The sequence below is a fragment of the Trachinotus anak genome, unplaced genomic scaffold (assembly GCF_046630095.1).
Source record: "Trachinotus anak isolate AG129_WGS33_773 ecotype Australia unplaced genomic scaffold, CSIRO_AGI_Tana_v1 ptg000009l, whole genome shotgun sequence".
In the NCBI taxonomy this organism is placed as follows: domain Eukaryota; kingdom Metazoa; phylum Chordata; class Actinopteri; order Carangiformes; family Carangidae; genus Trachinotus; species Trachinotus anak.
In genome coordinates, this window is record NW_027273860.1 from 8,421,205 (window position 1) to 8,565,383 (window position 144,179).

The 144,179-nt window shown below is 41.2% G+C and overlaps 5 protein-coding genes across 9 annotated transcripts; 2 read left to right on the plus strand and 3 right to left on the minus strand.

Annotated features, from left to right (window-relative positions):
• Positions 1 to 10,399: 10,399 nt before the first annotated feature.
• LOC139625236 (uncharacterized) lies at positions 10,400 to 12,934 on the minus strand. Its single transcript, XM_071485025.1, has 7 exons — positions 12,688 to 12,934; positions 11,927 to 12,071; positions 11,492 to 11,605; positions 11,225 to 11,369; positions 10,986 to 11,134; positions 10,734 to 10,873; positions 10,400 to 10,641 (listed from the first exon to the last, which is right to left on the minus strand). Exons 3-7 carry the CDS (start codon positions 11,545 to 11,547, stop codon positions 10,490 to 10,492), a joined length of 642 nt encoding a protein of 213 aa, XP_071341126.1. The 5' UTR covers positions 11,548 to 11,605; positions 11,927 to 12,071; positions 12,688 to 12,934; the 3' UTR covers positions 10,400 to 10,489.
• Positions 12,935 to 13,785: 851 nt separating this feature from the next.
• Positions 13,786 to 18,037, minus strand: LOC139625717 (uncharacterized). Of its 3 annotated transcripts, XM_071485904.1 has the most exons (7): positions 17,731 to 18,037; positions 17,492 to 17,636; positions 17,099 to 17,212; positions 16,835 to 16,979; positions 14,505 to 14,653; positions 14,273 to 14,406; positions 13,786 to 14,148 (listed from the first exon to the last, which is right to left on the minus strand). In XM_071485904.1, exons 1-7 carry the CDS (start codon positions 17,921 to 17,923, stop codon positions 14,000 to 14,002), a joined length of 1,029 nt encoding a protein of 342 aa, XP_071342005.1. In that variant the 5' UTR covers positions 17,924 to 18,037; the 3' UTR covers positions 13,786 to 13,999. The 3 variants fall into 3 exon arrangements, with proteins under 3 accessions (XP_071342005.1, XP_071342006.1, XP_071342007.1); XM_071485905.1 differs by lacking the exon at positions 17,731 to 18,037 and having other exon boundaries at positions 13,860 to 14,148; positions 17,492 to 17,641; XM_071485906.1 differs by lacking the exons at positions 17,492 to 17,636; positions 17,731 to 18,037 and having other exon boundaries at positions 13,860 to 14,148; positions 17,091 to 17,214.
• Positions 18,038 to 28,658: 10,621 nt separating this feature from the next.
• dlgap1b (discs, large (Drosophila) homolog-associated protein 1b) lies at positions 28,659 to 118,227 on the plus strand. Of its 3 annotated transcripts, none has more exons than XM_071485027.1 (12): positions 28,659 to 29,129; positions 59,002 to 59,087; positions 75,498 to 76,626; positions 78,730 to 78,944; positions 83,340 to 83,517; positions 85,698 to 85,953; positions 107,890 to 108,275; positions 108,360 to 108,439; positions 112,274 to 112,689; positions 113,938 to 114,029; positions 114,673 to 114,825; positions 115,070 to 115,364. In XM_071485027.1, exons 3-12 carry the CDS (start codon positions 75,565 to 75,567, stop codon positions 115,070 to 115,072), a joined length of 2,841 nt encoding a protein of 946 aa, XP_071341128.1. In that variant the 5' UTR covers positions 28,659 to 29,129; positions 59,002 to 59,087; positions 75,498 to 75,564; the 3' UTR covers positions 115,073 to 115,364. The 3 variants fall into 3 exon arrangements, with proteins under 3 accessions (XP_071341128.1, XP_071341127.1, XP_071341129.1); XM_071485026.1 differs by lacking the exon at positions 115,070 to 115,364 and adding an exon at positions 115,376 to 118,227 and having other exon boundaries at positions 28,663 to 29,129; XM_071485028.1 differs by lacking the exons at positions 28,659 to 29,129; positions 59,002 to 59,087; positions 115,070 to 115,364 and adding exons at positions 78,073 to 78,125; positions 115,376 to 118,227 and having other exon boundaries at positions 76,557 to 76,626.
• A 1,609-nt stretch (positions 118,228 to 119,836) lies between these two features.
• Positions 119,837 to 124,942, minus strand: tgif1 (TGFB-induced factor homeobox 1). The gene is made up of 3 exons (XM_071485031.1): positions 124,468 to 124,942; positions 122,328 to 122,557; positions 119,837 to 121,494 (listed from the first exon to the last, which is right to left on the minus strand). Exons 1-3 carry the CDS (start codon positions 124,481 to 124,483, stop codon positions 120,832 to 120,834), a joined length of 909 nt encoding a protein of 302 aa, XP_071341132.1. The 5' UTR covers positions 124,484 to 124,942; the 3' UTR covers positions 119,837 to 120,831.
• Positions 124,943 to 127,690: 2,748 nt separating this feature from the next.
• LOC139625238 (OTU domain-containing protein 1) lies at positions 127,691 to 129,817 on the plus strand. The gene has a single exon (XM_071485030.1). The coding sequence runs from the start codon at positions 127,875 to 127,877 to the stop codon at positions 129,240 to 129,242; it is 1,368 nt and encodes a 455-aa protein (XP_071341131.1). The 5' UTR covers positions 127,691 to 127,874; the 3' UTR covers positions 129,243 to 129,817.
• The last annotated feature ends 14,362 nt before the right edge of the window (positions 129,818 to 144,179 follow it).

A 144,179-nucleotide genomic window follows, 5' to 3' on the forward strand; every position in this document is an offset into this window, starting at 1 on the left:
AATTATAGCCTAAAAATGACAAAGTATACATCTAATGTCCTCCAATGAGGCACTAAAGGACTGATTTGACTCAACTGGGATGTGAGCCTCACAGTGAGGACAGACTCACTCACTGTATCACAGACTATATCAGCTTCTGTGTAGAGCACACTGTACCCACCAAGACAACAAAGTTGTTTTCTAACAAAAAGCCCTGGGTTACTCCAGATCTGAAGGCCCAGCTGAATGAGGAGAAGACTGCATTCAGGTCAGGGAACAAGGAGGAGCTGCAGATGGAGCAGAATGAGCTGAGGAGAAGGATCAGGGAGGTTAAAACCTGCAAGAGGAAGAACATATGTGCAATACCACACTTCATGTGTAACATTATTCTTGTAAACAATGTGCAATAGTACACCTCATGTAAACACACTAATAATGTAAATATTGTTTTGTGATGTATTTATTCTCTCTAAACTATGCTTGACACCTGCCTTTGCCTATATCCTGCTGCTTTAAGCTCCAAATCCACTTAGGAGTCATCATGAATCTTTATCATCATCTTCATAACAATCTATTTCAAAACCTTGCTCACTACATGAAAAAATAATTTTATTTACTAAACAACAACTCTATATAGCCTAATTATGTCTGAATATAATTCATGCTGGCCAATACTCAGTTGTTTACTTTTGTTGAATTATAATTTAATTGAATGGCTCAACTCTTTCTACTTGTACCCTATATTTCTTTTGTGGCCTTATTTCAAGATTTTAATACAGCTTGTTTTGTGTTTGTGGTTAGGAAAGGAGTATATACCGTCCATGTGTCATAATTAAAATTGTTTAAAAAAAAATAATCTTAGTGTAAGTGCAGTCTTTTCTCAAGTCCTTATGAATTCACCATCTCATCTTTCCTTGACCTCATGACGTTTTCCATCGAGGTGAAGGAAAAGTGGATGAGGAAAGGAGATTATTTTGACTCGACTGCAACACGAATCTCGCAGCCCAGACTCGGCCGAGTCTTGACCAGAGTCATATAAATAACTGGCTCTGTGTACAGTCCACGGTCAGTAGGTAAACTACTCAGATCTGTACCTGTCTCCAAACAATCTCAGACCTATACAAAGCAGGAACCCTCGTCATCTTATTTCCTGTTTGCAGGAAATCAACCACCTGGCACTAGAGGTAAGTCCAACAGTGCAGTTAAGAGTTTACTCATCAGAGATCCTCTTTGATTGGGAGAGTGACTCACTGGCATGGTAAAAGAAATGAACTGAATAGAACTGAACAATTGATCCTTGTTGTTATATTTAGAAACAGGGTTACTCAGCACAAATTAGTACTGAATAAATTGAACAGATTTTTGTTGTTGTTCTGGTGTTGTTTGAGTGGCAGCTTCTAATCCAATTTGCTACGTGCAGCAGGGTCATCAGTGTCTTCTGCCGGCACCTGGGCCACTGCGTTCACCAGCCTATAAATCCAGGCCCTGTTAATCATTCTCCCTCTCTCCCTCTCTCTGCAGGCACCCTGGTGGTGATGTGGCAGCCTTAGTTTCTTTTTGTTGTTGTTCGTTTATTTTAAGCATGCTGCAACACTTGTACACCCACACGCTCTTCACTCGCACATCATGCACCTCGCACTGCTCTTGCTGACATTCACACACCATGTTGTCTAAATACTTTGTTAATAATAGGCGCATTAATTTCTGTCAAACCAGTTACATCCTTTCAAATGGTGTGTCTCCCTCCTTGTCATGGCCGTAGAAGCCAGGCTGTTGCATTTCTGAGTCCCTTAAGTGGTATTTTTGAATATCAGTGGTGAGGTAACACAAAGACACTGTGCCCAAAAGTTCCCAGACAGAGACACTGAAGTTGCTTGGACTTGGCTTTGTGATTGGAGGGGCACTGTCCAGATTCAGGTGTAAAAATAGGTTCAAAATGCTACTTGTAACTTAAGTGTCACACTGTGTGGGACAGATTTTCAGACTTTGAAACTATTTGAGCATCACTTTCCAAACTCAATCTTTTTGACCCTAATTTAAGCCCATACATGTACTACCACCTGTACGGGTTCAAATTAATGTGATGTTGACAAGTAATTCCAAATGTAGCTGTAAATCAAACTTTGAACAAATGACATTAGTGGTGAGGTAATACAGGAAGGTACTGGAAGATGCTGGAAGATGCTGGAAGATGTGCTTTTGACAACATCTGTGTACAGATACAGAAAAACTTTGTGTAAAACTTGGTGCTCAAAGTTCCCACACAGAGTGTGATACTCAAGAGTAGAATTTTGACCCTGTTTTTATGACTGAATCTGATTGGAGCGTCACAGTCCAATCACAGAGCAGAGTCCAATTAGAGGGCAGGTGGTTCCATTACCTCAATTACCTGCTGCAGATCCTGAAAGGTGCAGTGCATTTTCAAGATGGACGATGGCATGGGCTTTAAAATCTACTACTACTTGCTCATGCTTGTGCTAATGTTTACTAATGCTAATGCTAGCAACTAGCAAGCTAGCAGGGCCCTGAATTTTGCACTTTTTGATACCGAGCCATTGTGGCAGCCAGCCTGCCCTGAAGTACAGCTGCTCAGAGGAAGTACTTTGGTGGCTCTTGGCAAGCTAAGTCAACAGCTGTTAGTACTAACAGTGGCTAAGTAGCAATATCAAAACTTACAAATAGCTCCTTTAGTTCTTTTTACTGACTTAGCACAAACGTACTGCTGGAGCACTCTACCTAAAAATGTCCCATACGTATAATTAATTTATTCATGTGATTTTAGTGGAGGGTTTCATAGTCATACATGTTAGAAATATTAGTTGAGAGGCTTCCCCAGCTCCCATGGAGCAACATAAATTGTTCTGAACCTGTGTGGTGCTGTGAGCTTTAAGACTGGAAGCACTACTATGTCATTAGCATTTCAAGCTGCAGTAAATGATGGAATGAGGCTCTTAAGAGGCTTTTGAGAGAAACATAAGAAGAAATGCTATTGCAAGGTTATATGATGTGTTGCTGTCAACATCACTGTCTGTATACACATTTTTCTTCCAGCCCTTATTTATGACTCCACACACAAGCTAACAGGCTGGGTGAATTTTACTACTTGTTTTAGGTTAGTAAATGTTCCTAAAGTGCTATTTTCCCTTATGGCCTTTACTGATATCTGTCAATTTATGTGGGTTTATCAGGAAGGATTTTCGTTCCACTTTGACCACAATGCAGATGATATATTCTGTCTTGTTCACACCTTTATAAAAATGACACATTGATTGCAAAACATTTCAAAACATAATAAGTCAGTGCATGCATTATGCATCTATGGCCACTTCACTCCCTGTGTGATTAGCATTATAGATGTCTGTCAAAACAGGAATCCACGTGTCTTTTATCCTAAATGAATTCCCAGTTCATACACACGAGGGAGAATCAGATTTTTTTTGAAGTGGTTAAATGCCAGTTTGTGTGAGGCACTTTTCAAAGCATCTCAACTTCACGATTGGATTATTTTGCACAATAATCTCCTCTGCATTTATCTCTTAAAAGTGCCGTGATCACTTAGGCGTAAATCTAGTAGCGTGGACAGCATGCAGTTATTTCCATTTCTAATGTTGAAACAATTATGTCACTAAATGCCTAAATAATTACTATCCTTTGAATAATTGAAAAGAGTAGCTTACACATAAAATAAAAGCTAATTTGATCATTTTAATTTAATTATTCTTCAACAAGAATTTATAATTGAAATAGTTAATGAACTCTTGAAGTCTTTTTAACTGGAAATTGTCTAATTTCAGATCTTATGCCTCAAGTGATCCCCTGACTCATCTTTTAGGTGAATAGCCTGAGGTATTGCCCTAAAAAATAAGGAAATTAATAAAGCACTCAAGGTCATATGCCAGGAAACTCAGAAGAGCTAACTGTCTACTGCTCCTAGGGACCGGCCAAGGTAAAACAGGCTGAAGCTTCATATTTCTTTAAAATGACATTAGCATTTCATGTGCGACAATGAAGAAGTGTGGCTTGGAATTACAATAGCTTATCTAATATTGCTCTACTGCAGCCATGAACCTATTTTAATTTACACTATGAGGTTGTTTGTGAACATCTGCCTTTCCAGTGGCTGACACACGTGTGCACGGTCAGGGTGTGTTGATTTCCCTCCTTTTCATGTGTCTGGCACCTAGGTTTATTGCCCCCAATCCTCCTCTCACCTTGCTCAGTGAAAAATAAATAGTGCAGGGAAGTACCAGAGCCCAGTGGCCCTCTGACAACACACACACACACGCACACACACACACACACACACATTCTTACACACACCCCACTCCAACCCCACATATCACATGTCTTCTCAGACACCAGCCAGTGTGTTGGGAGCACTTCTGCAACAGTATGAAGGGCCCTTTAATCTGTAATTTGCTGCAATCAGAGACCCTGGACCTTTGGGGTACAATGAGTCAGATACTTGAAACTGATCCCTTGTCAGACACCATACAATAAGGATACTGTCCTATTTTCTGTGTCTGAGCTTGATTTGCCCTGTAGACTTAATGTGAAGTCACCAGTGACGCATCTAATTTAAGAAGGTGAGCCTCTCTTCTTCCTCAGTCTAACTTCTGGACTGCAGCTGAGCTTTTGATCATGGAAATGACTGGAAGTCTACAGTTACATCACCCAGGCCTTCCTTTGTTGTTATGCTCATTTGATGTAGCATAATAAAGAATTTTTAAAAATTAGACGCTGTGCCACACTGACACCGCTTGCAGCACTATTTCAAGATAGTGGTATTTCCCTTGACATTAAATGTAATTTTTAACATGTAAAAACATATAACATAACATAAAGCCAGAAGCAGAGTTCTTCCTGTCAGCCTCACAAGGTAAGTGCTAGGTACTGATGCTAACATGCTACCATGGGTTTGGCTTTTGAGCCTGGGTGACTCCCATTATGGTTCTGGCAGTTTCAGTGTTTTCTCACGGATCTGTTTGTGGCCTAAAGAGTGTACTCAGCTGGCTGCTAAGTTTTAGCTAACATCAGCTTTTTCTGCTGTCCTCTGTTTGCACTGGTAGGCCAATAGTTGTTTCTCATTTGTTGTTTTTGCTGATTTTCTTTTTCATCTTTCACACTGATGAATTGCAAAGTGCTGAAATATGAATACTCACGTTACAGAGTGCTGTCAGCATGATCAGCTGAATTTGTTGTGTTGCATATTTCCCTCTAGATTATTGTTATTTGTTTTGAGGGGTTGCTTAGAGGCTCACTGCAAGCTTGGATCTCTAACAGAGGGTAGTATTACATATTGGTTAAGTGATGTAAACATGACTGCATCACTTAAAGCCTATTTTGATCATTATTTCCCTGGAAGAATGACTTCTTAAAGGAAGCTGCAACGGATAGAGAAATATTTCACTAATGGGTTTATGTGACTGCTTGCTTTAGTATTCTCCATATCATAATTAGGACATCTGAACTGCCTGTTTTGTTGTTTATCATGCTGATACACTCAGCAGAATTCACCAATGGTTGTCTGATTATCAGACTTCTATGTCAAAAAGGTTTGTGAGTTTAAAATTCATAGGATATGTGTAGAATAGATGTTTGATCCATCTGTATCAAAGCACTGGTTTGACATTTTAAGTAATAGGCTACTCTGATGTGCATTATTGCTGAGAGTCAGATGAGAAGATACCGCTCTCAAATATTCAGCCAGGGAGGTGGTTAGCTTAGCTTGGCGTAATGACTGGGGACAGGAACAAAGCTAACATTTCAATTTGATGTTCAGTCATCATAGCAGCCTTTGCTTTACATGCAATTTCAGACCTGTTTGCTACTATCTTGATGAAATGAAGTCAAGGCAATGCTGAATAAAAAGTAACACACAAACAAGGGAAAACTGTTGTTTGGGTTGTGCATGAAGGGTCCTTGTATTTTGACATCATTTCAATATTTATGAATCAAATATGAAACAAGACTGCATTCTCAAAATACTCATTTTGTTATTTCTTTTGCAGTGTTTCTAGCACAAGCCATGTTCTTTTTTCTCTAGGCACTTTTGTTTATGCATCTTTCAACATTCAGTCAACATAGCCCTCATAAACCCCTGGACTCTCCATGTTCTTATTCTACTCCTACATTTCAGAACCAGGGTTATTTTGTTCACCATGTACAACAGCAGTAAAATGAAACAGGCTTCATTAATTTGTGTTGACACAATACAAACAGTAAAACAATACGGGATTGACACAGTCAGTAGCCACACAAGCCACATTACACACAGGCAGGACTGACTGTGAACCAGTCACTTTAACATAACATGCTACAAGTGTAGTCAAATATTTGTTTTGCAGAATTATACGGTAATGCAGGTATGTGAAGTGATAATCATACATGTGGAAAAACATCTGTAGACATATGACAACCATCGGTTGTCAGCTGTTCAGCTCTTCTAAACACACTGCTCTGAGTTATATTTCTCTTTTTAAAGTCATTTACAGACTACTAGAGAACTGTGTTCACTATAATTATGAATCCCTTAATTACAACTGTAAATTAAAGTCTTTATCTTTTGATTAACATCAACAAGTTCCTTGTTGGTTTGCCTGTGTCCTAGAAAGCTACATTTGTCATTGCTCATCCGTACTGACAGAAAAGAACCACTAATTAGTCAGATCTAGTTTTTAAAAAATCATCCATTTAAAGCAATAATTATTCCTACAGATTTCACTCTTTGGTGTCTGCTGTCCCCATATCTGGACTGAGTGGGTTTGTCTTAAATATGGAGCAATAGGAGTTGGGGATTACTAGCTAATTAGTGTAACTGTGTCATGGGATTAATTAATTCAAAGCATTTACATATATTCTAATTGTCTTACCAAGCTAATTGGCATCACTATGCCACTTTTGTATTATTTGAGGGTTGTTGAAGTTTGTTTGCTTCCAGCTAAGGCCAGTATGTCAGACTTCAACATGTTGTTGTTGTTGTTGTTGCTCTATCAGCTGTTTAACATTTTGAACAAGTAGAACAGAAATTCATTTATTCAAAACTCAATTGTTGGAGCCTTGGTACAGGTCACACATATACTGTACTTACTTTAATGAAAGTAGTGCCTGGACTATATCATTACTTGTGTTGTATTGTATTATTGTTATACTGAAAGTTGTGAGACTCCTGAAATGATAATACTGCTGAGAAATCATAAAATCTATGATCTAAATGGTACATAATAATAAATACAGTAACCTGCTGGATCACTCGAAAATAAATCCTGAGTTATAAAACTTGTGAGGAAAACCATTTGAAATATGATTCCTGACTTTAGTTTATTATAGACCACTCACACTATTGAGTAGATTAGAAAATTTTTTTGGTGGCAAAATTTTTTTTTAAAAATTAAAAAAAAATAAAACATTTGGTGGCAGCTCTGATTTCAGAAATATTTTGTTCCTTTTTATAATTTCCTATTTCCTAATTTTCTAAACAAATCCTGTACACTGGGACTATTAGAGGACATTCTGATTTTACATTTTGCAAATTCATTCATTTTCATCCTTCAGCCGTGTTTCAAATTCTCTTGTAATTTGTAAAGAACCTAAAACAAAAACTTTACTCAACAGAGCAAAACAAATAAAATAAAGAATCACTGATCCTTAATCATTTCACAAATTAAGTGGGAGTTTTTTGATCTTGGTCTTTCAGTGTAGCATATGAAGCATAAGTCCTGCTCAGAAAACCTAAGCAGAGCTCATAGAAGAGCACAGTGAAATTAGCTTGAACATAAAGGCGTAAAGCTCTTTTTTTAAATTAAAGGTTTATATTTTAAATCACTGCATTTAAACCTCTGCATATATTGATTACTACCACCAACTCACAGTTAGTTGATTCCAATAGGCTGAAGACCACTCATTAAAATGTTAGAGATAATTGATGCTCATCTGTGTAGTCGAGCATGCTTCGAAATTCCAAGCTAATTTAGCTGTACCCTGCAGAGTGAGGGGGCTTGAGTGGGAGGACAAATTGGCACAAGGTAAGACTTCTTTTCCAACCCAATCTCTTTTCTCTGCATAATTATATGAATTAAATTAATTGGGGAATGCGCATTTGCATATCAAGGTTATTTCTCTTATGGAGGAAAAAGTCTTTGGAGAGTATAGAAACAATTACAAGGCTGCCAGACAGTAAAACACCTCCATTTCCTCCTTCACGTCTGCCATTTCCCCCAAGTGCTTTATTCCAGGGAGGATTTGGCCTCGGTACTCAAGAGGAATGATGTGATAACACCACAGCGCACGGTGAGTCACATCCATGAAGCAATTAAATGGACTTTGCAGCCACTTTTAACGTGCAGCATCACCTGGTATCTTAAAATTACTTTGAACACTTGTAGGTGTTTAGAAAAAAAATTAGCAATTTGTTTTGCCAGGGGATGAATAATAGAAATTAAGTTCAAAAGAAAATTTGATTGGACCTGTGTAATCTGATATTGGCTAGGAAATAGTATAGGGGAATCTAATTTTCTGCTTTTGCCTAAGACGTTTTTACTGCTGTGTTGTGTTGTAAGAAAACTGGGCCTCATTTGGTGTAAAGCCTTTGCTATGTTTAACCAACTAAGCTGCTGCATTATGTTGTCAGAGGTGAAAAGACTTCTAGACTATCCAACTCAAGTAGAAGTTGAAGATTTTTTTTAAATGTAATGACTGTGCTCTTCCAGTTCACCACCATCCTCTCTTTTAATGGTGATGATAAATTCTTATTGTAGGGCTTATCATTTGCCCATGTTGATGTCTTAAAATGTCTCCTTTTGCCTATTAAACAGTCCAAAGCCCAGAGATATTTAGTGCGCTATCACAGAAGATCAAGAAGACCAACGAATATTTACATTTCCAAAACTGGAAAAACTGCTTAAAAATGACATATATGATTTTTTGATGATCAGAATAGCTGCGAATCAATTTTCTATGTCAACTAACTGATTAATAAACGAATCATTTTAGCTGCACTTACAGCAAAACTTTTGCTTATATGATGGCAAAAAGGTTTAAATCAGACCTAAGTGTAAAAACATCCTGATTGAGCCACAGCATCATCACTGCAGGCAGCTCTATAATTCCTACATTTCCAAGTGTAGTAGAGTGTAATATTCTATTAAAATCAATGTTTATGGAAGCCGAATTACTTACTCAAACATACCCAACGTACACAAGACTAAATTACAGTGATAGCATTTGTAATTAGTGATTTTCCACTCCTATGTGCCCTAACTTGGCCTCTTTCACGGTGACCCTGAAGGCAAATCAGTTCTGTGTTATGAAGCCGGAGATTTTGCAGAATTTTTCTCCAAATGAGGCAGTCAAATGAATTGGCAATGTGAGTTTACGATCAGGGTCATAGACATCCACCCACCACAGAGGGCACTTTTGCAATTTAATGTCTGTTTGCAAACACCAAAGTAACACTTCACCAACAGTCAGGAAAAACAAAATTAAGGTTTCGGAGTAGTTTGTTTTAAATGAATCAGTGATTCTCATTCCAACTAATCAAGAAAATGTCTGAAGGGCATGCTGTTTCTGAATATGTAAAATAACAAGCCAGCTACCATTTAGCATTTAATTACTTTATCTGCCCCCCTGAAACAAAACCACGCTACAAATGGAGACCAATTTGCTCAGCTGTGTGGTCGGCACGTCCATCCATAGACATATTCACTGTATCCCTATTGTTTTTGTTTCTCCTCTGCTTTCATCTGATGTTTGGTTCTATTCAGCTCAGTGTCCTCATGAAAGGTCATGCTGCTCTTCCCCACAGCCAATGGGCATGTTTGATATTCCATTCTTTAAGCCGCATCAAGAAAGAGGGCACTTATAAACTGGAGCATGTGTGACGATCTCTGTGGCATCACAGCACAGACACAGTGAGAGATCCAGAGAGTGTCTCTCATTGAACTTTTTTTATCCGCCAATTTAGAAAATTTCATTATTTTGAGTAAGAAAACTGATATTTGCTGTTTTCTGTAACCTCATCCCAGTCCAGCTTATGTTAAGAGTTTAAAATGTGCACTAGGATTTCCTGTTTTTGAAGAAAGGCAGATCAAATTTGGCCTGAGAAACAAACAACTCTATGGTATTCTTCTTAAAATTATTTTGATTGTTTTGTGTTTTTTTTCCTTAATGAAATTCAGTTTGGAAGCATCTGCTCTGTAATTTCATTTAAGAGATTTTCCATATAAAAATGTGAGCCACTGTGCCATCTTCTGGTACAGCAGAGCTCTCTATGTCTATGTCACATTCTCAGTGTGAAGTGAGTATTTGCTGCCCCCTTTTGGTAATTAATGTAAAATGCACACTTGCAAATGATAAACACTCACTTTAGGTTAGATCAGTGGTCAGATATTGTGACTGAGAAATACATTTCCACACTTTGATATATAAGTACATTTTTTTATTGTGTTTTTTCACCAGATGAACCCAGATGTTGCAGAGAGTTCTCGTTGTGACGTCAGTTCTGAAGCTTTTCCTACATCTTCCCCTCCGGTTGACACACTGTTGCACACCCCTCAATGTTCAGATGGGGCTCCATTGCAAGGGGTTTGGTTGACTTGTCCGTGTACAAACACATGGAGATCAAATTCAATAGACTCATGATGGTCATCAGGAGCATAAGAAACCCTAAAGATCATAAAACTCAGGGTAAATGTCAACAATAAAAATTCTAATCTGACTGTTAAATATGTATTTACCACAGTCTTTTAGGATCTTACCGCAATAGACTATGTTGGCAGTGAAGTCATGGACACGATAGCCTCTGGTGAACATTGCACCCACGCCCAGAATGAGAATGGCGTAAACGCTGAATGTATAGCGCAAGTACTTGGTAAACTGGAAGCTCTGTAGGATGAACCTGAGGGGAGACGTGCGTTTTCAGTTATTCCTTTCCATAATTTTGCTGTACAACCAAACAGCAAAAAACTAATATTACATTCCATGAAATCTCCAGGATTTTTTGTTCTTACCAGATTATAGTGCACAAGGAGACTATGGTAAGCACGATGGTGCTGACCAGTGGGTCCGGTACACCGGCTTTGTACTTGAGCACGATGCCAAGACCCACCACAGCATTCAAGAGAGACCACCAGGCAAACACTGCCAGCCCATTCTGGGTCTGTCACAAGTGATAAATCAAATGCATTCATGTGGAGATACCTCTAAATTCACACAAGTGATGATGGTGAAATTGTAAATTTGACCTTACCAGGTATCGTGTCCATGAGATCACACTAGGGTTGTTGATGGCTAGCCAGGCGTTGTGCTTGTTGAGGTTAGAGTAGGACATGTAGAGCATGTAGAAGCTGAGGGCTGGTAGAATCCATCTGAGCAAGGCAGCTGCAAGTATGTCGCTGAAGAAAACAACAGCAGCTTTAAACAACAGCAGCTTTAAATGCTTATGGTATTTCTTTGTGAGAGTCAATGTTGCTGTAGTTGTGTGTGCTACAGGATGAGAGCATTGTACATAACTTACTGGCTGTCCCAGAGAGGCATGCTGCATATTCTGGTAATGTTTATGATGGTCCACATCAGATAAAATACTGGAGGGTGGATTTCCGGATTGCAAGACTGAGGACCGAGGACATTTCTACAGATGGAACAATAAAAGTATAAACTGTGATCATATTTCTATATAATTGTTTTAGAGGTGGAGTCTGCCTTCCTATGTAAACCTACAACATCAGTTTGTTTGGCTGCACTTTAGACTTATACAGCAGTCACCATTATGTTGTGTTGCTGTGTTTGCTGCCCACAGAACTGTGGGACCTGTAGTATTAAACCACACTTGTGACCATATGTCTTGCCAATTCAAACTTCAAACTATAACTTTAATTACCACAGAAGCTCTGGTAAACCACACTTTTTTTTCTGGCATTGTAATAAGTTTTAAAGGCAAAATCTTTTGTACCTTATAAAAAGGCCGACCACTGCCTCCACAAGCTAAGCCTTCGACCAGAGGTCAATAATAATCCAGTAGCTTTCTGACCACCAGTCCATGGTCACCTCCAGGGGGAAGGTCTCAGACACATTCCTGAATGAGGTCTTAAACAGAGCTGTAGACCAAGAAGAAAACAGTTGATCCTCAGTTTGGATTTATGAAAAAGCAGCCACACATTTTAACTGGGGTACATCTCTGTGACCAGTGTTTTGATTTGTCCACTTCAAGTACACCATTACCATTTAATGCGACAGACTATCATTTCATATCACAAGTGTAAGTGCTTGTTATATGATCTAGTTAGTTTATTTGGCCTCCATCCAGGATCAAATGTCATCAAATGACGGTGCAGGGCAAAGGTCTTCAGTAAGAGGTGCACAGTAAGATGTCCTTATTAATCATGCTGACGTATTTAATATATTCTTGGCTTCAAATCTAAGTATTCCTCTTATACACTGACTATTCACAACCAAATGTGCAGCAATCAAAGCTGAAAAATATATTGATGTATCATTTATTGTGAGTTAAACACTCATAAAATGTTATAACTTTCAAATCCTTAATGTTAAGAAGTATTTTTCTTTTGATAATACACACACACACACACACACACACACAGTAACACATCACTATGAGGACAAGACCAGCTTATACAAACCGTCAGGTTCAGTCCTCTCAAGCTCTGGTTTGACTGCATGAGTGAAATATTCTGTAGAAGTCAAGTAACTCACCGTTGGGCACGCTGCTGTCCTTCGCCAGGCTAAAGAAGATGTCAGAGATCACCTGACTAATAACAGCCAGGGCAATGCTCCAAGCATGTATCACCGCATGGTCACTGTTTCTCACTGAGATGAGAAACATCTTGGACCTCTCCACAAGTGTCTACAGCTCAGAAGGCTCGGACACAATATTTGATACCACAATCTCATATTTTGGACTTTGGAGTGCTGAACTGTGACATTTTATCTCTTTGCTTATACACATAATACCCTGCAATCCCTGTCATTGAGTGTGTGTGTGTGTGTGTGTGTGTGTGTGTGTGTGTGTGTGTGTGTGTGTGTGTGAAAGAGAGAGAGAGAGAGAGAGAGAGAGAGAGAGAGAGAGAGTCCTGGTGCTGTTTCTTCCTCTCAGTTCGATTCTCAGGATATATTTGTGCTCAGCAGTTTTCACGTGGTGCATGGTCTAAATGGCAGCATTTTAAATCCAGTACTCCACAGTTTGCATCTCATTCATCCATTCACAGACCCAGCCACACACCGATGGTAGTGAGCTCTGCCGGTCAGACCATCAGGAGCAATTTGAGGTTCAGTGTCAAGGACACTTTGACACGTGGACAGGAGGAGCTGAGGATCGATGTGATTAGCGGACAACAGCACACAGCTCCAGCCTGTTACAGGACAAGTTGGTGCTGAAACAATTAGTAAATCAACTGCTTTTCCATGTTTTATATCATCACAAGGTATTCTTTTGTAGCCAGATGTCCAATTACCTGTGTACTTTCTTAATAAAATGTGCAGCATGTAGATTTGCTAATATTGATGTAATTCCAATCACACTTTCTGTCATATTCATAATTAATGTCAGCCTTACCCTTACTATTGCATGTGTTTTTTTAATCTTATTTATGTCTACGCCTTGAGCCATTATTTGGCTTAAAATTATAATATCTTTTTGCCTGAAAACGTTTATTTTTTCTGATCAGTGATTACATTTTTCTTCAGTATTCTTATTAACCCACCATTTCCTCAGTGTAATTTAATTTTGTTCTGCAGAGAATTTTGATTTTAAAATTCCTTTAAAAATTAATCAAGAAATTATACATGACTTACTTTTTTCCCATTTATTCATTTATTTGTAAAAAAAAAAAAAAAAAAAGATGTGCATTCAATTTTGATGTGAGGAACAACACATATTTGTAGTATTTACACATTAAATGTAGTATTTATTGTAGCTTAACAACTGCACATTTCAAATCGACTGACATTTCCATCCAGGAAAAAAAAAAAAAAAAAAGAAAAATACAGCATCATTCTCAGCGAATGTTCATAGAAAGAGTTTCCATTGTGTCAAGGCGATTTCTACTGGTGACATATTGAGTCCGTTGTCCTTGTAAAGTGGCTGTTTGTGGTGCTTCCATGCGACCAGGACAATGCGTGCCCCAAATATGAAGCAGGAAACAGCCAGGATTACAGCTGAAGAGGGAAGATGAGATGAAATATAGGTATGAGTGAATGAATAGGAGCGATATTACACTAATCACCAAGAGGAAAACAGGGGAAGGTGCTCATTCCCCTCAGTTCAAGTGTAAAACAGTACCTGCAAAGACATGAATGTAACTTTCAGGAGAGTTAGAGTTGCTCAGGGTGCCAGCCAACCACAGGATTACCACAGGGTAGATGGTCACAATATAACGCACATGCTCATCAAGGTAGAAGTTCTCGAACAGAAACCTGGGAGACAAAGACAAAAGATTTGGCTTCCTTTGCTCAGGGGAAGACAAAAACATCCGACAGCTAAACAATATAACACAGCAGAGAGTCAGGCTCACCAGATTAACAGCACCATCAGAAGCAGCAGCAGTGAAAGCACTGCACAGTTGAATTTAGTCGCTTCTGTCTTATACTGTAAGTATATCGTCAGGTTCAGCAGAGTGGAGAGGGTCCCCCATGTTGCATACACTGCCACTCCATTTTGCACCTGATTCAACACATGAAAGAAAGCGTCAGAGCTTGAATGATTCAAGTGCGAGCAGTTTTCAATCAATCTTTCAATAAAATATGTGTGTATATATATATTTATATATATATATATTTTTTTGGTCACCTGATTAGTCTATAGAGTCTCTGACGACAGTGAAAGTGAGGTTGGACTTATTGTTTCAGCTCTACGAGCAGCCAATTGGAAAGCTGTGAGCAGCTTCTGTGGCCTCTGTAAACATCCTAATCCTGAAGCTTTTGGCAGATTCTCTGTAAGCTTCAAATACAGTTTACCATACAGGATGCCGGCCTGTCACGTGGCCATATCTATCACCTCTTCTTTAAGTGAAGTGCAAGGCAAGGATGGACTGGAAACCAATCTCAAGGTTTGCTATGGCCTAACTTGGGTGCTTCTAGCCTCCTAATCTCTGACCACAGTTGCCTGGTGCACAGCCTTTGCAGAGCCAGTGGGACCGAGCATTTCGGTGAGGATTCACCCTTTAGATATGGATGATGGAGCAGCCAGCAGCTTTGGCTTTTTTTGACCTTATAGTTTATCAGCAGTGTGCAGTGGGACTTAACAAATGGAGGGCTGTAATAAAATGCGAATTTAAAGGAGTAGTTTGACATTTTCAGAAAAACACATTTGCTTTTTTGCTTAGAGGTAGATGAGAAGATCATTACCACTTTCATGTCTGTGTGGTAAATATGAAGCTGCGGCCAGGAGATGGTTGGCTTAGTTTCGCGTGAAAACTGGAAACAGAGGAACGCTTGTCCAGGAGAAAAAGGTGGAGACACAACAGCAGCCACGGCTTCTATTTCTCTCTATTGTTTGTCACTAATAAGTCCACATATTTGAGATACAAAATTATGCAACTGACTCCTGTCTCATAGGGACGCACAACACCAAAAAAAAGTACTGTACAGGCCTAGTTTGAGTGCGAATACATGTGAAACATACAAAGAAGTCTCCATAATGTTTTGGTTAGCCATGTTGCTAGCATTTAAGGAACCAGTAATTCTGACCTGTAGACTGATAAAATGCCCTGCAGCTGCTTCTGTACGAGCTCCTTCATGGGGGGGTTGTATAACTCTTGAGAGGTCATCATGGTGGTGACTGGTTTCTCCTCCATGTTCACAGTTTCCAGATAAACAGCAGGATGCAACAATGCTTTGTGGTGCCACCACACACTAAACGCACTTCTTGCAGTTTTTCACACAGCACTAATGTCGGTGTGAATGTGGCCTCATTTCCTGTAAACCATTGCTCCCTTGTGAAGCAGTTCATACTCTGACACAATAAAAGTGAATCATGCAACAGTTATTAAGCTCGATGGCTTCTTCTGTTGTGGACTCAGCGGCTCTCTGTCCCCTCAAACATCAGCGTGGCTTTATCAATCTTTTCATCTAACTTTAGGCAAGAAAGCAAATAAGCATATTCCCCAGAATATCCAACCATTCCTCTAAATACAAAGGTCTACAGGAGAAGAAATAAATAAGGCTGGCTTTTAGATTGTAACATACAATATGGAGTAAGAGATGATTTTGTTTATCACAACAATAGTATATCTTCACTGAAAAAAACAATCTATTTCTGAAATGTCAGCTGAGTTAAGAAAGACAGCTGTTTTCAGCTTTGTGCATTTTTCTCGCAATGGTTAAGCTTACTCCTTAAGCTTAAGAAGTAGAATGTTTTCAACCCATAAAGGAAATATTGTCTGTAAATTGCAAAGTAACCAAATAGTAGTTGGCTGCAATTACAACTTCCTAACAAAGTGGCTTACTAAGTATACCTCACACAGATGGTTTTATTCCAGCAAATATGGATTACATCCGTGGCAACAAGAACAACATGTTGCTTATGCCGCGAGAAAGAAATGACAAACAATTGACTAAGTTAATGTTCAAGTACAATAAAGGTTAAAATGTACCCTACGGTTCCACATAAAATTTCATTTCAATCTTTTATCTTGGATAGCTGTGTTTTTGCTGGAGTGAAGCTGCCCTTCACTCCAAAGAGCACCTTTGTTTGCTGAATGTATAAATTTATGACTGTTTGTGTGAATCAAAGACATCTGATTGTTTGGCTGACATTCAGCCTCCTTCCTTCCCTGTTTACATATTATGACTGTAAAATAAAACATATTTCCACATACAGAAAACGACTGTAATATAGTTTTACCAGTATTCTGAAAAGCCAGAGGTCTGTTTTGTGGTATTTGTTCAACCAGGCTCCATAGATCTTCAGTCCATGACAGGAGAAAAATAGAAGAATATAATTGGTGAGCGTCATTAGGGCTGAAGTTATCAGCACTGGCAGCAACAACCTACACACAGATGGAAAAGCAAATATACTACTAAACAACAGCAAAAAAAGAAGAAAAAAAGAAGCTTTTGAGGAATAGAGGAACATGTGTGGGTGGACGACCTGAACTTACACACTTACTCTCTGTCAAACAAAAACAGCCATGTAATGTTCAAGCATTGTTTGATGATAATAGAAACATGAAATCCATAGGGTAGCACTGCGGGCATGGTGTACATCCAGTCATAAGCAGTCCTGCAGGGAGCAAGGATAATGTTATGAGAGGGAGGGGAAATACAGCACAACAAACAAACTGTGCCTTTGGGGAAATAATCAGACTCATGATGTCAAAGCAATCTGCAACATGTAAAGAGAAAATGACTGCACAGAGGAAGGCTACGCTGCCTGTGGACTGGGTGGAGTGATTTGCCACATGCAATATTACAAGAGCGTGAGAGGAAAGCATGAAGCTATTAAGCATCATCATCTTTTATAAATTATGTGTGAAATATAACAAATGGTGCAGACACCTACCTTCTACAGAATCCCACTAAAAAGTATATAAACATGGCAAAAACCCAAAAATATGTGAAATCCCAGACAAAAAGAGCCCACTCTGCTGGAGTTAAGGGTGTTGAATACTTGAATGTCACATCTTCTATGTTCTGCTGGAAAATACCTGATACCGAGATAAGCACTTTTTATTATTTACTCCACACATACCACGCTTTACAAAATCTTTAACAGATTTAGTTTAAGTGACAAATATTCACCTGATTTATCACCGAATCCAGACAGAGAGTTCAATATGAGTGCGACCAAAAAGGTAAGGAATCCAACAAACATGAGCACAACGCGGCCTAGGTCGTGGTTCACCATTGTGGTGGTCTGAGGGTAAAAGTCCACAAGAGGATATGACTGCCGCTTTAGACAAAAAAGCAACAAAACAATATTTTCACTATACATAAAAAAAACAAAACTGAATCTATGCTTGAAAATACATCTCTATTCTCAATCTTTCTGGCTCTTCCTCAACAAAAGGAGTCCAGTGTCTGCTGCTCTCAAATAAGTTATGACAGTACCTATCATAACTTGCCCCGGCAGGATATAAAATACATGATGTCATCCCTTTTTATGAGCCTGGAATGAACATCTCTTATCTTCCTCTGTCATAAACAATATGTTGCTTAGTTGTTAAAAACAGGGTAAAGATTAAAGACCACGCCACGAAAAGAAAATCAGGACATTATTAGAAGAGTGTGCAAACAAAACCTTTACTAACTAAGGATGGACTGGATCTTCCCAGTGCCTTACAGAGAAGTACACTGAGAAGTTCTATCTTTCACATCATAAAAGTTGAAGTCCCCTTTTCTGGCGTTCAGATTGAGCTAGTGCCAGGGTGTGTTGTTTTCCCTCTGTATTCACTGGGTGCCTGTTTTGAGTTTGTTTGAAATGCTTTCATTATCTTGCAGTTAGTTTGGTAACAAGCTTTTACCAGTGTCAGCCTGAAGAGTCCAGGCACTAATTCCTGGAGGCAGTGTGTACCAGTGTAAACTAGATTTGTGTCAAAGTTGTAAAAAATACCAATGGAAAAGATTAGTTTGTTCATTTTGGGACAGCTCTATGTTTGAACTGGTAGACTGCATGTGACTTGGAAATCATCAGGCCCGCTTACATTTACAGTATTTGTGCAATACTCTGTCATCGGTATAATTTATCACATACTGAGCTATTCTTCCATTATCGTCAGGTTAGATTACAGGCAAAAAAATCCCTAAAGTTTTTTTTTTTCTCAAACTGATTTAAATATGAAAGAATAGTGTAGGCATCACTTAGGGACTGTAACTTTTCTTTTTTTTTTGTGCATGTTTGCATTTTTGGGCAGAGGTGAGAGTGTAGTTGCTAAAACTTCCATTTATTCAGTGCTGCGTGACTGTATGTTATAATTCAGTCACTGCAGGTGTTGTGCGTGCAGCTTCCTTCCACACAGTGGCACCGTTGCATTGTACTGTGTCAGTGATGTGATGCCGCGTCACATGTGGAGGCAGCATGACTTTAAAGGAAAGCACAGGTACTGAATCACATGGAGCTTTTTATCCGAGGATATTTCTCTGCATGAAGACACGTCGCTGTAACTTCAGGAAACAAAGTCTCACACAGTTTAACTATGGTGAAATCAGTCAGCTTTAATCAGTCAGTCGCTTCCACCTCCTCCTTTTCGCTGACCAAAACTATGTGACAAATCTTCAATAAAATGTGGTTTATTTTTATTTACTGTCCAATACTGTTTAATATATCAGACAGTGAACAAGTGTTAGCAAATTATTTTAAGTTACAGTGTCTGGCAAAGTGTCTCTGCCATATAGCAGGTAGCAGGTGCAGAAATATTGATAAGAATTTCATGACTTACTATTTCAGCTCTGATATGGAGTTAACTTAGTGAACAGTAAATGCTGAGGCTGATTTCTGGGTGTAAATGGATGATTACTGGAAGTAAATATATTGCAGACAATAGATAGCATCAAAACGGGCTTAATTTCATGAAAATCTAGAATATAAAAGAGCAAATATTGGTATATAAAGTCTCATATTACATGAATTTTAATTGACACGGGGACAAAATAATAACACCACAACAGTTAAAGTCACATGAAAACAAGTTTTGTGTGTCTATGTGTGTCATTATCCATATGATCTAATTATTCTACTTCTGAGGACTGAGTTCATGTGCAGAGGGGCTGTGGCACGGCAGCCCAGCTGAGGTTCAACCTTTGTAAAGGGAGCACTCGACCCAGAAAATGTCCCCTGCCGGTCCCCTCACCCAGCACCAGATGCTGCCTTGTGGCGTATTGTACTTAACACTCAGCAATAATTAATGCAGCTGGGATTAAAGGCTTTATGGACTCTCACACATACACATGCAGGATATATACACAGGTACGCGCTCACTTACACACTCTCAGAGAGCGCACACTTTATACTATAGGTGAGTCATAACACCTGACACACGTGGGAGAAAATAAAAGCTCTGTATTGATGCTTGTGGACACCAGTGGTTCTTCATGACCATCAGGTCAACAAGCTCTTCCCAGTGCATGAAGCTAAATTTACCACAAGAACACTTAACAGAACTGCTGACTTTACAGCGACATACAGAACAGTGTTTGGCTTTATCTTTATCCCACATTGTACACGGGATGACTCTTTCAAGTTGACTGACTGATTGCTGTGACCCGGACTGCTGGCAGAGGACAAGGCCCAATTTGTTGGCTGCTCATCACCTAATGAATGAAATCATATCCAATTACATGGCCGCCATCTTTGATCACTTACATTATGAGAGATACTATGTGCATAATGGGTATTAAAAGAGATCACTGTCACGCTGGTAACACATTATGATTCACTTCATGACTCATGTAGGTCTTGGCAACAATGCGTTCTCACAGGCTTTCTGCATCACACTGCGATTACATCCAAACACTGTTAAATATTAAAATATTGTCAACATTTTTTCTTTTTTAATTTTTTTTTTTTTTTGATGCCAGCAGGAAAAACAATTACCTTGTATGGACAGAGACCTAGATAAACAATTTGTGTTTGGAAATCCTGATCGATCACAGAAGAGAGGAAATATTTGAAAGGATTTTAAATTCAAATAGTTACGCACGCCGACAGCTTCCCTGGCATCGTTTCTGTGCAGAAGAGATTGGACAACTGGGACAGTCCTACAGGAACCGTTTCATAATTAGGGACCATGACTAACAAGCTCTGTGTATTTGGACTGTTTATTTCCTCACAGCCCAGGCTATGTGACTTTCACGCTGTATTTGTGGGCGACATTTGTGGATCCCTCTGGAAGCAAGTCACCTCCTAATGTCACAATTACACTGCCATGACCAATAGTGGTGGCTGTGCCAACTAGATTACAAATGAGGATGGCAAAGGACAGCAAAGGTGAGAGTGGAGGATATTAGCCTCTCAATGCAATCAGGAGTCCCAGAACAATAATTTAGACGTTATTAGAAAACAGTTGAAGCTGCGCGGCCTGCTGAATCAATCATTTAAAGATACCACATATTCCTCTCTCATGATAAAAGAAGAGATCTGGAGCTCCAAAACTGTGAGTTACACCAAAATGAGCTATGTTAGGGAACTAAAAATGATTCACCTCTTTTGGCCAGCAGTAGATACCATATTTTCAGCTTTGATGGAAGTTTCACAGGGATCACATCCAATCTTATTCCCGCCTACCCCCACCCCTTCACATAAGACAAGCCATCACAAGAGATAAATCTCCACATATGAAACCACTTTGGTCTGTAAGAGGCTGTCAAAATAATATTTTCATTCCTCCAAAGGACCCTGGTAACCACTACTGTCTACTGGTGTGTTGTGTTATCGCTGAGCATCAAGTTTGGACACAACACATAGGATTTTTTTTTTTTTTTTTTTTTTAGAACTCAGGATTTGTACAGTATAAACTTTACAACCTTTCTCAGTGCCACTACTTTCCTGTCACTCAAACCCTGGGTGCTGCTAGTGGAGTGTGAAGGCTGGAGGTGGGGGATCACAGGACCCTTCAGATGAGCCAGGTGATGTTGGACTAAATCTGATTTGGGGGATTTAGAGGCCTGAAGTCACATCTTGTCAACTAGAGCTGCATTGCGATAAGCACTCCTGCTCAAACCCACTGCTGTGAGAAAAAAAATGAAAACAAAACAGATCACCGTCAGACAAATGTGCTACTATGAGTATGAAAAATGAAAAGCCTTTTATTGTTGTTTTGACAGTTCAGTGACATGCTTGGCACTATGGAATATTTCTTTATTTTGATGAAATGCCTTTGAAGGTTTGGGGAGACATTTATTTACTTCTGGTGCTGTCAAAGTCGTGCACTAAATGAAAAGTGGTTAGTGTTTAGTGGTATTTGATTATTCATAGTTAGTCGCTGGTTCTCAGTTAGGTGGAAAAAAAAAATGTGAAAAATAAGAAACACTTTCCAGAAATGTGGAAAGGAAAAACAAAGTGAATGCAGATTTTTCCATACAGGACATAAGGGGTCAGTGAATGGTTTTGTAAAAATGAAAATGAAGTAAATCATATGTTATGGCCTTCACAGTCACCAGCACACAGCCTATTTGAACTCTCACTGGAGATTTTGGACCAGTGTGTTAGAGCTTTGCTTCACAACCTGTGGGCTGGGACACTACAAGATAAATCTGAGTGGCTGTGAGATGATGAACTGGAGAGGAAAGTAAAAAAAAACCCATATATTTCTGCCCCGAAAGTACAGTCAACGGTGCAGCCTCACAGAGCTGCTGGCATGGCTGCAACTCAAAGTCTTGTCTCCATGTAAAGTATTGGCTAATTTCACTTCTTTGAGGCTGTGAAAACGGTTCAAACAAAACAAGAGAAAAAATCACTCTTTAGTTGAGCAGGTCGCAAACAATAAATATATGTAACTGGTGACGAGGGACTGGCGGTAGACACTGATTTATTTGTAAGGGTCACAAGCTGTGTTAGACCACATTCTCTACCACCATCAGCAAAGCACCTAATGAGGGAATATTTTAGGAGAATGGTGTTCATCCCTCCAACTGAGACTTGCAAAGAAGCTGTTCTGGCAGCTTCTGGTGGCACGTCACCTCACTGAAACACTTCGTGTTTCATTTTTCCTTTAATTTGTCAACATTCAGTATGCACACAGTCATATCCACTTTTCATCTCAAACACAGCGATATCCCAAATGAGTATAAAATTCCTTTCCTTTCATGCAGCTCCACATTCAGTTCTCACGTGTTGTCGATTTCAAACTCACGCTAAATATCATCCGTCATGTTCAGCTTGGTATGGAGAGCACAAACCGCGTCTCCTTCAATTACCCAGCCTGCACTACAAATGATGCAAAACTGAACCAAACAAAAAGCCAAATCGAGGTAACCTGAATGTTTAATATGCAGGGGACAAAATGGCTGCCTCACAAAGATGACAAGCGTATGACAAGCAGTCGCTGCAGAGAGACTGATGTCTAGAGAAATGAGGTGTGCCTTGCAGGAGCTTGGCCCCTCCGGTCTGTGTGATAATTAATTGTTCCATCATAAGAGGATGTATCTCATTAAGGTACACATCCTGTAACTGTGGTTACTGTTTAATGGTGACTATAGAGTAATGATCCCCCCACCTGATATCCCAACGTCAAAGCTTTCCCTCTGAAAACACGTCCGCCCGCAGCAGCGTGTCTCTCATTCACAAGCTTTGCCTCCTATATTTCCATCCTCCATGATTTACTTTCACACCCCCCCCACCACCCCCACCCCCGCTCTTTCATCTCTGAATCCAATACTGTCAGTGCCATAAACTCCCAGAAGCAGAATACACGGTGATTTAGTGGCTTTGTTAGAGTGTCTCAAATGTGGAATTGCTGAATTCCGGGGAAGCACAGTTTTGTTTCTCACAAAGGCATTTTTTTCCTGAAACTACCTTTAGGAAACCTCCGATCTCAGGTGGTTTTACATAGTATCATCAATTTGTGTTATTTTGTAACGTAACGTAACTATAACCACGCCATGTCTAATTCTTCGACAATTGATTCACCACATTTCCCAGTATCCATTGAGACATCAACCAGAGATGTGGCTGCACTTGTTGCATTCAGTTACAGCGCAGAGCCATAATGACAAGGTTTAAAAGAAGAGGGTAGAAAAATAGAGTTAATACCCTTTACATATCCTGTGGCTGCAGTGCATTATGGTCTATTGAAGCCACAGACATTTTCCCTCTTCTAATGGTTTTCAGTGGATATTTTCCTTTCATTTTTTTCAGCTTTCTGCAAATTAATTGACGCTGGCTGACAGCTAGAACAGTGTGACAGCCTTTTAAACCAAATGATTTCATTATACATTATTATAAACCTGAAAATTCTATTTCAACTCCAATTGTAAACCCATACAGTTTAACAACTGCATTTAAATTGTAATGACGTTCAGTCCCCCCCTCCTCCCCCCGACTGGTTTAGAGAGTGGAAAGATGTCCTGATGAATGTGACACGAGCTGAGTCTTTTCCAAGGTCACAGTCTTTAGTCAATATGAGAGGAGCCCTTCTGACACCTGTCACTTCAGGTGGGACATAGTGAATTAAGGGCTTCACAGTCGGAGAAAGTCGGAGAAAAAGAGAGAGCAGGAGGGGCAAAGAGCAAGAAAAGTGTAGAGAAAGCAGTGCAGTGAAGCAAAGATAATGTAGTCACTGTTTGGTTCTCTCAGCACCTTCCACCTGACAGTGAACAGTTCGAGCAGGAATTGCTCTCGCCTGTCTCTACCATAAGGACATGGCAGCTACAGTATGACAACATGGTGACAGAAAGTAACAACACAATACCAATAGTGCCAATATAAACAGCTCTTTCCCAGGGGCGGGAGTTCTCTCACAGAAATTCGGAGATGTGCTGTAATGAAAGCCTGCTTGAATGTGTAAAGCAAGTCAAGGTTGCACACTCGTTATTAGAGAGACCATCCCGAGTCTTCCCCATAACTGAGGGGTCAGCGCTTCAATTTGTCAAGCAGCTAGGTGTTCATCTGCAGCTGTGTGTCCTGCCTGAACATGTCTGAGCAAAGTACTAAACTGTAGCTCGCTTCGGTTAATTGTGCTCACTGCTAAACAATAGAAATGGTTGGCTGAGTGACAGCTTAGTATGTTTCCTCAATCAACGGAAAAATGTATTTTCCCCCAACTTGATTACTGATTATTTAATTAATTCATCAGGCAAAAATGCAAAACAAAAAAAACAACACAATATTTGCTCATTTTTGTTTCACATAATAGTCTTTGCTACTGGAAACATTTGGTTTCATACACTAAACAATAAACCAATTAATTTAAAGAATATTTGATGGATCAACTGATTGTGAAAAATAATGTAGACGTAAGAAGATGTGTGTCTATTTAAGACAGTGCTGCTGACAGATGTAGAAGAAAAGTATTTGTATAGCACCTGAACATCATGTATGATAATCTCATTAAGCCAAAGCGATGTGAATCCAGATACAGCTGGTTCTGCCTTAACTTGCCTTACTCATCCACTGTACTGAAAGCTGTAACATTCTCACTTGTGCTGTTCAATATTTAATACTTCCTATGAATTCCTTTTGTACAGTTTGGGCAAGTGTTAAAAGCGCAGTCCCTTAGAGGGGGAAATAGGAAAGAGGGCAGTGGCATGAACACAGAAAATAAAAAGTATAATTGCTGGCTGTTCTGTTCTGGAAGCTGAAGATTTAGATTTTCAAAAACCCCAGTGGGGTGAACAGAGCTGTTTCTACCCATTCTGGTCTGCACAGTGCACACGGTCCACATTAAAACGCAGACCTTTACACTGAACTATATGTAAAGCAAATGGAAGGTGGCCCCTGTAGACTCTCAAGAACAAGCTGAAACAGCTTTTACCAACTGATAATTTACTGATGTGTGATGACTATTTTCAAGTAATTCTTGAGACATCGTTACTCATCAGTTATTCATCTATAAATCCACTAAGTGCATCTGAATGAACTCGAGCCACAGAAGACATTGATGTGATTAGCTCATCCATGCGTAAAGTGTCTCTTGGCCCTTTCATGACTAGGCCGTGGTGGTACACACACTCAACAAATTAATATGTCTATATACCAACACACATAAGACACATAAACAGATTATTCACTGAGGGCAATATGCTGCTGTGATATCAGCGTTTCTAAGGGTTGTATTTTTCTTTTTTTCTTTCAGGGCTCATGGAAAAACTGATTGTGTATTCCACCCCCTGTGTCTGAATTATTCAGCTTCAATGCCATTTCTATTCTTAGTGCTTTTACTAGTATTTGGAAGAAGAAGAAATGTTAGTATACAGTAAACAACATACAGTAACTGTATAATCCAGAGTCCCCACAGAGTAGAAGCAAATCTTCAAGCTCTGTACATTAGCATTCATGTGAATATTGTAGTTAAGAAGGTTCGTATATGAATTATGCTCGTGATGTGTAACATTAATTGAGCAATTATAAAATGCAACGAGTTAAAAATGCGCATGTAAACTGCAAGGCTGAAATTAGACTCTGATGTTTACATGTCACTTTTTCAAGCTGGAATTAATTTGCTTCAAGACAAAGAGGCTGGAATTAAATCAAGTCGTGAAGCGATAGAGTCTTCAAGGGAACATCAAAGCTTTGCAGACGTCCCTCTGGGCTGTTTCATGAGCATCGATCGAAAATGCTGGGTGGGAACATGCTCGTGGTCTCCCATCCAGTGAAACTGATTTCATCCAGCCACGTCTTGTAGCTGAGATCTGCTAATCTCTTAAGACTGAAAGAGTTAAGAGGGAAGAAGATGGAAGTTTAGGAAGGGATGGGAAGGTAGCACTGAAACTAGGTGACATCTGCTGCATACTACTGCTGCAATCAATATGCTGCCACAAATAAAAATATGACTCTGTTTTCTCTTCAGATGTTTTGCAATTCCGATTTCTTGTATTTACTCTGGAATATCCATCTCCACAAGCTGAGACGTCTTTCTAGTGTTATTTGATGTTTTGACCTAATTTTTAAAAATACTCATTAAGCTTGTCACTGTTACAGGGCTGTCACTGCTGTGCCGGCATCAGCAGAATTTCTAATGATGTGAAGTGATTAATAATTTACATTAATATGGCTTGTGCTTCATCTGCAGGCATCATAAATTTGATTAATCAAATAAATTGCACCCTTCATTATAAACCTTGAGATTACTCAGCTGACAGAGTCAATACATGTTACACACATTGAAAAATGTATTTGTGGTGTCATTGAGTTATAGAAATGCATATATAACGAGCAGGTAATACAGAATAATTGCTGTTCCTTGGAGTTTTTTTGTCTGAGACCTTAAGAGTTTGAGGATCTGACTAAGTGTTAAAATGTGATTTATTGGGGATTGTGACAACAAAGTAATCTAATAGTTACTTTGCACTGTCTGTGTCATCTTTCATATGTTTGCATCTACCTCCTTTGGTATGAATTATTGATAAATAGCTGGCTGTTGCATGCTGAGCCAGAGAGAGGGGTAAAATATGGACTGGATTCAGGATCCACAAATGTCTTGACAACATGCACACAGTTAGAGTGATCTAATCTGAAATGTGTTCAAACACTGTTGTTTTCATGGATATTATTTTTTTCAGTTACCTTTTTTTTTTTTTTTTTTTTTTTTTAAATAAACATGAATTTGTTTTAGGTCTTGTTGAAATGTTTTGTTGACAAGCCTCAGGGATTTTAGGGTTTTATTTATTTTCAGCAAGTTTTTTTTTTCTGTTTTCCAGCCTCAAGACAGAATTTGAAAAAGGCAAGCCATGTAACACACTTTGATGTGTAGGCTACTGTCATGGATGTACTGTACTCGCAAGACGCCGTGACGCAAATAAGATCACACATGCCTCCTGAGGGACTCACTGCACCAGCACAAGTCCCCTTAAAGCCACCACACACAGAAAACAATCTTGGATTAGAATAAAAGTAACCATAAAGACACTGTGTACACACACACACACACACACACACTCCCTCCCTGTTTAAGCCTACAGATAGCAGTGTGTGTTGTTCTTTGAAGACAGATTTACTGCGGTTAGCTTTGGGTGACAATTAGTCCCCCCCCCCCAAGAAAAATCCGTCATCACACTGGGATCAGGCAGGTTTAAACCATTACACTGGCCATTAGAGTCAAGGGGAGCGTGGACAGGAGAAAACTGGCATGTTTTGGTATGTTTACTGAATTCTACAACATCTATTTCACCCCAGATCATTCACAATGCTTCACTGGCAACATACAGTAGATAATCAATCTAATTTGCATATAGTGCAAATGTGGCCACTCATTATGGCTCTGCTTATGTTTTTTTTTCCTCTCTCCCTCCACCTCTCTCCACCTCTCTGCGTGTGTTGAGCCATGGGGGAATATTGATTTCACTGACACTTTCAGGGAACGCCTCTATTGACTGACTGCCACCAATAAATTGTTGATTGCTGGTTGATGTAAAGACCTCAGGCTGCAGTAAATCCCCAGATAATGTCTCAATGTAGACATTTTTTTTTTTTTACGTGGTGCCACATCCAAACCAGAGCCACATATTATATTCCAAAACCATAACTGATCTGGTTAAACCCTGATCATGCAAAGTCCATATTAATAAACACGAGTGGCCTACAGCAAGTTCAGTCTTCGCTATAGCTGCTGCTGTTGCCAGGGCTATGCCACTGAAGTATGCAACCTTGTTATTAGATCTAGGGCTGCCTGGCAGGCTCGGAGCAGAGGCCAGCCTGGTTTGCTGGTTCTCTCAGCAGAGTCGCCTCCAGTCATTCATCAGCATCACTGCTAGAGAGAGACAGAGAGTGATGGAAGAAGCCTGTGTGATGTGCCTGTGTGCACTGTGCTGAACAATTGTCTCTTCTTTTTTGAGGGTGCATGTGTATGTGTATCTGTTTTTAGATGATAAAAGCTGCTCAGCTGCTGCTTTTTAACAATGCATGAGGGATTTTCATTTTCTATAACACACATATCAAAATGTTATTTGTGGGCCTTTTCTGTGGTACAGATAAGACACGGTTTAACACACAAGATGTAAACATTTACCCAAACCTCAAGGAAAGATCAGCCTACAAAAGCGGAAGTGCCGTTAGCTTTAGCCACTAGCCTCCACCTCTAAATGAGATAATTACTGATAAATTAAATGCACCTGTGGCCCACTTCACAGGACGCACTTCTCCCCTGTTTTTGTTATATTCATCCGCAACACATCACCAGCATTAATAGCGGTGACACTTTTTTTTAAATATCATTTAACTTCTGTATCTCTTAAAACGTGCCGCAGAATGATGGAGAGAGTGAAACTTGGTCGGTGGACGAATCCGAACAGCGGACTCCATGCCGGACTTTCCCTTTCTCCGTTCATGTGCAGCGCTGTTTCATACGTTCAGCGATGCCTCTGCAGCCCACAGACGGAGCGATACAGGAAGACACTACAGTGTACGGGACCTTACCATCCAAGTGACGTCCTGTATGATCAAACCCCGACTTGTAATAATAGCGAGGCAAAGACGCAGTTCCAGCCGAATTCAGAGGATTTACTCTTGAGGCGGTTCTCGGAAAAGGACGGTCTGCTGTGTTGACAAGGTAAGGGGCCAAATGCGCAAATTGTTTGCTCGTTTTATTCATTCTGCAGTGAGGATTTGTTTGCACTTGTCATCAGTTAAAATCGATGATCTCTTTTATCATACAACTACTTTTGTTTCCCCTCTCTTGAATATGCAGTCATCTCGTCAGGCTGGTTTTTCTCGTGTTATCAGATTTCGCATGACGGATGGTTCAGTGGTTTAACATTTCCATAACTTTCCAATCAACCTGTCGTCCTAATGAAATAAGGCAATTTGTTTTGACAAAGTTGTTAGACTGCTTTTCCCCCTGTGGCACGTTGACAGCCTCCTCTGCCACTTGCCGTAAGTGATAATGAGGCAAGAGTAAAATATCCAATCACCCAGTCCGTGCGCCTTGACGGAGCAACCGCGTCTGCAATTGCGTCTTTGGCATTTATTAACATGAGGATGAGCTGATCAGTTTTGCTTCTGCAAGATGAACAGTGCATGTTTTTTTTTGTTTTTGTTTATTTGTTTGAACACTAAAAGCCCTCCAAAAAAATCAGAACAGGCTGCTGCCACTTGGATGAGGATGCAGTAATGGACAGCAGAACATGTGCCATCATATCACTCTCTGTGGCCAAGGCTTTGAGGTGTTTATCTGACCACATCTTCCCTTCATCATAGACTCTGAAGCCTTGCAGGCTGTAGGCACCTCCACTGATGGGCACTGGGACACCATGCCTTATTCCCATAGCAATATATCTGCTCTGTGGATTTATTCAGGCTCTTTGGTTCAGTCAGCCTCCTAGGAAATCGGCTTGATGTTGTTGCATGTGGTCTGCACAGACAGCACTGCTCCAGACTGAACGTGTGATTCCAGGCATTAAAACACTGCCACAAGTAGTACCCTGTGAAATTAAGCTGGAATAAATGAACAACATTACATCTGTAAATTACTCTCTAGACTAACTCCAGCTGTGGTATGAATGGATCACTTGTCTGATGTAAATGCACAATCAGTTTGTCCACAAGAATAAAGCTGTGTTAATGGTTCTTGGTGTAGATGAAAATTATACGCCATTAGAATAGACTGTAATTATTGTTGTGCGTGTTAAGGGGCACTGAGCCAACTGGAAAAAAATGCAGTTGTTGTTCCCCAGCAGAGGTAGAGCAAGATTCAAGGACGACAGGAAGGGATCAAGGCTGAGAGGTCAACCAAGTATGAAGAAGCTATTAGTGCCTGCGAAAATGAATTGAGCACTGAAATAATGTACGAAAGAGGATATTGACTAAAAGCTGCAGCTCACACAGATCCTCCAGATTTCATGTAATGTGCGAGAGAATAAGAGACACATTTAATGATTTTTTTTCCCCGTCTCTCTTTATCTTCTTTTTCTTGCCTACTCTAAGTGAAAAGCATTGCAAGGCAGACATTTTTGCGAGCACTTTCTCTTATCTCAAAGAAGCAGCGAACAGTCCTGCAATCTGTGGATCTTCCCTCTGTGCTTGTGTCACTTCCTTAAACCATAAACGTGCACGCTCTCCCTGTTAAACACAAGGCCCCCAGCATCTGCTCCCCTCCCAATCCCATCCCCCATTAGAGAGCGTCTGCATCTTGCTTGTATGAGTGACTGCGGTGGCTTCATATGTTTGTGTGGATGGGGTGTTGGAGTGATCATTAGCTGCCTTTCCTCTCACAGAGTCAGATAATGATGGACTCTGTGCTGAACTCTCAACCCTGTACCTGTACTTCATTAGCTTCCCTTTTGTCTTGAGGCTGTTATCAGCTGCGGTGGCTTCCTTCTGTATCATTTCCATATAGCTCAGCCACCTCACCGATGATATAAGAATCCACTGACTTCAGGATCTTTTGTGACTTCCTCTTTTTATTCCCACGTTAATTAGCAGAAGGCCTGTCCTGCTCCGGTCTGCCTTGTGTTAAAACACAATGTACCTGGAATCAGTGCCTCAGCCACTGCTTTCCACATGCTGCCAGTGGAATATTAAGGACGCTTTCGAGGGGAGATAAGAGTTGCTGAATATTTTAAAATCTCTGTACATTTTTCACACTTCCTTCCATACCCAGCAAGTCTGGCTTTGCCGTGTAATTATGCAGATAATTCTGTCCGGATGTAAATGTGTCATCGCAGGCAGTCCAAATGGCCTTGTTTGTGTGTTTGCTGTTCTGTTTTCAGCTTGTCTTTGAAGCCGTGGAACCATGACATTAAAATGAAATTATAAAAGGGCCATCAGATTTGAGCAGCCGGAGGGGCAGAAAGGAGGCACAAATATTGCTTTCTAACACCCGAAGGGTTTACAATAAAAATATGGGATGATGACGGCGAAGAAGATTTTGCGATGCACAGTGATGACATAGCTGTTGCTCATAACTTGCCCCCCTCAGGTTTTATCAGGGAAGGCCGGAAGTTACGACCGTGTTGCAATGATGGTTGTGGATGACAGCAATGATGAGTCAGCGATAGCGGTATTCTCTGATGTGCTATAGTTCCAGGCTGTGTACTTTTCTTTGCTGAATTTTAATTACGCTGCACCGTTCTCCTGAGTAGGGCCCGGTCAGGTCCCACTACGCCTTGTTGCTTTTCAGTGGTTCACTTATGAGAACAGGATATCTGCTGTGTCCAAGGCTTCTCTCTCGCACCAATAGGACTTATTAGTTTGGCTTGAGGGGACTCTTCAAGCACTCCTGCACTAGTCCTGTAATCTCAGCCTGCGCACTTTCCGCCGCACTTAGCTGCTCCGATTGGTCGTATGGGAGCTGTCAGCATGCCAATTTAATTTCTTCAGCTTTTCTCATGTGGTTTATATATATATATATATATTTTTTTTTTTTTTTTTTTTTTTTTCAAAAGCAAGGAGAACAAGCTGTGTGCTACCTCGGGGAAACCAGTGGAGAACCTTATGTTTTTGTGCTTCAAACTGTGAGGTTTAGAGAGAGTTGATCTTCTTTATAAATCCTGTATTCACCGAAGACCGAGGGTCTCATGAGGAGTGTGTGTGCCACTGCTTATGAAACAGTCCTCACTGTACCCGCACAGATTGTTACTCACACTGAATGAACATAGACTCAGTCCTTGAATAAATGTACTAATCCTGCTCTTCTGAGATAATCTGCCTTTTGAGGAGTTTCAGGATGAAAAAAAAAAAAACACTTTCTGCTTCCCAGGATTTATTCTGAAAAACACGTCTGATATTTTAAGTTGTTTTTTTTTCTGTGCTCTTGGATTTCAGCAATCACCATAACATGTTCATTTAGCTTCGACAGTCACCCAGTTGTCAAATATAATAAATATGGAGCTATAACTGAAGCATGAAGCACATTGCACTTAGTGATGATGAAGTCACTTTGCTGTATATACTGTACAGTATTCCGCTGAGGGATATTTGTGTGTGCATCAGTGTTTAAGTCACAGCTATTGAATGTCTGATGAAGAGCGACGCTTCCCTTCATGCCTGCTCATGCCTGCAGGACTTACTGCAGTCTATGCCTCAGGCTGTCTCTCCATCTCTGTGTTGATAGTGTGTGTTTCTCCACACACATTATAAACACACAATAGCGTACACTATGTCTTAACACATCATTATCTCTCCACAGTCCTGTCAGGCCCTCTGCCTTGACCAGCTTTAATTACTGTGGAGAAGCTAAAAGCCACAGTGGTCTCACCTTTTTCGTCTTCACAAACATGCAGGGACACTGGGTCCCGTTTCACATGTGATGCCATTCACGCCACTGCACGCTCTGTTGAAATGCTTTGGTGTGATAACCTGCTTTTTTATTTGCCTTTCACCAGAAACTAGGGCACTCATTTGTTGATATAAAGACATACTGTAGACCTGTATCTGCCAGGGGACAATGTCAATTCTGGTGGGAGAGCAAAGGAAAAGGGAAGAGAGGCATGTTTGTATGCCTTCCAGCTATTGGAGCATGCTCTGACTGTGAAAGGCCACGTCCATTGTTGGGTAACATAATCCACCAGGGAGGCCTTCGGCCAGACACTGGGGAGGACTGCCTATGCACACTCTCCCTCTCACTCTCAGCACTGATGCATATCCCTTTCTGTGCTGGAAGCAGCTGCTGAATGCTAAGCAATTTTCAAGTGTTACTGAACTTGTGTGTAGGGTGATAGCGCACACATCCCACTATTACCATTCTAAACACAAACTCTCTGCTAGCTGACTGGCTTGTTTAAACAGCCTTATTGATGGCGTTATATTGTGATATTCTCTACTGATGGCGAGGAGGGGACCTGGATGGAGAAATATAAATACACGAATACCTCCTCTGGGGAAAAAGTCATCCCAGAGATAACTCTCTCTGGATGGTTTTAATGAAGTGTTGTGGTGTGTATGGTCACCTGCAGGAATGATACCGACAATGTGTGAGCAGGGGATTTGTGGCTTAATAGTGGAATCGGTGGCTCACAAAGGATTATACGAAGACTCATGCTTTAGTATCAGATTGGTTGCAGTCTTTTGAGTATAGACATTATTTCCCACCATGGAGGCAGATCTGGAAGCCATGTACTTGGACATGGGTACCTGCACTCAGGCACTTGATCTATCTGCTTCAGGCTGTCTCATTAGCCAGTTATTTGACTGTTTTGCAAATATACTGTATGTTGCTTCTAATGTTTATATTCACTGGTTTCATTAGTCTTTAGGAAATTGTAAAGGGCATTTTTCACCATTGTCTGACATTTTAATTGATGAACAGTAATGAAAATAAGCATTAGTTGCAGCCTTAGGTGACTTTACTTCAGTTTTATTGTAATCCTTATTTTGTAAACCCTTGCAAGTCAAAGAAATAGCTGAACAAATAAATGATTGTTTTTCATTGTTATTGTTTATCTGTACATAGAGTACTGCTCTGGTTGATAACTATATGTGCGGGGATTGCAAATGCAGTGTATATCTTATCTATCTTTAAAAGACATGGTGTAGAGAATAAATAAGTAAATAAATATAAGGACCATTGACAAAAATGGGAGAACCAACTTACAATGAAATGAAATGGAAAAAAAACAAAACATGAAAATTCACATTTTTATATATTTGTGTCAGAATAATAAAACAAATAAATAAATCAGGATTCAAAGGAATTGGAAAGGAATCCAAACCTTCCACCCAGACTTTCACAAACCGTGACATTGTGACCCAGGATGGTTTGGCTAAGGTGCATTTCTCATATGAAAAGTAAGAAAGCTCTTCCACTTTTATTTCTAACTCTCTCACTTTCAAATATCATTAAAAGTCAAATAGCAGTCATGCAGATAAAGTGATTTTTCATAAAAGGTTTGCATGTTCACTTTACTCACTCACGATTTGATATTCTTTGTGTGAGCAGCTCCATGGAGCTAAGTGAAGCCCCTCATTGCTTCAGTTGTGGGGGCTCTGAATGTGAGTATAGGCATATTTCTTGCTGAAATAGCTCTGTTATGACAGAGCTTTTTGTTAGCATATATGAAAGGCACATATCCATTTGAAAACAATCATGGCTTAGAAATGGAAATACCTAAATTTTTGTACAAACATATTGAATACTTCTAAACAGGGGTTTCCACTATAATTCCTAACATCATTTCTATCCAAATCTAAGATCTCTCTTTGTACCACAGTCTGTAAGCATGTGTACACAGTAAAGCCAGATTAACATGCAGACTGAAGTTTTAGGAAAGTCTACATGGCTTGTCTACTGGAGTGACAGTGATGAGAGGAGACGGCTGAGAAGATTTTGATGAGATCTTTGTTTTGGCAGGAGACACTAAAGAGTATGGTATCGATGGAAAAGTGTAGGTAATCCTGAACAGAAAACATTTTATAACATAAATAGCTTTTTATTGAACAGATAGACACTCATGGCTTTTATAGTCTGACTGTCTAGACAGCCTAATAGCTCCTGTTATCATCCCCACATTTTAAAAAGGTGTTTTTAATGTGTGCGCTATTCCTTCGGCGCTCTAGATGAATTATTTCATCGGCAATAATAATATTTTCGCGGTAATCATCAAACCATAGCCGCCAAGATGGGATGATCGTGGGACAGGAAAGGGACGCAATCAGTGTCATGTCAACCTATTTAACCTCCACATAGCACAGGTGTCACATCCTATAATAACAAATTAATTTGACATTTTCACCATTCCCTGACACTGATGAGGGATTTTGTGATGAAGGTTCATAATAATTTGGAGTAAGAGAAAGAGGCATCCAGTATTTTTGTCAGGGGGGTCATCAATTTGAATCCCTGCATTATTTAGGAAAGAGTACAGGGATGAGGTGTCCTCGAGCGTTACAAACTGGAGGTAGGGAACATCTAATAAAAGACTCCAGTGAGTTACATCATGGATAGGGCTGCACGACATGCAACGTGATACGATTTCAGTTGGAATGATCGTTTTTCATTTCTTTTTAACTGAATAAAATTAAGGAATGATGATGATTTGTAGGCCAGGCGTCTCTGTAACACCACAACACTTACAGTGCTAACAATGCACAGCATATTAAAGGAATAGCAGCTCCTGTGATTTTTTTTTTTTTTTTTTTTTCTCCACAGCACCTGCAATTTGGATACTGCACTTGGCCATATTGTAATTTTGATTATATTTCGATTAACTGTGCAGCTCCAATCATGGAGAACAATTGATTTTATTTACTCAAGTCTCCATCAAGGTTTTCCTCCTATCATATTTCCCCTGTAGACCACAGTCTTATTACTCACAGAGCCAGTTTGGTGAGGACTGGCTTGGTGGAGCAGTGAGGGGGCTTCTCTTGACCTGCCAGCATCCCTCCATGCCACAGCTTTCTGCAGTGCCCTGTAGCAGCTGGCCTGGCCACCTCTCAGTGACCATGACAGGAGAGGGAAGATGACAATGAATCAGGGGCATGACGAAGATCTCCCCAGTACTGACTCTTCTCTGAGTTGCCAGGAACGGTCACGCAGTGCGAGAGCGTGTTATCGCACTTACATTCAGCCACTTTAAAGCTCATGGGCAATGTGGTTCCAAAGAGCTGGCACACATTACTGATCCACAGTGCCCAGTTTTATAAGTCTGTTCTGTTAACCAGAATTCAAGTGACTCCCTATTTATTGGTGTCTCTGAAATGAATTACTATACTTTAACATAGCCGCTACTTTGAGAACATAATATACTGTTGTTATTGGCATTAGCATGTCACGAACATGTCAGTGTCTCAGTGGGAGGTCCAGACTATCATGTGACCCAACCTTGAGGAAAGCCTCAGTGAGCATTGCTCCTGTTTATTTAAAGCAAGGAGATTTATTTAAGAGCCCGTTACACAAGATAAGCTGCAAAAGGCACAGCTCTAAATGGAATAGAAGAGCCTATTTGTAAAATGTCCACAAGTGCCTGGCTTTAAGTGCCTGGCTGAGAGATGAATAGAGGCGATAAGCAAGAGAGGGTAATTTCCACAATGGGTATTTTAAAGTGTAGATATTTTGTGATGACAGACTTTAATTGATCTCATCACTTTTGAATAGAGTATAATATATGGGTTTTACCGGGCTCATCTAAATGCTGACGTCACTCTGTAAGTTCAGAAAAAATAATAGTTATTATAGTAAGGCTAATGTGGCCAGAGCAGAAATTCTGATGCATCTCCCTTCTCAGCTTTACAATCACAGTACATGGGATTACTGTGATTCTATAGGGAACTGATAAATGCCTGCAAGAAATGATCTCAGGCAGAACTGACTTAGCAGGAATGTTTGACACAGTTTTTTGGTTCCAAAATGGCGTTAGTGCAGGCTCAACCACCCCCACCCCCCTTCAAATCTTTGACTTTAATTGATAGAGAGCCACTGAAGCATACTGCCAATCTTCCAAGTAGAGGAAACCCTACAGAGAACTTTTCCTGCAGTGAAATGTGGAACTACTCATCGTCCTTCTGTGCTAGTGTACAGTGCTCGCAGCTCTTCTATCTCCTCGTGTTGTGAGAGGATACTAGTTTAAAAACATCAGTCCTGTGACATGTGATTGACATTAGAGTGGTTAGATATGAAGCTTAGACATGTCCTTCATTGTTTAGATAGTGTACTCTATGTGCATACAGTACATGCATCCAACATGCAGTAATCTTGATATTGTTGCATGATCCATAGGATTAGTTTGGATTAGCAAAGATAACCTATTTCACATGACAGCAATAATAATCTGTTTTCTAACTAATAACAGTAATCATGTTGGGAAAATATGTATTCCCACATGGAAGTAGCTGCAACACTTTTGACCTGACACTTAAATAATTGATAAAGAAAGGAGGCGGGGGGCCAAGATGTAATCATAACATGCACTGGAGTTTTATATAGGGCCTATGTACTGTGGAATGTCCATGTGAAGAGAGGCAAGACCCTAAAACTCTGCCAGATTTCATTTCACGCTCTGCAGAGCACAGCCTCTGAGACGGTGACATTTACATGGCCCTCTATACCACCGCCAGTTGCTGCAGGCCCAAGGCACTGGCTAAATCAGGCACAAGGGCCAATGAATGAGGAGGCAATGCGAGCGGGAGAACAAGGAGGAGATGGCTAATGTGCTGTGCAGAAGAAACACACAGAGCACATGAGTTTACGTTGAAAAGACTGTATAACATCACAGCCATCTTTAGTGTGAAGACAATGCATTGGAGGGAAGAAGAATTATGAATAAGGCAGTGATAATGTATCATCTTTGTGTTACCACTGAGATGTTACATGATATGCAGTGTCTGTAGTGGAGTAGCTCAGGGACCATGTAAATGATTGCGGTTGCTTTGTGTAGCACACATGCAAAACCATGAACTCCCACAAACATGTCAAAACAATTCATTTAGGTCCATAATACAAACAAATATGTGCAGCAGCAGTGTTGACTATATGTGGGGGAGGGCATCATTGTTTAGTCTGTAACACCAGCTTTTCCAGGGATTATCTGCGCCAAAGACCAACTGGTCATCTTCTAACCAAAAGGTCATTGGGCTAGTTTGAATGCTAGTTAACCCCTCATGCCCGACTTCAGCTTTGTCCCTCAACCCTCACTAATCTGATTGGGTCTCAACCTCCAGTAGCTTTCTGCTTCACCCCAGCTAGCATGAGCAGTTCAGTTCTCACTGAGCTCCATATCAGCTCTTTCCTTTTTGATGGCGTTCCCCCTGAGAGGTTTCCCAGTAGGTTGAAATAAACATGCAGAGCGGCTGCATATGCAGAAACGTTTCTGGCTGCATTCAAAGGAAACCCTTTGGCAATAGGAGAATGTTTCTTCCACTGAAATCATTAAGGACTGCTTTCACAGGTCTTCCAGTAAGCTCCTGAAATTGTATAAAGACAATGCTCATTTGCCTTATGTAATAACTGCACAGAGCAACTTGGGCATCATCTGCTCTCATATCATATCCTCTGAGCATATTTTGCTGTGGAGCCAGTTTGGCGCAAATTCTCCACTCCTTTTGGTCTTCAAATCCTGGCTTTTGCGTTTGTGTTTGTTCCCTGGCAAGTCACTTTACTATGATATTTTTTCCCAGGTGGTGTGAAACTAGCTAGAGCTGTGTGTGTAAACACATCAGAGTGTGTGTTGTGGGAGACTGGAGCCTGTTCAACTCAGAAAGCTGTGGAGTTGTACATGACAGCCTTTCATTGGCCACAAGATTGTTTTATTGAAGTTATAACATATTTCAGTAAAATGTTGATAACTGTTACTGCAGTGCTATCAGAAGAAGAAGGGGAAAAGGCAGATGGACATAATGACGACAGCAGCTTGAGAGCAGGTGGAGGTCAGTGCTGCTACCACACAGTCTCAACTGGTCAGTTTGTCACGGTGCAGTGAATCAATACGACTGTCAAGCAGATGAGTCTGCACTGCTTGTCCATTACAAAGAGGTAAATCTAGCTATGGCGCTTACTAACCGTCATAATGAGGTGGTAACAAAGTTATGGAATCATTAAGCGAGCATGTGTCCTGGCAGGATGTAGAGGGAAAGCGAGCTCAGGGAGGATACAGCATGACAGATGGTGACTGTATGTGTGTGTCAGTGTGTGAATGAGTGAATGCTTGGTGCTAGAGCTCAGGGTTGTTTTTGCACAGAAACAAGCGAAGGAACAACCAAATATGGTATTCAACATGGTGATATCGATGGTAGGTAGCAGGGCCTTGCAATTATTGTTTTTGTTTCATTCCAGTTTCAACTGTGAGAAGGGTTAGTTTCCAGAGATCTTAGTATCTAGATTTCAATATTTAGAGGATTAGTCATTAGTGGCCCTCTTGCTACCTTGATATAATATTGTCACTGTTTTTGACGGTTTTATCCATGTCATCTTTTCATTATATTTCACGATCTGTGATAGTTATGTTATTAACCTTTATTCAATTTCTTCGCAGTCAAATTTAAAAGCAATAATTCATCGACAATCATTCAAATGTAACTAAACCAAATGCCTTTTTTTTCATTAATTCCTGGATTATCTCTTGGTTCACAGAGCCAATCATCTGTCAGATTAAGTCTATACAGATTACAGAAACCAGGAAACAAATTGACTATTATCAGCATTGTTTTAGCAAGACCAGAACCAACAGCCTGTAAAACATGTCAATGAAGTGGTGTAAAATATACGCAGCTCTTTGTGTGGTGTTTTTAAGTTCAGCCATAAATCTCCATGTTATGTGTGGCTGTGAGGGAGAGAAAAAAGGGGGAGAGCAGAGGCAGAGGAGGGAGGGGCTTAAAACTGTTGTACAAAGCCAAAACACAACCAGTGCCAAGGTGGCAGGCATGGATGAGGTAGGAGGGAGAGAGATGATGAGAGGGAAAAACCTTCTTCTCAATCTAATAAGCAGCATGGATGTACAGAGCCCTATTTATGGCCAATCATCTAGATTGCCCCTCTATTTAATGTTTTGTTTTTTTTTGTTTTTTATACAACTAGCATAGTCAGAGGTATTAAGGCTTATTTTTCTGCTTTCCCAAGAGGTCATTTTCCTCCATTTATTTTTTGCACATTATGAAAACCAACTTCCATAAAGGCTTGAATAAGGCTCAAACTACATAAAAGCCCCCAATAAGTCAGTTGTGGTAATTTTGGTGTGCATGTATCATGTACACTAGCTCACTATTAGTTATTCAACACATATTTTGTTTTCCTTTTGTCGGGGCACCTTCAATGTCAATGAAAAAGTTGTAAATGTCAGAAAAAATTATCGTGGAAGATGTTAACCAAATGCAGACAGAAATACACTGAAGAATGTTTTTTAATTATATTATTGTCCTTTGAAAGAAAAAAAAAAGGAAAATGGAAATTGAACATGGCTACAAATCAACCAATCAGAACATGGCTACAAACCAACCAGTTCGAACGTGTCTACTAATGGACCAATCAGAACACAGCTAAAACTGACCAATCAGATTGCATCTTCTAATGGACCAATCACAACAACTGACCAATTAGAACACTGGCATAAATTGACGAAGCAGAACTGATTCCCTTCAAACTTGGCACAAATGGTCACGACTCAAGGACAAACTCATTTTGGTGGTCAGAGGTCACAGCTCAAGGAATTCACACGTTATGAATAAATCTATCATACGACTTTTATGACTTGATAAACATGGATATAACCTGAAACTAGTCTGAATAGAGGAGTTATTCAACCAGGAGGCAGTAATTCTAGATTCTCCAAAGATTGACTTTTTCTTTTTTTAATAATTGTAACATCAAAGTGTGAAATCTGCACTTTTTTCGGGGGGGGGGGGGGGGTGGATTCCTCTTGTGAATCCTTTTAAGCTCCAATTGTCCTGACACCTGAGCAAGACTGAATGATGCCCTGCTCCCAATCTTCCACCTGCAGAGGGTCCAGGAGGGGAATGAATCAGCAGACCCCTTCATCGATGTCGCTTTAATTCTAGCTCTGCTCGTCTCTTGACCTCCACACCCACTCTTTTGTGACAGAAAAATTTAGTGTCTAGATTTATTAGTAATTTAATTAGTGAGGAAGAAAAAGGTCACAAGCGCTAAGATCTTTGCACATGTGCGGTGAAGAGAGTTCTTTGCTAATTGAGCACAAAATGGACAGACAGCTGGAGGTCAGGCATCAGTCTGGCCCTGTGGGCTGAGTGGTGGGTTTGGCCGTGGAATTAGCCGGCTCCTCGTCCTTTTATTGGTCACCACTTTTTCAGGTCATCAGTTATGCCTGTATTCTCGCTGAGCCTTTTCAGGGACATGCCATTTTTAGTATAGATAATCTAGATATACATAATAAAAGTGGTTTTGGATTGAATTCAGGACAGCAGATTTACAGGGAGATCAAAATATGTTTTTGGCTGAAACTAAGTGATGGTGTGTGTGTGTGTGTGTGTGTGTGTGTGTGTGTGTGTGTGTGTGTGTGTGTGTGTGTGTGTTTGTGTGAAAGAGAAAAAGAGAGAAGGATGAATGAATGACTGAGAGCAAGCTAGTGCAGTTTGGAGAATGACTTCAGCACCACGGACAGCGTCTCATGCTTTGTGCATATTGCAATGCTCTTTTATCTGTATCGCTTCGCTCCATCTGTTCCCACACACACACACACACACACACACACACACATTCAAGAGTGAATGTACGTTCATAGATTAATGAACGTGGCATTGCAGCAAAGATCTGAGGAGCCAGTTTCTGTGACAAACTCTCCAAACACAAGTTTGCAGCCTGGAAAAGGAACTGAGCTTAATTTAGCATCACTTTTTATTTTATCTGCTTGCTTCCATAGCTGGCTTTGACACCTTACAAATTTATAAGTATTTGGTATTTGCAGCAAACACTGACACACAGCCTCTGAATAATAGTCTTGCTTAATTCTTGCACAATTGCATTATTTGTCCAAAAATAGAGACTCACACATAGTGTATAGATATTATCTGACGTTTGAAATGTTCATCCTCAACCTCAAAGGTTTCCTAACCCTCAATGTTGATGTCTCATTTAAACCACTATTGTACCCTGGCTTGCAGTGTTTTTACGGCATGTTTGTTTCAAAATGATTCCTGGTTGAGTTTGTGTGATGTTCACCATTAGCTCCTATGTAGGTACTCTCTGACATTGATGAGATGTAAATGATCAAACCACTCACACATCTGACAGTGTTGAGAGGATCTAGCAGCTCATCTTCCTACTTGAATATTCATTTCCATCGCACTTCAGTCCACTTTCACTCCATTGATCAGACAGGCATTTCATTGAGCTTCATAGTCTGGATAAGACGATTCTTGCCTGATTTATACTTTCAAAAGTCCTGGTCTCTATCTCGGAAATTCTTGTCTTGTTCTCGTATTTGCCACATCAAAAAGAAGAACAAGTGGAAAATGCAAACAGGCACCTATTTACTCACTAATTTGAGATCTGAAACCAAATCAATTAATGGCATTGTCCCTTTTTGGAATGAGATGTATCCAATGCATTATGGACAGCAAGCAAGCCTTTGTAGCATAATTAGCAAGTTGTCGAGAAGAGGATGCTGTTTTTTTTTTCTCTGCTTTCCACGCTGACAGGCAGACAGACAGTGAAAGCCTGCGTGTCGAAAGCATGAAATACTGGCATCTGTGAGGACACCCAAATCTCCTTGGCGGTTCTGGCAGAGAGAGAGACGGGTGCAGAGGCAGCAGAAAATGGCTTAGTCAGGGTCATCACTAGCCAATAGCTTTGGATAGCTGTGACAAGCCAGGGCATTTTCTCAGGCTCCAATAAGCTAAGTGAGAAAAGATCTTCTTGACGCCATGTTGCCAACAGACGCTTTTCTCACGGTCTTTATCGGCCATAATTATCATACATTTTATGGAGCGGTTCAGACTGTAGTGTTGTATATGATGCCTACAGAAGCTTTCAGTGCCACAGCAGTGGGAAATTTCAAATCCAAATGAAATTACATTTTTTTTTTCCCTGCTAAAGCTTACAGATCTGCTTTGTAAATGCCATCTCCTGTGCTGTCTATTGTGAACAAATCACTCACCAAAAGGGAGAAATGTATAGTTTATATTTTTTGCTTTCATGACAGCGCCTCCCTGAGTGAGAATGCAGCGATGCAATCCATGTCATCTTCTAGCCGATGTCTCCTTCACACGTTCAAGTCTGCGTACAAATGCACCTTAGCTTGCTGAACAAGCTACCAAACCAACATCAGTGTGTAAGTGAGTTTCAAGGCTAGAAAGCGAATTAGCTAGTTGGGTGCTACTCATGAGATGCTTAAATTGTCAGGATCTTCAAATTAGATGCTAAATTATGTGATCCCTGTTCTTCAGTACTGTTGCTAACAAAGCACTATCTGGCTTTGGCTTTTAAGCTACAGTTACCAGCAGAAATTTGTTTTGGTGTTCACAGGCTCAGTAATAAAAAGATAGTAACCACGCATTTATCAAAACTCCTTGATGTGATTTTGGACAGTCGATGTGATTTCAGTCAGACTTAATTTTTTTTTCTTTAAGTAACAACAGATGCACGTCCTGTGCTGGCTGGCACGCGAGCCGTGTCTTTGAAGCCACTCTGCATTTGTTAAATGTGAGTCAAACCCTCTCTGTTCAACCACATTGAAGGTTTATATTCTACACACTTTTTGTTTGTTACATGATGATGCTTTTATAATATTAGGATTTTTTTTTGAGAGCTTTAAAAATGTACGAATACACACAAATGAACATATGGTATACAGAGCAATAAATACTGTGCTGAAAAAATATAGCCATCTATGCACACGCACAAAAACACACACACTTGATGATGTCATTTGTATAATCTGATGAGATCTGGGCCAGCGTTGACGAGGCAGCAGCCGGCGGGATGAGCAGTCACTGTCATAATGATTTGGTGTGTAGGCGGGGAGGTATGGGGAAGAGAAGAGCGTGTGCATTTGCATGTGGTTTTGTATTGGGGAGTGGTGTCACCTAACAGACGCAACGCTCTTGCTCATTCAGTGTCATTTTTTTTTTTTTTTGCTCTATGTGCAGACTGCAACAAACAAAATGTACTGATGCATGAGTCATTATGTCCCGTATTGTTGTAATTTATGCAGTCACTTAAATTAAAACAAAGTGGTTCTGCTCCATGTGGACCATTAAGCCATTAGTCATTTATGTTTGGCACATCTGAACAGGTAAAGTGAGGAAAATGTGTGAAAGAAAAGAGAAGAAAAAGTGGGGATCATTATTATTCCAATGCTTTAGAAGCACAGTTCACGTGCAGTTGAGTTTGGTAAACGCTGTAGTGAACTTTTCACTTTTACACCCAACTGTGATAAATTGCAGCGTTCCTTTAGGCCAAAACTCATTCATTCAGCAGTTTTCACTGTACTTATCCTTTATACGTTAGCATTACTCTTGGAATCTCTCATGTTTCCAAATGCCAGCCAGTTTTAAGGCAGAACTGCACAGCTTGATGTAAAAATGTTGCATTTGGTCGCAAGCCACACAATAAATTCTTGGAACAAAATTACACCAGGCCTTTAGACTTGTAATTAAGCTTTTGCTCTCTGCCAAACATTAATTATGAGTGTTATACTCATGATAGAAAAAAATTTAATAAAGTAGTTGCGTGTTTACACAGCAAATGAAGACACTGATGTCTGTAAATTATTAATACAGATTTCTGTCTCTTAACACACTAAATGTATCACTGTACTCAACAAAAAATTAACCATATCAAATGGTTTTTGGGGTTTTTTTTTTTCACAGTGACCTGTGAAAACTTGCCTGCAGCAATACAGCTAGAGTAATAGGATAGCTGGAAATCGATGTGTGTCTATTGATTTAAACACAAGGCCCAATACAAACTAGACCACACTGTAGTGATGCGTCAACATCCTGTGATTGCCCCAAAGCAAACATCAATAGGAATGATTAACTGACTGCTGTGTATGAGAACAGAAAAGAGAGTAGGTGTGTTACAGCATTAGTTACCTCTCAGGGTAACACTGATAGTACCCTGTAACGTCTTCAAGCTCTGAGGCAATTTGTTGTTTCAGCCAGTAGATTAATGTTTAATATGATTAGTGGCAATTTTTCTCATAATGGTGGATCAGTTTCATGACTTCTATGTTGACACAGTACACAGTCAGATTGCCTCGAATGCTGTAACTGATGATGTCTGTGTTTGATTTAGAGAAAAAGAGGTCTTCCATTTACACTGCATCTTCCACAGCAGTGTGTCCTTCAGCTTTTCACAGGATTACATTGGCATGGGCTGCAGCCACTCAGTGAATAAACAGTTCAGTCCAGTATTTCTCCTTCTTCGTGTCTCTACTTAAACATATGAATTGCTGAAGGTCGTGTTTCAGATTCAGTCAACATTTATGTGCACGTTTAATCATTACATGAATGTTAGCAGGACTGTGTTTCTGCATGAATTTGTATTAAGCCAGTGTTTTTAGTAATGCTGTACACATATGCTGGGTGCACGTGATTAGGCATAGAAACATTTTGTGTCTGATTTAGATTGACTTGCCATTACGCTAGTCAGACATTGGGATGAGATTGTGATTATTTTTTTTATTTTTATTTTTTTTGTCAATTGACTAATTGATTATTGGTCAACTGACAAAGAAAGTGTAAAAACTACCCTATCATCACTCAAAATTCTGTAGTAGTAGCACTAGTCAACATTGGACACACACCTGATTTACAAACATTAACCCCACCGTCCATATTACAGTTATACTACTTGTAGGTGTGTGCGTTTGTGCACACATAAGTTTATGTGTGCGCACACCAGGCTGTGTAGTTTTTTTGTCTAAGCCTTATTTTGTTCAGCATGTGTAATCCCCTTAAATTCCCCACTGATAGCCTGACTACCTTCACTTCAGATTAGCTGAGGTAGAGATCAAGGAGTGCTCTTCTCACCAGCACGTATGACGACACAGAGTGGGACTCATGGCTCGTGATAAAAAAAATAGTTTCATGAAAGATACTGCCATGGATTTAGTTCATGAGATCAACACAAAATCTGTACAGAAAATAAAATGCATATGGTGTATAATGTAATATATGTAATCCTTCTTTGTAGTCATATCCTATACACATTTATATTCACTACACGGATGCTTATGATTCTAAACATAGGCATCTGTTTAGCATTCATGCATGCATGCAAGCACTCACATATAATACCTATATCGTATAATGCACTTGTTTTGCACGTTTATTGTCTCACAGAGATATAATCTTCATGTGAATTCATATGAAAGTCATATAAACCTCATATCACTTTAAGACGCCTGCGCTTCATCCGTCTATGAGTTGTGCTTTTTTTCAAAAGGACCTCTTTTTATGTAAGTGCGATCCCATGCTGCATTAATCGTATAACCCACAGACTGTTGTAAACAATTACACACTAGGTAACAAGTTAATGGGAGACAGCATATCCTGGGTCTACACTGATTTAATGACTTTATATGCTCCTTATGGGATTGTCTTCGAGAGCTACCTAGTGTCAGCCAGATGGAAGGGTGAGTGTTTAGTCTTTAGGTCTGTATTTCAGTCTCTGCACACAAATGAATGTTTATATAGTTACTTTGCCCATGTTTGTGTGGGCGACATCTTTTATTTCTCTGGTTAGACTGTTGGATGTTGGATGCAACAAATGTTCAGGATCTGTCAGCGCAGTGATAGCTTCTGTGCATTTCAAGGGGGTGGGGGGCTAATGAGGCTCTGCAAGAGTGGAGCATTAGAATTACACAAGCACTTCCCATGTCTTCTGAAGTCTCTGTACAATTATCACAACCCTGCAGTATATGTGAATTAAATGTACAATTAGGTGGATTTGGTTCAGAGGCACATTAAAAACAAACATTGTGGCACTGCAAGCTGACGTGCAGTTGAAAAGCAACAGAATAAAAGGAGCCTATTACAGAAAGTCAGTTTGTTCTTCTTAATTTATGTGCAGTATGCATTATGTAAGCTGAAATGTGTCTATGAGGACTTCAGCTGTTTCAATTTAATAAATAATTCAATTCAAACATCCAAACAAATTATGCAACAAAATTATTAATTTTTGGGAAATGTGCTCGTTCACTTTCTTGGCTTTCTTGCCAAGCAACGAGTGCTTATTTGAGAAGATGGATACCACTCTCATGTCTGTCTGTTAACTATAGAACTACAGCAGAGGCAGAGAAATAAAATCAGTCTGGCTCTCTCAAAGCCTTGTCATTTTTACAATGATGTTTGTATATGGATTAAACAAACATGATAGAATGTGCTTATTGCTGAGCTGTAGAGGTGCTTCGAGGCTTTTTTTTTTTTTTTTTTTTTTTTTAACCTTTGGAGAGAACCAGGCTAGTAGTTCTGGCTTGCCTCCAGTCTGCTAAGCTAATCACCTCCTGGCTGTAGTTGCACAGTTAATACAGAGACTTGAGAGTGGTATCAACCTTCTCATCCATCTCTCAGCAAAAGAGGGAATAACCATGTTTTTCTATATGCTGAATTACTGCTGTAACGAAATGAACCTGCAAACTATGAACAACATTATTCTCAAACTGGATGTTAGCATCCTTTGTCATAAAGGAACAGTAGAAAAAAGCTGCACCTTGTGTCAACTCAGTGTGTGTATTCAAGCAAGAAGTGGTACAGTATAAAGTACAGTTGCAGCTGGGCGATTGTCCAGTGGTGCATTGGAGCGGAATAACATTAAGGTTCAAGTGAGTTGAATGAAATGCAAGAGGTGAGTTAAATGAGTTTTGTGGAGCAGGAGCATGAACATGGTGCCTGAGGCCAAATGAGCTACTGTACAAGGACGTGTTCAGAGTAGTGCAAAATTATGCAAACAGTGTTGCATAATAATGACTGTTTATCACAGTGAGAAAACAAATACTAATGTTTTATTAATTTGCTTACTTGACAGTAGTGCGCTGTGCACTTTTTAAACCTTTTTCCCCCCAGGCACAAACACTGGTCATGTTTAAATATCCTCTTATCCAGTCACCATCAACACACCTCTCCACCTATAGCGTCGTCTCCTTAATGTCCTTATGAGTCACATCACTGCTACGTCCCAATTGCTCTCATATTCTCAAACAGTTCAGCAGAAGTGTTTCAACACTGCCTCAAACCACATTTCAAATCTGACTTCACTTTGTCCTGTCAAACTTTATGTCCTGATTTCACTGTATTACACTGAATGAATGTTCAACTTGATCATTATCTTTGAGAAGATTGAATCAATCTGCAAATCAGTGTGAGAGACACATTTTATGATATAAGAATTAATGACATTTTTTTTCCCCTTCCATGATAAAAGATTTAAACATTCAAACAAACATTTTTAAATTCTGTCTTTTTCCTTTTTTTTTTTTTTTCTTTTTCTTCTTGTTAATAACACTGAGTGCACACAATCCATCCTAATTACCCAACTGCAGTATTGCTCAATTTGAATCACAACACCAGCTTAGTTAACATTATCCAAATAACTAATTGAAAATAATGGAAACGTATTGTTATTGAATATCATAGGACACCCCATATATTTTATTTATTTATTTATTTATTTATTTATTTATTTATATATATATATATATATATATATACACACGCACACACACACACACTTATATTTTATTACACCTAGTATTTAACAGTAGTGCAGGCCATTGTTATAGAGGTCACAAGTGAGAGAGGTTATCTACAGTCTGTACTTGAAGGTGTGCACAGTGAATATAGTAAATCAATAATGATAGATTAACTGTCATTTTGTTATTTTGATTGGTTGTTTGGACCATTGTTGTAAAAGGTTGTCAATAACAAATGTCAAAAGAAATACTGGAGCAGGAATCATAATTGTTGTCGTAGCTGGCCACATAGAAGCCTACATAAAGATATTGTTGAGTCAGCTCTTAAGGAAGGTTCTGTGTGTTTTGTAGTGCTGATGTCTTTGTGATAGCAGCATAAACACTGAATGCTTGTGTCAGTTTTATAGCCCTGTTATTTTGTTCTTATGGCAGAGGATTCAAATGTGTTTAGGTTGTAAAGGTTAATTCCGTGTGAGGAGTGAGAGACAGACTCCATAACCACCATGAGAAACAATGAGAGTGTAGCACTGGAGCGTTTTCAGCTTTATTAGACTGTATTCAGCCAGCCAGTGACAGGAAAGCTGTCTCCAAGAAATGTGATTATGTGCTACCGAGCACTTGAGCCAAACAAATTGTAGGTATATACCGTAAGAGCTTCAGTTCAGGTCGTCCTCCACCTCTCTGTGTTATGACACTCAAAAATGAAGTAGCGTTTTTATGCATTCTGCATTCACAGGGTTTGAAAAGCACTAATTTTTATCCTCTCTCATTTGCCTTGTCTTTTTGTCTTCCTTCAATTTTGTTAAAGATCATAGACAGTCTGGTGTTCTAAAAATCTGGACTACATCTCTCCTGTGGATTCCTCACAGTCCTCATTTTGTTTCCAACATATCTCTCTCTCTCTCTCTCTCTCTCTCTCTCTCTCTCTCTCTCTCTCTCTCTCTCTCTCTCTCTCTCTCTCTCTCTCTCTCTCTCTCTCTCTCTCTCTCTCTCTCTCTCTCTCTCTCTCTCTCTCTCTCTCTCTCTCTCTCTCTCTCTCTCTCTCTAATTCCTAGTCTGTTTGTTCCTTTGTTGGTCCTCTTAGCTGTACGATGCATCTGTCTCTCAGCTGTAACTCATCCAAGTGGTGGTGTAGATGCTCATTCAGTCCCACTTTCCTTCCTGTGGATGACATGAGGGCTGTTCTCTCTCCCTCTCCATGTGAGGGTTTAACGGTGTATGGTATGATAGGTTCTGCTTGTTGCCCTCCACTGTAGATAGAGCTTAGCACACTTACTGCCTCAGTAATGGGATATCGGCTTCCTTCAGATGAGATCTGCCTGTCTTTCTGTTTCTCCCTCTGTCAGTCACATGTATTTTATTATACTAATAAAAATGTCTTTTAATTTATTCAAAGCCACTGAAACCTTGAATTACATAACCTAACATTTCTAGTCAAGAAAATATCAGTGACTTATGCTCCCCAAGAGGATGTTACAGTTACGCAAGCAGTTTTTATGAATTCAAAAGGATTTAGTGTTTTCCAAATAACTGCTCTGTCTCAATTTAAGTTTAGAGTTTAAAGGAAAAAATACAGAATAGAACACTTTGACACAGTTAAATAAACAGCTTCTGGCAATGAGGCACAGTTTGTTGTGTGATTGTGTGTTGCTATTATTCCTGTGGTTAGACAGACCTGGCAAAGACATCCCGCAATTCATTTTCACTTTGTTCAGGCAACGGGTGCATTAGATGGAGACACAAATCATTCCAAGGAGGCTGTATGGTACATGATTGACAGTTTTCTCCTTCTCTCGGACATCAGCGGGAACAATTCCGATATCTAATTGATGAACACGTCACTCACTGGCCCGTCATGCTGAATTTTAAACTGGAATAACATGGAGATGTATCCATATCCTTGATAATCTGTCAACAAAAACTAAAGTGGGCCATACTGTATGTAAACATTTTTAACATTAAATTTTAACACAAGAAAGATGGAGCATCTTATTCTCTTCTCTTTTAAACATTCATTGTTTGGTCCTGTATCTGAGTGGCATAAATTTGTCTGCATTGTTGTCCAAAAACCAATAAAACACATAAATGAGAGAAACAAACATGTTGTTGGTTTTGGCCTTTGCATTGGATATATTGGCAGTGAGAAAAATATAGAATAACACCAGCCTTATCCACTAAAAGCACATAGACGGCTTGTCAGCCATAAACGTTAGAGGCCAGTACTGTCTGTGAAAATGTAAATTTTCTGCTGACAACAAACTGTTCAACCTTTTCAGCGTTTCCCACAACACTGATCATTGTGGTTCCAGCCCCTCTTCTCACAGTGCCAGGAGCTACATTCAGCTACCCAGAATTGTTAGAGATATATTCAGAAAGAAAGAGTTCATATTTTGGAAAATTATAATATCACACACTTGTCATCTCTTTCTCACCTCTTCCTCCCCCACTGTCTGTCTCTCCCTCTGGGCAAAATATCCACCCTGGGCTACATCAGGAATATAATGTCCACTGTTCATGTGGCGGTGTGCATGTGACGGGGAGCTGAGGACATGTTTGCTCAGATGCTCTGCACATTTCTATGTAATATATAGTATTAGTTATTATAATGTGTGTGTGTGTGTGTGTGTGTGTGTGTATATGTATGTATATATATATATATATATATATATATATATATATATATATATATATATATATATATATATATATATAAAATATAAAAAAATAAAAGGGCAGCTAGGGTAGAGAGATAGAAGAGATGACAAAGAGAGGCCAATCAGGGTGAAGAAAAAGTATCATCAGCCATCTCACTCATCATCAGCCTTTCCATTTCCTCTTCCCAGCTGGATCCCATTCATCATCTCTTCAGTGTGCTACAGAGCATTGAGCTATGGGGCCGATACATTGAGACACTTACGTCTGACCTGCAATCAATGGAGTCTTGAATGCCAAGAGCTGTGTCTATTAAAAGAAAAAAAATCTCTCATAACTGCATTCCCTCATTTGTCTGGCTTGTGTCCAGGACTTTCAATCAATCCTTTCACAGCTAGAACTCAGAAAGAAATTGAATTAGGTCCTGGGCGTTGAACCACGCTTTCTTAATTGGCACAGGATTAGTTCACATTGATTTGGCCTGATTGGAGTCCCTAGCTTGTGTTTCCACTTAATCACTGAGCACAACCTTCACTTGAACCTACCACTATTTGCATGCACCCTTCCCCTCAGCCCATGTCAGTCATTCACAGCCCATGGCACCCTTGTGAATTTGCATGAAATCACTGGCCTGGACTGATGCAGCTTTACTATCACAGCTTGTGCCGCTGTAGCACACATACTATACCATGTTAATCAGATTTCTTGGTGTTATTATTAGAACAGTGTCTTGGTACAGTACAGCAAAAGGCTGATGCTCTGGCAGGTCCAGAAAATTGCCCTCTGGTTACAGAAAATGTTCTGATAGAGCACTGCTGTTATTCTGACTGAGCAGTGGAGAGAGCGCGATGGAGTGAAAGAAGGAGCCAGGGAGAGATGGAGAGAGATTGTGTCCCGAGGAAATAAAGTGAGGACAGGAGAGAACACAGATTATGCATGAAAGAGAACAAAAGAGTGGAAGAGAGCGGAAAATATCACAAATAAGGTTGTGGGAGCAATATGCTTGGAAAGGGAGCAGCAGAGGGAGATAAGGGAGTTATGAATGGAGGGGGAGACATTGGAGAGGAGATGGACTGGAGCTGTGACAAGACTGTCTATTAAGAGTGCACTCTCTGCTTCCGCCTCTCAAAGCTCAGACCTTGAAAGCAAGCATCCCCACAGAATTAGATTTATTTTTTATTTATTATATATATAATTTTTATAATATAAAAATATATTATACTGTATTTTCCTGTGGGATTGCACTTCCTATTTATGATTAAATCATAGCCAATCACCTCCCAGAATGCTAGAGTAATCACTGATATGATATGTGTGTGAGGGTGTGCACTTTACACATGCATTCAGGATGTGTCCTCGAGTCACTGACATGATTGGATTTGATTATAGGCTCTCTGACATGCTAAAGATGGGCATTTGTAGGTGGGTAATCTCACACTGTCAGAACCGTCTCATACAGAAGAAAGGCCAAACTGAGCACACTGATAATTTAGAAAGAGGAAAATGTTTTTAAATTTCTTAATTCTTCCTAGGTCAACTGTATGTCATTATTGGTTAATGTTGAAAATAGCAACAGATACCTGAAGGGAAAGCGAGATGAAGCAGAAAGCAACAGTCAGCCAATAGGAGGGCTTAGCTCAGCCATCAACCTCCACTGAGTCAGACTGTGAGCTGAGGAACTGATAAAGATATAGAATAACTGTTGTGATTCTTAATATGATTCCATAGATATATTAATATTAATTTCACTTTCAGAATTGGCTACATTCACGCAGTGAGACATAATGTGCCATATGTCTCCTTTACTCTTCCACTACATTCACTCCACAGGCCTCTGCGCTCAGTGCCAAATTTGCTGCTCATATCTGATTGTTTTGGCTGCTGTTCATATGTATTCTAGGATATAACCCATATTCCCTCTAATATGAACTGACAGTGATGTCAGAAAGACAAATGTGCATAGAAGGACAATGACAAAAGGTATCACATCTATTTCTGTACCTTCAGTAAGCTCCTCTTGCTTTGTGCATAGGTTGGCCATCTTACTGTCAATGAAGGCACTCTAACATAGAGTTTCATCAGCACATACCCTAGATAGTATATTGCTTTCTTTTCATTGCTTTTCCCAGTGTTTCCCACAGGAAGAGACTTTATTGGTGGTGATCAACTTTGAGAGGAGAGTGTGACAGGTTTTCACATGCTGGTGGGAGGCTCCACTATCAGCCACTTGAGATTTGGCAGCTTGGTTTATTTACAGTATACTGTGTATATACAGTTTGACTTAGAGAGCTTTGCAGTCTGTAGCATGCAGAACCCTCTGTCCTTAAACCCTCGAGTCAGATGAGGATTATCTCTGAAAAAATAAAAACCCTGCACAACAGCATTGTTTTCACATCTTGACTTGAGATGACAGAAGTCATTTTTTTCAGTCTGCGTAACTGTACGTGAATGCAGCTTCTCACAAAGTTTTTAATCAGTCTGTACTTTGAAATGCCTTTTCATGTAAATTTGAAATTAAGAGACGAAGGGAAAAGACAAAACCACATGCAAAATATGCTGATCTACCTTTTGATAAATTATCAGCACGTGTCAGATGAGAAGTCAGAAAGTCATAAATGAAATGAGTTAATGCCACTTTGAAAGAAAAGCTCCAGAGCAACTTAGCTTGTTTTTCTGGAGGGACAAAACATAAGTGTCCCCTGAATTTGCAGCTTGATCTTACAGTGCTGTCACTTCTTCTTAAACACACTCAGACCTGCATTCTGTGCCTCTCCACATGGATGCATATACACACACACACCTGCTTTATAATAAATGACTACCTGTCATCAATGTGTGGTTCTTACATTATAGCCCTGTGAATTCATTAAGTGTGCCCTTTGGAGGTCTTACCAGCCAGGTGGGGTGCCGTCAAACTCCCCCTGCCTCTGAATCATGCCCTGCATTTCAATTGCAAATACTGTACACATCTCAGTGCCCTTGTAAAAACCCCTAGAACACACACATCACCACACATTCGCAGCCAAATCCACGCATACACTTATAGACAACTCACGTGTGAGTGTTTTTTGAGCACTGCAAGAAGTTGAATTTACATCTGTCTGATTGGACAGGACTGTTTAAAACATGTTTTTCTGTCTAACCCTCAGGCCTGGAGATAATTTTGTACGACTTCATCCTCTTGACCAGTTTCTTCAAGCTTTTGGTGCAGCAGGAAAAAAACAACAAGACTCAGTTTATAGCCTCAGATGGGTACCCTTTTTAGTTTAATCACCCACGATTTATTCAAAATCTGGAATTATTTTAATCACACAGAGATTTGGGTGTATTTTGGATCGGATTAGTGTATGTTTTTCTGCGGATAGATGAGATTCTGCAAGTTCACATCTGACTCTGTGCCCGTGCATTCCTTCATCCATTATGTATAGCACTGGTCTGGCCCTCAGGTTTTTAGGAGATACTACTGTATGTGTGTAGCTGACTTGGTTCACAACGATGGGATAAGGCCTAATAGAAAAAGTCAGGTTAGAATGGTCGACAGCTTGGACTTAAAATTTTCTAAGAAATGTCAGTGCAAAGTGACCCGAGTCAGTCTTTCTGAGTCATCACTAGTTTGTGTGTAAGTGTGTATATGAAGAGGTGAGGGGGGAGGGGTTAGATGCTCTTGTGGACCAGCAGAGCTGAATCTAAATCCCCCTCTTTTCTGTCAATAATTCTCTGCTTTTTCACAGCCCCTCTAATCCTCTTTCTGACGTGACTCACCTCTATTTATCACCAGAGTGCCCGCGTGCCTCAAACAATCAGGCAGAAGTCTGCTAGCAGTCCATTTGTGTGTATGTGCATGCACGTGCTTAAGTTCATCTTTCAATCTGTGTGAATCTTGATCTTCAACCAGATATGTGTGTGTGTGTGTGTGTGTGTGTGTGTGTGTGTGTGTGTGTGTGTGTGTGTGTGTGTGTGTGTGTTTCTTTATGCTGTCTGTTGGCAGATAAGGAACTGCACAATAACATCTGAGTCTAAGTTGTGAGCCTTTGCTCCACAAACTCCATCTTTGTCCAATAGAAGCATCAACATCAGATCTGCAGCCGAATGGAGTGAAGTCATGCTGCAGTGAAAATGTAGTAAAGCATAGAGATAATCACTGCTGAAGTTTGAATTGTGGCTCTGTATAATGGATCTGTGCTAAACCAGTGTAGAGATTATGCATCATGCTGGCCAGGCAGACAGCTTGCTGCTGCTGCTGCTGCTGCTGCTGCTGCTGCTGCTGCTGACTCAGTGCAAGCACAGCTGGGGCTTTGGGGGTTAATGCAGCAGGGCCACGGGCTGATCCACAGCCCATCCTCATCTGCCAAAACTTCAAAGGATGCCCTGACAGAGTCTAAATCGCCATCTCCTCCAGTCCAGGCTCTGCAGAACACTTCCCCTCCCCCTCAGTGCACAGGTCAAACTCAGCCTCATCTTTTATGTATCGCTTACCCCATTGATTGTGCTCTAAGAAATTCATGAATACAGAGGGGCCTATTTCCGTATCACACTCCAGCATATGGAGGTTTTTTTTTTCTTTTACAAGGGGGGAAATTTTTCTCTTGTTTTTACAGTTCTCATTTGATTTTCCTCTCATTCTTTTCTGTGTTTGTTTCTGTCCCATCCCTGTCTTATACCTATCTCTAACTGTGCATCGCTCTCTCGACTTCCACCTATTTTGCATAGAAGGTCACAGTCATTTCCCCTTTTGACAGACCGCTTTTTTTTTTTTCTTTTTTTAGTATTTGTTGTGCACTCATGAATTATTCAGATTGCAGATAGCACAGATAGTGAATACAGTGAATTTGAGAGCTGCAGTTCACTTACAGGAAGCTTACAGGAGATGGTCACTGGCAACTTCTTCAAGTCAAATCTGGACACATGTAGCTACTTAAGTCTGCTTTGGTTAAATCAAATGAAAGGCTACTTATTAGGGCTACCTACACTTGTTAAGTCAACCTACACAGGCTGGTGTACCATAATCTTGACCCTTCCTAACCAATGACTGATTGGACAGGCTCGAGAAAGTTTTAATAATGGTTTAATCTCATTCTTAATTTCTGTGTGAGTGTGTGCCTGGTGTGAATCTGAAAGGAGACATAGCTTGGAAATGAACATTTGGTCTGCTTGTCCTGAGCTGCTTACTTTCACTGAGAGCAGTGACATTGTTCCTCAAAACACTGTATTAGCATGCCACCGGCGTGTCTGATGTATTCATTTACGTTCATCCCTCGGTTGTTTACTCATTCATGAATACATATGTTGATCCACTTTTTGACAGGCCAGCCCTCCCCCCCTCTCCGTTTTTGTGCCTGTGTTTAAGTGACGTGTGCGTTACACACCCCAGCAGAGTGTGAAATAGAAATTCTCCCCTGCAGAGGTGATCTGATTGATAGAGAAGAAAGGACACAGGACACGTGAAATCTAATCTTTGACTCAAGTTGTTGTCATTTTTCACTTGCAGCTCTAAAGTGGTTCTTTTGAAGATGTGAATATTGATATTGCCTCAATGTCACATGTTTAGAATGTGACAATATTCATGAAAATGAAAACTGCTGTGTCGTATACAAGGATAATTTCCTTTAACTCCTCTCATCAGACAAGTGCGTGACCTTGGAATTGTAAGGTTATATTCGCAATTTGAATAGTTTTTAAAAAAGGCTTCAAATCCTAGATAGCAAAAGTGAAAGTCTCTATTACTGTTCAAAACAACTGGCACCTTAAAGATACCTCAGATATAGAATATCAAAATCACATCACATTTTTAAATTCAGATTTTCTGGATCAATGAGTTGCAGTTACTAATAATGTAAATAACAGCATGTAAAGAGGTAAAGCCTGATTAGTCCTTTTTACATTCTAAACACTGATTTGGAGTACAGTTGGAGCTTCTTAAAATAGGGTGTCCATTTTAAATTGGGTTTGAAAATATGGACACTGAGAATATGGACACTTATTCATTTATTTTAGAGCCTACCACACCAACTGAACACAGTTCAACACCATGGACACCATGAATGCAGCATTCTCATTGCTGGATACTTAACGAAGGAAGGAGTCAACCTCCTGGAGCTCTTCAGAAAAGACTAACTGTCTCTTTGGCATGACAGCTAATCATTAGCATACTGACAGGTCCTCACAGAAAGAGATGCCAGTGTTATAGCCTATAATGCTTAGCTGTGACTCATAGGCTAGCAACAGCCTTGACAATGACACATTGATTGATTGACACACATACAGACCAATCACTGTTGAATTCAAACGCACGGTGCATTGTTTATATTTTTTATATTGCGCTAGGTAATAATGAGTGGGACAGAACATGATAAATGTCTATGTAAGTCCTGAAAACAAGTATAATATTATGATTATTATTTTAATTGTGGTGAAAACCTGAACAATTTGGTAGTGAACATTGAAAACAGGAAATATTAGTATTTTACAAATATTTATGGAGACACCCAGCTTGAAACTGCTACAATCCTGGACAATCTGGGACGTCTGCTCACCGTATCATAAAACCAAGTTAGTGAGTAACTTTGGAAAGCCTTTTAAAATTATAGAGTAACCAATGCATGTAGCTTCAGGTAAATAGCAGCAGATAATAAATATCAGAATAGACAGAGCCTTCTACTAATTCTGAACTCATGAACGAAAGGTTATGTGGTTAATTTTGTGATTTGTTATTCTACACTAACTTTGGATGTACTATATTGGTATCTCTGCATCCTTGTTATATGAAAAGGGCCTGAAGCCCCCTGGAGTGTTAGTGCCCTCCCTCTGACCTGTGTGTGTGTGTGTGTGTGTGTGTGTGTGTGTGTGTGTGTGTGTGTGTGTAACCTTTCCAAACCAAGTCCCACCTGGAGAGAGTCGGACAGACCACCATCTGTTCTGTGCCCCCACACTGAACTACCAGCCACCTCCTCCTCTTCACCTTCATGGGATATCAGGAAATTGATGTTCCGGAAAACTCATTTGCAAAGAGTTAGTTTATTATCAAAAGCACAATAATGACTCTACTTTGACAGGTTATTACAAGGGATAAGTATATAAGACGTGTCTCAGAGCAGAATGTAGAATGATGTAAACTTTTTAATGTGAGGAAAGTATCCTCAACAACACAAGAAGAAATCGGAGCAAAGTGTTGGTGATCTGTTTCAAGTGGAGTGAGTCGTTGCCCTGAGACAAAGACTGGTTTCACCCTCCCTCTAAACATCTCAAGGACTTAATATGCCAGATTTTAAAAATAGGCTTAAAATGAATTTCCTCACAATGGGTCCTGCATATGTCCCCTCTCTCCTTTTGTGCTGTTTCCCTGAGAAGTTGCTTACCAAAAGACAGGGTTTAAGATTAAAACCAATATGATTTTATAGCCACACAAAACTGGGCTTAGCCGACATTTTAATGTCTTTTAATCCAACCATTCTGGTCAATTAAGAGCAAAGTTTTCCATTTTCTTCTTGGGTCGAAGGGTTTGTATATTTCTTTTTTTTTTTTTTTTTCCTCTTCCAAAGAACTGTGCTGTCCACCATCCCCCAGCATTTCATCAGTAATTGCAACACTGAAGTGAGTGTGGAAAAGGAGCAGGGTGCAACAGCACAGCATGATCACATGACACATGGACCAGCACATCAGCCACCAGGGCACCACAGGAGCCTTTTGAAATGTTGTGATGAATTCTCAACTACAGCTTCTGTCTTTATTCACTTCAAGGTGGAGAAATGTGCACGCACCGAGGAAGAGGAGTCTGGAATTAAGCACAGGAGAGAAAAGATGCCGAAGATGAGACAATAAAGAAGGTGAGTTACACTCCTCTGCTTGCCTGTTCTCCACTGCCTCATTATACAGCCCACAGTGCTGTTATAAGTAGCTTTGGATGCAACTTTTATTGATGCACATGACAGTGAGCACCTATAAAGTGGGTCTCACCGACATAAGGCACTACATGAAGAAATCTTTGACATATACTAGTCTCAGTTGTCTCAGTTTTCACACCTGCACACTCGCAATTCACCTTTGACCTTGAATGAATCCTTCCGTGCGCCATCTGCAACCTTTTAGTGCACCATTAGTGGAAACACATCTGTCAAGGTTGACAGCCTACCATCGATGGCAGCAGAAATGAGACGGAAAGCAACACAAAGGCTGAGCAGAGAGTGACAGAGGGGCAAATGGCAGGGAAAATGGGGAGATGACATGAACAGACAAAATGAAAAGAGGGTTTCACACAGGCTGCTTGGATGAAAATGTTTTTTGTTTTTTTTCCTGTTTGTGTAATGATAACTGGTGACATAGCAGATGGCGGTGGTGAGAGAAACGGTTTAAAAAGTATGTAAAAGTGCTTGATAGCAAGTAAAAGTGCTTAACATGTTGACTCTGTCAGGGAAAAGTCAAAGCACTCTAGCAATGTTGTACGGACGGCAAACAGGAGGGAGGGCAAAGGATTTCGAGTTCGGACACAAATATAAACATTAATACTGCCATTATAATCTGACATCATAATCCTTGTTTGACTACTTTTACTTGCTGATGGATGCTGTTTAATACACTGGTGATCCAACCTGTTCATGAATGTTATATTTTTGCGTCTACGGGAATATAAAGCCTCTCTAAAGAGCAGTGTATTTGGATTTTTAGAAATATTTGCAAATGTATTAAAAAAGGAAAATCTAAGACACTTTGCTATGGTACTTAAAATTTAGCTCAGGTTCCCCCAAATTCTGTTGATCATCTTTGTGCTTCTACACCTTGACTGGAGTCCACCTTTGCTAAATTCAGTTGGTTGGATGTGATTTGGAAAGGCACATAACATAAGATCTCATAGCTGCATACATTGAAAACCAAACCATTAGGAGGAAGAAACTGCAGACAGGATTGTGGCGAGGCACAGATCGGGGGAAGGCTACAAAAAAAAAACACTAGGACTCTTCCTAGAGCTGGCAGCCTGGTCAGAGTGCTGAGCAATCAGAGGAGAAGGGCTTCTTTTACCAGGTCTTAAAAGAGGTGACCAAGAATCCAGTGGTCACTGGCTGAGCTCTAGGGATCCTGTGTGGAGACAACCAACCTGCAGAACTCCACTGATCTGGGCTTTATGGCAGAGTGGCCAGATAGAAGCCTCTCCTCAGTGAAAATTTGCAAAAAAGCACCTGAAGGGCTCTCACACTGTACGAAACAAGATTCACTGGTCTGATGAAACCAAGATTGAGCTATTTGGCCTCAGTACTAAGCACTATGTCTGGTTTCCTGCATTGGTGGCCCCTCTGGAAGTTTCTTTTTTGATTGATGTAATAATTAAAAATGATCTCATCTAAATTGTCAGCAGAATGTAGTATGTTGAAGCTCAAAAAGACTCTCAGGTCAGTTTAATTTCAGTTTGATCATTCTGAGCTAAAACGCAGTGTATGGAGTTACTTGCAGGAAATAATTCAGAAAAACATTTCTTTTGCAGAATTTGAACTTTTTTTCCAGAATAAAATGGTGTGTTCATAATAATTGCAGGAACTGCAGCTGAATTGGAATGGAAATAGTGCTTCGTCATTACCACGAGTGGTTGATATATAATCACGAACGGGATCCCATCTCTGGCTCAGCTCTTGTAGATGAGCCAACCCTGAACCCTAAGGGCCGGGGCCGCTGCCAAAAAGCTGGATTTACAGCGAGCACAGCTTACCACTTGAAAACGTATCATTGCACTGGCTCAGGTCGTCATCGAAGGCTACTTGAAAAGAAGTAATGTAGTTTACAAACACTCTTAAGCCAATGTGTCGTGTATCCCAGAGAAGCTCAGAGAGGAGGGGAAGGGTTCAGCACTCAGTGGGATAAACAGGTTGATAGCTGAGGCTGAATCACAGAATTCCTGCTGTGCAGCCACACTCTTCAATCGACCTTTTTTTTTTTTCAAATACTGAAATCTAGATGTTATCTGGTGGAAAAAACATTTCAGGCTTCTAACATCAAGCAGTTTGTGTGGCGTGTGTTTATGGAGATTAGTTAGTGAATGAGTGCGTAATTAAGGAGGATCAGATGAGGTCAATCTTGGCCAGTGGGAGGAGAGCCATGATGGTGATACTGGCAATCACAACAGAACAGAATGGGCACCTGGGGATGGTGAAAAGATAGAAGAGGAGTAATCAAAGGGCTCATAGGTAAAAGTAAAGAGGGAAGAGAGGAGACAGAAGGTGGAGTGTAACTGAAGTTCCAACCAAAGGATGGTGATTGCCTGGACTTTCAGGGGACATACTGTGTGGAAATGTGTCCTCATACCACACTCACTCAAAGGCACTTGTCATTGATATTCACAGATTAATAAGAACCAGCCTGAACTGATCTACTGAAGCAACACATTGGTTCAACAAGGGAGCTTCCAGGGAAGGTGTTGTGATTCATTGCTTCATTTCTTACACTGCAGGCAAGCAAAGAAGAGGTTTGTCAGGAATACACATTGGCATAAGTCGTTTGCAGCAGATGAAACTAGTTCTACAACTGACAATAGTCCCTGCAGCGATGGTGCAGAGAAATCAGGAAGAACTTAATACACACAAGTTTAGGGCTAATAATTATATGTAAATATTGGAAATTGATATTTAAGTGGTAATAGTCATACACATTTATTAATTCATCCAGGCCTTCAGCTACTGTGGTTCAGTGTTTCAGAACGTTTTTATGATTAAGATAATAATGAGGTCTTAATGTGTTTTAATATAGAGCACAGGGAAACACTGAACTAGAACTCCCTCACCTTCCAGCAGCCCCATTCCATTAATTCATAATAACACATTTGCAAACTTTGATTCAATCCCTCTCTCTACTTTTTCAAAGACTAATTTAAGATTATATCTCTTTTCTGCAGAAATGAGACTCTGACCGTGGTTCACATCTTGAGCACTGCCCATGATAACATTTAATATGCAAAAAGTTAATGTTATTTAATGTAATGTGTGTCACCTCAGCGTACCAGTTAGTTGGAGGCTGCTATCTGTATGTACCTGAGTAAATTATGAAATGGGAAGCTAATTTAACTTTCTCAATGAGCGGCACATTTCACAGTTCATAAAACACTCAACAGCAAATCACCTTTAACACTTTGTTTCTAATTCCACTTAGCTTACTGTGCCAGAGCAGCTGAGGAAAGACATTTGTATAATGCACCTTTTAGCACACTGTAAAAAAAACTGAGACTCAATAATCATATTTTATATGAACATGGGTAGGATATTGTAAAACTTGATAATATCACAGTTAAAGTAGCCATGAATATGCATAATATTTGACCTTGCACTTGAGACAAATTAATTTTGTTTCTGTCCTCTCACATAAGCTTTCAAAATTTGCAAGTCACTTACTAGTATTGGAAGCACTTTGACAATATGACTAACACTGGCTTCTCTTTACCCGTGAGCTCTTTAGTCTTCATGGAAAACCTGCCTATAATTTCACCATCTATAATAAGGTTGTAAAGTGTTGCTTTTAATTTTCTATCCTCATGCACACTCACTGTCTGACCTAAAAATAAAAGAACAGAACATTGTTGAATGAATATTGTTGAAATGAATAGTGAAACGTCAATGAAAAAAACAAAGCAAAAACACTGATCTGTTAATGTAAATTCTCACTTCCAGCTTGAGGAGGGTGGATTTTAAAAACAGAAATACTGATTTAATTGGCTTGGGTGCACAAATAAGACGTCAAGTCTTGAACTGAGAGTTATTTTGTTTTTAGGATATTGGCTCATATAATTCTGGCCAGCTCGAGTGAATCATAAACAAAGAAGAGTTAATTAGGGGAAGACATGAACATCAATCTGAAAAATATCACTATGCTGCACTAGCTTTGTGGTACATTAGTCAATTTCTCCATCATGTCTCCCTCTCGTTGACTTGATGTCTTCCTTTTTTCCCTCTCTCTGTCATCTCCTCTTCCATTTTAATGTGATGTTGTTTATAATAGATGTTGCTGAATATCTGCCCTGAATGACATAACATGTTGACCACAGCCACTAGCTCTAGGAGCAGAAATCAGCCACTGAATTCTGCTGAGGGAAATGGTGTCAGTAATCTGAGTTTAGCAACAGTACCTCAGTCTTGAGTCTTTGATAGACGCTGGCTAAGCCTGGGTTGACAGGAGACATAATTGAGTGCATTTTGATGACATAAGCCTCGCTGATTCCATTTAGTTGAGAATTCTCCTGACCTTTCCGTGTCGCTAAGTTTTGATGTGAGGTCAGCTGGGAGCTAGCTGCTAACCGTCAGTGCACAGCGTTCACCTGGTCTGACACCTGCTCTCTGCACAGGCAGCATGTTTGGTTGAGGCTCAAATCTCCACAGTGTGCAGGGAGAGCTGGAATTATGCCTCCTAGCCTCTGTGCCAGTGTGTGTGTGTGTGTGTGTGTGTGTGTGTGTATGTGTGTGTGCATCCATGTGTTTGTGATTGCTTGCCTTGTGTATGTGTGTGTCGCACTGGATATGTGTCCACCAGTGCTCATGCGAGAAGACAGCGGGTGAGACTCCCCCACCCCACCCCTCTTGCTCAGTTGGATCTCACTCCCAGATCCGTCAGGCGTCTGTTGACATGTCCTCGACGTGTCGTGCCACCCACAGTGAAGGAGAGGCACAAATCATCCAGCTTTTTCCTCAACGTTTCAGCCGAGTACCTTCCATAACCAGCCTGTGACCTCTACCCTCTGAAGTTAAGCAGATAGCCTTGCATTAGTCTTAGAGATGAAGTCGAGGTAATCTCATCAAAAGGCTTCAGTTGGTCGTCGGCCCATTATGTAAAGTGTTTCCTCAAAAGTAACAGACTAAATCTGTTTTCTTTTGCAGTTTTGCTGACATTTTTTTTTCTGCGAGCTTAATTATTTTCTCAGCTGTAGGGAGTTAATTCATTACAGAATTATATGCAAATCATTTTTTGGTATTAGGTTTCACTGGTACTCTGTTAATATATTATTAACATCTTTATTCGGCAAATATTGTCTAATAAAAGTTTCATAAATTGTTTGAAGTGCATTCAGTAAGTATTTAGACCACATTAGCTAAAAGCATATTAACACATTAGCTGTGTGCACTTAAGGTCAGCTCTGTTTCCTGACATGTAATTAACTGTGGAATCAGTTGCTTGAAATCACCTGACACTCTGGATGCCTCTGGCTGTAGTTTGATGCTAATGCTGCCTGACAGTGGCAAGTGACCATGGTGTGCATACTGTACAATCAAATGCCTGTACATAACCACACTACTTTTTCCAGCAGTGAATGTGGGTCTTCATAAAAACAAGTATGCATGCTTTGCAGGTCACGTGCAGTGACACATCGTATGTTTAGTGAGTAGGTAGAGGATTTTAAAAAATACAATGATCATGTAAAACACATAGTGAGGCAGCTGGAAACACACACACACACACACACACACACACACACACACACACACTTTGTTTTGTAAAGTTTAATTGTCCATGTGCTTAGTTTATATGTGTATATGTGCTGCTCTCAAGCAAGTGCATGACTGGATACAGCAGGTGTAATGATGAAGCGGCAGCACTTCTGTTATCAGCTACAAGTGTATGAAAACAGCAGAGGGACCACAAGCAGGAAAGAGTTGGCAGCCTTACACTCACATCAGCAGCATTAGCAGTTTTTTCACATGTGGGTCATGGCTGCCGTTGATGGATGAGGCTGCAGTGTGTTATGTAGAACATGCACAAAGATACACACACACACACACACACACACACACACACACACACACACACACACACACACACACACACACACACACACACAGAACCTGTCTCTCTTGGGTTCGATTTAGTTATCACGGTCACAGCACTACACCGCTTCCACATAGTCCTGGATTAGTCGCCCCAGATTTCACAGCTCTTAAGTGAGAATATAAACATGAAGGTTATTATTCTGTGTGAGCACAGATGGAAATGTGCATATCCAAACATAGACGGATGCTTTTTACCTGATGTTTTATTAGCTTGTGTGTTGGCAGGCTCAGAATAGCTTTTTGAATGTTACAGTATCCCAGTACGAGAGGAATTGTGATAAAATGCATATTAAGCAAAAGAATTGAAGTGCTTCATTTCCATACCATATAAACACAGATTAAGATATATATTTTTGCCATTCTTTTGCAACATCATAAGCCATAAAGAAATCCCATATCCCTACCCCATCCTTTTCACTCATCAGTAACGTACAGCTACGTGACAATTTAAAAGAAAAACCCACAAAGTGTGTTAGTAAGGCAATGGGCTGCAAGAACACCAGAACAGCTTCAGCACTACTTTTCTTCAAGTCTCTGAAATTTCAATGGAGGTGTTAACACCAGTTTTCTAAGAGATATTTTTTGTCTTTGATGACTGTGATGGAAAGCTTTGTCTGAAGTGTTTTGTAACAATGAATAAAATGGCCACTCACAAAGTCGTAGAGAAAAGCCTACTGTCATAGGGAAAGGTGAGACGTGACGATGGGAATAACGACACACACTTTTGGCAGTATTGCACTCATTTGTACACATGAACCGTGACAGAGGTAATTGTGTACTGCATATGCATTGTACTGTATGAAATGAGCATGCTGGCCAGATTGTTGATTCCAGGATATTACAAAACTTAGCAGACACAGCCTCCAGAATTGTGACTCTTTTATTGTAGTAGGTACAGTATATCTCCCATAGGTTTTCATTTGGGTTGAGATCTTGTGGTCTGTAAATGCCATAGCATGAGACTTACATAATTGTCATCAAACTATTTGATCTCTTGTCCTCTGTGGATCAGAGAAATGCCATCTTGGAGGAGCCCACATCCCTTAGGACGGAAATTTGTCATTATGAAGTTCATTACTCAGAATTGAATTGAACTCACTATTGATTGCCAGTAAAATTCCTTCAAAGAGGACCCAAAAGCAATGCCTCTCACCACAAAACAAAGCCATCAGACTAAATTATTCATTATGTTTTCATATTCTTTTATTCAGATTTTTCCCTCTAAGTTGTCACTCATTTTTAATGCATTCATTTTTTTAATACATTATTTTCATTTATCCTTTTACATTAGACTTTTCAGAAACAATGAGTAGCCCATATCTATCTGTGTATTTTGTCATGTAAAGGGTTACAAATCAAAATGTCTATCCTCTGAAAAAAGGATGATAAGGCTAAGGTTTAATAATTTTTTTTCTTGCATGTCCTGTGGATACATGAAGATATAAACCATGAGAAGCGGCGACTTCTGTTGCTGTCCACACATATGATCCCAGAGTGATTGGTACATATGAGTTCTCATTAGCTGGGGTGAAAACACATTGTTTTCCTCCAGAAAATCCATTTGTTTCCATGGTGATGCTGTCCTCCCTTGTCCAATTTCCTTGGCTGCTTTTTATGGACAGCTTTATTGAACTTTATTAAAAAGGAGGAGAGAGAAAAGAGTTCGTAATTTGTCAGACTCTGTAATATCTAGGTTTACGGAGGTAGATCATTTGGAAAGGCTCAAAGTGATGTTTTACTCATATAGCGTTATTACCCTCTAAAACACTTACTTTGGTTTTGCTCCTGGGCAGTAAACTAAAATCTACAATTGGTAATCCCTTATGTGTGTTTACTCTTGCTGTTGTTACCTAGTTTGTCAAATCTACAATTGAAAAGAGGGAGATTAACAACTAAAATGTAGCCTTAAATTCAGAAAAAGACTAATCAAAGACTAATCAATGGGTTAAAAATACACAACAGGTAGTGGGGCTGTCTGTTTTTCCAAAAAATGAAAAAAAACCAAACAAAAAAAAACAGGTTTGACCAAATTTAAAGTGACATGTAATTTGTTTCAATCTATTCAAATGCAACCCACATATCCTGTAGAACTGACATTGTTCTGTTAGGCTAATAGCCTAACTTTAGCCATCATTTTTCTATGTGTTGTGTTGAATCCAAAATATTTCCAGACATTGCGTTACAGATGATTTAGTGTCATATTTTTAGAGCTGCCAGTGTTCTCTGTTTTGCATCAGCAAAACAACAATGGCTTAGTTTACTGATACAGCATGATATAGCAACAGACAGTGCATTTTAGCATTTTAGCAACTCTCATGTTGCTGCTGGTGTACAGTGTGCATCCTGTTGTGTTTACGTTTTTTTTTTTTTTTACTTAAGTTTTTAGTTCAAACAGATCATTAATTGAACATTTTATTTTTTCTTATGCTCAAGCAAACGATCGAATTTAGATTAAAAAGTGACAGTCCTACCAGGTACAAGGAACAGCTGCATGTAAGGTAGGAGAAGAATGTTACAATAGCCTATCAAACAAAACATTGCTTTCATTTGATTAGGTTTTGGTCTCACACCTCTGTAAGATTAAGCTTAGAATTTATCCAATTCCTCTGCGAGATTACATTACTGCCATACATAAAGAATTTTATCATATCTAACTGTAAAGCTGTAGGAGCTGTCTTCTTTATCCTTGATTCACACTCTTTGCCCATCATGGATTCAACCTTAAGCCATACAATAGCAATCTCAGTGGAGTCATGGCCTTTTGTTATAGAGTCAGAGCCAAGTGTCAGATCCACTCAGTTCAATCTTTTCCTGAAAAGATCAAGGGAGTCCTGAATGAGTACATTCATTTTAGTGAAAAAAAGGGAAGAAGGCTTTCAGCATAGCAATCTTACAGTCTGAACTTTTCTATTATTTTACTGCATGAATCCATCATATGAGATGTCACTTAAGATTCAGTGGCTGCTTGGAAATATTCAAAACTAAAACTCCTGTGGATGAAATGTTTCCGTCCATGGTCTGTCACTGAAATAACAGAACAAGATTAAATGAAAGATAAATAAGCATATCAGAAATTACATATCAAAGAATTGTAATTTTGAAAGCTTTTGCAGAGCTGTACATAGAAAGGCACTCTGAAAACCCACAGTCACTGACGTAACATGACCTTCAATTCCCATGTTTTGGTTGCCTCCACTGTTGCATTTTCACAAAGTCACTACACTTTTTCTGTGTTGTTGAAGTCCTTTGAACAAACAGCAAGTGCCTCAGTGACAGCTCTGCCTGAGACAAACAACACCAGGCTTTCTCCAGACTTAATGCCTTGGTTAATTTGTTTACCTTGATCAAATAGACCTCATCACTAGAGGAATTTGTCTCTAGAATGTGCTTGGCTGGTCCTGAGCTATAACTCAACACCGTCACTCCATTTGTCAGAGAGACTCTGACAGTCAGTCTAATTAGTTTGGTTGTGACAAAGGAGCTGTCTTGTGGAAAACGGGAACATCAATCCGTCCATGAAGGCATATGTTTTCATAATGCAGCCAATACCGTAAGCAGAAACAAGCCTAATAGGCGTCGGGTGAGACTGCATCTATGACAAGGTCTAATGATCTGTTTGGTTAAAAAAAGAAATGCTTTAAAGATGTGCTATACATCTGTATTTGTCAGGTTATTTAACATGTTTTGATAAGATGCCAAGCAGTTTTTTCATTTCAGTGTTTGAATAAAGCCTGCATACAAATTACAAAAGAAACATGTTGCGTAAGCTGTCATTTATTAATACAATAAAGATATACTGCCTGCTCTCTTATCTTTACGGGTGTCAATTTTAAAACACCTTTGTGTAAACCACTCTGTGCTGGAGAGTGAAATGAGATGGAATGCTGAAAACATTTTATTTGTATCAATTTCCCATTTTTATATGACTTTTATCATATCAAGGTATTGCTTTTGTAGACGTTCATATATTTTATGATGCACGTCATATAAAACAAAAGCAATCATTTGCAGTTTTTCTTCAAATGTTGTCTTGCTTCAGCCAGACAGGACAGTCAAGGGAGACTGTCATCTATCATTTAAGAGTCATTTTAACAGCAAGACATTAAAGTTAGTGGTTCTCAGTGTCTCCTGACATCCCTAAAAGCCACTTCTACATAATCCGGAAACACAAAGAAATTACCTGTTCCCTCAATGGCTTTTTGGCCCCTGGCTGTCTTTAAAATGTTCCACGACATCATTCTCTTGGGGATGTTTTTTTTTTCTTTTTAAATGCACTGTTCACACATTCAAAATGAGAAAACCCTCTCTGTCACTGCTACTGCTTCTCTGCCAGCTGCAGCTCTCCTGTGTTTGTGTGCGCTTCATTTTGAGATATTAAAGCTTCAAATGTTCATGTAATTAAATATTTATAAATACGGGTGAGCTTTGGTAAGGTAGCTGTAAGTTTGTCTGTTAAGTGGCTTCATAGAATATCTGAATATAACTCATGTGTGTTTATGTCTGTCTGCAGCAGAATATTTACCACTTTTCATGCCACTCAGTGTTTTACAGGGAACATTTTTATTTTCCATTAAAATTCCACTCAGAAAAGCATATTACTAATTATCTTGTTTATTCAGGAACATGCTGCTCAATTATCTTTTTTGTTTTTTTTAAAGTGTCAATTCAACCAAATTACACAACATGTTGGTGGTGTGTCTGCTTTCAGTTTTATTTGACATGGTTTTGAGATATCCACTTTTCCAGCACGCCATTAGAGTAGAGATAAATGGAATTTAGTTTTGTTGAATTAATTCAAGTTTTAAAACTGACCTCAGTGAAGTCTTGGATTGCTCTGGGACATTGTTTCTGTAACTGATGAATTTTTTAAAATGTCATCTTTAGCACCAAAAGCAAAATCCTCTTCACTGCTATTGTACTTCGGTGGCAGCAGAAGTCTCAGGCCACGTCCCAAAAAAAAAGTTTTTATTTTGAAACAGTGTTTTAAACAAAAAAACATCTCCATCCCAGGAAGTGCTTTAGCTCCGAATCTTAAATAATCTCTGTCCATACTAACACCTGCATATTACGTGACTATTGATGTTCACTGGGCATGCACATGGCAGTGTGAACAGGAAGCAGATTGTCTACTACTGTTGGTTAGTTGTAGAAAATACAACGACCAAGAAACAAGCGTTAAAATGCAGAATTTGACTACACAACAACTGCTTACAAAGAAAACAAGGTCAGTGACACTTGTAATTCATTATCACTGTTGCATTACCACTAGTAGCTGTGAGTGATAAGACCCAATCATGGAGTGAACATGAGTGTCAGCGTCATACCTCTGTTTGCTGCCCATACAGACTAAAGACCCAAAACTCTCCATTTTAGGGCTCAAAATCTTTGTAGTAGAGTGGATGCCAGGCGTAAACGTAACAAAAGTGATGCATTTTAAAAGTGAAACATATTAGTGTGGAAGTGGCCTCTGAGGCAGATATCTTCAAACCTGAGTAAACTGATCCAAAGCTATCTGCATGGCTAGATACCACCAGGAGTGAATGCACATCGCAGGTCATCTGAGCACAAATATTGAGAGAGAAAAAAAGAGCAAGCACAGAAACCCCTAAAAACAATACCACAAGGAGAAGATATGTTTGCATACACATATCTCAAGAAAAATATGAGTCCACAGTGCACAGTATAACCTTTTGTGTCCAACATGTGTGAAAGTGGAAAGTAGGCTACATCAATCAAGTATGCAAGAAATGCTGTCTAAACTGTCATTTTTGTAAGAGCGGGTCTGGAAATTTGCATTTTTATTATTTTATTTTCACAGTGAAACAATCAAGGGTGTACGACCATCCTCTCTCTGTCTCACACCATGCAGAAACCCATGCAGACACATACACATTTTTGTGTGTACCATATCTCCACTCTTAGATCCAGTCTGGGCAGTAATATCATGCTGTAACCTGGGACTGCAAATGCTTGCAGAATCAAAGTCAAAACTTCATTTGACCTGAAAACTAGAGGTAAAGTGCTGTTTTCTTTCTTCTCCTCCACACAAACACAGAAGCATACACACACACACAATAAGATGAACCACATCCACTGAGGTGATTTGATCCCCGTGGAGAGGAGATTGGTTATGTGTTCAACCTTTGTAGAAATCATTGCCAGGTTTTGGAAAGAAGAAGAGACCTTTTGCCGCCTTGTGGCCTGCAAATGCCTCAAAGAAGCTCAGTAAGCCCTGCCTGAGCGCCGTCTTGCACCCAGCGTTTGATGTCGATTGAAGAAGAAAGACCAACTGCAATCTGTACAGCAGCCTTTTATTTCGCCTGCAAGAGAAGCTGCAACAGTCTTCTCACACTCAGGCATATTGATTTCACCACTTCCTACAAAGAAGGTATGCAGTAAGTAAGTCAATATTACTTTGCATTTTCTTACCACCTTTGTTTATTTGCTTTTGGTGAGTCCCAAAGCTCAGGGTGAAGTAAAGAAAATTACGAGGAAATTTCACCACTGTGAGGCTGCGCTCAAGATTGGCTGAAGTGTTAGATGATGAATAAAGAATAAATCTTTTTTACATTTATCTATGTCAGCCCAAAGAAACATGGCATCTAAATAGAATTTAGCCTGCTGTGCTGATGCAGTGCAGGTGGTAATGGGCATTAACATTCATAGCCTGACTTGTTTTATCTACTGTGTTTTGTTTGCACACTTTGCTGTTCAGCACACAATCGCTCTAAGTGTAATGAAGTCTCAGCGGTATCCAGAGTCTCTTCACACAAAGTAGAAGGAGCAAGTTGTTTTTTGATTTGTTTTCTTGTTGGTTTCATGTTGCATTGAAGCACTGTAGTTCTTACCATGGCACTGTGGCACATGGTTACAACTGACCAATAGCTAAGTCCACCCGCCAAACAGCCATCATCCAATCATAGCTTGGAGTGACTATCAAGCTTTGGATTGTTTGTAGGGCTATGGTATGAGCAATACTCTGCCTTTAAATAATTTGGAAGGTGTGTCACTGTCAATTAGATTTTATTCCTTCAAAAAAACTGCTTTATGGACGCTTGAGTAAAGATTATTGTGTAACAATACGTAAGGTACAGTGCTGTGTTGCAATCCCCAGCTGAGCCAAATTCTCGAGGATGGGAGGACTATTTACAGTTGGAACAGCAGCAGTCTTGCTGACATCAGTAGCACAGTGGGGCTCTGGTAAGCAGATTCTTTTTTTGGGGAAAACAATATAATTATCAGTGAGTATAGTAAAAGATGCACCTGTTCTAATCTGTAATAATATATACTACAAAAATAAAGACCACACTGCTTTTGTTCATTCTTATTTATATATATATATATATATATATTTTTTTTTTTTTTAATTGAAATGTGGTGATGTAAATGTACATAGAAGTACCTCAATGTCCACTGAAGCAACACTGTTGTTAAACTGTCCAATAAAATATGTATTTATCCTGTATTCAGACAAACCGGCAGTAACAAATATTATGTTTAAGCTCTGGGAGCAAATCTTCCAAAAGGAATTATAACATATTTCCAAAAGCTATGGACAACAGAGCCAGCGATAAGTTACAGAGGGGCTTGCTGGGATAAGGCTATTCTCCCTGGGGTGATGGCACACAATGACTGGCCAGTTATCCCGGGAGCCAGACTGCTGAGATGACCAGCCGGTCTTCAGTCAGCAAGCAGGTCCCCACATCTCCAAAAACATCACAGCAAATTTCCAAACAGGCATTTGGAAGCCCCTTTCCCTTTGTGCTTTCACTGTTGTATGTGCTTTGTCCTTAGGGGCCACTGTATGTCCGGACAACTAACTTACAAGTTGCTTCCCAACCGATTTGGAGCACATTATTAATGAACTACATTCATTTGTGGGACCATTCACCACTAGAGCTAGCAGTATTTCCCTAGCTGCTATTGGAAAATGAAAGTGTCAGTTTGTAACTCAAGCAGGATCTGATCATAAAACATTACTTATCATACAAGGATTAACTAGTTTTGCACTGTAACACTGCTTTTTCTATACGTATGTCAATGTCATGTAGCTTTAGCCTTCTTCTTTTGAAGTGATATCACACATGTAGACATCTAACGTCAGCTTAATAACTAGCTAGCTACAGTGATAGTTGTCATCATCAGTCACTGGATCAGAACAAGAAGCGTCTGAAGTCAAGGACACATTGTTTCAAAAACAGAGAATTTAGTGTTAAATCATTGTAAACTTTATTATGTGCTGTACAAGAATGGGACGTTTGACAGACTTCCACAACAGTGAGTAAAGCAGCATGGTTTACAAAACATCTGAATTGGAAACATTGATGGAAAGACCAATTACAACTCAGAAATGATTACTTAAGTATCATGACTGAAATGTTTTACTGCTGTTTCAGAGTTGTAATATGGTCTGTCCAGTTGGTGGTATGCTATATAGAGGTTGGCTTGATCAGACAGGTAGAGACACAACTGGGTCAGTCAACTACAATGGACATACAGCATAATACATAACCACAGCTGTCTATGAGCTTTCCACATGTCAATGTAAGCCGTACCTGACAGACACGGCAGAACCAGCAGATCCTCTTCTTGTTGTTGATAAACTGCACTTTACAAGCTAACAGCATCGAAATTCAGCATGGACATGCAGCCTGTCAGATACACTATGTATTTGTATGTCTGTGTGTGCGTGTGGCTAGCAGGCAGAAAGCCAGCATGACCCAACTTCAGCTTTTCAGCTTTAGTGCAGCGCTGCAGACAGCTGTGCCACAAACACGCTGCTGTGGATCACCACGAGGGCCTTTTATTTAGGTCATATTCTGTGCTTCAGCAGCCAACAGAAGGGATCTCTGTCAACTGCAATGAATACCTTTCATGGGACACAGCCCACTTTTTAAGAGCTCTGCAAGAAGCAGACACTGTGTGTGTCTGTGTTGTATGCTTTTGTAAGAGTTCATTCTTGTAAGTATATTGGGGGGGGGGGGGGGTTGACCACTGTGTTTTTTCATTTTTCCCTCTAACAATAGAAGAGTAATATACTGGCTTAACTCTCTCCCAGAGCGATTTGATCCCCTGGTTTAGTACAGAGAAGGAAATTGCATGAATAATTTACCCAATTTTTCAATTAATCCAGCATCCAGTTTACAGGCACGTCAAAGAAAATAATAAATGGGACTCCGCCTATATTCATGCACATGAATACATCCACCATGTGCCCTAAACCGTGGCCTCTAGTTATGTAAAGAACTGACATATTTCATTCTGCTGCTCAGCCTCCCTGATTTTCTCTTATCTTTTCTCCCTTCGTTTCATCTCCCCTCTTTTCCTCCATCTTTTTTATTTTTATTTTTTTTTTAATATTTACCACTGTGGCCTTTGGAAGTGCATTATAAATCGCAGTAATGAATTCCCCACGCAGGCTTGGCCACACTGCTGTCACAGTGCTACACCAGGGTGCGTGGGCTCTTATTATTATCTTGTTAGCTTCACCTCCAGTCCCTCGGAAACTGTGCGTTCAGCGGCAAGCCAGCCACAGCCCCAGATGGGTGAGGAAGGCAGTTTAAGGGCGCTGATGGATGCCATTGTTTTCATGTCACCATATAAGGGAAAGGTTGTTTATTGCCGGTTGCCTCGACTGGCCCAGATGCTGTCAGCTGGGTTTTACTGGCCAATTAGTTTCCCCTTCGAGGAGAACTAGAGGTATGGAGACAAAGTGTAAGATCAAGTTGTGATTATTTGTTGTCGTTGTGGATTGGGGATGTGCATGCATGCACACTGATAAAAATAAATGCACTTTTTGAGTATGACCAGATCTGTTACATCCACTGTTCTGTGAAAGCACTTAATTGAATTTAGGAGGCTGCACTGGGCAGTTTCAGTGAAATCATGTGAGAGATTAAGACTCTGCAGAGGATGCCTATGTCTCTGCATTTCCAACATCAATTGCTCATTATTTTTTCTTGATGCTTCATTTCTAACAGTACCCTTGAACAATTTTAGCACACACTAGAGCTGGAAATACATTTGAACTCTTCTTTATACCTCTTCTTCCTTTGTTTCTCTCTATTTCCTCAATGCCCTTTCACTTTTTCTCTGAAATCTATCCAAGCGAACAGAGAAGTGGAAGAGGAAGCTTGAGGACAGATCTGGATGTCAAGGATCACATGCCAAGTGGCTGCTATATTTAGAGATGCTCCTTTTGAAGTTTTGAAGGACAAAAATAAAAGGTTGAAAGAGAAGAATAGGCCCAAGTCACGTCAACGTCAGCAAGTTTTCTCATCTGTGAAGCAGTGCCAGAAAGCATCTTCTTCAAATTAAAGCAGATGAAGACATTGCACTGTTCTTCGGGTGCATGCAAATATGAGATATTTATAATTCTCCTCTCTGTCTCTCTCTTTTTGTTTGTTTGTCTGTTCTTCCTTATGGCTGTGTGTTTCTCTGTAGAACTAGTTTTGGGGCCTGTGCAGACTTCCCGCCGCAGCAGTTGGATGTGCACGTTGACCCGGTCACGATGACAATGAAAGGCCTGTCCAGCAGCCGTAGTCACCACCACACGGTGACCTGCGACCCCTCTTACGACTCCATGACCCTGGGGCACTCGGATCGTCGGTCCTGCTTCCTCAACCCTGGGGAAGCTCATCCTGCTGACCACTCCTGCTACACCCAACACAACTCCTTCCAGTCTGAGTGCAATGCGTATCCTGATCTGGCCAGCTGCACCTTCCCTCGCAGACATTACAGCTCCCACCATGAGCTGAAGGAGGAGTGTGGTGCTGTGGTGCCTTATACAGGGCCAACAGGGAGCAGTAAGGGAAGTGGAGGAAACAACAACCGCATCCCCTCTAACCTGCTAGAGCAGTTTGAGCGGCAGGCACCGGTGCGGCGTGAAGGCTACCACACGCTGCAGTACAAGCGCACCGCGGTAGAGCACCAACGCAGTGATAGCCCTGGTCGGATCCGGCACCTTGTTCACTCTGTCCAGAAGCTTTTCACCAAGTCCCACTCCTTGGAGGGGCCTTCAGGGTCTGGAGGTGGAGGGAGTGGGAGGATGAATGGCAGTAAATCCAGTCCTGATGACCCTCCCTCATCCTCTGGCACCCTGAAGCACAGTAAACGCAGTAAGAGCAAAGACCGCTCAAAGTCAGAGCCTAAGATGCGCACTGCCATCTCAGGCTACTGGAGCTCAGACGACACGCTTGACCGGGAGGTATGCCTCTACCACCATCACCACGGGGGCAGCAGTGGAGGCCTGCCCTCTGGGGTCATGACTATGGGGCGCCACCCAGACAAATCTCAGTCACAGTACTTCATGGAGTCCTATAACACCATCAGCGCCCACTCTCTCAAGACGTCACGCAGCAACAACGACGTGAAATGCTCAACATGCTCCGGGGGCAGCAGTGGAGGGCTGCCATTGGTGGGTGCACTGGATGGCCAAGTGCAGCTGAAGAAGAGCTCGTGGTCTTCTACTCTGACGGTGAGCAGAGCAAGAGAGGTCTACCAGAAGGCCTCAGTCAACCTAGATAAAGCTCTGGTGAAAGCCGAGCAGGGACGCACCTGCCACTTCCTACAGGTAGGACTGTTACAACAGCCCCACCTCCCCCATGTCATGCTTCATCCGGCGCCAGCTGCTCCTCCGTGCTTCTGTTTTCTGCATGTAACTGTGTTTGTTTGTGTGTGTGTGTGTCTGTGTGAGTTAGAGAGATTGATCAGCAAGGCACTGGCCCAGACCCCGACCTGTCATTCCCTGTGTCTCCAACTATCATTGGCCTCATGTTGACTTAATCCCTCGTATCATCGTAAAGCATTTTGCAAAATCATCACATGTCATCTGCTCCTATTTGTGCCGACATGCATGGATACAGCTGTACATGAGCAGGTGGATGTTTATGCCATCACATACAGCATGTCAGAAGTCAGATAGTGTACTGAGCTTTCACATTTACTTTACTGAAGGAACAGGTCAGGGTCATGTAGCATTCCCCCAATCCAGCATGTTTTTTTTACAGTATATAAGAAACACCCATCTAATCTGTTTTCACAACATAAATGGCAAATTCACTGGGGGTGGTGTGCATGCATGAGCCTGTGTATATCTTACTCACAGAGTGTGTGGCGATACTAGGAGATCAGTGAGAGAAAGAGGTGAGCAGGCAAAGACAGGAAAGAAAAAATGTTCCCAAGCCCAGTCATCACACACACTCATACAAGCCAAGTGCACAGGGACACACACACATGCACACACACGCAGACACATCGACCCACCTGATTCTGCGTCTTTTTTTCTGTTATGGAAAACATAAAAGTGTTTTAGATTGCAAATATTTCCTCTCATCGGGGTGAGCTGCAAATAAAAGCCTGAGGGGAGAAATGGAGAGACAGGGCAGAGAGAATAGAAGGAAGGGTGTGTGTGTGTGTGTGTGTGTGTGTGTGCGTGTGTGTACTGTAGGAAAAGGACTAAATGAGAGCAAATAAAAGCAAAAGAGGAGGGTGTGAATGGAGAAAGTAAAAGTCAGAAAGCAAGAGTGAGGGAGCATAAAAGACAGAGGGAAAGTTCTGTGTGGCCGTGCATTTTAACAGCCGGGAAAATGGAGTGAGCAGATCAAGGCAGGATGTTGTCGCTGCAGTACGGCAACATTTCTCCCAGCCTAAAGGAGCCATCGCTTTTTTTTTTTCTAGAGAGAGAGACAGAAGGGGAAAAAATAGGCTTTCAAGGAGAGCAGCCTGACAAGTTAGTCTGCAGACATTTTTTGAATCTTAAAACAAGGACTTGACATGATATGTACTTTCGCCTATGGGGAAGGGAATCCTGTAATCCAGTATTTGTTCACACACATGTAATCATAGACTCACACTTAATCTAATGCCAACCCTTTCATGCACTTCAGCATTCACAGATTAGAACATTTTAAATATGCTATACTCTACAGTGAAGGTAATAGGATTAAAAAGCGTGACTTCATTTTCTTATGGCTTTTTTCTCAGTAACAGTAATTCAATTCTTCTGACATCATCACAGACCCTGTCTTTCCCAAGATGTTACCACAATCTGTGGTTGCCCCTGACATCAAGGTCAGCTTGGTTTCCTAGCTACACACCAGTCTGTTGAATGATTCTCGTGCACTTTTTTCTTGCTCTGTATCTCATTTCTTTCACTTCAGAGCCGGTGCCCTAACAGCCACTCACGTTGGGACTGCAGTGGTTCTGCTGAACAAAACCCCCTTTGTTTTCCCTCCCTCTCCATGTCTGCTGTCTTTGACTCTCTCTCTCTTTTAGATTAGCGCTGGGAAATAGCTTTGCCTCCTTTTTATTTTTACCTTCATTAGTGCATGTGAAAAGTCAGGGGAGAGGACCAAGGCCAGGCTACTGCAACATTTTGTCAAAACATTTAATTCCCTGCGTTTGATATGCCACATGCATCACAGGACAGACAAAAGAAGGCCTCCGGCACTCACAAGCTTATGGTATGATCAAGGGAGATCCTGCATTGACATTGTTGCTATCACTTCTTTAAAGGCATTAAATGCACCGTTTGACACAGGTATTTATATCAGGCCTGAGTAGGAAACATTATAGTGTCTATTTTTCATGTGTGAGTGCATCTCAATGAGCTCTGAACTCTGGAGGGTGACCTGTGCTCACACCCTCTTTACCATATCTCACTTGATGTCTACAGGTGCCTCAAGATGACTGGAGCAGTTTCTCTCCGCTGGGGAAGGACGATGAGATCCCATGCCGGCGGATGCGCAGTGGCAGCTACATCAAGGCCATGGCAGAAGAAGACAGCGGCGACTCGGACTGCAGCCCCAAACCCTCACCCAAGGTCCAGGCAAGGCGGGCAAGCTACCTGAAGGCCACGCAGCCGTCCCTGACAGAGATGACCACGCTCAAGTGAGTGTGTGCCATGGTATTTTTTTTCAGAATCAGTTATTAATCAATTATAAGAAATAATAAGAAATGTCAAAAAAGTGAAAAATTGCCATCACAATTTCCTAGAGCCCAGGGGAGGTATTCAGATGACTCAAACCCAAAGATATTGAATTCACAGTAATATAAAACAGCAGGTAAATGTTTACAGATTTTATTTTCTGTCATCCACCAAATCACTTCATTGACAGCAGCATTTTAGGATTTATGTGTTCATGTATGGTGTAGCTGTGTGCCTGCCTGTGCAGTAAATTATTTTTGAGAGTGTTTTTTGAACATAATGTTCGAGTGCTCTGAAAGCCTGTGGTCAAACTGAGCAGTTTGAGTGAAACAGACGGGAGAGATGAAGGGAGTGAAAGAAAAAGAGAAAACTCGACAAACAGAAGGAGACGAAGGCAGTCAGCATTATTCGTGTGTCTTCCCAGCAGCAGTCTGGCTTCTGTGCGAGTGACTCTCTCTCTCTCTCTCTCTCTCTGACTCTCAGTGGCCACAGCTTAATTACCTGTTCAGTGTTTACAGCTCAGACGCATGCTTCTGTCTTCGTAGTTGGCGTCTGTATCTCTACAATCACACAAATCCATTGAACAGTCTTAATTGAAAATACATGATGCCTGTTCATGCACCAAAGTCTCTTCAAAAATAAATGTCATGTTCTCCAGACTGCATTATGAGTAGAGAACATCATGAAATATTTTCTCTTTCTCAATGCCACCCTTTGTTAAAGATCTGTGGTTAAAAGCTGAGCTTTATTATTTCAAGATTTTCATGAAGTTGTTTCTTGTTGCATAAATCATTCACTGCTCAGCAGCATACTTTTTCACAGCACGAGCTCATGAAGTATTCAGCAGTACAAGAGTCCATCAAGAAGATCTCTGACTTAACTTGGATAGCACAAGACATTCAGTGGTAACATTTTCTGACTTTACATCTCTTTCTGATGGAGCACACTATGTCTGAGTTACAAACAAGGAGAAGGAAGAATGTAATTAGAAATTTTGGTTTCAACTTGAGTCTTATTTGGGTAGTTTCAGTCATTGTTCCAATTAAAAAAATTTAATAATAACATTGTACGTACTAAAGGTCATTGCTGAGATCTGTGGCAATATTGCCAAAAAAGAAGTCTAATTAATGAGACAAGAAACATGAGCACTTAGATGATCTTACAGGTTTAAAAAACACACACACACACACACACACACACAGGTTAGTCATGTTTATTTGGAAGAGAAAACATCATTTTGTGGGGACGATGAGGAATTATTAATAATTGATCATTTCAGCTGTGCTCGCTTGCAGTTTTACCTCAAAATAAAGTGGTTTTATGTCATCCAACTACTGTCAACAACTTTCAGCTTGTTTACAACCTGTCTCATTGTCTACCTGCTTGTCTTTCTTGCTCCACTGACTTTATTGTAATGAAGCTGCTGTTGCAGTGTTATTGGAACTAATAGAAATGATGGCTAAAACTATGATAAGACACAAGTTGAAATTAACTTTATCATAATGACACATGTCCTTCCGCCATTGTCATTACTGAATATGACAGCTTAGGACCTAACTGTCTTAATTTAATATGACCTTGTACCCAATGAAAGCATTTTTCACCATACAGCCATGAAACAGTGGAAGAGATGGTCACACAAGTCTTATGTTGCAGCATGTGGCTGTGACTGATTAGCTGTGAAATATACAGAGATGAGAAGAACACCAGTGGGTGTTCAGTCATTGTTACAGGTTGCACAAACACAGGCACACACACACACACACACACACACACACCCTTACGTAAGTGCAAGTGGTGCAGCTTGGGGCCCACTAAAGACTTGAATTTGGCCCTAGGAACGCCACAATCGCCTGATGGAACCCAGTGGAACAAACCGAACTGCAGTGCTGCACATTAGAGATAGAGAAAGAGGCGGGAGGAGCTGACATCTTGTTTTCACACTGTGCTGTTGGGAGCTGGCACAAGTCTGTGTTACACTCCACAATGATTAAATAATCAGCTTTGTTGTTCCATATGTTTCCGAGCCCATTCTTTGACCTTTGCGTCCTTGAGTAGTGAAGAACTGCGTCTGAGAATTTGTGGGATTTGTTTACTCTCACCTGAAGCTAACCTTCCTTCCTTATTAAAACACATAATGCACAGATAAAGCATGTATTTAAGCAGTGGGGATTATTCCTGGCAGGCAAACAAGCTCACAAGAAAATGACATTCTTTCTTGCTTCCCTCACTCACCAACAGCGAATTGCTGCAAATTCATTTATTCCTGCCCTAGATTTTATCGTTTATTTTTGTACGTCTCACCGAGAACAGACGTCCTGAATAATAGGTTGCCGTAATCACATCTCTGTCTTTCTGTCTCTCCATCCCTCCAACCACTGTCATCGCTCTGAGGGCTTTTATTTGGGGAGTGACTAAGATGACAAGACGGTGACAGAAGGCAGAAACAGGAGAAGCTAAAAGAGGATAGAGCAGCTGGACACAAAGAACTACAGGAAAGATGAGGTGAAGCAAACAAGAGGACAAAGTGAGATGATGGAGAAGCTGGGGACAAGGACAGAAAAAAACAAACAAACCTAAGTTTACAATAAGTTTCGGTCAGTATTTCTCAAACTTTTTCACATCAAGGACCCTTAAAGTAACAATAAATAAATTACACAACGATTTTGTCCCAGGGTTCCCCATCTCATAATGTTTGCTTTTAGATGTTTTGTTATGTCATTGTGTTACTTATGGACAGAATTATAGTGAAAATGAATTATCCCTCTTTTTGCTGGGGACCCCCAGAAACCCCCTGAAGGACCCATAGAGGTCCCTGGACCCCGCTTTGAGAACCACTGCTCTAGGTAATGCCATAGCAATCAGCAAACGGCTTTAGACAGCCTTTATTCCTGACTGGCAGAGGAGCATGTGTTCATTAATGTCACTTGTTCCACAGAGGGTCACCCTGGGACAGGCTGACCTCGCCCCCTCAGGTGGTCCTGATTACGGGCTGGGTCTGCCATTCAAGTAGACACAGTAGACTTCATTGGTGCTGCCTTTAATCAGCCCCAAAGGGAAATCAAGAGGAGATGTGGATAGAGATAATGGTGTAGGTAGGTTCTTCAGTCCCAGACTGCAGGTGGCTGATATGGATGATTCATACAAATCTCTGAGGCTTGGGATATGCAATATGATTATTTTTTCATGGCTTTAAAGATGTATCTTTTCATTGCTGTCATCAATTGAGTATGGTACCCCAGAAGGAAAATTTGAGATATGTTGCTTGGGTAAAATAGAGACTAGAATAATGGTTAAACCTGCACTAAGACCAAAAAAAGAGAAAACAGGAGTTTGATAACTAGCTGTTATATCAATGAAAGATTACAAAAATGTACGTTTTTTTATTTTAGTTATTATTTATTACTAGATTAGATATTTATCCCAAACCATGATCTGTCTCTCCTTCTCTTCACTGTCCTCTCCTCTCCATTCTTCCACCCAAGAATGAGTAATCTAGTTTGCTTGGCTGTGGTAACCACGCTCTATTTTTAGGAGGAAATACATAATTAAAGCAGACCTGACCTGGCAGCAGAGAGTAAGAGTTGTGTATGTGTACAGTACATATCTGTGTCTGTGTGTGTGGGTAAAATGTGTTTTTATATATGCATATGTGAAAATGAGATGGAGTGTGACCTGCTGGGGATATTGGACGTTTACTTCTCGCTGCTGATTTGAGAACAGACTTTCTAATCTGTGCTGCATTCACTCCTCTCCCTATAAGTTGGTTTAGTAGGCCGCCATGTTCATCAAGGAGAAAGCGAGTCTGCTTTTTAGGTTTTATTCCCCCTGATTAATGAATTGTGTAGCTGGCTCCCAACTGCTGCGTAACCTAAACACACGCACACACTACACAAACACACAAGCACATAAGGCGTGAAGCATGCTGAGTGATCGGATTGGAGGCAGGTTAGAGCTAATGAGACACCTATTCATCTTCCTGGGAGACGGGATGCGTTTGTGCGTGTGTGTGTGTGTATTTTTGTGTCAATCTGTAGGTCTTTTTTATGTGGAAGAAATTCAGTGAGTGTTTTAGTCTTTTAGAAAGTGCTTACAAGGTGCTTCAAGGACAGACAACCTAAGCCACTGCGAGTTTCTCAATAGTACTGCGCTTGTTGATTAGATAAGGGTGTCTCCTGAAGCAATTGTGGATTGATCCATATCTCTGGGTTCATACACGCTGCCAAGTACTTTGCAAATACCTTCTCTTGCTCTATTTTCATCACTTTATCTCTCCCTCTCTTTCCCCTGCTCCTATTCTACCTCTTTTTTCCTCTTTTTGGCCCTCCTTTTTTCTCTCTTTCCTTCTCTTGCGGCAGGATTTCTACAGAGCATTCACCCAAGCTGCAAATCCGGAGTCACAGCTATCTGCGGGCGGTGAGTGAGGTTTCCATCAATAGGAGTCTGGACAGCTTGGACCCAGCAGGGCTCCTGGCCTCGCCTAAATTCCGCTCGCGAAACGAAAGCTACATGAGAGCCATGAGCACTATCAGCCAGGTTAGTGGCACCCAGGGACCTGTGCCTATCTGCTTTTTGCCCTTACACCCCCTGTACCTCCACTGCTATGTCCACTGAGGTCGTGCAGGGGGGAGGAAATCCCATCCATAGCCATCCTGAGGCCTGAATTAACAATCAGGTCACCATCCGGCAAAGAATGAACATTATGAAAACCCCCAATCTCCCAATTAGTGTATATGTCTGCGTGCTGTTTTCTGGAGCTCATATGATTACAGGCATATTCAGATTCACTAATTAAACAGGAGGGCATGCAGAACCCCGCCCCCCAATCCCCTCCTTCACCCTAATATGCTCCTTCTGCTTCTGCATACTTTGTGAAGCAAAATGACAAGCTAAAAATGTTCTCCTCAATTTGGCATCTGCTATGTAAGAGATGAAAAACAAGAATTAACACGCAGCCATATGAATTTTATGAATAATTGAAATAGGGATTGGCTCCAAACGATGACGGGCATTTCCCTTGATTTGATGGTTATTGAACATATTGAAGAATTGGCCGGGAAACACTCACCCAGTGGAGGTCTGTTATTGTCACGGCTGCCACAAAATAAGATGTTAGTCTCTTTAGATTTTGAGCACAGCGTTACACTCTACATTATTTGGAGTGACAGGGGAGCTTAGCTTACCTTTTTTGCCTGGTGTAACAGAGATATGTGCTCCCCTCCAAAGCCCAGGGGCAATACTTTGTCTCGCCAGCTGAATGATGGACCCTTGAGACATCCCTTGAAGTCCTGGCATGGAGCAAGCCCAGAGGAGAATGACACACTGGACCTGGCATCTACAAAAATGCCACTGAATAAAAAGGTGCTGCCAGGGTCTCTATCTCACACCATCACTCATATTTGACACGTCTGTGCATAGACAGTGAACTGTCACACACAAAAAAGAGGCTCAACATCAATGGATTGAATTGAGGTCCACAAACCTTTCTGACTCCAAGCTCTACAGTATCCCCTCACATTTGTCTGACCCTACAATATCTTCACTGACTGACTCCCAGACCAACAGCTTTGGTCCCTGGCTACATCCCATTCCTCTGTTTTGCTCCATGTGCAGACACTTTGCAATCTCCTCTTTAATTGGACGAGGTGAACAAAGGCAACTTCAAGGAATGGAATGGAGCTTCAAGTTTTCTGCTCTAACAAAACCCGTAACACACCCACCTCACAAGAGTGTAGCAAGAGTTTTTTTTTTCTGCTTCAGACCCTGTTTTGAAACCCAAGCTGCACTAGCTGATGTTGTCGGCGTAGCTAGATTTCCTTGAGTCTTGTCTCAAATCCCAGTAGTCCCAGCTTTGACACCTCCTAATTCTCACCTTTAATAACAACACTTGTAGTATTTCACTCTGTTGTATGGCCCTTTGAAGTTTTATCCCACAGTGATTCCTCCCCCTCTGCACTCCTTGGACAATTTTTTATTTTTCTCAAATATTTCTTTTCTTTTTTTTAAGTATATGCAAATTCCTCTATATGGCTTAAAGCTTCACGAGACACTATGGGGGGAAAAGTCCAATCTGAACTATCTACTTAGAAAATATGTTCAAACTGAACACAGTGTGCTGATGTTTAACATTTGAGCTAGTCTGTGATGCTTTACTGCAAATTCATATTTTGATTACCTTTTCTTATTGGATTTGAGTCAAAAGAGGTTTCTCATGCTCTTGTTTAAAAGACCATTCACAGTTTCTTTCCCTCTGTGAGCAGAGACGTGTTCATATCAGACAACAGAATATATTCTTGGCAGATATGTTTAACCTACCTGCCTGAAATTATGGATATACAGAAATAATGTCTTGGATTTAAGTGTGTTTGTATATAAAACTCCTGCCGAGTGAAGCTTTAATCAGTGAAATAGCTCTGTAACAGTGAGTAGAACTAAGAGATGCTTCCCTGGCTTCTGTCATATATTGCCAATTCTCCTTTGTCTTGCACTGTGCTGGTGTGCACCTGTGCATTCTTATTTTTCATTTTTATTTTTCCCCGTGCATGGGCGTGTATGCTCCGTGTGTGTGTGTGTGTGTGTGTGTGTGTGTGTGTGTGTGTGTGTGTGTGTGTGTGTGTGTGTGTGTGTGTGTGTGTGTGTGTGTGTGTGTGTTTTTCATCTGTTTGCGTGCACATACTGTATGTCTGCGTGTGTGTCCCCCCCCTCTTCCTCTGCAGGTGAGCGAGGTGGAGGTGAACGGGCAGATCGAGGCGGTGTGTGAGTCAGTGTTCAGTGAGATGGAGTCGCAGGCGGTGGATGCCCTGGACCTGCCCATGCCCGGCTGCTTCCGCATGCGGAGCCACAGCTACGTGCGTGCCATAGAGAAAGGCTGCTCGCAGGAGGAGGAGGAGGGAGGCATCACAGTGGGCAACAGAAGGACCAACTCACCCCCTCGCACCACCACCACTGTCAGAACCATCCAGAGCAGCACAGGTCGGTGGGAACATGCACTTAACTCACGCATGGGCTCATGAACACGTGTGAACATACATAATCCATAGCCCATTATGAATTTATATGTGTGCATAGAAAGTATGTATTATAGATGTGCTGTGTGGCTAAGTTATGCAGCATGTGTATAGTGTCAAAGGAGAAAAATAAATAAATCAGAACTGCAGTTACTGCAAAGCAGTAAGATTGACATTGGATTGGACAGTGCCATCAAATCAAATTCTCTTATTTCTAATTTATGTCACAAACCAGTCAGCACAGGGTATTTTGTTTTGAATTACTGGAAAAGAATTACTTTGTTTAGCTGACCACAGACTAGTTTCCCTTTGCAAATGCAGACCCAAACCCCCTGCGTTATTATCCATCTGACCCACTTTTCTTCTCAGATACAATATGATGAATGTAGAACTGTTTTTCCCACATAAGAGCTTATTCGAGCTGTAAAGCTCAGTGGCTGCTGGGTCTTATTTTAGCCCTCTTGTGTGCCTCATGGTCTGGAGCACTTGGCTTTCCAGCATTACTGCATGCAGTATTGATGCTGAGTGGGGCTGGCATCCAGCACTGGGTGCTTCTGTGTTTCCCACTGCAAATCCAAACGTCATTCCCTTACTTTGTGCCCATAGAGTCATCGTCGCCTGACGCACAATTTATTTCTCCTCCATTCCATTTTAATTATGCCAATTATTAACAAACCTAGCCGACAAGGTTACAGTCAGCTAATTAAACACATTTACTGCAAATTGGAAGAATGGCAAAACTAATTCAGTCAATTCAAATGGCTGACCATTGACTCTGAGCAAACATTCATTTAATGCAGTTTAAAATTTGCTTCCTGACTATAATTTCTCTCTCCAGTTAATAAAATTTGTCAAAATATGAAGTTTCCCCCAAATGTTTTACCATTTTAATTAACAGTTCAAGCTAACAATACAATTAAAGGCAATGGAGAATTCAGTTGATTGTTCCATTGTGTGGTGGTAGTTACTGATCTATAAAGGAGACTGATACGATCAAGAGAGGGGCATGCGGAGCTCCTTCCCCTGAGGAAGGAAGAGATAATGAAAACCATCTATCAGATGAAGTGTTGTAGGGACTAAACTCTGCTTTTCGAGCTAGATACAGTACTCTCTTTCTCACATCTGTCTCCTGTCTCTCACACGCTTCACAGATGCAACTTTCTTGAACTGTAATCATTTGCTGATAATGTAAAGAAAACTGTGTGTGTGTGTGTGTGTGTGTGTGTGTGTGTGTGTGTGTGTGTGTGTGTGTGTGTGTGTGTGTGTGTTGTGTAGCATACTGCAGCACTAGCTTCACAGCTGTTGGCAATTTAATGAACATTCATTTATGACGCCTGAGTTTGTCACACGATAAATGGATGTTGTGAAAGTACAGAGAACAGATATGAGTCTGCTTTCTGGTTGCTGATGATCCAATATTACCAGTTGTGGGCAATCTTCTCACTGGTTTACATAGATCAATGTGATTGGCTGTCGGCTTTTTCTGACCTTTGACCTTCATTTAAAGCCAACCTTATTGTATCCTGGCTGTAACTGAGGCTCAAATGAACAGGACGGGGAGAGTGGGATCGAGTGATATATTATGAGGCAATGTGGAGAACAGTTCACTGTGGTTGGTAGCGAAGGTAGGGGATTGCTTCAGATTACTGTCATAGTTGTACTACAGCACAATTCATCACCTCCTTAGATCTTCACCACTGAGTCGTCAGTCACTGTAATTAATTAGCTCCCTCTCCTTTTTCTCCTCCTGGGGGAAGACCATGATTGAGGAGGAGAGGAAGAGAGGGAGATTGGAAGGAGAAGAGGAAAAGATCTCGGTCTGACTACATTTTGCCTGTCTCGCACTCCACTTTTTAACACGTGCACTGCTGCCACGTTCATGTCATGTGGGAGTTACCATAATTACCATTTTCTGACTTTTACACACTGTTCACGCAGTGTGTGAAATACAGGGATAGCAGGTGGTTTTGGACCCTTTAATTAACACCACTAAAGCTTAATTAACACATCAGAGACAATCAGATTCTTGGCAGGATTTCAAAGATTAAGCTGATTATTTATTTATATATATATATATATATATATATATATATATATATATATATGTCTCATAAAAAGTTTATTTGCATTTTGAAAAGATGAAAGGAGAAGCAGCACAGGGACTGTAACAGGCAGGCAGCTAATGTATATCCTGCTCACACTGGTGGAGTGTAACTAAATGCATTTAGTCAAGTACGTTTTTGAAGTACATGTACTCAACTTGAGAAACTCCATTTTATGTTACGTTATACTCCACGACAAGTTTGACAGCTATAGTTAGTATAGTATTATAGAATATACAGCAGTTATTACCCACTGAAATAAAAAATATGACACATTATTACAGATTAAAGTACTCAGCAGTCTATTAAGTCATTCAAATTAGCTCAAGCTTGACCAACATGCTATTTCTACCTTAATGCATCAATGATAACCCTAACCAGACTTTAAAAGCCTCACACACATCAAGATGTGAAATAACAGCTCTTATTTATCCATATGATGCATTAAAAACTGTGCTTATTTCACTAAACAAACTTTATTAACGCTTTTATGTTTGACTTGGTGCTAAATATTGCTCAAGGTAAATCTTACGTAATTAAACATTTTCAAAAAAAACTGTGTTCCTGCTCCTCCAGTGTGATGATTTTCACAGTTGGTTGCCTGTTTCATCCTTGCAAATAGAATATCTTTTGGACTGTAGCACTGACAAACAAGACAAGAAAACCTTGGAATCTGCAGATTAATGGATAATGAATTGTTAGTTGAAGCCCTTGCTAAATGAATGGATACAGGGCTCTGTTAATTCTCCATAGTCCGTTTTAATTCTCACATGACCAACTCTGCAACAAAAATAATCATTCATTTTAACTGACACATCTTCCATATGCTTTAATTAAACTCACTATTAATAGCAATTAGTTGAGTTTTGTTAATAATGAGTTGAATTTTGTTAATAATTTGTGTGTGTAATATTAGTTTTGATACACATTTAAGATCTGTAAGACAGCTAGGATGTGCAGTAATAGTCAAAAGGACAATATGACTGGCAGCTACCATCTTGAGCTGCACAGTGATGTGAAACTTTTTTCACGTCATCAACATGGAATGATTCCTGTCATTACCTCCCATAAAACATGATGTTCTGTAGATGTAGTGTTGCATGTACACATAATGGAGATGTGATGTAACATCACTGTACGCCGGCATCGTACAATGCTCGCTTTGCAGTGCTCACTGCTCAACACACATACACATTCATAAATTTCACCAGAAATCAACTGGGAGCCAAAAGTGAGAAGTGAAGACGTTGTTGTGGTGAATATTGCATGATGTGTCTGAAGGATGGTTCAGGCACTAGCTTGAGAAAAACAGCCCGCACTTATGGTTCCTGCTCCCACTTGTCCCCGCGGCAAACCACCAAAATATCACACATACACACACACACAAATATACACACAGGAGAGACCTATCAGCTTCCGCTCATGCACGTCTCCAGTTTGCCCACTGCGCTGCTCCAGCCCATTATTATTGATGATCTTTTTAATCCTGAGGAAGGAGACCGAAGTAAGGGGCTGTCCTTTGATCTCTTCTCTTTGAACATCAAGTGGCTGTGGTTGCTATTGCCTGCCTCTCTGCCCATTCTAAATAGCATGTACACACACACACAGACGCTAACCCGCGCGGTCACTCACACACATGTATTACTATTGCCTCAGACTGACACGTTGGCCTTGACACCAGCTCCTTTGGATCGGTTTAACAAAATCTGGAGCAGATCCTCTTTCTAAAGCTTGGGAAAATCCATAGCAATCGGTTAATGTGAGGATTTTACTGTCTCTAAGCTCTGGCTCCTCCACCCCGCGTCGTCTCCAGTTAACATATTCATCACCTCTTCGCTCTGCTTTGTCTTTCCCTTCCTTGGCTTCTTACACAACAGCTTGATACCCTGCCTTTTGACAACAGTAGTTAGGTGTGTGGGTAAATCAACCTGTTGTTGAATTAACCTTCAGTTAGACAGACTATACACACAGATCTTAAGTGTAGGAAATGTGCCATAGTTTGTGTTTGTCTTCATTTATACCTCAGTTTCCCTGGCTCACTGACCTGCTGTCAATTATCCAGCCTCATTTTCCCAGCATCTATTTTTCAGAGGTGCTGAGGGATTGGCTGAAAGGAGTGGCTTTCCTCCGCTAGCTCTCTGTAATAGGCAGGACAATGTTTAATTTAATGGCTGTGAATTTCCTACGGCCCCAAACAGAGACATTGCACTCAATAAAGCATTCCCTAAGTAAGCGTTCGAGGCATGCTTGTGGCTAATTTTGCTGATGGTCTTGTTAAACCTTTCATGGAATATCACTTTTTCATTTCATTTTATGACACAGCTCTGGACACAATTATTTATCTGCTCTAACTGTACAAAAAAAATTAAAATACAGAATTACAGTGTAGATTACCCACTTTTTTAAAGATTTTTGAGGAAATGTGATATAAAACAACAACAGTTAAAGATTTCTCCAAGTGGGATAGCCCCCTGTTTATTAAGCTCGTCAATCAAAAGTCTTGTTGGAGGTTCTATAGCTGAGATTCAGTGAGTAATTATAGGGAAAGATTAAGGAAAACATTATTTAAAAATTAGGGGAGCCACCAATGTTTCAAACATATAAGACTAAACTTAATCCAAAACAAGACAGAGGTATTGTTGCAAGCAAAAGCTCTATGTGTTACTTTAAAGCCATCATCAGGAACAGGTGTCCAGAATCAGTTAAACAGAAACTACGGAGGTCAAGTTTATAACAGTACTGTAGGAAGACAATATTATGAAACTCTCTGTTCAGACTTGACACCTGAAACTATGATGAGGACAAACAGACAGAAATAAGGGATTAATGTAAATACTGGGAGAGTTTTTAAAGAAAAGATTAGATGAGAAGACTCTCATGTTAATAGGCCTACGCTAAATATGAAGCTACCACCAGCAGCTGGCTAACTTAGCTTAGCTTACTGTTCTTTATACTTCATTTATTGTACAAAACAAACAAGTATGATGTAACATGTTAGACATATTTTGTATGTAGGTTTGATATCATGATTATCTGCACAGAGCCATGCTAACTGTTTACTAAGCTAAGTTAGCCAACGTCTGGTCGTAGCTTCATCAACAATTTTTCATCTAACTCTCTGCGAGTAAATGTCAAAGCATTCATTTAAAGACGTGTTTGACATAAGCAGATATCTGTTCATACAGTACTGATGGATACGATACACATCTAAACTCAGAATATTCTTTTCAGCCTGCAAAACTGACCTTGTACAATCACATTCACTGTAATGTCTTCAGGCTTTACTGTTGTGAAATCACATGGGGCTCCTGTGTATCCCCAGCTCTTCACAGTACAGTACTACAGGGTGAAATAAAGCCTGTACAACACTGCCCCCAGGGGCTCAGTGTAACACAGCACTGGACCTCTGCCCTCATCCCTTTACAGTAGCTGTGTCAGTGGGTGGATGAAAACAACCAGACAGCTTGACCCAATTAACAACAATCTACGCCATCACTGGCACTTTTCAAGGGGTTCTGTTCTGAGAGAGCTTGTGAGAATAAATATCTTTGGATTTCCCAGAGTGCTAAATAAAAGTGGCAGGGATACAGACCACTAAAGTCTAGTTGAATCAAGATCAAAGCAAGCATTCGACCAGATCTCCCCTCACACCTCCACCAGCCCACGCAAATTTCCAAGAGCAAGGCTGAGATTTGTTTGTCATATGTCAGGGTGACTCATATGTTATAAAAGCAAAGAAAAATGCTGCTCCGGGGCAGCGTGTGTGTTTGCTTATTTGTTGTGAGGAGGTCCCCTCTCAAGGTGGATTTGAGGAGGACTATAGGTGAAAGGCCCCTGTGGCAGCATTAGGGCTGACAGAACTATTGTTCCTGGTGACACTGAGCTGTGTTTCTTTGTTCCATGCTGCTGCTGTCACTTGCTGTGGATTTGGCCATCTGCTTGCCCGTTGTGTCTGTTAACAGAGAGTGATGAGTTCAGAGCAAGGTCAGGATTTACAGTCTCTAAGCCTGAATGAACAAGTTGCAATCAAGTCATTAATGCACCATTATTACGTAATTTATCTGGAGATAGAGATCTAACCTGGTGTTATATCAAGTGATTTGTGTAATGTGAGTACACAGTGACCTCCACAAGGTGATCATGACCCCACCAACCCCGATTATGAAGCAAATATCTATGATATTATAAAAATAAGCACTGTATGCAATAACAAGGGTTATCCTGACATAAATCTGTGCCTCCTTGGTGTGAAAATCATCACTGCAAATCAGCTACGCCACTCTTTACTAAACCACAGGGTGGCAGTCATTAGCCAATCTGAGTTAATGAAACACATTGTCCGTTTGGCTGCATATGTTTGTAGGTGTGGATATACAGTCTATGGTATGGGGTTGAAAGTTATTGAGGCCTGAGCTGTATTTAATGTGCTGAGAATCAAAAACACAAAGTTTATCAGTATATCATAGTGCAGTTTTAAATTTTGTTTTATGTAAACCTCAACTTCAAATTAGTGCACCAGCACACCAAGTGCAAAAACACAAAGTATAATAATAAAAGCACTTAAAAACAATAAACGCTAGAATAACATATGAATCTTGAACCTTTGTTTGTTGGGAGTACTCCTGTCCTGACTACAGGCCAATAGTATAGGTCCATAAAGCAATAGTACATGAGGGGATTCTAAAGTCAATTCTGAGTTTAACATTTTAAGACTAAATATCTTGATTTGCCTATTTTATGCAAAAAAAAGATAAGGCCTTATTAAAAAATATTTGATATTTTATATAATATCAAATATTTTATAGAAATTCGTCTCTATTTGAATATATGTGAGTAAAGTATAAACAGTAGCTTAAGAAAGTCAGAAGGAAAAGTTAATAAAGGCATTACAGTAAAGTTTTCATCATGACTGACCGGGACTGTCCCACCCAGTGCTGAATGAGTTATTAAGTGTTTGTGTGGGGCGGGGGTGCGATCAAGGCGCGTCCACATCCTGACATAAGATCCAATATCGTCAGACTGAAAGAGGAATAGAGGGAGAGAGGAGTCGTGTCATCTCAGCTCAGCTCAGTGTTGCAGACCCGCGGTTTTCATGACGTTGCTCCAGTGTTTGTACAGCGCGCTGCTCGGCATGTGTGACTACTGGATTCGCCTTTGTGAGTAGAAGCTGCTGTTGTGTTCCTCTGTTGTTTGTCATGGCCGATGGTGAGGCTGCGTCAAGAGAGGCAGAGGCAGGAAGTTAGGCAGTGTGGCCTTCAAAATAAACAGTGGAATTGTCGGGGAAAGAGGGCAACAAGTAGCGAGCTGTCAAAGTAAAATTGTATCGGCCACGTTGGTGTTGGAGCACCTTCTATTATATTCAAGTGCTTATTATTTAAAAGCTCTCAGCAGCGTCCACAATGGAAGTTTAGAGACCGATGTCTCGTCAGCAAGAATAAAAGGCGATAGCGGTGAAAATTTAACCGGTACCTTTACTGTGAAGGTGCAGACCGGAAGTTGTGTTTTTATTGCGGGTCGCTTTACAATGAAGTATTCAGAGCCCATCCCATGCTTTCTGCTTATTCATGCTTCACATGAAAATGGAGGAATCCTCTTCAAGTTGTTAATGTTCAATAATAGGTAAAGCTCCAATGACAGGGCCAGTCAAATAAAAAATAGTATGATTAATGACAAACATGGAATATATAAATTAAATTCTAAGAATTTGATTGTGATGTTTTTAAACTAAACTAATATTTTTTACAATGAAATCAGTTCATTTAAGTTAATACCTTTTACATTACAAACAAGTTTTCAAAAAAACTTCCCTTCTATTGAGGCTACAAACTCTTGACACCATATTAAATCAACTTTCAGCCATCTGCAAGGCCTTCTGCAACTTCTTTTACCTCCTTCCTTTCACCCTCCACTTATGGGTGTTGGGAAATGCTGAACAACTTCCAGCTCCTGCTCTATTTTAGTATCATATCTCTGATGAGGGGGGTTGACAGGTGTGGCCTGCATCACAACACACGCCTCTGCAGGGTCTAGTTATTCAGGTCAGACTAAGGGTCCCTCTGGAATTGAAGTTCACAGGGGTTCATCTCAGACTTCAGTGCTTGTTAAAGTGAGCAACCAGAGGGCAAGCGTTTCCAAGTCCCCCAGGCCTTATGGGAAAACAGTTCACTGGTGCCCCCTACCAGTTTGAGGCCTGCTATGGTGGATAGAGGGCCCCAAACACCCGACTGTGTGACAGACGAGCGGTCTGCAGCCCCAATGTTTCTAACCAGCCATCTGTGTTTGAGTGAGTCATGCACACACTTCAGCTCATGCATGTCATTGATGCCAGGTCACCTACCAGCCTTCTGCCTTCTATTTTCAGACCCTACTGAGATCAACACGCCATGGACACAAACACATATACAGTACACACATGTATGTGGTGATCCAACTAGACCATAGTCATGTGGGTTTATTTTCAAAGGCTGTCATGTAAATAACAGGCATCCTGAGTATGAGCGAGGGAAGGCTCAGCTGTTCATCCAGGAAAGCCTTAGTCACAATGACATGTAATCAAGCAAGAAATACAACAACTGCAAGTCTATGAGTGAGTTAGTAGTGCATAATAATTACTTCTATATAATATTTGTTATTATATTTATTATATTTGAATGATATTGAAGAACTCCCCACACTTTTAATCAATAACATACTTAAAATGTGATAAAATTGTTCACACTCTGTTTTCACTGGATTTTTTTCTTGCTTTTTTTTTTTTTAATTGCTCACATATTCTGTTTTTGTGCTCATGAAGTAAATACGTTTTTTTCCTCCAGCAGAATCCCATTAATTTCTGCTGTACCTACTTTACCCTGAGGTATCATTAGTTTCCCTCAGTTTCATTCACAAATCGTTCCAACTCATGAGTAGTGGCTGAAAATTCATTGAGACAAAATGTTTTCTCAGGGGCACAGTTACACAGCCGTACACTGAAGAGCCAGCTGTTAAAATGTATTGGTATTTAAACTTAACGTACAAGATCATAAGAGGAGGATTATTGTTTGCTATACTTAGGCTGTTTTATTTCATTAAAAAACAGAAAAGGTAAGATTTTACCTGTGATATATGATGATACCTGCAGGGAAACATCAGGGGCTTTATCACAGTGTAGATCAGCTCTTATTACAAAGAGTCACATTCATAAATCTACAGCACAAATAAATAACATAATAGGAGCTAATGCACCTATGTTTGTAAATGTTCTGAATATAAGTGGAGGTTTTAAAGTGTTGTTTGTAGCAGACACAGAACTTACATAACATGGATTCTTTAAGTATTAAGTTCTGGGCTGAGATAATGTTGTAATTTATGATTTTGGAACAGCCTTGGTTTGTTTTCCCCCTAGGCGACATGGGGACTAACACAGTCAGTCATAACTTGCAATATCTCTCTCTCTTTGTTATTTTCTTTTTCTGAGTTCAGTTCATTGAGGATTTATTGAGGGAAGACAGTATTGCCCTAGCACATTTCCCAAGCGCCTCAGCCGCTCCCTCTCTCTCTCGATCATGTACTGTCAATTATCCAGTCATATTTTCTCAGCAACACACACAGGTGCTCAGACTTCAGCTGCCCCCTTCTGTCTTCCGTGGCATCGTTTAAGAAGTAATTATCATGTTAGAGTTAAACTGATGAAAAACTTGACAAGGCAAAGACAACACACTTTTCCAGTCCTCCAGTGAAGGTATGAGGTGTCCACGTTTACAGTAACTCTGGATAGAGACATGATGACAGGAAACTCATAAACACAGTCTCCTTGACTCAGGGGTACTGAAAACAGTGTGTAGGATGGGGGGGGGGGGACAATAATTCCTACTGTCTTTTTGTAGACTGAAATTAAAGTAAGGAAAGAAAAAAACAAAAAAATAAAGATGTAGTCAAGTATAGCTCTTCAATCTAAACAGACCAAAGGGTTTTTGGATCTGATGTCTTCCACTAAATTTCCTTACACTATTAGTGTTTCTCTTTCTGTCTCGCTGACTTTTTCTTTACTCCCTTCTACTCTTTCAACTTCCCTCTTTTATCCCCCTCCTAATTCCTCTGTGCTGCGGGTAAAGTTAAATCCAGTTTTGTAGTAATCCATATAAAAAGCAGAACAGGAGAACAGAGATGAAGAGGTCAGGTGAAAATATGCTTGTTAATTAAAACTGTTAAGCTCTAAGCCATGAATACAGAAAAAAAAACTTTCTTTGTAATTATACAATAAACATCACTGAAGTATTTGTGTAAAACAAAGGCTGCATTACGCCACGGGATGTGTCAGTTTTAATGTGAAGCTACACATACCCCTGTATGTGTGTCGATATGCTGTCAATGCTGAAAGTTTTACATTTACCCCATCCCACACAGAATTACAAGACGGCGCTATACTGTATATCAAGTATAAAAAATATAACAAGAGCTTTCAGGGCAACATTATATTTACTACTAGATACCTTTAAAGACCATATTTGTGTGGAATTTTTTAATTAATTTGTATCTCATAAGAGAAGAAAGAAACAAAAATCAGATGAGTTTATTTTGACAAAGAGCTTTTTACTTTATTTTCAAGCCTTTCGCAGAGTAAGAGGCGAACTCAAATGTTGGACAACTACATCATTCTGCATCACTGTCCATATTTTAAAAAAAAAAATCTTTTTCTTTTTTTACCTTATTAAACGGATTATTGTGTGGTTTAACCAGTCTGAGGTGGCACATTGAACACATTGAACACACAGTTTCAACATTTAATGGGAGAATAATGACACAAAAATGAAAAATACTCTTCAGAATTGTAAAAATTGTGACTTGATTTTTATTTATTTATTTTTAAATTACATGAAATTCAAAGAATATAATGATACAAAATCTAAGTGTCATGCTAGTGGGCATCAGCAAAAACAAATAATGAAAATAGTAGACCAAACACAAGAATTTCATGAGTTAAATGTGATTTAAGTGTAAAGTGCATATGAAATGAAAAGGAGACAATGTAACAGATGAAAGCAGGATTTCAAAGCATTTTCACATCATTTTTTCAATTCTCATTTCTCACCACTAGATGGAGCTGTTTCCCTACTTGTACTATAAATCCTGCCTCCTGATGTTTCACCACAGCAATTGGTCCCTGTGTAACTCCTTAGATCACTGTTAACCGTTAGCGAGGCACATTTTCTGTCCTGTCAACACTAGCAGCGTGTGTATGTGTGTGCGTGTATAACAGACAGAAAGAGGCTGAGACAGAAGAAATGAGTGATACTGTAGCTTTGAGTCATGACTGACACTCTGCTTTGTTTAACGTGTGTGTGGCTGAGACGTGAAGATCAAACGACGCTCTGTGACGACGTTGCACTGGAATGCTTCTTTGAGCTCCATCAATCCCTCCTGCCATGTCTGTTCCTCAGTCTCACCCTCACACACACAGTGTTCTCTGTTTCCTGCTCTGGCGTTAATTACAGGGACAGATAAAGCCCTGCCTTAGCAACGTATGCCTCTGCATGTGAAATACACCTGTGTGTCAGTGGATCAAAGCTGCCATCCTCTAAGGTGGAATTATTATTCAAAGAGGGGATGTAAATTAAACAGTACTCTGGTGTCATCTGTCTCTCCTATTCTCTCTCTTGCTCTCTCTCTCTGTCTCTCTCTCTCACACACACACACACACACACCTGCATAATGCTGTCATTCCACTTGCTTTGATGGTGCTGGTAGGTGTGTTTGACAGGAAACGGGGGCTGGGTCGAGGCATGTGGTAACACACTCGCACATGCACACCACACATATGGAATAAGCAGGAGAAAGAAGCACTTCTCAGTTGTGGTTGGCAGCCGTACCTCGATGGAGCTTTTCAGAATGTGGGTGTGCACACACGCATGTGACTGTACGGTGTCAAAGTGTCTGTGTGTGGCTTTGCTGTTTGCAGCTGCGGGATCAAGCCCGAACTGGGAGCTCGATGTGGGTAAACTGTGATTTGGCTATCTCCCTTCCTGGAGGAGATAAATCCTAGCCATGCTGGTGTGTCAGCCACTCAGTAATTACTTCATCCTGTCACGACTGTCTGAGAATGCAAGCCAGTGGGAACTTGCACTGTCGCTCTTTCACTGACACAAGGGAAAAACACTCAGCATCTCTTTTACACGGCTCAGTGTCAGCTTAAGAACGTTAGTCATCAGATAAGCAGGTCCAGAGGAATTGAATAGAGTAAAAGAAAAAAAAAAAAGATTTACTGCCTTTTTTTTCACAGTTTCAGTTTAATTTGTTTTGATGTGTTTGGGCTTCTGTCACAATGCTGAGCTTAATAATGTAATTCTGCTCCGTCCGATGTCAAATTGAAAATTGAATTTAAAGTAAATCAGGTTCTTGTGAGTTGAATGTAAGCAAAGGAAAAGAGCAGATCCTAAGACTTGCAATATCAAATCTTTCACTAGATGTCATCATAGCCTCAGCTGCTTTGAAGCATGTTGGCAGAAACATTTGTGGGATCTGATGTGGCCTGTAAGTGTTGAATATAGCCCAAATTGTGCACAACACATCACTAACCTAATCATAAATAACCTATGCAGATGACTTGCACCTGTAGGCACTTGCAGAATATTTGTGCAGAAATTGCTATATCATAATATCAATCATATATAATTATTGTGTACTTCCCTGACCTGAATAGACAGTGATTTCCTGCCTGTACATGCTCTAAAGCGGAATAAAAGTCAGTAGGATAAATCTGCAGGACTTGAAGCTTTGGTTAGTGGCTGCTAGGTGTTTATGTTTACTTACGACTTAATTGGTCCCAGCTTGTTATGGCCTGGAATGCTTTGATTATAGCCATTTAGGGAGGAAGAGTGGCGTTTGGATATCTTTTGACACAGGAAACGCAAGCAAGAGAATGTCATTCATTCTTCTCCTCCTGCTCTCAGTTTGAGACAAGAGGAGAGAGAGGAGAAAAATGAGAGAGGGGCACAGGGAGGAGCTGACAGGGCTACGGCAAACACAAAGAATGGCTGCGGCAGTGCACTCCTGCTTCCCCCCCCCCCCCCCCCCCCCCCCTCTCTGCAGAGAGAACACACACAACAGTTTCCTGTTAAAGTGAAGAAATCTGTGGTTTACTTTGAGGATTACTTTCCCAAATGTCAAGATGTATAAGAGCCCATCTGGCATGTCAGATCAGGTGGACAGGGTTTGCTCTGTCAGGTAGGGCCTGTCCCTCTCCTCTTTTTTTTTTTTTTTTTTTTTTTGTTGCTCTTCCTGTCTGTGTTTTGGCATCAGAAAGAGCAAAGGAAAAGCAAAGCCCCGCAAGGATTTCCTCAGCGTTGACTGTGGATGATCCTCATGGCTCCTGCATGCTGAAGCTGGGCAGGGCCGGCAAACTCAAAGCCCTGAAGGAATGAAAACCTAAGGGGTTGGGATATAGAGGGTTTTTTTTTCATGGGGACAAAAACATGTGTTTTGCTACGTTCTCTTTGCAAAATATTGAAAGTTTTGAGACTTTTCTTGACAGCTAAATTGTGTGGTTGAGAGTTCACGTTGCTTTCACTGCTCTGGAGGGGAGGGAGTACATTGGAGTAACTCCGAGGAATGGTGCATGGCTGTAAGTGGGTGGTTTGGGCTGTGCAGTGTGGGAGGCCAGGCCCCAGTGCAAATTAAAGACTTCTCTGTGAAAGTCCCAGACTCAGCTACAGTAATGTGTGTCTGTGTGTGTGTGTGTGTGTGTGTGTGTGTGTGTGTCTGAGTGACTGAGCCTGTGTGCAAGTGGCCGGCGGGGAAGAGACCCAACCCTCCTTCTTTTTTTTTTTAACTAGTCATTAAAAATAAGCCACAACTCACCCCTGGTACACACTGAGAGACAGCGAGAGGGAGAGAAAGAATGCATCTCCTCTTTCTCCTCCCTTTCTTTGAGCTTTGCTGCTTCACTAACCAAGTAAAACGGGGAGGAAAGAGGAGGAGGGGGCAGTGGGGTGGTGTTCAAGGGGACTGATTCCACTCAGAGGTTTTTAAGAGGCACACTCAGACCCCTCCCCCGTGTTAAGAGTAGCAGGAGGTTTTTTTTTTTCAGTCCAGGAGGGGAGAGAGAGAAAGAGATGAATGGGGAAAGGAATGCAGGAGACAGAGTGCTCTCGGCAGGAGAGTGGGAATGTTGGAGAGACCATTGTTTCTCCCCCACAAGATTCTGCAAGGAGTGGATGTAAACACACAGGAAGAGAGGGGAGAGGGGTGTGAGAAATCACACCTGAGAGACAGATAGGGCTCTGGATCATCTTCTCAGATATTGATATTCGTCCTGATACATGCAGCCAGCTACTTTGGACACACAGATGTGCATACATGCAGCCAGTGCCTATAGCTGCCATCTCGTCTTTCCCTCTGCCCCCTCCCCTCCTTCAACAGGATGTATAGGGTCAGAGGGTCAGGACTGGAAACCACAAAAGACAGTAGGCGTCAGTGTAGCCTGGTTCTTGTTCCAAATCCCCCTTTAGCCCCCTGTTGTACCTCCTACCTTTATGTCCCCCGCTCCCCTCTTTTTTCTCTCTTTTTCCTCTTTCTCTCTCTCTCTTAACTTTCCATCTTCCTCTCTCTATCCATCCTCCCCCGCCTGCCCCGTCCCTCCTTTCATATAGGAGATGCAGAAGGCCTGACGTTTGGTTTTGGGCCCAGATGGCTTTAGCATGCCTCTGGCGGTGGATTAAGCCGCCAGTGTCTCCTTTCCCCACCATGTGCAAGTGGTCAGGACAAAGAACGTCAAACAGGGGGAAAGAGGGAAGGAATGCAGGGCTGTGAAACAACACTCAACGCTGATGTTTCACGGCATTCCTGGAAGAGTAAACTCAAAAGGATCGTAAAAGTTACCATCCAGCTTTCCTGTTACTTTTTGTGCCCACTCATTTCATGAATCAAGTTATGACTTTTGGAGTTTATCCCCAGAGAGCTTGTGGCAATGAAAAGAAGAAGTGAACTTTTGACCACATTCTGCTGCATTTACATGTAAATAGCAGCTGCAGCAAGCAGTGATCCTTCATGTAATGACATGACATCGGCATTGTGTTTCAGCCCTCTTAGTTAAGGCTGGTTCTTGTGTGTGTATGTGTGCCAGCCTCTTGTCTTTTTTTTCTGTCTGTGTGTTTGCTATTTTGTCCCAGCGTCCATTACTCCCCAGGCTTGCGGTTATGTTTTCCTGTACTCGGTCGTAACTCCGCAGACTTTCAGTTCTTGTGGACAGTCTGTCATGTTTTATCAGGGAGCTGTGTTTAAACACTTGGAGACAGTGTGGTGGCAACATTGCTGTGTTGTTGTGGGTATTTTTAGTTTACCAGACAGTGGACTAAGTGGCCTGTATTATCCACTTAGCAACACAAAATGCCACCATGAGACTCTGTCCTCTGTTCTTCTTTCACACTCTGTGACTTTAACAAGTTACATAGTCAGAGATTTCTGTAGACCAAGTCACTGCTCAATCACAAATCCAATTTCATTTAATGACTGACTGATCTCCCTGAGCTACATGATTCTTTTTTTAGGTATGCAGCGACTTGTTACAGTCCACCATGCTGTCATTACCGGCACATGCGATGTGTCACTGCGCACAGCGAGCCAGTCTGCTCTTATAGTCTCAGCCAGTCTGTGAGCAATACTGTGGGAAATGAGTGCAGTGAAAGCATGCGTGACATGTGTGGGTGTGTTAGCTTTAGCGTTAGGGCTAATACTCAGGTTTATGCCCCACGAAGCAGATGGAATGTACAGGAACTGAAGGAAACAGCACAGAAAACTTGTTCCCTGCCCTATCCCCCCCTTCTCCCTTCCTTTACTCACTTCTCTTTCTATTATTCTTTCTTTATCTCTCTCCCTCTCCCCTTATGCTGAGTGACTATGCTCTCTCTTTCAGCCCCCTGCAGGCAGGTCTTTTGGACAGAAACAAAAGACTGATTTGTCTCTTCATGTGGTTGTGGACTAGTCAGGGTAAAGCCCTTGCCAAGGAGCAGTGGAGAACAATGGAAAGGGCCTGGAGCCATCACAGGGCAGGTCTAATGAGAAAACCCCCTTCATGTAAGAAAAGTCTTCAGGAGATTAGCCCACATGCTACAGTACTGTACTGAGGGGAACTTTGGGATTACATATTTATACCAAATCCTGGATAATTATACCTGCAATAAATGCCATGTAACTGGTATTTACAGTGCTGATGATAGGCATTACACTGTTGTTGAAATAAATGATAGTTATTTTAATATTTTAGAGGAATATAAAACAATCAGCTGCATATTTCAAGAGTGATATAAACCACCCCCCTGTCCTATAGGTAAACCTCAAAATACTAATGTCCGAGGCAGAGGAGATAGCGAATAATGTGAGCATTAAAACAATGTTTTGAAAATGAACTTTCAATTTTTATTTCCCCGCCCCTTTAGCTCTCAGCCTGTCTCTCCCTGCCTGTCACTGACTGACAGGACAAGGAGCGTCGGCCTATAAAAGAGGAATGCAGGTAACCAGGCTCTCTATTTGAACTTGGAACACAGGAAAGTGGGTTAAGTGAAGTGAATCTATTGCCTAACAGGGAGCAGCTGCCTGCCAGATTTAGCGGTGGCTGACAGTTGTAAACACACTCTTATCTAGTGATTCAGGAGACGCAGGCCTGCCAGAGCAGTTACCCACTGTTGACACGGGTTTCTGTCAAAAGGGGCACACTGAGCACACAGCTTTGTTGATAGCACTGTTGGCCCGAGGACACTAGAGGCATATTTAACAAATGTTCTGTACTGATATGCATGCTTATGTTTAACTCAAGACAAGAAATCAATTTAAATGCAGCAGTTAGTACAGGATATTTACAACTCCGGTACCATTTGCACTGAAAAGTCCCTCACCAAAAAGCACTCACACATGCTAAATATACCTCTTTAAAAGGCCCTCACAGACTGCCACCTTCCTCTCTTGTTTCACATTTACACATACAGGCGCACACAGCGAGCTATTGTGTCTGAGAGTGTTCAGGCATCTGGAGAGCAGAAACCCTCTCTGGTGACCTCTGACCTCTGGTGGTTGAGAGTTGTAGACTGACATGAGGGTCTCTGTGAGACTTTCAGGTGAGTCAGAGGGCTGTCAGAGCACTTTTAAAGCGCTATTGTATGCAATGTATGCAGGGTTTGTTGTGTCTCTGCAGCATTAGCTGATCAACAGTGATAAGTGATGAGCAACAAACCCACTATCTTAAGAATATTTTAACACGCCAAAACATTTTGAAACTCAAGGCTTTTTGTAATTCTTTTTCTGTTTTTTTTCAGTAACATAAAGTAGTCTGGAGGCCATGTGAAGTCATTTAGTCATGTCTTATGTTGATGTATTGTTGTTCACAAGAGCAGTGCACACCACGTGTCACACGGTGTGAAACTTCCAGGTTATTGTCATCTTATGACCCTGTCCCAGAAACCCAGTGACAAGCCTTTTGACAAGGATCCAAGACAAACTGGTTGGTAGAGTTCAGCACTTACTCACACAAAGCTGCCGCTTCAGGGCTAGAAACATTATTAGTTATTCATTTGCAACACAGTGCCATTCACTTGTTCGCTCTATGCAGAGAGCCTGTTGTTTATTTGATTCAGTTATGCTAGCTGCGACCTATTATTCCTGCTGTGTTTTCTTGTTGGCTGGTGTTTAGGTGAGTGTCAGTGTAGCTGCAGTGTACCCTGTCAAGGTAAACAAATGGCCAACAGAAGCTCCCCCCTGCTTGCTGCTGGTAAAACGCCAAGCCTCCCTGCAAACTTCATGTTGCTATGTGTCGCCATGGTGATGCAATCACAAAGGACTCCAGCTGGTTCTCTGTGTGTGTGTGTGCGCGTGTGTGTGTGTGTGTGTGTGTGTATGTTTGTGTGTGTGTGTGTGTATGATAGAGAGAGAGGGAGAGAGACGGACAAATGGACAGAGAGCGAGCAGACGGAGCCAGGCAGCAACTCTGATTTACCCCCGTCCCTCCTCCTCCCCAGTCTTGTTCAGCTCTTCTTCTCTGTTCACTATTCTCTGCCCTCTCCCCTCTGGCAGACCCTCATCCCAAACACAGCGCAGCTGGGCTCAGCTGTCAATGTTCCCCCATACCGACCGCCCCCTTTCCTGGCCTTTGTATTTGTTTGGATGGTGGTGGATTTGCCCTTGGCCCCCGCGCGGGGGAGCCCGTTCCTGTTAGCTAGCCTCTTAAACCAAACCGTCTGCTCTTTGAAGTGGCCTATCACACAGATACACAGATTGGAGATTACAAGGCAGCCGCCTGCCTTCAATCTGTCTAGTAACACGAACGCAGTGATTAAATAAAGGAAACAGCATACACCTATGCAGACACACAAATGGGACATAGTGATCAGTAGAGCCAAGAAAAAAATAGATGGCTAAGCAAGTCTGTTTTTGTTCTGAATGCTGGAGAAATGAATGGAGACTTTGCTTTGCCTCAGAGGAGGGAAGGGGGCTTTCTTTGATATTATCAAGGGGGGAGCGCTCTGCCAAGAAGAACTGCTATTCACACCAACTTGTCGGCATGGGACTTTTGAAGCATTTGTCAAAAGAGGGATTTGGCAGAGAACCACTAGAGTTTTGTCATTCACAAACTCTTCTCTTCTTCGGGATGACAATACTCTCAGCGGGCTGCACCTACCTCTGTGAGGGAAGGGAGATGAAATTCCACGACCCCACTCCCATTAATTGAGGAAGTTGTTCCTGTGTTTTTGTCGCACATAAGAGAATATAAGTGTTGTCTCTCTTATTACCTGATCAAAGCTGCATTAACCTGCTTTTATAAAGTAACAGAGAAACATTTTTTTTGTGTGGTCCTCAGTGTTTGTCTGTGGCTGTTGAAGAGAGTTTTCCACATTCCTTCTTAGGGGTCTGAAGGAATCCTGCGTCACATTCCTACTTCACTCTGTCCTTGACTGTCTGTGTGTGTGGGAGGTCCGGGGCGGCGGCGCTGTCTAATGCTTTCATGGCTGCAGGAGGATCAAACTGTTTTCTTATCATTTCTGTGAAAAGTGGAAACTTGGCCCTGGTCTTATCAGGACAGTTGTTTTGGTCAGATGCTTTTCCCTCGCTGTTGTCAGACACACAAGAATTAGAAGATCCACTTAGAGTTTTTCTAACACAGGAAGTTTAATCCATTCATTTTGCTGAAAGTCTGATGACGTCTTTACACCTTGGCACAGGAGTCGTTGGCATGGGTCAGGTCATTGTTGACATCAGCTCCCGATGGATGGAGAGTATATCAGTGGCAGGAAGTCTGTGGTCTCCCTTGATGTGGAGAGACTGAAACGTTGAGCTGGGTTGTGTCAGTGTTATTTTTATGCCTCCACAAGCTTGTGTGTGTGTGTATGTGTGGGCATGTTCTGACTCCTGAGTGTGTTTACTTAACCTGTCTCGGCATTCGAGACCCCTGTCATTCTCTGGCGTGTCTGGCTCTCGCAGTGACAGCTAGGTGGAACACGGCACGTTGTCTCCTGTTTCATACAGCGCTTTATTGAGCGGATAAAGAGGAGCACATACTCACACACATATACATTCAACACGCACATACACACACACAGACACAAGTGTGACTTTTAGATGACTTCAGGGGATAGAAGCTCTGAAAGGGGCTGACATTCTATCCTTTGAACCTCCGCGGCTGATAGGGGCAAGACCTCGCCCTCTCCCTCTGTGTGAGTGCATATGTGTGTTCACTGTGTGTTTTTTGTTCTCTTGTGGGTCTGTACTTGGTGACCTTTCTGAAGATTAGCCCTGGATGTCGCTCATACTCTCTAGACATCTGTGAAAAGTCAAGACAGCGGTGCATATCATGGCATGTTCAGATAATTCCCCGTGAGATGGCTTTGGCAGTAATTCCTGCATATACAGTATCTCTCAAAAGAAACACACATGACATTTAGCTGTGGACGGAAATACAGTAAGTCATTTCTTTTGTCTTTCTTGTGGGTTGTTATGCCACCATCAAAGACACTCATATTAGCAACTGTGATCTCATCTCAACGCAGCATTCATCCCATCTGAGGACTTTCCAGCTTGTCAAAACCTGACTGAAATCTCGACGGGGATCATCCAATCACTGCGGGCGAGGTGGGAGGATGGGTGGAGGGGCGGCGGATGACTCTGACAAACCAAGAGGATGAAGTCAGCCCTCCGTTCAACTCCAATATGTTAGAGCGTCTCTGTAGCTGTCAGTGAGATGGCAAGACACAAAGCAAACAACATCCCGCTCTAATAGTTTTAGACATGGCTGCTCATGCTGGGTGTGGCTGGCAACAGTTGTCTGCTGCACACTGAGCAGCGATCTCGCCACGGTAGGATGTTTGTCTTTTGAAGGGATTAAAGGGATCCAGGAAACCCGCTGTCCTAGTTTTGCTGCACAGCACAGTGAGGGCGACCTAGTTTTGATGATAGCACCAGGCCAGGAAGGAGATTCCAAGGCATAATGTAGTTAAGAGGTGGCTGATGTTGTCTGTCTGTAGACAGGCTATGGTTTTTTGTCTGTTGGTATGTTACAGACTTACAGACTCAGTTTGTGTGAGAGGCTCCATTGTCTGTGCAGAACCTGTATCTGTAACCTGAGAGGGAGAGAGCACAGATAGAGAAGGGGAGAGTGTTACTGAGCAGCACTGTGATGTTTTTTTAAAGCATCATCTTTTTTGCTTTTGGATTTAACAGAAAACCTTTAGACTGTAGTGATAGCTCTAGCTGCCTCCTACAGTATCATTTAACTTCTTTGCTTTACTGTAAATATCATTTAACTTGCAACTATGCTACTATACAACTATGCAACTATGCATACAAACAACAGCAGGAGCTATTTTTGGCACCATCGTGGCTCTCAGTGTGTACAGTAAGTGCGCAGAGGGCTTAACCATCTAGATCAGTGGGTCAAGTGGCTGACATACTAATCCTATTACCAGACGAAGCTCTGATTTGTTAAAGTTGGCCCTAATCTACTGTCCACTTTGACTGCGACACAGGGACCTAAGACCTCTGTGTAAACTGTCAGAGTGTTCGCTGTCACCAGTCATGTGCTGACAGCATATATTTATATGTTGCATGTTGTGTGCAGCATAGAAATATAAGCCATGTTTCCATACATTCATTCACAAATTTCTACTTAGACATTCCTGCCGTTCATGTTATATTGTTTTATTATACGTTTAATATGCTCTACGTACTTATTATCTTATTTATATGTACTTTTTCTTTGCTGTACTGTATCTTTGCAGTTGCATCAACCCAAATTATCCAAAAGGATCATGCAAAGTTTGTAGAGTTACTTGGTGTTTACGCTGCCATTAAGCTGGGGAACTCACAAAAGACAGATTTTTTTTTTTTTAATGGTCTAAAACAAACTAGCAGGAGTGAAGTATCTTAACATTGAGGGCTTAGTATGGGAAAAAACTGGATCCTACATTTCCCATAAAGTAACTCGCTTGTGGCTTGCATTCAACCCCCCTGGTTGCTTAGTGCCCACATCTTCAACTGCACAACCTCCAGTTTTTTCTGCAGCATTTTTGTTAAAAAATTAAAATCTTAAACCAAAGGCAGAATAGCCCCGATGGCATCATTATGACATGAATGCTCTCCCTAATGATGCAAAAGACACCATACGACAGTAGTAGAAGTAGTCCTGTGTAGTCCTCCTCATTCTGACTAAAGTGAAATTCATGTGTAAAATTGGTGAAATGCCTCTTTAACCTTTCAACTTACGTTTTTATTTACAGACTGAAATTTTTAAGTTGCATTTTTTTACTGTTTAACCATTTGTTGTTTTTTTTCCCCCTCTGCAGTGTCATCATGCATCACCACTTACAAGAAGACACCTCCCCCAGTCCCACCACGCACCACACCATCCAAACCCTTCATATCCATCACAGCCCAAAGCAGCACAGAGTCTGCCCAGGATGCTTATATGGACGGGGGCTCTGGCCCACGGACGGGCATCAGCTCCCAGCCGGGCCTGTCCAACTCCACGGAGAGCATCGACAGCATGAAGGCCCTGACAGCAGCCATAGAGGCGGCTAACGCTCAGGTGCACGGCCCAGCCAGCCAGCATGTCACAAACAGCACCATCACCATCACTGCCACCGCCACCACCTCCGCCGTTGCGCACGTCTCCGCAGACAGCAAGGCACAGAGGGAAGCGCTCCGCAAGTGCCTCTCCATAGGGATCCAGGTTTGTGGATGCACCCATGGTTAATGTGGAAGTTCTAATATAAAACTCTGGCATGCTTTTTGACAGTTTCTCCTCTCCTCTCAGGTGGACCCAGAGGAAGGAGGGCCCACAGAGGAGCAGTCGAAATTCCAGTCAATAGGAATTCAGGTGGAGGATGAGCGATGGTGAGTAGTGAGAGAACGAGTAGGAGGTTGTAAAAGTGAAATTGGATCAGTCTGATGGGAGGGATGAGGCAGAGACAGTATAACAGGAAGAGGACTTATGGAGACAGAGAGAGGGTTGTAGTGTGCAGGACAAGCTTTTGCCCCCCTGCACTGGCTTCCCGCAGCAGCTGTCCCCAGTTCAGGGGAGGTTGGCGTCAGAGCCCCTCAGCCAGGGGCCCCAAATGACAGCTGGGCCAGAGGATGTGGTACAGGGAACTAGGAAGGTGGAGGGGGTGAGTTGACAGCCATCTGTTGCTCCAGTCATTGTGATTCAGGCTACTTTGAGCTTGTATGTGTTTGTGTATGTGTGGGAGGGAGGGAGAGAAAGAGAGAGAGAGAGAAAGGGAGGGAGTTTTATTGGGTTTATTTAGTTCTGAGGACTGAGAGACTGCTGTGCGTCAGCTATAGCCTCTCATTCTGCAACATGTGCCCAGTTTGAGAAGAAGCTGCCTAGTGTGCACACTGTTTCATTAGTTCACATCGCACCAGACTTATCAAGGCCTCTGCTGGGACACACAGGCATTTATGGCTTCTTTGTCTGCTTTAGTTCACCCTGTCAAAACAATGACCTTCTGTTTGGTGAAGGAAGTTGACAAATTTAGCCACGGTACTAGTTTTCACGCCGTAGCCAAGGCATGCTTCAGGAATTCAAAGAGACATTACCTTTAATCAAAGGTCACAGAGAGGGCTGAGTCCAGCACTTTAAAACACACACTCACACAGTGTCAGGAAACGTGATGGACTTTCTGAAAGGGGAGGTCTCAGCTGACTGACTAAGCTCTGAGTTCCTATAGTTGCCAAGCCAAATATTAACTCATCCAGACACCCTCTAGTCTACTGAGGCTTGGATGTTATGCAGCACTGCAGCCTCTGCATTTCTCTGGTTAATGTTTGGAATAGGTGGGACGGTATTTTTGTTGGTGCATGTTTGATTTTTTTTTTTTTTTAACCTGTTGGCATACACTGTGTGTGTGTGTGTGTGTGTGTGTGTGTGCGTGTTGGTTCGTGCATGTATGTGTGTACCTGGGAGGTCTGGGCATGCTGGCCCTACATTCGATTTCCAGACAAGTGAGAGTGCCAAACTCCTACGGCCTTACTTCAGTGCTCAAACTGCCTTGGTTGTGTGTGTGTGACAGAGAGAGAGCGAGAGAGAGAGAGAGAAAGAGAGAGAAAGAGAGAGAGAGAGGAATGAGAATATGTGTTTATATGCAGCAGTCTCAGGTCATAACCTCACCTTGCTGTTTGAACTAGGATTAACTGAAAGGCAGTGAAAGACATGAACACAACAAAAACATGCTTGTCTTTCCACAGATTTCCTTTTGTGCAGAACTGTACAAATCTATATGAGTTAGCTTTTAAAATCTGCCAATTAAATTATACTAATTATATATCTTTTTATATAATAGTGCACTTATAAAATAAAAAAATGCAAGTATTTAAGGACAAAAACCCATAAAAGTGCAAAAAATTTAAAATTTGATCTCTAAATGAGAATTTGAGGGATGAATTGACAGATTCTGTTTTTTGGGGCCTTGCAAGTAAAGTTTCTGGGGTTGCTGGTCACCAGATGGCTTTGCAGTCACAAGAGAAGTGGGGCATTGCTCATTGTCTTGTAGTGACTAAACCATATGCACGACCATCTTGAAAAATCAACTTAAAGGACAGCTAGACCTCCCGGTCTTTTTGTTTTTGTCCCAACTGCCTGAAGGTTTGTCATTACTGGCAAACAAACAGAAAGACTCGGGTGAATGTGCAACTTTTAAATGTCAATTTGTGGTGTGTAATAGCACGAGTGGCTGTGTAGTTCTGTGTTTTCTGTCATTCAACACACCTCACCTTGTTTTGAGATTCCATTGACATCCAATAAGACGTCAGGCTGCTTTTGTTTATAGACGCCTCAATATTTCCTCATGTTTGTGGCTTGAGCCATGCTTTCTGCAGATGAGAGAAGAAGTAATAAAAACCTGGAGGTAAAGAGGCCTTCTGAAATCTGTAGCTTATGGAATGCAAGACTCCCCCTTTTTTTTCACAACTTTCCATCCTGTTCACCACACAAATGTGATGAGAACATGGACTTTCTGCATTTTTACTTGCTTCTTTTTTCCCCTCCCGGATATCATCCTCATATTTCATAGTTTTCTCCCTCACATTGACTTTTCTCTTGAAATGCCCTTTCTTGTTCTTTTGCCTCCTGCCTATTGATATGTCTGTCTTTCTGTCTGGGCTGTGTTTGGCCTTGCCTGTCTCTGCCCCTGCAGGAAGTTGTTAGCAGGCTGATAGAAAGCAGGCTGAGGTCATTAGAACTGAACACCTGCTCGGAGGAGTTACTCTTTAACTGCTCTTCACACACACTCACACACTCGCAGACTGCTGGTACGTACACATAAAGCATATACACACTCTGTTTGATCTCCCCGAAGCCACTCCCTTGTTCTTGCTCCCTCTTTTTCGTGTTCATGGAAGAGGAGAGATGAATGAGAAAAAGGGAGGTAAGATGAATGGGGAGCACTGAGGAGGAGTGTGCGTCCGGAGATGGGCTGAAGCAGACGTGATGGAGCTGTGATCATTTGTGTGTGTCATGCTGCAGGCAGGTCAAGCTGAGGTTCATGTGCAAGAGGACTGTCGGCATGTTTGAAGGAGTACAGCTTACAGGAGTTTAGGAGTACAGCTAATAGGCTGACAATTCAGTCTCTTTTCTGGCTTGGAAAAGTAGTTAATTCTCACTAATTTGCAGACTATTGACAACAGAGAGCTAAATATGTAAACCCAGACATGGCTAATTATAGGATAAAGGACAGCTAGGTATGCCAGAGTTTAAAAGTCTGCATGAGGACGTATGTGTTGATCTCAAACGTGTACTATTCTGATTTTATTTTCTCTTTGTATCTTTGGAGCTTCTGTCTATGCAAGCTCTTGTGTATGCTGCAAAATATATCAGTTATTCTTTCGAGTGGCTCAGTGAGCTGCGCCCTGGTACATTTTTGTAGTTGTTAATAAATGATGTGCTTGGAGTGTTCTACCACTTTGAGTTGTAATCTGGCAGTGATTAGACTGCAGGTTTGTCCAATCGCTAGCAGCTAGCCCCCCACCCCCACCCCCCACTCTCCAAAACACCCGCATCCCTCTGGCGTCCCATTCATTACTGGGACGGTGAGCTGTTCCATAGAACGTAGCCAAGTGTGTGTGTGTGTGTGTGTTTGTTTCTGTTGTTGCACACAGTGTGGAGAGACTTGGCAAAGGATGCCCCAATAGTGGCACAAAGCCTTTGAGCCAAAAACGACATGGCATACCCAGCTGTAGGGAAGGGTCCCAGGTGCACGTGTGTGTGTGTGTGTGTGTGTGTTTGTGTCCTTGCACTATTTATGTATGTTCATCAGCCCCAAAGCAGAGTTAGTGGTTTTACAGATGATTGCACACTCTGTTGCTTCTGAATGAGCCAGGTGACAACACACACACACACACACACACACACACACACACACACACACACACACACACACACACACACACACACACACACACACAAAAGATGTTCCACACTACAAAAGCTATTCATCACTATCAGTGACAAGATCACTGTGATCATTTCAATTTTCCATACTGGGAGCACCTCCAAGAACTGTGTGTAAACAATATTATCATAATTACTGCTAAAAGGAAGACACTGTCTGGTATTGCTATACAATATGAGTATGCGTAATCAATCACTGCATAAAATCGGAATTATTCCAGGTGAAAAAAATGAACAATACCTTTTTGTTCACCACCTAACTTTACTCTTGCCTCTTCTCCTAGTTACCGCAGGATGACCCGCTCCAACAGCGTAACCACGGCTGTGCAGGCCGATCTCGACGATCCCACAGATGTCCCAGACCTGCCACCGCGTCACTGTGCCACCATGCCACGCCAGCACTCTCGGGACGCTGCCACCTCTACCGTCAGCATCCAAGGTTCGGGGAACCACTACCACGCCTGCGCTGGAGATGACTACGGGGAGGTGGGGTTCGACCCGTCTATCCTGCCCCCCCCGGACCCCTGGATGGACAGTGTGGCCGAGCCAGAGGCGGAGGGTTTGGAGGCTGTCGGCCGATCAGTGTGCCCCCGTGACGGCCGCTGGTTCCTCAAGCTACTGCAGGCGGAGACGGAACGTATGGAGGGGTGGTGTAAACAGATGGAGCAGGATGAGATGGAGAATGAGCTGCCTGATGAGAGTGAGTTGAATCATAGGTTTTAAATGCCAAGATATGAAGACAAGACACTCTGTTGTACACTGATATTAGCTCTATTTTTTGTCCTCCTCTCCTCTCCTCTCCTCTGATTTGGAGGGTGCTGGTATTCATGGTATTGGACCACAATAGCTGCTTGTTCCTGTCTCAGGCCCTCTGGCCTCCACAGACATACCGTGCATACTTATCAATAGGCCGCTGCTGGCCTCAGCCACACATCTGTCCTCTAGATACACTGTATAATGATCTCTCACACAAACACAGTGAAGGGGTTTCTGCCAGTGCCCCTACCAGGCAACTATTTGATCTTGACGTAACACACACACACACAGCAGTACATGTCTGTATGCGCACGTCTAAATATGTTTTATTCACATGCACATACCAGATGGCGCAAACAAGCCTCAGGCTTTAGGCACTGTATTTATACCTGTCCTTACTGCGCAGCTGATTTCATGTCTTACAGAAAATGTCATTGCTTATGCAGCTAGTGTGTTGTTATGGTTCCAGGCAAGAGACTCTCTCACAGAACGTGCAGAACAGGGAGGCTGTCTCAAGGTTATGTTTTCCCAGATCCCACGCTACCATGTGCACACACGCGCACACACACACACACACACACACACACACACACACACACACACACACACATGCACACACATCCTGAAGGGGTTGTGTCTGTAGTGCAGATTCATTACTCCCCCTCTCAGTTTCTGATCCCATTCTCTTCATGTCGAGTAGTGTGTGCAGTGACAGTCCCTCTGCATAGGGATATGTGAGTCAATAAGACCGGCCAGTGGAGTCAGGTTGTGCAGCACAGCCTTGTTTATCTCTAATATCAGTCTGCCAAACCAGCATTGTGAGAGAAATAAAATATTTTCCAAAATAGGTTTTAGGACCATATGCTTGATTTGGCAACAACTGTACTGGAAATGTGGCATTTTGGATCGTGTGTTCATCAAGTTTCTCTTTTTAGAGAGAATAACTTTGCATTTGGAATTTAAATGCATTTCAGTAATGATTTCACTTCCTTGAATGATTTCTGTTCCTGAGAGTCAGGTATCAAAGAGGATTCTAGCACATCCTTTTCTGTTGCATTACTGATGCATCCTCTGTCTTAGCGGTGCAACATGCCTGCAGTATGCGGTTCTTTGAGTAATTGCATTGTGAATTCTGTGTGTGTGTTTGTGTGTGTGTGTGTGTGTGTGCATATGTGTCTGTGTCTTTCTGCAGTCATGGGGAAGATCCGCAGTGCAGTGGGGAGTGCCCAGCTGCTGATGTCCCAGAAGTTCCAGCAGTTCCGGGAGCTGTGTGAGGAGAATCTGGTATGTGTCACCTCATCCTCTGCATGCTTCCCCCAGCCCCCGCCCCCCCCAACACTGACATCATCCTGCACAAATCATCCTGACAGGATAGGCCAGCGCTCATTTACTATGCATCTAGTGTGGAGTGTGTCTTCGCACACCCTTACTGTCTTTCACATACAAAAAAAGATCTTGCAGCGTGAAAGCTGGAGCCTGACAAACAAGGATTTTTATATTTTTGAGTTGAAGCGCACTAAAGCGTCTTTCTTTGTGCTGTTTTGAGCAGATATTAACCTTTAATTTTCCATTTGCATGTCAAAATTTTACAAGTACGTGTGTTGCATAATTTATCCATTATATAACAATAAGACCTGCCATCGTGAATGAAATCAAAACCATATTCTAGAGACAAGCCAACTGCTTCAGCTTATTTAGAGTATGGTGCATGATTTATTTTTTAAAAATCTGTCACTTGAATTCCAAATAACTCGCCTCAATATGCATTTGACTTTTGTCAAAGTCAATCCTGTGATCCATGCAGTTGCTGTAAAACTGAGTCATCAGACAGCAACAGCATCTTTCCAGAAATGTGTGATGAGTATATACACAATATGTTTTGTATGTGTGTTTACATGTGTGTATGTATGCTATTTTTGTGTCTCAGAACCCAAATGCGCACCCACGGCCCATCTCCCAGGACCTGGCAGGTTTCTGGGACATGCTCCAGCTGTCAATCGAGAACATTAGCCTGAAGTTTGATGAACTCCACCAACTCAAAGCCAACAACTGGAAACCTCTGAGCCCCCCAGAAATTCAGGTGCAGACACACATGGCAAATATCTGATTCATTCATCTACATTTTAAATGATGAAATTCACCTCACCTCAGTTTTGTTTTGGAATGCCTTACTAACCTGCATGCTATCTGCTGACATTACTGTATACTCTGAATTCACAGTTCAGCTTTGTTGTAGCATGCAGGTATGTGTTGTGTACTGTCATGTGCCCTGCCTGACGTCACCACTTGTATTTGTGTGTTTTGTTCTGTCTTGTTGCCGACAGTGAGCTGCTTATGAGAAGCTACTCTACCTGCCATGCACCGTTGGGGCCTGTCCATCTCCAATGGTCACTTTTACCTCACGCAATGGCCACCACCGTGCTCTCTTACCCCACACAAATGGCCGCCACTGTGAACCATAACCTCATTCACAATTGCATGCTCTGACATTACGCCAGCAACAGCTACAGTGCTCTTTCTAACCCCTATGCAAACTGGCTGCAGTTGTGTTGCTCCTTACTGTGTTTAGCTGCAGCCTGCCATGAGGACTCAGTGGTCCGTCATTAAGACTATTTGTCATTCCTGTCCAGGAGAGAAGGATGCCTCCTCCTGTGCCAAAGAAGCCCCAGAAGGGCCACCCTCCCCTGGCTAGGGACCGCTCGCTGGAGAGCTCTGAGCGCCAGCGTCTGGAGGCTCGCAAACGCCTGCTAGCTGCCAAACGTGCCGCATCAGTTCGGCAGAGCTCTGCGACTGAGAGCGCAGACAGTATTGAGATCTATATCCCCGAGGCTCAGACCAGACTATGAGACACACAAACATATGTACCTACACACATGCCCAACACACTGTCCCCATACACACAATAGCACTGAATGGTAAGGCCAGGGTGCTAACATTGCATAATCGTATGTTTTGCAGACTTCCCATATCACTGTGGGGTCAGTCACGATGGAAGTTGTTTGAACCTGAAATGTACATTTACAGTATTTATTTATTTATTTATCTGCCCCCCTTTCCTCATTTCCTTTTTCCCAGCTTTGATGTAGCACCCCCTTTTTCCTCCGTACCTCCACCCGCCCCCTTCACTCCCAAAGAAGTCTCATATAAATCCCTTTTTTTAAGTGACCTGATATTACAGATGTAAGCCAGGTGTAGCACAGCAGTAATGCTTCACATTAATGTGTTTCAGGAGCTGAGAATTACAGGAAAACTGGGAGGGAGCATGCATGGGCATGTGAAGCGTGTGTTTGTGTGCACATACAAACACACACAAACTTTTGAGTGATGTCTTTGATCTGATCTGCTTAGATCAAATCCATCAAATCAAAGGGAGAGACCAGATCAGACCTATTAAATTATATTTGATATATTGATTAAGTTGATTTTCCTTTTATATTTGTACCAAAATCCCGTGATCTTATTCTAAAAAAAGGCTAAACATTTGAACAGAACGGTATAATAATGACACATTTCGCCATCTGTCTGAAAATGGGTCTTTTCAGTGGCAGGAGGCCGAGCTTGGAGGAAAGGTCAAGAGTCAAGTCAGATTTTGCTCCTCTGTGTCAGGCAAAGTGGCTTTTGAGCCAGGAGCGAATTAGGAGACTACATTTCACTGAAAGAATCGCTGTTTTAAAATGCCACAAACCTAAACTGTGTGTGTGAGTGAGAGAAAGAGTATGTGTGTGCGTATATGTGTGTGTTTGTGTGTGTGTGTTCATTTCAAAAAGTGCTTCCTATTTCTCTGGGCCTGGATGGTCCTAGTTGTAACTGATTATTGAGGTAGCAGTATCAACAACCTGTAAACAAACCACCCATCTTGTCTCATTTAAACTGATCAAAACTTGTTTGTATAAAGGACATATAATAACATGGCATGCATGCTGACACAAGGTAACTGATATTTTTGTCTTTTTTTAACAGGTTTAATCCTTTCTCATGTTGCATTCAAGCTCTTCAGTGTTACAGACTAAGCTAAAATACTGATATTTGGTACAATACTGGTAGTTGTACTATATTTTATTATGTCGTTTTTAGACAAGAGAGGTTTATTGACAGTATTGAGACTAATGAACTGAAAAGGGACTATTTTCTCCTCACTGTGTGTGCACTATCTCTGCCTCCAAATGAAGCAATTATTTGAAGGTCATACAAAAAAAAATCCAATTTCTAATATTTTGTATTCATGTTTAATTTATTGATTAGAAGAACAATGACTGTTTATTGACATTGTGATTATTATTATGCACTGACAACAAGGCCCTTATACTGTGTTTATGTTTTATGTATGTTGGTTCTTTAGCATGACAGGCACCTTCTTTTGTCTTTTCCGTTTCAGTAATCAGCCTTAATTTCTAATATGATAGTTGAGCACAACAGCAGTCTCAGGGGAAGAAGTGTGTGTGTGTGTGTGTGTGTGCGTGTGCGTGTGCGTGTGCGTGTGTGCGTGTGCGTGCGTGTCTGTGTCTGTGTCTGTGTCTGTGTGTGCGTGTGTGAGTGCGTGTGTGTGATTGAGGAAGGAAGAGAGTGTGACTGACTTCATGTGACTGTATGTGACCCATGGCTTTGTCTCTTACTGTATATAACCCCGGTCACGAAGATAGGCCATGTTCTTAAATAAAGGAACTAGTGTCCATGCCATCTTTTGAATGATGCTCCTGTTGGACATCTCAGCCCTACTTTCTTCAGTGTAACAAGGAATTTCTGTCAGCTGCTTGACTATGGAGACAATCCTGAGCCGGTTTACCATCACATAATTGTTTTGATTACAGAGTAGGGTGTGTTAATTCAGTTCTCTTTATTGATCTGACACTTTTGTGCCATTGGACAACAATAGGTAAAGCTATATTGTTGCTATTCGTCCCTAATGAACGCTACCTGAAGATTTCCTTGAGAGACGTTTGTTTGTGAAGGAACTCAAGTGATGAAGTAACCGTAAAGTATGATTTGTATTTCCTTTTGTTGGTCGATATAAATTTTAGAAAGGGTGCATAAAAGTAACAATAGTTCAAACTTGATGCCATTTTATGTAGATGAAGCTAATTTTAGATTATTTTTTCTTTGGAACTTGTATTTGAATTAAACTGTCTGTCAAATGATTGACTTCTTATTTATGTTTATTATATTAACATATCAATATAATGCTCCTGGTATAGCAGGGAGTTAGAAACCAGAATGTTGGATTGTGGTAAATTGCTAAACTGAAAAGACACTCCAGCAATCCTGGTAATTCTGAAGCTTGTGATGTAGTTATATTAAGAGAAAAACATTCAAATAAACATTTGTACATAAATGAATGTTTCCCTATGTAAATGTAAGCTAAAAAACCCTGATCAAATAACATATTAAGCAGATATACATTTTGTAATTAATGTTATTACACTGTTGATGTTATGGCACGTGTATAAGCTCTTATCAGCATTAAAAAAAAACATCATTGCCATAATTTTGTCGTGTTCATTTCTTTCTCGTCTCCACATGTGTTTTCAATTGGGATGTAATTAAACAGATTACAAGGCCAGCATGGTGTGTTTTTTAGGGCATTTCCCTTCCACAGGGGCGGGTCCCCATAATTAGACAGCATTTCTGGCCTTGGCTTGGCCTCAACGCTCCTGTACGTGCAGCTTCTGGTGATTTGTCATTCACACATCAGTCGTGCTGAGGGGAGGCATGCTGACCTCAGTGGCCAGAGTTCAGGGGTGGGGAGGTGGGGGAAAGAGGGGGTTTGCAGAAGTGGGTTTTAGCTTTGTGTAAGGCCTGGCCCTGGGTCAGTGTGCCCCTCACATGGCCTACCATGGTGGGCCACAACTGCCCACTGTGCGCCTGGAGGTCTGTTTAAACCCTTATTAGTGATTACATCCTCTTGATAGGACCCAACCTCCACCACAGGAGCTGTCCCTTTTGACAGGCAGCATCTGACAAAAGGTGGAAACCTCAAAATGCATTCTGAACATTTGTTAACGGCCAGCAGGGGCAAGCCTTCAGTGGCAATGCTCCAGCCACTGATTTTACTTATTAGATAACCAATTGTCCTAACCTGTGGTGGAAGAAGTGTTCATAGACAATTTAAATATACTGCATTAAAAGTAAAAGTAAAAGTCTTTAAAATGGCCACTCAATGAAAAATATGTCACCAAAGTGTACAAAATATAGTGTTATATATTTATTTATGTTATTATTACCAATGCTTTAAGTTAAGTTTTTAAGTTTTGGTTTTGGTTTTTGTTTTGTTTATTGCTGTTGAAGGAGCTGGTGTAAGTATTTTATATACCATAATCTGTAATAATGCAATGTATTTTATAACATGATCATTGGTTTCATATATAAAATCTTCATCTCAAATCCTTGAGCACAGTACTTCAGTAATACTCATTCACATTCTCAATACTCAACATACATTCCTCATCTGCACTCAATTGTACACACAATAATTTTAATAATAATTTTAAAAAGGAAACTGTATTTATTCATTTCAAATCAGAAAAATAGTTTGTTCTGAGCTATAGAGAACATGTAATAAAAGAAGGGGTGGCTGTCTCAGCAAATACAGTCAACAAATCCTATTGAGACCAGTAGAGAGGCTTTAGGATTGCAGCAGGACCAGAAGGGAACAGCTGTCCGCCTAGCCTTGAACGAGGCAGCATACTCACTTGCAAGCTGCCTTACATTGACTCTATTGAGACGCAGACACACATAAAACCCTGTTGGCAAGAAACTGTTGACGTCTGCTGTTTGCCCGTGTTAATTTATGCAGGATTATGCTAATTGGCAGGAGCTGTTGTAAACCTCTCTCTCTCTCACACACAGGAATGCCTAATGGCAGGCTGTGGAAAGACATGAACGCCAACCTATTTCTGTCCTCCTGTACTCGCTCCTTTTATTTACTGAACATTCTGACTCAATACTCCTCTGATCCTTACGGGATAAATCAGTAATCTTCACAAAGTTTGATAGGATTTACAAGAATACAGTTTGTATAAATAAGTGTTAGATTTAAGTCGTCTGCGTGATCGGCGTGAGGGAAAATGCTAAAATGAAAACGATTGATTCTGAGATGTAGAAAAACAAAACTTTATTTGAATCCCATGTGACCCCTATTTGCCACAAACATTGCACAGTATGAAAAGAAATCACATCATTGGGCATCATGTCACATTAACTATACACATGGTCCTATTATACATGAAAATGTTTTTTGGTGATTTCAAAAAATGCTGTCTTTGTCAGGTCGTAAAACAGCAAATGCAGAAAAGACATCTGTAGTGTTTAATTTTCCAGTCCACTGGCCGTCGTTTTCGCTGAGTGATGGGATGAAGGCTCAGACTAAGAACCTGCTACATTGGTCATCTGAAATATCCCTTGGTGGGAGAAAGAGTAAAAAAAAAAAAAAAAAAAAGAAAAAAAAAGCATAGAAGTTTTTTTTTTCTTTTAAAATAGCTAAAAGTAAAAGTAAATTACAAAATCAAAACTATACTCATACTCATGAAAACACATAACATTTACTACAGTAGTGAATAAGTTTGTCATAGATGCCAAGAGCAAAGTATGTTTAAGACACTGAGATGACCTTCCTCTGCCTTTAGTGTGCAAACAAACGAGGCAGACCAATTATGAACTGATCTCTGAAATGTAAAACAGTAAACGTGTGTGGATGCGACCAATCTGTCTGATTGGTCTGTGAAGGAGGGCTGATTCTAGCTCTTGCTCCATTATCTAAAATGATATACAGTATAATGGAAAGACATAAGACAGGCAGCATTTCTGTGATAACATTTTTGGTCCCTGTGTGCAAATAAGATACACATGTAGATACATAAGCATGTATATGAAATGAATAAACTTACAGCCAAGGCACCTCAATACAGTTTTTTTTCCAATAAAAAAAACATCCTCATCAATTTGATTGGTATACCAAAAATAGAAATGATCAGGCTTTCATGTGGATTTGTTCTCTGTTGCGTGCAGACAAGTCACTGAACTCAGAGGAGTTCTATAGTTGAGACACAAAGTCAGTCTCTATTGCCTCCTCCTCTTCTGACACTTACTCCCTTTAGGAGACCAGCTGTTTGGCTTGCAGCTCCATCTCTGCAGCCCGTTTGAGGGCCACATCCACCAGGAGCTGGAAGCCGCTGAAGTCTTGTGTGAGGTCTGGAGGGGTTGGGGGAGGGGTGTTGAACAGCCCGCTGCGGGGGCTCAGGTTGCCCTCCATGCTGGTGCTGCTGAGGATGGTGGTAGTGGTGGGGAGTGGCTGGCTGCCTGACCCTTCTTCCTGGCACCTGAGCAGCGCCTGTGCAGACTGCAACAGCTCAGCTGCCCTGTCGCAGTTCATTCCTGGCACAGAAGGGTGGGAGGCTGTCGGGCTGGCCTGCATTGCTGCGGTGACAGTGGTGTGACAGATGACAGAGGGGCGGGTGGGAATGAGCCCTGGAGAGGGGGACGTGGAGGTTGGAGAGGGTGTGGAGGGGGACACTGCCTTCCTCAGGACACCAGGCATGGCAGGTTCGAAGCTGGAGGGGTGCAGAACACGTTTGTCGTAGCTCTCCTCTGTACCGGCTGCAGGACTGCTGTGTTTCGGGGACTGGGAGCTGTCAGAGAAGCTGTCGCTAGCCTTGCTACCTTTCCTGGATATGGTAAACTGGTTGGGATCTTTGCCATCTTTCCTCAGCATCTCTGGGAGAAGTCGCCGCCGTGCATTAATGAACCAGTTGCACACCTGGAAAGGACAACAACAAAAATCCATGCCGTGAGAAAGCGGTATCACATGGCTCACGTTCTGCCTTGCAATTTAAAGGAAAATCTGCTGGTACACTTGTCCCCAGGTGCAGTTTGCACCTGTGTTTTCAATAGAGGAATCACAATGAAAGGGTAAACGCCACCCATCACACCCTGAGATTTCACACCACAGACGATGTACAGTATTTCACACCATTAACATTTCCTGTTTATCATTTGAGCGCTGCAGAAAAGAAAAACCAGACCTCTAAGATTTGCACTAATGATCACAGCTCACACTATGAGAAGCTAAACATTAACTTTCACCCAGAAGCCTAGGTTGAACTTCTTAATCCTGTATTTGAAAATAGCTTTCAATACAAACTAATCTCCTTTGTCATAGCAGTAATCATGGTCATCTTTCTTCTTCTTTCCTCAGTCCTCCAGGCTAGTCGTAACTGGCTCTGAGAGGCTTGTAGCTTGAACTATGTAAATGACTCTGCATTGTTCCCAGACAGCTGGGATGGAAAGGGGCTGGAGGGAGGGAAATTCCTGTTCGAGTGCCTCAGCCAAGCCCACAGCACACAGCACACAGGGAGTGAGTTTACTCACGTTGTCTCATAGACTTTAATGTTGCAACATCAAGCTGGTTTGGATGACCTTCAATTCACTGTTTGTGTGTCATGTTTTGTTTGCCATCTAGACAGGAAATGACTCAGTCAAGCTGACAGTTGCTTCCTCTTGACTTTTACAGTGGTCCATTTATACTCTACGGATTTACCGGTGGTGAAGGCTTAAGTAATCTTATCTTTTCTGTCATATCTGTGTCCATACCTGCAGTGTGGAGAGCTGGGTCTGCTTGGACAGGAGGGCTTTCTCCTGTTCAGAGGGGTAAGCGTTGTAACGGTGCTCGTACAACCAGTCCCTGAGGATCTGAACTGACTCCTTGGGCAGATTCCCCCGCCGTTTCCTCTTCCCGTTGCTCCCCGTGCTGGACGACAGATCCAGAGGGGTGTCCACGCTGTCCTCATCATCCGTCTCACTCCCCGACAGCATCATCAAACCTGCCCAAGCAAGCGCAAGTGAGAGAAACGGAGAGCGTATGAGAACAGGACAAAGAAGAATATGTTATCGTCTTATGTCAGCCCCCCCGTTGTCAGTCACCCAGGCACTCTGCCGCAGCCGTTTACCAAACGCAAGCTGTCTGGGAGGCAGCTGATGTGTCAGAAGCAAGCTGTCAAGTTCAGCCATGTGATTCATATAAGGAGCAAGGGAGGGGGTGAGGAGATGGAGGAGGGGGGAGGAGGGAGCGAGGGAGGGATGGAGGGGGCGACGTCACAAAGGCTGGTCTGATGCTGTGTCAGTTATAAAACCTGCCTAGACAAATACAAGCCAGGTCTGCTGCACAGACTGAGAGCACACCTTACATGCTCGGATAAGTAGAGTACACCAGGCTGACCACAAGAACAATCTCTGTATAAAGGGAGGGTTTGTTTTGAAGAACAGAAGCAGGGTGTTTACAAGGATTACAGAGTTGCTGTCTTTTTTAATTCAGCGTTTTAAACAAGTCTAATCAAAGTCAATCGTGATCAAACAGGACTTAGGCCTTTGAATTTCTCTTAATGTCAAGAGCGTTGCCCAGGGAAAATAAACCTGCCTATAAACTGTACTTTGATTAGAATCTTCTCTGCCAATTGTGTGTTTTAAACTGATTATGATATTAAATGTCATAGACATAGATAGTAGGGTTAACTGACACCACACATGGATATTTGATCTTCCTCTGGAGAATAAAGAAACTGATTTTTACAGTTACTCATGTGATGTTAGCTCACTTTTTTTTTTTTTTTTTTTTTTAAACACATGAGTACCAGCAGGGTTCTATGCAGGCAGCCCAGGCGCCATTAAGAGAATGCAGAAACAAAAATCTGGGGATATTTAATCCACAACCCTTTGCAGTCTGCCCTGGGGCAAACTAGTGGGAGAGGAATAAGAAAGTTCCCAAGTCTGAGCGGCCAACAGGATGAGGTAATTACGTAGGCTGGAGAGAGGAGAAGGGGGAGGGGAGACCTGTTGCAAATCAGCGTCTCCAGACTAAACAAAAGAATCCAGGGCTGCGTGCTTCTTTGTATGCAATTCAAAAGTTTCTACGCGCAAACAGCGACTTCACCACTAACCTCGGTCCCTCCGAAATATCACTGTCCAACAGAGCGGCCAGAAAAGGTGTTTTAAGCCGATGGAGACAGAGGTTTTGTGACTTTATACAACTTGTGAGGCTCTTCTATTGTGTGTGCGCGCTGCACCACGAGGTCCCTGAATGTAACAAGGCAACTTCCCACAATGAGGTCAGGATGAACATTAGCCCACATTTGGATTCAGATACTCTTCAACGGTGCTGGAGGCGTCCCCGTTCGCTTCAGACGGTTACAAAGATACAACATGTAGGTTTTTAAAACTGAAAAAAAAAAACAAAAAAAAACAACATGTAGCATTTCAAACTCTCCAACTCACAACAGTCGCCCAACTTTAACTTCACCGCCTTTCTCAAACTTCGACACAAATGTAGCTTTCGCCTCTTAAACGCGCTTTTTTGACTCAAACCCGACGGAAGCGCCGCTTGATTCAATTTGTACGTTTTTGTGTTTTTTTTTTTTTTATGTGCGCGTTAAAGTTAGCCTAATTACACCGTGACAAGAAAAGCAACACACATGGCCACACCGTCGTGTGTTTATGGTATCAAAACCTTAATAAAAGCCATCTAGAAAAATCCCAAACGATAAGCGAACCCTGGCTATATCGACTTTTGACATCGCGCCAGCACATGGCAGAAAAAGCCCCCTGTCATGTCTGGAAAGGAAACAATAGACTGCATGGTTTGCATACGAGAGAAATCGCTCTGATAACCGTTGTATACGTCGCCCCTGCTTACCCAAACTCATTTTGACATATTTTTCCTCAAAAGCATCCGACCTACCCTTTTTCGTCTTCATCTCCGTGCGAAAATGCCCACTTTTCCCTCGTCAAGAATCGTCTTGAGCGGGAGTGCAGTGTTCTTCTTCTTCTTCTCTCCTCCAGATATCCACAGTGTGTATCCGAATATTCGAAAAATCCTTATTCATCAAAACTCGTTTCTTTTCTTCTTGTTTTTTTTAATTCTCTCTCTCTCTCTCTCTCCTCTGGTCGTCCTGGTTGGGAGTCTTGAAGGGGGGGGGGTTACCTGAGATCTCCGCGTCCCTTCGACTCAAAGCCCTTTTCTCATTGACCGTGCGTGTGTTTGATCCTGAAACTGGGTGACAGCTATCTTTGACAGCTGCGTGACTCAACGCACAGAGATCCTCCCACCGTGGAGGGCAGAGGAAAAATCTCTGACATCAGCATGGCTTGTTCCACTGACATGGATCCAGTCTCGCTAAGCTTTATCTGCTGCAGACCACCACCAATCCCCCCCCCCCTTATATCAAAACCAAACAAACACCAGCACTTGGTAGCTATATTCAGTCATCAGCCGCAGAAAGGCGTAGATTCAGGCGGGCAGGCAGAACGACAACAACAACAACAACAACAACAGGCTGCTGGAGAGCACTGCGGACCTCGTGGTAACAGATCCTCCACAAATAATAACCACGATGACAAATCACCATACATGATCGCTACAGGCTTTACTTTTTTTTTTTTTTTTTTTTTTGTGGTGTTCAGAAAGAAGTTAAGCTACCTTATCCCCTTTTTGTGGTTTCGTCTCTTCTTGGTTTCACTTTTGTGTAGCACCGTGCAGGCTTGCGTGTGGTAGGCTATTTAATTGCCCCTTCTCAATGCTCCAAATATATGTGTTATTATTATTATTATTATTATTATTATTATAACAGTAACCTCTGTGGTTCTATTTCCCTTTCTAAAATTCCTATCGTATCGCGATGGTCTCACAATAAGGGACCCATATTATGATGATACCTGCAAATGCTGTTTACACTACTGCACCCCCCCCCCCCCCCCCCCCCCCCCTAGTAGCCTTGTACAGACTGAATCGTGCTTTTGCTGCGGTATAATGTGTCATTTCCTTCTCGGTGTTATTATTATCGAAAGTGGCTGTTGCTGTCATTTCTCGAGCGAAGAAATGTGTAGAATACGGCACATGAGTCGGTGCAACAGGGCCGACCTTGCACCAGCTGCAGGTCGTAGTGCACCAGTCCACGTTTCTAAAATACAACAGCAGGGACGAGGGGAACGATCGATGCCTTCATTTGTATGCCGTGCACAACCTTGCGACAGCTGCTGTAGCAACGTTTTTTGTTTTTTTTTTCTTGAATGCATTTGTTCCAGACAGGCGTTTATTACTCTCTCAGAAGCTAAATGTCGCCTCCGTGTGTGTGCATAATGGTACTGTACGTGAAGGCAACATATGTGAAACATCAGGTCCGAGGATTCCCTCTGGTGGTCGTTATCCTGAAATGTGGGCTCAGGAGAAGAAAAGAAGCCTTTTTAATCACTCTTACTGCTATTTTAAACCCTTTGTCTGATGATCAACTTCAGTTCTTCTCTCTAGAAATATGAATTCTCCACAATATTTAATTCCCCATCTATATAATTCCTTGATAAATCGTGGTATTATTTACAAAAAGCACCAAAAGGTCTCATGTCGTAGGCTCATGTTTTCCCCGGTGGTGAGTGACAAAATCATGAGAGAAGTCCAAGTGAATGCTCTACAGCATGTCATGATTTTTCATCATAAGCTCCTCTGAAGTAATGTCTATATTAAGCGCTCACATTCTCAGCAAAGACAAGAAGTGTGGCTGTTTCACACAGGACGAGCTGTAACAGTCACACATTGTGTTAAAAATAGAGATAGGAGCAAGTCTGGAATGCAGCAGCAGCAGCCTGCTGTTGCCACTAAGTCAATATCAGTCAGTTCCGTTTTTATATAGGCTATATGTTACATAATAATAATAATAATAATAAGTTTAGTTCAACCATTTGCCAATGTTGTGAGGTTTTGTTAGGTTCATTTCTTTTTTTTTATGTAATAAGGTTTAGCGTGTGCATTCAGATAATTCCCTTTACTTTATTGCTTATAGGCTGATGGAAATGACTGAAATCGCGCTGTTCTGCTCAGGAATAATAGGGAGCAAAACGTTTTCCAAAAGAATAAAACTGACCATTTGCCTTCTTTGACGCGTTTGAGACGTTATCACTGAACTAATTTGGCTGTGACACATCAAATCCTTTACTTTTGACGACTTGTGGGCAAACAGCGAATAAATCAGGACGTGGAATAGCGAGAGCTGCATCAAGTCGCCTACAGACAGCAAGAACGATACCTGGAAATAGGAGTTTGTCCTTTCAAAATAAAATGAGCCTCGTAAACTGGCAAACCCGTTTTCTAATCCCAGAGGTTTACGCACATCTGCACAAATAGTCATATCTTGATGGATCAACTTTTCTTATATTTATGTCCGTTTCCAGAAATTAAAAAAGGGACTACTTTGTTGCATAATTTGCAATTGTCATTACCAAACATGAGTTCCTCTCTCAGAATCAGGATTTTCCAAAATTGTGAGAATGAAAGGGAATGAAATGTTATCCTGGAGAAGACCTTGCTTGGGTAACTGATCTTGATCAGGCCATGAAGACTGAATCTAAAGATTTACATTTAACTAAGTGTGTGACTTCTAAATGCAGCTGGAGGTAAATACTTAGGTTAACACGTATCTAATGTTTTATATTTGTAAGTAATTTGGATCGCTTTGGGGAGTTCTGTATTAACTTTGACTTCAAAGGCTATATTGCTATTGATCACAGTGAGAAAAAAAAAACAAAAACAAAAATAACACATCACTTTAAATTGACCTTGTTGTTGTAATAGCCTACAATAAACAATGTAAACTTCCAAGTGGGGTTTCTCTGTAAAATGTGCTGGACCCAAATTAACAGCATAGGCTAATTTAATGTGTTGGAAATATAGCGAAAACCTTAATTAATCACAAACTGACATATTTTCACTGACGTATATAGTAGGGTTTTTTTTTTTTTCATCAATAAGGATTTTATTATTTTATTATTATTTTTTATTTGTTTTTAACTTTATATTGAAAGCACGTAAACGGAAGCTCTGTCGGCTTCATTGTGTCTGACTTGACTGTTTGAGCAGGCAGAGTCCTGTTACAGTTTGAAGTCTAAAATTAGGGAGGCACCCCAACAGCAAATGACGCACGAAGGCTAAACTGGACAGTCTACTCGTCTCTGTGTCAATGGTAACAGGACTCAGGGCCATGGAGACGTACCCCACAACTTTGCCGCTGTTGATGACATGCAGAGTATTTTTAGCTGTTGTTGTCATCTTTCCGTAGCAGCCCGGCTGCGGCGATCAGTATAAAGGACTCTTTCAAAATGCAGTTGTACAACAGTGTGCTGACACACTACCCGAGGTCGTCGCGCAAAGTTACAATAACTTTATCGACCGGATCCGAGCGACTGAACGGGACGACGTCAAGTTCCCCTGAGCCCGATAAACCGCGATTCACTCAAGCAGACACAACTTCAACGACCAACGGGGATCCTGTAAGAGAGGCTGCTTCTTCCGCAAACATGCCTGCCTTTTCGTGTTACGAAGCTTCATCTATGAGGCCAATTTACTTCACGTCGACTGCTGAAATATTAATCCGCAGACCGGATGGAGTGGCGAGGTCTGTGCCTGTCCATATCGTGAGAGAGTCCAAATCCAAACCAGCTTCTCCTAATTCACAGAACGGAGAAAGCATCCTCTGTGGTGACTGTGATTCTGATGTGATAGTTGACTTCATAGATCATCTGAGAAATGGGACAGATGAGCTTTTTCCTGGCTGCCCAGAACTGGTTGGAGATCGGCTTTTCACCAGTAACAACATTTGTGGACCCAGAATAGAAGAATACAAGAGGATTGTGGGGAATTCAAGTGAGGATGATGTGGTTTCAGTGACTAATGCCCCCCTTAGAAGCAACGGATGGGCCTCAGTACATGAAGAGGAGCAAGATACCTCAAGGGCAGCTCATCCTGGAGACCTCATAAAGGACGATTTTAGTGATATGAGCAGTGGCAAAGCTGCTTCAGCATCAGATGAGAGAAAGGCCTTTGAGCTCAGCGTTCTGCAGGAGGGCCCCCCACAGAGATGCCAAGAGAGAGGGGATATCAACGATAAAGTCACCCGGTACCTGGCTGAGGTGGAGAAACAAAACAAGTACCTCCAGGAGAGGAACAAGTTTAGGTATCACATTATTCCAGATGGCAACTGTCTGTACAGAGCTGTGTGCAAAGCCACGTACGGGGACCAGGCGAGGCACGGGGAGCTCAGGGAGCAGACGGTGCACCACATCGCCGACCACTTGGATGAGTTCAACCCCATCATCGAAGGGGATGTAGGAGAGTTCCTGATCAACGCAGCACAGGATGGAGCCTGGGCTGGGTACCCCGAGCTTCTCGCCATGAGCCAGATGCTGAATGTCAACATCCACCTGACAACAGGAGGGAGCTTGGAGAGCCCCACCGTCTCCACCATGGTGCACTATCTCGGGGAGGAGAATGCTTCCAAACCTGCTGTCTGGCTGAGTTGGCTGAGCAACGGTCACTATGACGTCCTCTTGGACAGGTGTCTCCCCAACCCAGAGTATGAAGACTGGTGCAGGCACTCGCAGATGCAGAGGAAACGAGATGAGGAACTGGCAAAGTCAATGGCAGCCTCCTTATCCAAAATGTACATTGAGCAGAATGGATCTGCGTGAAAGAAGTATGCCTGGAGGATAAAAACTGTTTCAGTAGAGTGCAGAACTGTTTTTTGATTCTGCTTGGTTTCTACATACTTTAAATGATTTTTATAAGATTTATATTGTGAGAGGAAGGAAGTGCAGTGCACATACTTAGATTTTGTATAATCCAACATCGAAAAATTAGTGGCAGTTGTCTCTGGAAGTGTTTGAAAGTGTGTGAGCCTGTTCATCTTGATAGTGTGGGTTATGTTAACATGAGTGAAATGCTCTAACACTGTTACTGTCCATGTAAGTGCTTTTGAGTCTATAGTATTTATTTGCCTTTTATTGGCAGACCAGTTATTTTTCTATAATGCCTATGCTTTTTATGCATCTCCAAATGTTTTCAAATGCCAAGAGACTTGGTTTGCATCTTTGTCACTTAGCTACATCGTTTAATCTGTTTAGCTACTCTCTTTTGCACAAAAGTCCTATCAGACTAGTTCAGAGAGTTTGATTTGTGTCTGTGAGAACGATTAAAGCATTTGTTTTTCTATTATTACATTTTTAGGAATTTGACAAAATATTTCAAAATAAAGTTTTAAAGAAGACTGATTTGCAACAATTTCATATTTAAATGACACAGTTTGATTGCTTGATTTTATGTCCCTTGCCTACATTTCCACAGGAATTGTTATTCAGTATCACAATGATGGTCTCCGCTAAGTTATCTTAGGCTCAAGTCTGTACAAAACTGTAATGGGATCCATCTATTAAATTGCATCAAAGCAGGCCAGATGAGGTAACGTGTGCAGCACCCATCCGCCACCCCCCCCCCCCCCCCCCCCCACCCCCAGCTGACCTAAAGTGAAAAATGATGTTTGGAATTTATTACATGCAGTGACCCTGGAGCCTGCAGCCTCCCATTCAGGTCAGACTGCAGAACTCAGTGTATTAACTGACTGTGGTCTCAGGACACAGATCACAAGGGACCTGTACTGTGTCAAAGCTATGTGTAAGTGGAAAGCTGAAGGGTGCACTGTCACGGTGGAGCACAAAAGTACAATGTCACTGTAGTTTGTAGATTCATTCTGTTTGGTTTCTGATATCGTGGGGGAAAAAAGACTCATTGCTTTCAACCAGCTTACTCATACTTAAATGTGAGACAGCTGTATGAGGACTGAGTTATGGTTCCCAGATCTGAGACCGACCCTTTGGCTACACTTTCACACAGTTTTTCTTTGCTGTGTTGTAATATTTACAGTCTTCTCCTTTGTGCAATTTCACTTCAATTTTTTTTCACCAGTTCTGTGAGTCTGAGAAAAAAAATTGAGCCTAGATAATATCTGGGCATGTACACAATAGTAGTGTTATTAAAACACTGTGTGCCAGAAGTTAATTATATTACGATACTATGATGGATAGGTTTGTTAGGGAGCAAATCAACTTTCTTTAAATAAACAAGCAGCAAGAAGTAAGATAAACATTATCAGCAGCCATTCAAATTATTTACAGGGACAGATAGGCTACAACTGTGTAGATGCTGGAAACACTGCTAGCTTGACTGATGCAAGTGATTTAACTCTTGTGACCTTTGTCATTCCAAACCTGTTTTGCTTGTGACCCTTCAATACAAACAGACCTATAAAAACGTGTCTATCACAATTTAGTGTTAATAATTTGCTGATTTGCAGCTGTAGTGGACTGCATTTTATTGGTTGGTATTCATGGCCCACCCACCTTTTCTGACGCCAAGACACACACACACACACACACACACACACACATTGCACCTTTCTTCCATTAGATGGCAGTGTAGTCCCCCATATACTCTTGGACAAAGTTACTGTATCATTAAAGCAATGAGTATTTCCTTTTTCAAACTGATTACAACATGGGATTATCGAACATACGCCACTGAGTTACATGAGCTGCATAGATCTCTGACCACTTCGAACAAAACTGTGAAATGTTTCAGGATTAGTGGCCCAAATAGGCCAGGTGATGCGTGAAATTGTGTTTGAATTAATTGTCAATCGATTTCCCAACTAAGATTTAATGATCTAGACTAAATGTTGACAGCTTCACTGTTGAAATTTTCTGAGATACAGGCAAGTGGTTAATTTATGTCCCATGTGGTCTCACAATAGGCCAAATCCATGTAACATCTGTACGTTTGCGCATCTTCCTACTTAAACTTTATTATGGAGTTACTGTGCATCATTTCCCCTGAAAGCTTTACAGTGATGACGTAACCCTGCAGTCATGTGGACAAGTTTGTATTTTTTTTGATGCGGGAGGAGGGAAAGTGCCTTTCCGTGCCCCGGTGTCTCTCGGATGAAACTACCGGGCAGGGGGGCAGGTGAGGGGGGACTGAGCGGGCTGCTCCACCGCAGTACTGGCGCACGGTCAGCACACAGGCGCAGCAGGAGCAGAGGGAAAGTCAATGACAGACGGGTCCCCACCGGCGCTCGTAGTGTGGTGTAGTGAAGCCGCCTGTGAAGGATTCCCACGCACTTCACAGACGCGGTCGCGGTCGTCTCGACGCAGTTCCGCCCCCCCCCCCCCATCCCCGGTGCTCGGAAGTTACCGGATACTTCGAAACAACCCGGAGGAACCGAGAACACAGCCGGTGGTCGTGTGGCTTGAGCTGAGAAAGTGGAATCGGACATGTCGGGACACCGGGTGCAGTTCGCAGACCTCCCTCCGAGTGATCACAGAGGAAGTCCCAAATTCCACAGTAAGAAAAATTACAGCTGCCTCATCTCTCCTGACCTTGACTTTTACCAGAAACTCTACAATCTGTTGAGACTATCATAGTAATACTGAGTGTAGTTATATAGTCGCACAACAGGAAGAAAAACCGTTAAAGCTACTTTCACATAAGAGACTGGAATATGTAGTTGTTTTTCTTCCCTTTTCTCTCATGCATGGAGTATTGTAGCCAAGATGTTGTAAGTAATTATACTTACAGCTGTCAACTCAGCAACTCAGATGTCTTTAGTGATGGGAAGCAGCTGCACACAATAACCCTAACAATACAGGATTGCATGCCAAAATAATTTATCCTTAAACATACAATCAAGGGGAAACGTCCCAGCTGCTTAAGAATAGATTTTTCCCCCTCTTTGTGTATTCCAGTTATCAAACAATTATATCTGCTGTGTTATCTCTTTGAGAAAATGTGATAATTTTTTCAGACGCAGTATTTGCAAAGCTTACATGCTGTGCGTTGCTGGTTATACTCCACTTGTTATCGGCCCTCATGCATGACTGGTTTGTGGAGGCTGTGCTGACCCTTAACCTGAGACCTACTTTGCATGGGCATCAGTGGTGGGATCCCATCCAGTCCCCCCTTAATACCATTACCTGAAGTGGCAGTTGCCCTTTACGTGCTGCTGCTAACTTTTTCTCCTCAGGTCTCTTTGGCGAGTGCAACACTTCTCGTGCTCTCAGTAAGGTGATGCTCACCTTGGGATGCTTTTTCACTGCACCCCACAGTCACAGCACAACACAACACATTAATGGCTGTTAAAAAGGAGCAATGCCTTCAGGGCTGCTTGTGCTTTTATTGCTCAAGTGGATTGTTTGAAGGTGTGCTTCTGATTGCATATGAGGTGTGACTGTGTCAGCTGCGCCTGCCTCTGCTGTTATGTGCTGCAGTGTATGCACTACAGCATGAGACACGCACAAGCTGAGCTCATCTCCATGGTGACAGGTTGAGTGACAGGACACGTGAGCAAGGATGCAATGGAAAATTGCCAGTTTGCTGCAAAGCCCTCCAGAGGGGTGCATCCACAGTACACTCTGGTTTTATGACAGTGCAGATGCGTGTTTGTCATATATTTCTATCTATGGTGGCAGCTGTTCTGGCAGTTTGATGTTTGTGTTTTTGTGTTTTGTCACAGTCAATCATTGACATGCATGCGGACAGCAGGGTGAGAAGTGCTGACGTTTTGTGCAGGTTAAGCTCAGGTTGTATGCAGGGCATGCTGGGTTTGTGTGCGGAAGAACAGGAATGGCAGCTTCAGCAGCAAACCACACATTCTGACTCAGCCCATCCGTTTCTCCTGCTGTCCAGGGGTGTGGGGTGTAGTGACAGCGGGGTCAGGTTTCAGCCTCTTCTCCTTCTCTCTCTCTCTAATGTACACACTCACAAACAGACACACATGTACTACACTCACATGCACAATCTCACAACCATTCTCTGTTCACATCCCTGTTGCTGGACTTATTGACCTGGCCTATACAGTGGGGTCCAAAAGTCAGAAACTGCTTTCCCATTTAAGTGGGAATGGGAAAGTGGTCTCGCTTTACCTCCAAGATAAATATCCAAGATTTAATACTCATTCACTCCTCATATTAAACGTGTGAAATACAAATAACTGGATAGCAGGAGAACAGTAGCTCATCCATCACTCCAATCATTTTTGTACCGCTATAGCAGCTAATGATCTTGGCATCACTCAGATGGAATACTACAGCAGATATGAGTAGTTTATTAAAGAGGAAAGCCTATTAACTATCATCTTTCCCTCCCTGTTGTTGTGCTTCTTTTTGTGCAGCAGCAAAAGGATGAGAATTCCTTGAAAGTTTGACAAATTTTTTTTCTTCAACCTTTCCCCTTCAGTCGGCATTGAATGCTGTTATTGTAGAATTACAGAGACAAAGAGAAAGCGTGAATAATGGTGACCATCTTAGCACAACTAGCCTCAACTTGACTTGACTCTACTCAACTCCACCCGTTTCTGGTACCAGGTACCTCTTTTTCAACAGCAGATTGTACCCCCACAATACGGCATAGCAACAATGCATGAAGCTATCGTGATGCCATCTTCAACAAACACATGAACAATGGAGATACCAAACAGAGAAACGCACATTCTCAGTTGACCTTTGCCTGGTTTTGTTAGTTGCCGTACCAAAAGTATAGTACAATAACTGACAGAAATGTAGCAGGCTACATTGAGCACTGTACAGTCACTTGGCTGTTTGAAAATGGCGGCTTTCTTCAGAACAGACCATCTTGCACAATGATGACAAAGTAGTGATGATTCTCTCTGACTCTGATCAGTAGTCTGCAGGGTTTTCACATCACCTTTTGGTGTTGCCTCAGCTCGCTTGGAACTTCGGCAGAGGTGATACCAAAAAAAGTACCTTTTACCAGGCACTATCCACAACTTTTACCCAATAGAACACTGAAAATGGCAAGCGGAGTCTAGTCCAGTTGAGCTGGTACAATGCAGTGGAAAGAGGCTATTGGTTACTAAGTAGTAATACTAACATGCCTGTGAAAACTTATCCATTCCAGAGATTGCCTCGGGAAAGCTCAGTTTTCAGTGGTAAGAAACACTGGTTAATGTGACTTGAAGGCCGATAGATTAAGACAAAGTTGTTTAGTGTGGATGTGGACTTGAAGACGAGGTGAAACTGTTAACACATAATTATTTTGGTATCAGGGACGATATCAAACCACCGCATTTGCCAGTTCAGTCTTAAAGTTTCAACTTAAACATTTGACTATTCTCTGGATTATCTGAAGAAAGGCATGCTCTGCCCTTGTTTGTGATCTGTTTCACCATGTTTCCATTCTCCATTTTTACCTGTGCTGTTACTTCACGGTTTACCATTGTCACAGCGGGAGAGTGAGACTCATGCTTTCCAAGCAAAGGGCCAAAACAGCTCTCTCCTGGTTCTCACTAGTGGTACCCTGGACCTAGTTGCAGACATCTTCAAGTTTGATTAAGACTAGTAGTGCCACAGGCACTGCCTTATGATTACTAACAATTACTTGCATCACATCATCTTTCTACATATGCTCTTAACGGTCATCGGAGAGCTACACATTCAATGAGTAAAACAGTGATATGTCTTTCAGTGAGTTGCTTTACCTCCTAGGCAGCTGCTCTCTCAGCCACAATGATCGTCATCTCAAGTTTCCAACAATATTTGAAGATTATGTCAACAGTGTCTGGAGGGGGATATGCAGTGTTGATTGGATGGCTGAATGAAGATACTGCCTCCTCTATTCCCATCAGTCTGGTAGCAATTCTCTTGAAGAGAGAGGGTGGAGCACTTTAGCATCCAGCTCAATCACTAACTTGATCTTCAGAAGGAACAGCTTCAATTGCTCCATGGCTTGTGTTTTGGCAAGAAATGCTCTTAATTGATGATTGTTACTGTTGCTCATTCCATGTGTCTTTCTTCATAAACTCAACTCTGTCATGTCTCTTTGTTGACCAAGCCAAGTTAATTAAATAGTCTTGTTGTGAGTCAAAATTTTCTGTCCTTCCACAGCTATCCTCCTCCTCCTTTCAGCAGTCATCTACTTCTAGTCTGTCCTGTCACTGTGGCATGAAATGTCACTTTGCCCTTTATACACATGCATTTCCTGTATATGAGACCATGTTATTACTTATAAGAGATCATATTAATACTTAACACCACTCAGCTGCCAGTTTAGTTACGGCCTCAATACAAATAGGCAATTAATTGATTATTTAATAAACAGAAAACAATTTGCCAACTACTTTGAGCCTTCATTTATTGTTTTACTCATTTATTTAGCAAAAATGCCAAATATTACCATATTCCAGCTTCTTAATTGTAAGGATTTGCTTCCGCCTATAGACCAAATAATAACGCTATTCATTTGTTGACAAATAGGTAATGAAAATATTTGTGTAATTGCCTTTTTTGGTAATATTGCTTTTGTTTTATAGTTGACTGCATGGGAGAGAAGAGTATGCAACAACGATAATCACCTGGAATTAAACCAGGGACATATGTGTTATATATATGTGTGTCTTAACCATCAGGCTACTAGAATACCCCGATTATGGAAATAATTGTTAGCTACAGCCTTGAATTAAATGACTATGGCAGAAAGAGTAAAATAATTTAGTGGGGAAAAAACAAACTTCAAACAAGCTTTGAAGCATGACCCTGTAAAGTTTTCTCTGATGCGGAACAGGGGTTCTTGCTGGGAGCAGGTGAAGGTGATTGTCGCTTTACAAGAGTATGGCCCATTGTTGTCTTTTTAATACAAGAGATAATGATACACTCTCTGAGCAGCGCTACCTCTGCAGGCCAGATTAGAGGCTACAGTGAGTTGCTATCGGGAAGTGACAAGACGGGCTGGGGCTAGCTGGTTAGCATGCTAACCTCAGTAGAGGAAAAAAAGACATGAAAGAGACGAGAGCTAATGTTGGGCGTTGCTCTGCAGACAGCTCTTGTTAGTAAAAGAATGAAGTTTGATGCTGAACTGGCAACATTTCCTCTAGACAGATAACAGCTGTTAATTCTAACATCGGCTATGTAGCAATAGCAAAACTTACAAATGGTTCATTTAATAATATACTCATTTAAAAGATACGAGATGCTGACATGCCATATGAAATTACAAAATCTGTAAAGAATAGATATAATTTTTATATCTTATGTTTAAAAACAAAACCCGACACACTACTGTGATGTATAACAAAATTCCAAACATACTGTGTGGTATTCAGAAGTGCTGCTGATGGAGCGTGTTGGGTCACACCTGTCAATTTTCACCCTGCCTTACCTCATCTTTGGAGCAAATAAGATATTAGTGCATGTTAGTGATGATAACATTTTCACTGTGGATCAACAATAGTCAGATTAAACAGCTTGTTTCTGGAAAAAAAAAATATTGTGGATGTGTGAAAAGAGAGATTATACATGTAAATTAAAACAGGGAGATGGTATCTTGGGTGTATAAAAAATGGAAGATATTTGCATATTCAAATGTAATACCTCGTCTGACATTCCGTTAATGAGAAGTTCTAACATTATAGACAAACGCTACACATTTTTTCTTGCCTAAAAATTGGTATTACAACATCAGTAAGTGCTAGACAATATAAAACAATCTGTCATCATGAACAGGAGACCACCCAGTGCTGCTGACTCCATTAGCCTATTAAACACTCACTTTGGAGGAGTTTCCACTTTGCTCTTGCGTAATTCTAGTCACTTATCGGTGTTTCTTTGGCAGCATGTCCTGGACAAATAATGAACACAGCTACATGCTATCCTACTCTTTGTCCCTATGTGATTACTGGGTGGGAAATGTGAAATGCTGTGTTGGAATGATAATCACAGAATGTGCTTCTGTACCAGCTCAGGAATGCAGATGGTGTCTGCACCAGTGTCAAACTTTAGAAACCAGGGGCAGATGCTGTCTTCACAGCTTATAATTCACTGAGAAAGCAAATCAAATAGACGTGACGGTAAGGATAAAGCATGGCCTTAATTTCCTAAGACATATTTTCTATAGATAGTTCACTCACTACTACTAATGTCACCTTTAACTGAGCTGCTGTCCTCTCAGAGAAGGTGTCAAATGCCGTGTCTAGTAGGCTTTCTGTCCCACTGAAGATGCTGATCACATTGGATAGGCACTTGAGATGATCATTCTGGAAATAGCCAAGCCCTTAGGATGCCAAACAGCTGTTTTCACAGTGGGTTAAAAGCCTGTCCCCTGAGGGCTCTTAAGTTCCCCTCAGAGTGTAAAACACAAAGCTTTAAGGGAATGCTGTGGCCTTCTCTGCCCAGGAGTAAAGTGCTTATGAGTTTCTAGATTTAACTGGGGATGTTGCTGTCTGATAAAAGGCAGTAACCTTGAGTTGATAACCATTTTGTTTTTTGTTGCTCAAATACCGAGCATACTTTTGAATCACAGAGCCTGTGTGGAGGAGGTTTAGCTGAAAATATATATTTTAAAAAGTTTCTTATTAATCTTTCTTTTAGCTTTTATACATGTGTATTGAAGCTGATGTTGATTTTATAATTATACTGTATTTTCTTTGACAATATTTATTGTGCTGAAAGGGTCATTTATCATTGTGAAAATAAAAATCATCACACTTTGTCATTTCAGAGGAGCCTAATATACTGTGGGACCATCCTTTAAAATATATTAATGTGTATTTAAAGTCCATTTTCTGCTGACCTTTCAGTATCCTCCAAGCCACTTTATTCAGTAGCTCCAGCTCTAATGTTACAAACTCAAGAAAGTGAGAGCACTTTGCTTCTCTTTGGCCTATTCTTGAAAAAACATTGCAGATTATCTTCTAACTTCTGACATTTTGTTCCCTCATTAAAGCGTTTGTGAGAAAGAAGAGCTAACATAAAGGTCATTCTGAGAAATGAAGTCAAAGGAAGACTATATTTTGAGAAGATGAAATAGCATAGAGATTTACAACAAGAGTCCAACATGTTTTACAGTAGATGGTATCCTATGGCTAGAATTACTCCTGCTTGAGTAATTCTGTCTCATTGAATGGTTTTGCATCACAAAACTTTGCGTGCCTAATGAATTATCCATCCGCTCCTGACTTCTCTGTCTCTCCAGCAGTGGGATGCCGATGTTCTGTGGAACCAGATGTTTTCCTCTTTTATTTATTCTTTTTTTTTTCATTGATTCTTCCTCATGAGGTCCTTCCTGAAGACGATGTGATGAAGTATCCATAGTTTTCTCAAAAATACTGTAGAGCATGATGTCAGTGCAAAATTTCACCACATCAGATGTGAAGAATAGGGAGATAATGAAGTTCACCTGTTCGGCTGCAACAGGTGACACATGCACATCTCAGCACCAGACACTTAAAGCTGCTTTGTGGCTGCGGCAGCTGAGCTGGTGCTCTCTCACGGCGCCTGTAGACACCACAGCACTGTCATTCCCACCATTGCTCTTGTGTCGCCTGTGGAATCGGCTGAGGAGTAAACAGACACTTCTGTCTTGTTTATTGTCATCTTAAGCCTGGGAGGATCTAACGCCTGATAATACACAGAAGGGAATATACACTGTTAAAATGATGGCTCCCAAAGGGTGGCACAGCTCTCGGCGCAGTTGTCATTCATCCGTCCTGAGCAGCAGTCCTGAAATTTCGGCGCTTCTTTATTGATGATTAGAGACAATCTGGCTGTATTCCTGTGCTGTTGCAATACAGGGTGTAATAACATACTCTGCATGCAGTCCCCAAGCGCTAATGATGCATGATGCCAACCCTGATGACACTGTTTTTTTTTTTTTAAAGAAGCAACAGGAACAAAAAATTGATTTAGACACAGATGACTGAGAAGTCAAATAGCCTCTCCTTTGATGTTGCAGCGAGGTCACGTTCAAAGGAAAATTCCAAATAGGTGTGTGGGAGAGAAAATGAAGGTACTGTTTATGTGAGTAAGGTTGTGCACTGGTGCCTAATATTAACTGTGTGTCTCTGTGCTTGGCTTGTGTGTGTGTGTGTGTGTGGGTACCTGATAATTAGGCTTATCTTAGGCTTATCTTCAAACTCCACGCTGACGATATCAAGTCTCTTATTCACCAACTGTGATTTTAATGACTTTGCAAATCAATCAAAAGATCTGGATCACTGCCACAGAGGTCAGCCTACACACACACACACACGCACACACACACTTTAACGAAGGAACTCCAGTATCTGCAGTGCTCATTGTTATCATTGTAAAAGAAAAATGTTAGGAAGTACGCTTATCACTTTCTTGCGACATTTACTTATCCAGGATTAGCCGAATGAAAAGGCTGGAAACAAACAATCTGGTAACACAAACAAGTATGTTCAAAACTCACTAATTAACACATTATATCTCATTTTTTTTAAAACAACAATTTGTGATCTTTACAGTCGTACAGGTTAGGTGTGGGAGCAGAGACTTCCTGAAGTCTCCACTGGTTGCCCAGCAACCTCACAGTGACCACCGGACAGCAAGAAAGCAAATTAGGATATTTTCAAACATTTCTGAACAAAATTGTGAACAAAAAGTGAGCAAAATTTGAATAACCACTGCAACAGCTGTCTGTGTGTGTGTGTGTGTGTGTGTGTGTGTGTGAGAGAGAGAGAGAGTTAACGTGTGTTTGAGCCTTGTCCATATGTTGTTTTATCATCCAGTAATATTTTGTGGGAAGTATGTGTTGCTTAGATGTGCCATACACAAACTAAGACAGATATTTCAACATAACTGATCACGGTAGCCTATAAGAGACACCAAACAAGCAAACACACATTTCCTCAGCAACATACTGTATTTGATAAGCCTTTCCTGATTACAAGTAATGTATACTCACTTAGCTAAAAACAAGCCATCTGACACTACTCATTTAACATTCCAGACATTTTGCTTCAGTATCTAATTTGATAACCGAGCTTGTGGATGGGAAAAGAATCCACTCCTAGTCAATAACCACAAGCCACTCCTGTCAATGTGATAAATGGGAGGTTTGGTGCAAGGATACAACTGGGTGTTTATAAGTGGATGGGACGCCACTGATTGGGCGCGGTCACAGCGAGGGCCTGTGGGAGGAAAGCATACATCCAGAAAGTGCTGAGAAGTTCACAGATGATCACAGAGCAGCTGCTTTTTCTTCCAGAACTGATGAAAAACACCTTCAGCACAGTCATACAGCAATTATCCATTCCAACTGGTCGTAAGTTCCATTTTTGATGATAAGAGGGAAAAATGAGTGGCAGAATAAGCAGCGACCTATTGCTTTATCAGCAAATGTCTTAAAAAAAACTTTATCAGCAACATTCCCTATGTGAGAATGAGGAAATGAATAAAGGCATTGCTTTGTACACTGCAGTAAATTCTTTGGCACTTCCTGAGATTTTTCAGGTCAAGTTGGGCTAATCCACTTTACTCCCTGGAAAGTCTGTGAAATACCAGCTTGCCAATAAGTGTGGTGCTGGGGCGCTGGCATCAGCAAATGGCTGTTGATCCTTTGATCCAAACTGTAATCTGAAGACAAAGGATTTTTATTAATTAAGAGCCTTTTCTATTATATTCACCCACCCACCACATATAAATCCAACCATTCTCTATGTTAAGGTTAAGTTTCTTGATTTGAAGAATGAATAAGGGGCTGATAGAAATCATTTTTTTCTCATTTCTGTTGCAGAATTGTTACCAATTAAAATATTCAAATCACTCTATAGTATGGAGGGGACTGCAGGGGACTTTATTAAAATGACCATGTAAACTTTAAAATGAAATGTAATTCCACAATAGCATTATAACTTTACAAATATGTGCTTGTTATTTTAGTAAAAATGAAAATGTAATAATCCAATTTTTATTTTCATATGGACGTTCTATGACCACATAAAATGAAAATGGAAAAGCTCTTTCACATTTAATTTCATCTTCAAAGACTGCTGTGCAGTGGACAGTATTCAAATGCAATAAGTGAAACAGCACCCTCCATCTATTGCATACCATTTAGTGTGGCCTTAGAACACCCATATGAGTATGTGAAAAGAAAAACGCAGATTTCATTTTCATTTTTTTTCAACTAACACATTTATATGTGGAAAATTATGATGCTACTGTGAAATTACATTTCCTCTTCCAAGTTTACATTATCATTTTAATATAGTCCCCATAGCTTTCCCTAATATAGACCCCATTCTCTGTTATGGTTGATTACTGTGATGATTTTCACATTGTCTAATTCCCCAGCCCTCCACAGGATAACATACCTTTCACTTAGCTTATCAGAGTTCTTACAGCTGCTGTAAAAGCAGAGAGACTCAGTGATGTTTAACAATCAAATATGATGTGCTGCCTCTCTGTTACGTGTGTGAAGCTACATGCCACAGTGATGCGGACTTGGCTGTCAGGAACCATGGCAAAGGCCAGCAGTTGTATAAGAGATTTAATGGCAGAGTCCAGAGAGGGGGCAGCAATCATCAGACCTTTTGGCAAGGTCAGCAAGGTCCTTCACTCTCAGCTTCTCACAAAAAATACTTTGGAACTCTCCAACTTACAGACATGTTACTTTCTGAAAAAAATCTATCAAAAAATGATTTTAATAAGCTTTTTTGTTTATGTTGCCAATAACTTTTGAGCACAATGATTAAAACAGCAGCTCGGTGATATTTTTGATGCCTCTGTTTGTAATGTGGGTTGAATTAAAGCATGGATTTTGTCTGCTGTCCTCTGTTTGAACTATCACCAACTGTATTTTCTTTTCACAAATCAGTGGGAGATTGTGTTTTATTAAGACCTTTGTGACTCTAGCCAAGGCATAACTGCTGGTAAACTTAGATAATGATACACAGACAAATGTGTGGTTGTGGGTGCATCCGTGCATAAGCCCATTTGTATGAATATGAGGAGCTGCAATTCATTGTATGTTTTCACACTGCGAACTCTTAATGCCTTTTTTTGGGGGGGTTCATGTCCCAGCACGGCCCAGTGAAACAGGAGTTATCATTGTGTGTCTGATGGCTGCTGTGTCTATGAGAGAAACAGCCCCTTCAGCCATTCTGTGTTGTTGTGACCTGAGTCTGCCCAGCTGTACATTTTGGACCACCAGGGTGGAATGTGTACTCATCATTTATCTTCGCCTTCAAATGTAACCGAGAAGTCCGCATTTCTCGTGGTTTCTTTCATACCTCTCTTGAGAAAAGGTTACGAGTCCATTTGTACAAGGAGCTGACAGTCTCAGCTAATCAGCTCCAGGGTGTAGCAGATGACTTCTATAGTGTAAGTGCAGAAAACTGAGAGGTGATTCACTTTTTTTCTGTTTTTTGTATTGCAGGTTTGTGTTTTGTTTTTATTGCTCCTTCTGTTGTTTCAGCTCATTTTGTCATATTTTTTCACGCTGCACTAATCAATATTTGCATTTCAACAAAACTACAGAGAATTATTAGAATTATGTCAGAGTTGTGTTCACAGCTTGTTCAGCTTTGCCCATGCTTGATTACTTTACTGTGATCTAGAGTCTTAGGTGAAGTTCACAAAACTCCACAAATTATTTTTGAGAACCATCGCTTTTATTTCCCTACATGCATTGTTTTAGAATTAAATATCTTTAAGCCTTCTTTCTTGAGGTATGAGTCATATGTTTGGTTTTTTTTGTTTTTTGATAAAAATGAAAGCAGAGCTAACTGCATTAGCACTTTAAACATTATGCACGTGCTCCTTATTTTATTTTCACAGAGTTCCTCCACCCCTATATTAGTAGTAGCAGTATACAAAAATGGGTCTAAACTTCACCGGAAGAGCTGTGCGGATTATATGGCACTTGAAGAACTGACCTTGATACAACTTCAGAGTGAGAAAATAAATGTAACTGGAAGCTTACCTTTGATCCTTGCAAATATGATTTAACAGTTGTTGAACTGAATATCTTAAGTCCGTCCAACTGACTTTTTTTTTAGGTTTAGAGAAGTTAATCTGAAGAATGCACTTTGAAGAAACTATTCAGTTCTGGTTCGCAGTGTTAAGTCAGCAGGGAGATTTGTGTTTTCACGTTCGAATAGTTTACACTTTACTCACAGCTGCTAGTTACCATTTACCCACAGCTGCTGGTTATCATCTCATTTTTTTCCATTCAACAAAAAGCTTATTCAGCAGTGGCCAATCACTGAGGTGAGGAGAACTTAGCTCAACTTTTCCACTGACCTTCAGGACCTTAAAGTCCCCCAACCCCTGAGTCACTCGAGCCCCTCTGCCTGCCTCAGAACTTGACACTGAAAGGCGCCTGGGAGTTTTAATATCATGGGGATTGTGGGTGCTCCTGACTGATAGAGGTTTGGGGTTGGTCTTTGATGTTCTTTGTGCTTCTTAATGAGGATCAGACTCCGGGGTTCTTGGCCAAAGCCCTCCCTCCCTCCCTCTTCTACTCAAAGCACAGGGGCAAAAGAGATTGAGGGACCAGTTTTACCTCAAGAGAGGAAGATTTTTTTCCCCTCCTCTTCCCCTTCTCCTTCCTCTCCCTCCCGCTCTCTCTCTAATCAGCGTCTCCGGCACCCAGAGCATGTCTGCATCTCAGAGCGAGTTCATCACTTCATTAAGGAGGCCTTGGCCCAGATGAATCAGGCCTCTGAAGTCTTTTCATCAGCACCTTAGGGAAACTGGAGGTGTGGTTAGGGAGACCGATAACGCGACACAGCACAGGAAACACACCAACGGGGGTCCAGC

Bases quoted from the DNA above. Each gene is read 5' to 3' on its own strand.
- LOC139625236 (XM_071485025.1), bottom strand. From the start codon at position 11,547: ATGTGGACCATCATAAACATTACCAGAATATGCAGCATGCCTCTCTGG. The intron at 11,370-11,491 runs GTAAGTTATGTA...TGTTTTCTTCAG, and splicing joins ATGCCTCTCTGGGACAGCCA to CGACATACTTGCAGCTGCCT. The intron at 10,642-10,733 runs GTAAGATCCTAA...TATGATCTTTAG, and splicing joins TGCCAACATAGTCTATTGCG to GGTTTCTTATGCTCCTGATG.
- LOC139625717 (XM_071485904.1), bottom strand. From the start codon at position 17,923: ATGTATAGTGAAAATATTGTTTTGTTGCTTTTTTGTCTAAAGCGGCAG. The intron at 17,213-17,491 runs GTAGGTGTCTGC...TGCTCCCTGCAG, and splicing joins TTAGTGGGATTCTGTAGAAG to GACTGCTTATGACTGGATGT. The intron at 14,654-16,834 runs GTAAAACTATAT...GTGTTGAATCAG, and splicing joins TCTGGCTTTTCAGAATACTG to GTGCAAAATGGAGTGGCAGT.
- dlgap1b (XM_071485026.1), top strand. From the start codon at position 75,565: ATGACAATGAAAGGCCTGTCCAGCAGCCGTAGTCACCACCACACGGTG. The intron at 83,518-85,697 runs GTTAGTGGCACC...CTTCCTCTGCAG, and splicing joins CCATGAGCACTATCAGCCAG to GTGAGCGAGGTGGAGGTGAA. The intron at 114,030-114,672 runs GTATGTGTCACC...TTTGTGTCTCAG, and splicing joins AGCTGTGTGAGGAGAATCTG to AACCCAAATGCGCACCCACG.
- tgif1 (XM_071485031.1), bottom strand. The intron at 121,495-122,327 runs GTATGGACACAG...TGTCCTTTCCAG, and splicing joins CCCAGCTCTCCACACTGCAG to GTGTGCAACTGGTTCATTAA.
- LOC139625238 (XM_071485030.1), top strand. From the start codon at position 127,875: ATGCAGTTGTACAACAGTGTGCTGACACACTACCCGAGGTCGTCGCGC.